This window comes from Globicephala melas, chromosome 7 (genome assembly GCF_963455315.2).
Source record: "Globicephala melas chromosome 7, mGloMel1.2, whole genome shotgun sequence".
In the NCBI taxonomy this organism is placed as follows: domain Eukaryota; kingdom Metazoa; phylum Chordata; class Mammalia; order Artiodactyla; family Delphinidae; genus Globicephala; species Globicephala melas.
The window spans coordinates 108407147-108548732 of record NC_083320.1 but is presented as its reverse complement, the minus strand read 5'-3'; the positions used below and the strand labels follow the sequence as shown (position 1 = coordinate 108548732).

General features: G+C 51.0%; 1 protein-coding gene across 9 annotated transcripts; it reads left to right on the top strand.

The window, feature by feature from the left end:
* The first annotated feature begins 26219 nt into the window (after positions 1-26219).
* On the top strand, positions 26220-81522 carry BIN1 (bridging integrator 1). 9 transcript variants are annotated; one of them, XM_030840427.3, is made up of 19 exons: positions 26221-26479; positions 54862-54942; positions 60363-60417; positions 60636-60730; positions 61191-61286; positions 62324-62431; positions 63278-63370; positions 67253-67338; positions 67535-67610; positions 68956-69038; positions 71901-72048; positions 73296-73424; positions 76486-76593; positions 77144-77167; positions 78062-78169; positions 78922-79011; positions 79231-79341; positions 79588-79689; positions 81335-81522. In XM_030840427.3, the coding sequence occupies exons 1-19, from the start codon at positions 26396-26398 to the stop codon at positions 81440-81442; spliced, it is 1785 nt and encodes a 594-aa protein (XP_030696287.1). In that variant the 5' UTR covers positions 26221-26395; the 3' UTR covers positions 81443-81522. The 9 variants fall into 9 exon arrangements, with proteins under 9 accessions (XP_030696288.1, XP_030696287.1, XP_060158556.1 ...); XM_060302574.1 differs by lacking the exon at positions 26221-26479 and adding an exon at positions 27530-27798; XM_030840428.2 differs by lacking the exon at positions 63278-63370 and having other exon boundaries at positions 26220-26479.
* The last annotated feature ends 60064 nt before the right edge of the window (positions 81523-141586 follow it).

Here is a 141586-nt window from a genome sequence, read left to right as displayed (position 1 = left end):
GGGGGATCAGCCTGTGAGACTTGGGCTGTGGCCTCGGGGTGGGGCTTGGCCCACAAGCCTGCCTTCCTGGTCCTCATGGCTGGACCACACTTAAGAGGGGCATCCAGGTGATATAGTCAAGGATGAGGGCCATTGACTTTGGCCAACCGTTTCTCTTGGTGCTGAGCCAGTCTCACCCAGAACTTATGAGAAGATCTTGGGCTTCCCACGGCAATGTCCCCAGTGGGCCGGGATGTGCTAGCCTCAGGGAGGGGAACCTAGGCCCTAGGCAGCTGAATTTTCACTGTCAGTTCAAGCACTGGTGTCTGAGATGAGCGCCCTGTACCTGTCCCCAGAGTTGACTGAAAGAAAAACACACAACGTAAAAATTGTGAGTTTTAAGTTTTATTTGGGGACCTTACTGGGGACTACAGTCTGGGAGACAGCCTCTCAGTAGCTCTGAGGAACTGCTCTAAAGGGGTAAGGAAGGAGTCAGGATATATATGAACTTTTTTGCTGGTAAAAACATGTAGTCAAGCAGCAAAAGATTACTACTAATCACTAAGAACAGACATTTCAAGCTGATGATAGTAGCACTTTTCTAAGTATGGAAAGATGCAAGATCCAGGGTCGTTTGAAATTCTTCCTTAGATACGCATCTTAACTATCTAGGGATCAATATAACCAAAGCACAGAAAGTTCCTGTTTTTCTCCATCCTGAGTCTCCCGCAGGGTGTGCCGTTGGTGGGCAGCTGCAGTGGCCGATGGCCTGATCCCTGTAGAACTGGAACGGCTGGCAACATTTTTTTCTTTACACCTGGGACTGGGTGACACCAGGTGGCCTCTGGGCCTGCCTGGCTGAGACCAGCTCCCCATGGTGCGTCCAGCAGCTCCCAGGGCCGCTCCGTCCCTTCCAGCTCTCCTGGGCTCAGGCCTCCGTTCTGCAGGGGCTCTGTAAGAGGAGTGCGCTTTGGCCCTTGAATGGAGGGGCAGGTGTCTCCTCAAACTGTCTCCTGTTTTTCTGGAAGGAGAGCAGCCTCAGTCTCATTCTGCGGGAGGACATGACTAGTGTGTCCGGGACTTCCAGGACCGAAGGGAAAATTGCCGCAAGCCTCAGGACCAACTTCCACTCAAACTGGGCCTTGTGTGTGAGCCAGGCGTTTGGAGAGGCAAGCCAGAGGCTTCCTGGCATGGCTAAGACTGGCTCGGCTTTCGGACCAGGGGGGCTTCCAGGCTCATCCTGGGAGTTAGTCACGCCCACTCCCTTGCTGATCTCACTACCCATCCACACTGATAAGCAGAGTCCCAACCCTGCAGGGCTCCTCTCTGCGCATCATCCCCACCTAGCGCTTCTCCCTCCCCTGGGGGCTAACATGCACCCCCACCCCCCACACGCCCTGGAGTTCCTGTTCTATTGCTAAGATGTGCCTACATCATTAACCTGGGGGTCAACTTCCATCTCCTTCTTCCCACAATGGATGGACACGGGCACTAGACCGCAAGGCTCCCCCTGAGTCCTGCGTCACCCCTCCCAGCCCCATTCCGTCTGGACATCGAGACCCTGGAAGACTCCCAGCGTCCATCAGATCCCCATCAGGCCCGTGCTTCTCCTCACTCATTCAGCCCCCTCACCTATCCCCCTCCACTGTTCCCCTCCTCCCAAGGTCCTGTCCTCTCTCTGTCTCCCCCTTTCCCCAACCCCAAGCCCTCCTCTGTTCTCTGATGCTTTGGTCCCTCTACTTAAACCTGTGCCAGTGTTGGGGACTACTGGGCATCTACTCACGTGGTCTAACTCCTGTCTCACCGTCCCCCGACTCCCCACCTTCTGTAGCCGACTAGTACTGGGCACTGGGCAGGCCCGGGCACCTGCTTGCCTCATCTCACCTTATCCTCACGACAGACTCCCAAGGAGGTGTTGTTTGCATGCTCTCACAGCCGGATGAATGAATGAACATCTGCCTTCCCGCAGGTGTGGGCTTCTCCAGGGTCTCTGCCCTAGGTTCTGACACACAGTGAGGCTGCCACAGGGACGGCTGAAGGAGGGGCAGATCATTCTGTGGTACTGGGGACTGTGGGTGACTGGGTTTCAGGAGTGAGGGGATGAGAAAGCAGGCTGACTTGTCAGGACAGACATCCTGGACTGGGGTAGGTGGCGGACAAGATGCTGGGCTGTTGCCCATAGATACTTCCTGGGCAGGCAGCTAAGAGGCACTGAGCTCTTCCCTTCTATCCATCTTTCCCTCCCTCCCTCCCTCCCTCCATCTATCCATGTAGCTTGGTGTAGCTGTCCACGGGACATGTGGGTACCGCAGCTCAGTGGAGCAGACCGGGAGGAGGACCAGTGGGCTTCGATAAGGGCTGAGAGAAAACAGGGAGCACGTTCTGATACCAAGGGGTCAGCTTGGCCAGTTGCTGCCCAGAGGAAATATGGGCACGGGGGGCCTGATATCCTGATTTTTCTAGAGAATCCAGGAATGTGAGTTTTTAGGTACACTCTCCTGATTGTTAAGTGTTGACAACTAATCACATTTAAAACGCTGGACAGGCCCCAGCTGTGTGAATCAGGCCAAACGTGTACAGGCTGGAATCAGCGCAGGGGCCGCCAGTGCGCAGCCTCCGACATGGGATCCAAAACGCAGGCTTTGGAGTCAGAGGTAGAGCCTGCTAGTGCACCGGCTAACTGAAAGATGTGGGGCAAAGCACTCAGCCACTCTGAACCTCAGGCTCCTCCTCTGTAAACTGGGGTGAGATCTACCCACCTCGCAAGGATGGTATGAGGGTTAAACAGGTAACGCAAGACAAGCGCCACACACAGCGCCTCCTTGGAGCGACCCCGCCCCCCACAATGATGGCTGTTGTCGCTGTTTCCCGTCACAGTGGTGAACGTCGGCCCAGGGTCAGGCCCGGGGGCAGTGCGGCAGCGAGGACCCTCCCAGGCAGCCCCCTGCAGGCTTGCTAGTGCCGGCTTCTTGCGGCTGGCCCTCCGCAGGCCCCAGGACCACGAGGAGGACGAGGGGCTCCCAGCCAGGACAGAGACTTTCCCTTCCCCTCTCCTTCCTCCTTCCCCTTCCCTCCTTTCCTAGTTCTCTTCCTTTACTTCTGCTGAAAGCGAAAAGGGAAGTTTAAAAAAGCAGAACAAAGGTTTTGGTTATTTTTTTTTACTTTTTTTCTGGCCGCGCTGTGCCGCCGCGCGTGGGATCTTAGTTCCCCGACCCACGGGGTGGGGGGCAGGGGGGAGGACCCGCGCCATCTGCAGTGGAAGCGTGGAGTCTTAACCACTGGACCGCCAGGGAAGCCCTTGGTTGCATTTTTTGTTTCTTTGCTTTTTAAGCGTATTTGAAGTCTCAGTTTTCGGAAAAGTCAGCATAGGTCACGGGGTAAGTGCAGGGAGTAAAAGTTGTCTTCGTGGGGATCAGAGCCCGGGGCACTGGGTCCTGGAGACCCCTACTCTCAGAAGCGTTCCTCCTCCAAGCCTCTGCTCAGTGAGTGTTGTGGGGGCTGCGGGGCTGCGGGGAGGAGGCAGGGGGGCGGCTGGGGTGAGCGCAGGGGCAGGGGGGGCCCCTTGATCCCCAGCTGTACGTGTCGCAGACTCTCCTGATTGCTTGAGTCGCCCTCAGTTCGTTTCTGTTATTTGACTCCTAGAAGGAGTTGTCTGGGTTTCAGGCAACAGTGCCTGGTCCATATTCGTTGTGGGTCCCCAGTGTCTCTGCTCTGGGTCTGGGAGCCCCAGGTCTCTTCTTGCCTCCTATGGTGTCACTACAGCTTCTGCCTCTCCTGTGACTGCTGTCTGTCCAGCTGCCCCTCGCTGGGGCCAGTGGGCAAGGGTGGGGGCCTGGGTCCTTGGCGCTGCTCCAGCTCTTGTCCCTGTGATCTTCCCCTCCCCTCCCCTCCCCCTCCCCTCCCCTCCCCTCCCCTCCCCTCCCCCTCCCCTCCCCCTCCCCTCCTTTCTTCTTAATCTTTTTCTCAGTGTCTCAGTATCTTAGTCTCTATTTCTCTGTGCTTCCACGTGTGTTATCGCACTGCTGGAGGGTTTCCACCTCACAACTTCTCACTTCAGCATCCCTTGCTGACCAGCTGATCTTCCCTGGGTTTCTCAATTCAAAGAAAAAAGAATCCTGGGGGAGGGGCCTCAGAATACTTCTGGTCGCTTGGGTTCACCATCACTGCCCATCAGGTCTTTGGTTGCTGGCCTGCCCATGGATTGATTGCCTTGTATGGGCCAGGTGTCAGTTCCAAGTACTGTGTGACCTTGAGCAAATTCCTGCAACCTCTCTGAGGCTCCGTTTATCCCACCTGCCAAATGGGGACATTCATATTTAACTTACAGAACAAAAATGTAATCCTGGGGATGTGAATTCCTTGAGGTCAGGAACAATGTCTTATTCACCTCTAGATCCTCTGATTCAGATTCATGATAAGCGCTCAGTAAATATCTGTTGAATTAAGTTGTTTGTAAGTGGTTTATGTATGTATGAATTAAGAATGCTTTTTGCTATGAAAAACAGAAAATCCTCTTTATAGAGGCCTAGTCATATAGCAAGATTCTTCAGATCAGGTAACTGCTTGCATTGGTTCAGCAACTCCTGATGTCGGTGCAAGCTTATTGCCTTGTGACCACAAAATAGCTGCTGTGGCTCCAGACATTTTATTTGTATTCAACGAAGCACAAAGGAGGAAAAGCTGCATGTTTCCCTTGAATCAAAAAAAGCAGAACCTTCCCAATCCCAGAAAATTTTCACTTAATTCTCATTTCTATGTCAAATGTCCACTCAGTTCCAATGAAGGCTGGTAAAGTAAGTATTTAACTCTCCCAGCCTCTTTAAAGGAGGCGGCAAGGAACAGGGGAGAGAAATCTTATCATTTTAGCCAACTGCACTCTGCCCCCGTCCTCTTCCTCCCGCTCTCCTCCCTCTGTTGGGATTGTGGGATAGAGGTATTTTGTGAGGATTGTGCCTGGAGTGCAAGAGAGAGAAAGTCAGGAACAGGATTCAGGCCTGGGGGCAGGAGGTTTGTGTTACTGGAAGTGTGTCCGTTGGCTAGACCATGGCCCTCTCTGGACTGGGGCTTCCAGGCTCCTTAGTGAGGGGGCTGAACAGGATGGTGTCTGAGGGTCTTCCAGCTCTCATGGTCTAGCTTCGTGAGAGCACCGTGTGAAGGCCAGAGAGGAAGGGAGAACGGAGTGGGAAGCAAAGAGTTAGAAACAAATATATGTGTATATGTGTGCAGAGCTGTAGACATGTTTGTAGGCAACGGGAACTGAAATGAGGGATTGAAGCATCCCCAGCACTGGGCTAGCCAAGACAGAAGTGAGAGAGCTGTAGGCTATTGTGTGTGACAGTATCCCCAGGCTGGCAGTACCCCCTGGGGGCAGTACCCCAGGTGGGCAGGACCCCCAGGTGGGCAGTACCTGGGCCTCAGAGATGGTTCCAGCTCCCTGGCTGGACCAGATTGTGAAGCAGAGAAAGCAGCATGGACCAGCCCTTCATTTTCTGTCGGGAAAGAATGAATCAGGGCATCTTGGACTCCTCCCTCCCGCCCCTTCCTTCTAGGGAGGCACTTATTTATCATAAGTTCTAAAGCAATAAGAATATCTTCTCTTTATTGAACTCATTTGTGTTTTCTGCTTTTTCTAAAAACCAAGTCCGGGCCTATAGCAGTGTTTGCCATCTCTTAAAGGAAGAAATTCTCCCTTACCCCAGGCGTGGGCCTAAATTATATTTTAAAAATAGCTTTGTTTTTTAATTACTATATTTCGTTTATGAGAATGAAATAGGCTTCTAAAGAAGTGACTCATTATGGAAAAATACAAAAACAGAATTTGTGAATTTTTGCTGTTTTTCACTAACCTTGTACATTTCCTTGCTATCCAAGAAAGAAGAAACTACAACTGACTTCATGGTGAGCTCTTTACTTAAAACTGTGGACTAGATTATTTTGATTATAATGTTTCTTAACTATATAGAAATATAAAATTAAGCATAAACTTCTCATGCTAATAGCGCTTATACTTTTGGGTACCATAAAACCAAAACAAATTTAGAAATCATATATAAACCGTACAAAACCAGTAAAATTCAAAACAACATTAATTTAACATGAGGGATAGTGACGTTTTCCTGAAAATTAATAAAACCTTACAGTAGGACTGGGAGGCATAAGGCTTTATTTTGTTTTTCCTTTTGTTTTTGTCTTGTTCAGCATGGCTATACTTCTAAGGACAAAGAAATTAAAAATAAACCTTAAACTTTAAGAGTTTTAGTCCTCCAAGTAATACTAGTAATGTAATTTTGAAATTATTTGATTCACGTTGTAGGAGACAGTAAATAAGTAATTACACTAATTGAAACAAAAATTATCAAGTTAAGGGGGAAAAGATACAAACATGAAAACAAAGAGGGGGGAAAAGCCCTCTAATATTAAATTTGAATTGGGACTATCAATAAGAACATATGGTTTTTACTTCTTTATTTATAAATATGTATTTATTTATTTATTATTTATTTGGTTGCGTTGGGTCTTAGTTGCAGCAGGTGGGCTCTTTAGTTGTGGCTCACTGGCTCCTTAGTTGTGGCATGAGAACTCTTAGTTGCAGCATGCATGTGGGAGCTAGTTCCCGGACGAGGGATCAAACCTGGGCCGCCTGCTTTGGGAGTGTGGTGTCTTAACCACCGCACCACCGAGGAAGTCCCTGGTTTTTTTTTTTTAATGTGAATTTTCTAGCTCTGCTCATTGAGAGGGCCCAGGAGCAATCATATCTCGGTAGCAATGAGCACACCTAGCACCCAGATTTTAGATTCTAATACCATTTTCCACCGAAAGAAATTAGAACTCTCAGAGAAATGGCCGACTCCAGGGATGGAGAGAGAAAATACAAGGTGAGCTTGCCAGAAAGAAAGGAAGCTTTTTGTGATGGTAAATTTTATACGTCAACTCGGCTAGACTATCGTGCCCAGTTGTTTGGTCAAATATTAATCTAGATGTTGCTGTGAAGTTGTCTTGTAGATGTAATTACATCTACAATCAGTTGCCTTTAAGTAAAGGAGTTTATCCTGGATAATGTGGGTGAGCCTCGTCCTATCGCTTGAAGGCCTTAAGAACAAAAAATGGATCAGAAGGCATTCCACCTCCCTGACTATAACATAAAAGTCCCACCCGAGTTTCCGGCCTGCTGGCCTACCCTACAGATTGCAAACTTGTTTGTCCCTACCATTGTGTGAACTTATTCCTTAAAATAAATCAAATACCTATATTATTGGTTCTGTTTCTCAGGACAACCCTGACCTTGAAAGACTTGTATGGACGTATCAAAAGGACAAGGAACCAGCTAAATGGGGCTCCCACCCGCCAAATTTGGAACAATTTGAGCATGAAAAAAGAATAAAGAATGAACTGATTAAAAACATTGAATAAATGAAGACCCATGAGACCATAGCAATGTTTAAAAAGAAAGAGAGAGAAAGATGAAAAAGCCCACCTGATTTACTACCTCATTTACTATTATGACTGTTATACCAATTCCTTATTCTGGAAATAAAGAGAAAAAATTAAGCATTTATACTATCTTTTTAGCAGGGAATGTAGAAAGAATGTTAGTAAACAATTATTTTTCAATCCCCAATGAAAGAATTGATTTGAGAACGGATCATCAATGATGCTAAACCTCCCTTAATTGAGAGTGTGCTAGGGATCGGGGACTCGCATGGGGCCAAACTACCATCCTGCCTCTCATCTGCTAATTGCAAGATAAAAACACGCCTTCGCAGTGGGAAGAGCAGGCTGTCACCAGCTTAGCCAAACCGAATATCACTACCAATGGGATTGGCTGACATGAGGCACCTCCTGTAGTGATGTGGTGTGAAGTGCACAGCATCACGGGTCAGGTAAACCTGCCAAAGAGTGTTTAGACTCAGCTTCCAGTTTATAAGAACTCCAGGGAAGCAAGTCAAACCAAACCCCAAGGAAACACAATTCAGAATATGGGACATTCTATAAGACAACTGACCTGGTTTCTCCAAACAGGCAATAGCATATTCCCCCCAAAAGGTGGGGCCTCTTCAAAGTGGACTAAAATGTCTCAGCAACAAATGCAAGGTGTGAACATTGCTTGAATCCTGTTAACAAAAAACCCCATATTTATATATATATATATATATACACATATATATACATATATATATAAAGGTGTATATATATATAAATACTTTTATACATACATATATGTCTTTGTGACAGCTGGTAAAATTAAACTTAATTTAATATGGATTGGATATTAGATGATATTAGACACATTATCGTTGAAATTTTTAGGTGTGACAGTGGTAGCGTAATTTATGAGAATTCCTTATTCTTTGGAGATGCACTGAAGTCTCTAGGAGTGACGTGTCATGATATCTGCAGCTAAATTTCGAATGGTTCATATATATTATGTATATATTGAAATTATATATCATATATAAAAAATATATACATTATATATAATATTATATACATGGTTTATATATAAAATTTGTATATAATATATGATGTATACACTATATGTCTACAATGTATGTATATTTTTTAACCACATATATGTGGCAAAGTGTTTACAACTCTTGCATCGAGGTGATAGGTATATGAGGGTTTGTGGTATTATTCTTTCCATTTTTCTTTGTTTGTGAGATTTTCCATTAAGAAAAGTTGGAAAAAACTGTAGAATCAAAATAACAACGTAAATGTAATGTGATGGAAGACGTTCATACCTTGTAGGGTAGCACTTGGATGCCAGCTCTTGCTGCCGTTTTAATTTTCAGGTGCCCACAGGATTCGGTGTCATGAGAAGACTCAATTCTCCAAGAACTTTCTCTACTAAAACTATGGTCAAACCTTTTTACCGGGCATTATGTAGTTGTTTGACCGTCTCTTGATGCCAACAATGATGTATAAAATCTTTTATATTTACCATGAGATACAGTACTTGGTGACAGTATGACCCTATATGGAAACATAAACTCCAGTCTGCTGTGGCTGACAGGTCTCAGTTATAAGGTGTCATGCAGATAAGGCAGATACCAACATGGGTGGCTGCCCAGGGGGCCTCCATTCTATTCAGGGCACTGATTATGGCTCTGTGTCAGTTTTAATACTCACTTTCCCAAATTCCCTGTTGCTAAGCATGACATGTGACTCAGTTCTGGCCAATGGGATGAAAGTAAAAATGATTCATTGGGTGGGGCTTCTGGGTAACCTCTGTACAAGGGACACAGTTGGGGGGCATGTGGCTTCAGTCCTTTACTCTTTGGCTCTCCTGTTGTCCCCCACTAAAACTGGAGGTGTAACAGACATCTTGCAGCTGTGAGCATACACATCCCACAGACTATTACTAGAGTAACAGAGTCAGAAGATGGAAGGAAACTGTGTCCTTGATGACATCCTGGAACAGCTGCATTTGCCCTGCACTGCTTTTCCTCAGATTTCTTAACATCTAGGAGAAACAAACTTATATGTGTTTAAGCCAGTGTCTGTTAACTTAACTTGCATATAAATACATCCTTGAATGATTCATTTAAAATATACTAATGTTAGATGTTTAGATTATCATATGTGCCATGAATGTTGATGCAAAAATTCTTAACAAAATATTAACAAATGGAATTCAGCAGTATATAAAAAGAATTATGTACCATGACCAAGTGGAGTTTATTCTAGGGGTGCAAAGCTGGCTCAATGTTAGAAAAATCAATGTCATCCATCATATTAACAATCTAAAGAAGAAAAATTATATGATTGTATTAATGGATGCAGAAAAAGCATTTGACAAAATTCAACACCAATTCACAATAAAAAAAAAAACTCTTAGAAAACTAGGAGAGAGGACACTTCCTTAATTTGATAAAGAACACCTAAAAGAAAGCTACAACTAACATCATACTTAATGGTAAAAGACTAATGCTTTGCCCCTAACATTAGGAACAAGTCAAGTATGTCCACACTTACCACTGCTGCTCAACATAGTACTGGAAGATCTAGCCAGGGCAATATGTAAAAAAAAAAAAAAAACAACAGAACAACCAAACCAAATCAAAACAAAAACAATAAAACCCAAACAAACAAAAAAAGGAAATTAAAGGCATATAGATTGAGGAAGGTAGAGATAAAACTATCCCTATTTGCAAGTGACATATTGTCTACATAGAAAATCCTGAATAAAGAAGACAAAGAAAACCTAAATAAATGGAGAGACATATAGTGTTCATGGGTTGTAAGACCTAATGTGAAAAGATGTCAATTCTCCCCCAAATTGACATACAGTGCAATTCCTCTCAAAATCCCAGCAAGAAATTTTGTGGGTATAAACAAGATTATCTTGAAATCTATATGGAAATGTGAAGGAACTAGAATGGCTTTTTCATTTCAGCCCCAACTATTCTGACACCAGTGGATGTACTGCCATACAATTCTGACACTACCCACCCAGAGTTAGCCCAGACCTCACAAATCAAAGGTCAAAGTCACCAGCAAGACTACTCCCACTCCGGATTCCAGCTGCCAGCGGGGTCCCAGGACACATGTGCTCCTGATGAACTGCCTATAACCGGGAGTTCCCACCACTTCCTCAGATTAGATGATTCACTAGAACATCTCACAGAACTCAGGAAAACACTATACTTATGATTATAGTTTAATTATAAAGAATACAAATCAGGAACAAACAAATGAAGAGACACATAGGACAAGGTCTGGGGGGAAGATTTTTTGTGCCCTCTTCCTGTGGAATCAAGGCACGTCAACCAGGAAGATCCACTGAGCTTCAGTGTCAGAGTTTTTATTGGTGCTTCGTTATGTATTGAATCATTGGCCATGTGATTGAACTCAATCTCCAGTTCCCCTCTGCTTCCCCTGAGGTCAGAGGTTGGGCTGATATGACACGGCTCAAAGCCCCAACCCTCTAATCACGTGCTTAGTCTTTCTGGTGACCAGCCCCCATCAGGAGTCATTTCATCTTTTAGCATAAAATCAGGTGGGATTCGAAAGGGCTCATGAATAATAGACATTTCTATTACTCTGGAAATTCTAAGGATGTCTTCTCTCTTCCAGGAACCCAGGACAGATGCTAGTCAATTCTTTATTATATGATAATAGCTAAAACAACTTTGAGGAAGAAGAAAGTATGAGGAGACCCTCTCTCTGTTGTCATGACTTGTTATATAGCTAGCTTTATTCACACTGTGGTATGAGCAAAGGAATAGACCCATAGGTCAATGAACAAAACAGAGGACCTAGAAATAGACCAGACAAGTATGGCCAACTAATTTTTGACAAAGGTAGTAAGAAAATTCAGTGGAGGAAGGAAAGTCTTTTCAACGCATGGTGCTGGATCATTGGATATCAATAGGCAACCCAACACCTCACATCTTTTACAAAAATTAACTCAAAATGGATTGTAGATTTAAATATAAAACATAAAGCTATCAACCTTTTAGAAGATGAGGTAGGAGGAAATCTTTGGGACCAAGGGTTTTGTGAAGATTTCTTTTTCTTGTTTTTTTCCTCGGCCACGCCATGCGTCTTTAAGGATCTTAGTTCCCCGACCAGGGATTGAACCGAGGCTCTCAGCAGTGAAAACGTGGAGTCCTAACCAGTGGACTCTCAGGGAATTCCAAAGAGCTCTTAAATATGACCCCAAAAATTCAATTTCTGAGAGAAAAGAAAAGGATACATTGGATTTCAAAATTAAAAGCCTTTGTTAAAAAACATCCTGTTAAATGGACGAAAAGAATTAGCTTCAGACTGTGGGAATATATTTGCAGACCACATAGCCAACAAAGGACAATGATCTAGAATATATAAAGAGCTCTCAAAATTCAACAGTGAAAAAACAAGCAATCTGATTAGAAAATAGATAGAAGACATGAAGAGACATTTCACTGAAGAGGATGTACAGATGGCAAATAAGCACTGAAAAGGTGTTCAACCTCATTAGCCATCAGGCAAATGCAAATGTAGACTGTGATGAGTGGTTACTATACACCTATCAGAATGGCTAAAATGAAAAATAACACCAAATGCTGGCAAGGATGCAGAAAGCCTGGATCTCTCATACTTTGCTGGTGGGAAGGTACAATGGTACAGCCACTCTGGAAAACAGTTTGGCAGTTTTTAAAAAAAGGAAACATACGCTTATCATATGACCTGTCAATTGCATTCCTGGCTATAAACACTCCGGGATAAATACCAGAGGAATAAAAATTACGTTCACACAAAAACATGTACACGATTGTTCATAGCAGCTTTATTTGTGGTTGTCAAAAACTGGAGTCGACCCAAATGTCCCTTAATAAGTAAAGGGCTAAGCAAGGTGAGGTACGTCCATCCATATCATGGAATACTACTCAGTAACACGAAGAAATGAACTATGGATGGATGAAAAAAGCCCATCTCAACACATCGCATTCTCTATGAATTCCATTTATACGACATTCTTGAAATGACATCATGGAATTGGAGAATGAATTAGTGGTTGCCAGAGTGGCCGGAGGGTTGGGGGAGGGTATGACCATGATGGGACAGCACCAGGGAGGGCTGTGTGGGCCGGGATAATTCTGCATCTTAACCGCGGTGATAGTTACTATGAATCTACACGTGTAATGAAGTGACAGAAAGCTATACACGTATATTGGGCTGACGGCACATTCCTGGTTTTACATTGGATCATAGTTATGTAAGATATTACCACTGGGGGAAATGGGGTGGAGGGTACATGGGATCTCAACTACCTTGTCACTTCCTGTGAAACTGTCATTATTTCAAAATTAAAAGCAAAGAGTAATGGCCTATATGGAAAAGAATCTTAAAAAGAGTGAATATATGTATATGTATAACTGATTCACTTTGCTGTACACCTGAAGCTAACACAACATTGTAAATCAACTCTACTTCAATAAAAGTTTAAAAAAAATAAAGTTAAGGAAAAAAATGAAAAGTAAAGAAAAAAATGATGGCAAAATAAAAACTTCTTCAGAAAAAAAAATTATTAGGATGGAGTGTATCAGGGCCCACAACCCCAATTGGAGAATCACGAAGTGGGGGCAGAGGGGCTGGGATCGAGCCCTACTGGGTGCAGATACATCCTGGTTGCCCGGCAGGTGCACTGATGAAGTGAGCTGTACTCGCCCCAGAGGAGAGCACCGTCTAGTCAAAAGGGTCCAGGTAACGTAGCATCCCGTGCTCTCTGCTTCCCACTCTCCTCTGCTTTTTCCGAGCACTCAGTGCATCAATGCTGTTGGACACTGGGCACACGGTGATGAATAAAGGTGGAGGTCTCCTCCTTGGAGGGACAGGTAACACAGTGGAAGAAGTGGTATTGGGTCCCAGAGCAAAGGCGCTGGCCCAGCTGGCGGACTTGGGGAGGTGTCCTGGGTGGCAGGAGTCTTGAACTGGGTTTAGAAAGATGAGCTGGAAGCAGTGAGGCAAAGAAGGAGACGCTGGTCATTTATTCTACAATCTCTGGGGAGGCAGTGAAGGGTAGGAGAATGGCATGATCTGATGAACATTTAAGAAAAATCTCCGTGGGCAGTGGAGAGGGCAAGTTGGTGGGGGGAAGGCCAGGGTCCAACCCAGAGGACAATGCCGGGGGGAGGTGAGGGCCCTGGAGGAGGGCAGACTGTGGGCACGCAGAGGAGGGTTCAGATGGAGGTGGACCTGGGGGCTGAGTTAACCAGGGCTTTGTAGATGCAGCATAGATACAGTGGTTCCAGAGCCCCGGCCAGGCCCCGTCCAAGAATGCCCGGAACTCAGCCTCCTCTGGGCTGCCAAACTGGCCCCGCCTGGACCCTGGGGCAGGGTGGACCCTGCCCTGGGCTGCCGCCTATCCTTCTCTGAGCTGCCAGGCCAGGAGTCTGCTCACTGCTTGGGAATGCCTTAGTTTCTGCAGATGACTTGCACGGGGTCAGGCTGTTTGAGTGATGCTTACTGCAGGGACCCGCACCTCCCCCACGCCCCCAGGAGCTGCAGCACCTCCAAGGGTGTCTACGTTGGTGTGGATGCAAAAGTCATTCAAAGTGTGTGTGCTTGTTCGGGTTTCTCTCCCACTTGTAGAAATTTTGGCAACAGCACTTCATGATGTTACGGATGATCGTCGACTATTGGGTGCTTCACAGGGTGTCGTCAGTCTCCTTCCAGACTGAAGACTCCTTGTGGGCAGGCACCTTGTGGGCGGGATCCTCCTGTGTGTGTCCCGACCTCGCAGGACTGGCTGGCTCAGTGCTGGCTGAACACTGACTGGAGATTTCACTGCTTGGTCGGCTGAACTACTCTCCCCAGCCCTTGTCTCTGCACTTAGAGGCAGGCTGTGCTGGGGCCTTATGAGGCTGTTAAAAAACACCTCCCTGCTCCACGGTTACAGTGGGGTTCACGTAAACTATATATATGTGTATGTGTAAATATACACACACACAGGATAGTATTTGGAATGCTAACCACTGCTTCTCTTATCGGCAAGTTGTTACCCGCTACCCTCCCTGGTTCAAACAAATGAGCTCTCTGCTTTCCTTGCTTCAAGGAATGGATCAAATTCTTGGCTTTTGACTTTTATTTTATTTTTTAATTTTTAAATTTTATTGAAGTGTAGTTGATTTACAATGTTGTGTTCATTTCTGCTGTACAGAAATTATACATATACATTCTTTTTCATATTCTTTTCCATTATGGTTTATCTCAGGATATTGAGTAGAGTTCCCTGTGCTCTACAGTAGGACCTTGTTGTTTATCCATTCTCTATATAATAGTTTCCATCTGCTAATCCCAAACTCCCAATCCACCCCCCCCGACTCCTTGGCAACCACAAGTTTATTCTCTATGTCTGTGAGTCTGTTTCTGTTTCATAGATAAGTTCATGTGTGTCACATTTTAGATTCCATGTATCAGTGATATCATATGGTGTTTGTCTTTCTTTTTCTGCCTGACTTCACTACGTATGATAATCTCTAGGTCCATCCATGTTGCTGCAAATGGCATTATTTCGTTCTTTGTACGGCTGAGTAGTTTTCCATTGTACATATATCTACTACATCTTCTTTATTCATTCCTCTGTCAATGGACATTTAGGTTGTTGGCTTTTGATTTTTAAAAGTCTGGACCTGTTTATAAGCCAGCAGGCTGGGGATGGTACCTGACAAGTTAGTCGAGAGCAAGTGTGCCTCCTTTCAGATCAGAAATCTATTCTGAAGGTGGGATTGTGGAGAATCGGAGAAGAGAACGTGGCTTCTTCTAGGTTCAGAAAGAGGCCCCGACCCTGCTGCCAGGACCAATCCCCGGGGACAGGGAGAGGGATGGAAATCTGGGTTTGGGAGAATCTGAGAGCAGAGTACACCTTGCCCAGAGTCCCCAGCTGTCACGTGTAAGCCAGGAGAAACCTGCCCATCCTGTCTGGGCAGTGGGCCCTAGGGAAGCTTCAGAAGGTTCCCTGAGGCCCCAACATGGAGGGAGAAACAAAGTGATTCCTTAGGTCTGTTCTGAGAGGCTGCCAAAGCTAGGTGTCCTAAAACCCAGTCATGAGGGAAGGGGGCTATTTCTCCCATGCCCTGGAACAGACCCACGATGCAGCTGGGTGGCTGACACAAGGATCCCAGACTGGGGAGAAGGGTGGGAGAACGATGCTATGGTGTGTGGAAGTGGCCAGGAGACACACATGAGGCCAGAGCTTTCTATGTCTGGAGACATGGGAGCAGGGGGCAGGGGGCAGGAGGGACCTGCCGGGGAAAGAAGGGTTTAAGAGTGAAGAGTAAAGGGAGTCAAGTTTTTCCTGCACAGCCAGGACTGTGGCTTGAGATCTGTCCCCACTACCTTTGAATGCACATCTTTTCAGCCATTTTTTATTTAAGGAAGCATTGTTGTGTTTGGGGGGTGGGGGGCAGGACCCATTGAATTGGACATTGTCAGATGTTTACTTAGAATGAACAAAAACTATTATTATGTTTTCTGTCCCACTCTGTAAAATATAAAATGCGAGAAACATGATTTCATTGCGAGAGTGATGCTGGCCACCTGCACCCCGTGAATGTGCATCACTGTCTGCCCGCCACACCCCTGCCCCCATAGGTCCACCAGTGAGAGCTCGGCTGAATCCTTGGCGCTTCCACCAGCTCCTGGGGGCCAGGAACTAGGCTGGGGTGGCAGAAGCTGGCTTTAGAAGCAATACAGGTCTGCAGGAAATAAGTGAATTATGCACGGTCAACGACGTATAACCATAAGCAAATGCAGCATACTTAATGCAGCAAATGTCAGAGAGAGAGGAGGTGACAAGGGTGGGGCATATATGAAAAGACAAAAAGGCAGGTGCCTTGGGATGAGTGCAGCCTGCCCACTGATAAGCCATCAGCTCCAGCTACTCTCCAGGTAGGTCTCCGTCCTCTGGTGCTGTGTGCCTTCCCTGAGCTTGGGGGTGGAGGGGATCATGCCCAGGGCCAAGTGCAGTGGCCACATCCTGGTTACATACGCTGAGTGACTGATCTGTGCCCAACTGATGGAGGGCATTGGGGGTCAGAGCTCATCAGACCCAGTCCCTGCCCCTCAGGAACCTCAGTTGGAGGCTGTGGTTCTCCAACTGAGCATCAGGTCCACTCAAAGGCAACCACAATTCCATGCAGGTGTTGTCACTTCTCAACCTGGGGTCTGAGCAAGAAGTGATTCTTCCCCCCAAAGGATCATAAACTCCTCTCCCAGCTCCTATTATCCCCACGGCCAAGAGGAACACAGTGGATGCTGAGTTAGTGAAGAATTGCGTCCCAGAGTGCCTTCTCTTCACTATTACAGAATGACATTTGGGGGGTGGGTGCTAGGTGTGTGAGAAAGGCAAGCACAGGATTCTGGGGAGCCTAGAGGAGGGTCACTTAACCCTGCTTGAATTCAATGGGTGGAAGAAGGCTCTCTGGAGGAGGAAACAGGTGAGCTGGGTCTGAAGGGTGAGGAGGGGTTGTCAGGTAGCCAGGTGAGGAAACTAGGGTAGGAAAGTTCGATATGTCTGTACATGTCCTCAGGAAGGACACATTCAAAGCTCCAGTGCGTGTCGGAGCCTGTATGGGCATGGGTGGGATGAGCTGGGCAGCTCCTCTCCATTCAGGTGTCTGTCTGCCTCCAGTATGCTCAGGAGGCGAAACATGCAGCTGTGCCCACAATTAGCTTTTAGGCATATACGATGAACCTGAGTAGAAGAAGAGGTAGGAGGAAAAGACAGGAAGAAAAAGAAAAATTTGCCATGAGGAAAGGAGGAGGAATCTGAGGCAAGGGAAGAGGTGGTTCTGGGCAGAGTTCCGGTTGCTCTACATCTTCACCAAAGATTGGTGCTGTCAGTCTTTTTAGTTTTAGCCATTTTGGGGAGTGTGTCGTGTTAGCTCATTGTGGTTTTAATTTGCATTTGCCTAAAGACTAATGAAGTTTAGCATCTTCTCATGTGCCTATTACCACCTTCTTTGGCCAAGGGTTTCTTCAAATCATTTGCCTTTCTTTTTCCTGTTTTTTCTTTAATGTTTTTTTTTTTTTAAAATGGATTGTTTGCCTTCTTCTTATTGAGTTACAATAATTATTTATATATTCTGGATCCAAGTCCTTTGGTAGATATACGTATCATGGGTAGTTTTTATCTGAGGGGATTACTTCTTCATTTTCATATAGTGTAATGGTGTCTTTAGAAGAGCAGAGTTTTTAAATTTCAAAGAAGTTCTATTTATCAATTTTTTTTTTTTTCTTTTGGAGTACGCGGGCCTCTCACTATTGTGGCCTCTCCCGTTGCAGAGCACAGGCTCCGGACGCGCAGGCTCAGCAGCCATGGCTCATGGGCCCAGCCGCTCCACGGCATGTGGGATCTTCCCAGACCGGGGCACGAACCCGCGTCCCCTGCATCGGCAGGCGGACTCTCAACCACTACGCCACCGGGGAAGCCCTATCAATTTTTAATGGTAGCTTAATATTAAAACATACCAAAATTTAGAAATTAACTCGTCTAACCAACCCATGCTTGGACATTTAGGCTGTTTCCAACTTTTCACTATTTTTCTTGTAAGGAATGTCATTGTACTTATAACTGTTTCAAGGATAGTCTCAGACGCATCTTAGGGTGCAAGGGTTTGTAAAGCTTTTGTTATACACTCTGAAAATGCTTTCCTAAAGGGTTCCTCATACACTGTAAATGAAGTCCAGTTTCAAGGAACTGGCCAGTCCTCTTAGTATTCCTTCCCAGAGCTTGCTAGTTTGTTCATAGATAAATGAAACTTTAGAAATGCTTAAAAACATACATGTGCAATCTTGTCATGACACTTTGTTTAGTAAACCATTTTTTCCCCTAGATAATACAAAGACAATTATAATAAATTTCCAGTGAGCATTTCCAAAGGCTGGCATCTTACTTCTAAAGGAACTCAGCCATGATTTTTTGAAGGATTGCTGGGCAAAGGGCTATTTGCTTTTCTGTACCTCTGTTGACCCATCTCTAAACCTGGCAAAGGTCAGCCTACTCTGTCTCACTAACAAAGAGGGCCACAAACCAGAGACACTGTTCCTGACTCTCAGGACAGGATGTCATGATAGTAACAATTTGCTGAGGCCACTAAGCCCCGGGCAGGGACTGCTAGGTTACCTCTAATCCTCGGCAACAGCCTTGCCTGGTGATATTCTTGCTTCAATTAAAAGGAGCAGTGACTGGCCCAGTTTCACACCACTAAGAATCACAGAGCTGGGGCCTTTTGGCTCTGAAGCCTATGTTGCTGTTGTCATGTTTTTGGTCTATTACCTTTCAGCCACACCATAGACCACACACAGGTCAACAAATGTTTAAAGACATGGGGGAGGAATACAGGGAAGTCTATTATCTTAAACATTTTTTTGCTCTTGGAGATTTCATTTGCCGGTGGCCAAAGGGAGTTACTGGTTTTTGCTGGAAGCCTTGGAAATATCCTGGGGCTGGTTGGTGGCCCGGTGACTGGCCTGTTCCCCAGCCCCTCCTGCATGTCTTGGTTAAAGTGGATGATAACTGGAGCTGACCATCTGGGTCATTAGGTTTGGAAGCAAGTAGGTGGAGCCTGGAGACAGGTCCCCTTTCAGAAGGTCCCCTGGAGGGCTGTCTTCCTTTCTCTGCAAAGGTCCCCTCCAGGATAGTGGACATGCCCGGGAGAACAGATGGGTATCAGCACTGAGGACCAGCTTGAGCCCAGGCTGTGAATGGCATGTCCTTAGCTTCTTTCCACCTGTATTCTGAACGCCTACTCCTTAACTAGGTACTCGAACGTCCCAATTTGCCCAGGACAGTCCTGGTTTAGGTCTAATATTCCAGTGTCATTGTTTTTTCCCACTTTCCCTCAAAACTATCCAAGTTTGGACATTTCACCTTAATTCAGATGGGCCAGATAGAGGCACTCAAGAGAAACTCTAACTTGAGGATACTTGCGTTAGGGATTTACCAGGGTTGTCTCTCAGAAGGACATTATTTTGATAACGATATATCAGTCATGACAACTGCAGGTGACCTCACATTGGCTTTAGCAAGAAAACAAATGTATTGGTTGGTTTAGCTGGATAGTGGGAGGTGGGGAGTGGGCAGGATTCAAGCATGACTGAAACCACGTTCTCAAACAATATCATTATGTCTGTCTCTCTGCCTCTGTTTCTCTCTCTGTCTCCGTCTCTCCAACTCTCAACTCTTGTTGACTTCATTTGCTAGGCAGGATCTTCAACATGGTGACCAAGCTGACTTCTGGAGGCTCCACACTTACATCTCGTGTATTAGCAACCCCAGCAGAAAAAGGAACTTCTGTGTCCTACAGGCATATTTTCCTACAAGGCCAGGGAAGACTCTTATTGGCTCTACTGGGGTCATGTGCTCATCCCTGAGCCAATGGTTATGGCCTGGGTGAATGGCTCACCTGGGGTATGTATGCATCATGGTGCAAGGGACAAGGCAGCATCAAAAAAGAAGGACAATTAGCTGGGCAGAGTAAATTTATAGCATCTGCTACTCACTGTACAGAGCCACCATTTACAGTCACTTCTAATATTCCAGGAGCTTTATATATATTGTTCTTTATTTCCACAACAATCTAAAGCGTGTAATATACCTGCATATTGCAGATGATGCTTGAACAGTTTAAATGACATACCCAAGGATGGGCAAGTGGTAAACTGAGGAGCTGACTTCTGACTCTAGGTCTGACTGGTCCTCCTACAATGTCATGGTGGCATTTTACACTTGGAGGGAGTGAGGATAATTTGAGCCAGGGGCCCTTCTTGGACACCATATCACACATATGCTGCCTGAAATAATGCTTCTGGAAAGACATATCCCCTTTTGGTTCTGCCTGTAGAATCTTCTGCATCCTCCCTGCCTCTCTAAAAGATGAAGCCTGCTGTCCCAGGACGAAGGTATGAAGATGGTCTGTTCCCCATTCTGGAGATGGCCAGATGCTAGGTGATCCCAGCACAGGACCTAGCAGCCTTTGGGTAAACCTGTCTTCTTCAAGTCTCTACCTGTAAGAGAATGGCACAAAGTTCTACTGCTACTGAACACAGGATTACTCTGACTGTCAAAAGAGTATAAAGCAAAAATCTTGCTTTGTAAGACAGAATGACGCTGGTGATGCTGAGAGTCATAGTGCCATCGCAGAGCGTCTTACTCAATTCTTGAAGGATAGAGGGAAAACATCACGCAGTGCTCTTTTTTCTCCAAGGGACAGGAGGACTTCCCTTTGCCCACCTGAGTCCTTCATGGTTTAAAAAGTCATTTCCCCAGACCTCACTGTTCAGACATGCAGACCAGCACATACGGCACACACTCTTTCACAGTGTGGTTTCCCAACCAGTGTCCCAGGGAACAGTTTCCTCATTTCAATTTGTGTTTTTAATAGCATTTCTTTCTGATGACAAAAATAGTATACAAAAAAATTTGCAAAATAAAAAAGGAGGAAGGGAAAAAAAGACCAAACCCATGCTGAACTGCTCCACCCAGAGATAGCAACCACATTTGTTTTTTTAAAATTAAAACAAAAATTTTAATTAAGTGTGGTTGAGTTACAATGTTGTGCCCATCTCTGCTGTACAGCAAAGTGACTCAGTTATCCACATACAGTTTTTTATATTCTTTTCCAGTATGGTTCATAACAGGACGCTGAATAGAGTTCCCTGTGCTCTACAGTAGGACCTTATTGTTTGTCCATTCTCTGTATAATAGTTTGCATCTACCAACTCCAAACTCCCAGTTCATCCCTCCCCCTCTCCCCCCGGCAACCACAAGTCTGTTCTCTATTTCTGTGAGCCTGTTTCTGTTTTGTAGATAAGTTCATTTGTGTCATATTTTAGATTCCACATATTAAGTGATATCATATGGCATTTGTCTTTCTCTTTCTGACTTACTTCACTTAGTGTGATAATCTCTAGGTCCATCCTTGTTGCTGCAAATGGCATTATTTCGTTCCTTTTTAAGGTTGAGGAGTATTCCATTGTATACATGTACCACATCTTCTTTATCCACTCATGTGTCGATGGACATTTAGGCTGTTTCCATGTCTTGGCTGTTGTGAATAGTGCTGCTATGAACATAGGGGTGAATGTATCTTTTTGAATTATAGTTTTGTCTGGGTATATTCCCAGGAGTGGGATTGCTGGCTCATATGGTAATTCTAGTTTTAGTCTTCTGAGGAACCTCCATACTGTTCTCCATAGTGGCTGTACAGACTTACATTCCCACCAATAGTGTAGGAGGGCTCCCTTTTCTCCACACCCTCTCCAACACTTGGTATCTGTAGACTTTTTAATGATGGCCATTCTGACTGGTGTGAGGTGGTACCTCATTGCAGTTTTGATTTGCATTTCTCTAATAATTAGTGATGTTGAGCATCTTTTCACGTGCTTACTGGCCATCTGTATGTCTTCTTTGGAGAAATTTCTATTAAGGTCTTCTGCCCATTTTTCAATTGGTTGTTTGTTTTTTTGTTGTTGAGTTGTATGAGCTGTTTGTATATTTTGAAGATTAAGCCTTTATCTGTCGCATCATTTGCAACTATTTTTTCCCATTCCATAAGCTGTCTTTTAGTTTAGTTTTTTTTTTTTTTTTAATGGTTTCCTTTGCTGTGCAAAACTTGTAAGTTTGATTAGGTCCAACCTGTTTATTTTCATTTTTATTTCCATTGCCTTGGGAGACTGACCTAAGAAAACGTTGGTACAATTTATGTCAGAGAATGTTTTGCCTATGCTCTCTTCTAGCAGTTTTATGCTGTCATGTCTTATGTTTAAGCCTTTAAGCCATTTTGAGTTTATTTTTGTGCATGGTGTGTACCAACCACATTTGAATATCAGTTGGGACTATACTGTTGTAGAATTTAATATACTGTATTATTCTATTAACAACACATTAGAGCATTTCCCCATCACGAAAAAGTAGAAGTGTTATTGTTTTGGTAAACATTTCATGTTTGCCCATACTGTAGTTTAATCATAGCTGGTAATAGGCCTTTGTGCAGAGGCCTGGGGTTGGGCTTTGGAGAGCTGGAGGGATGCAGGGGCTGGGAGGCCTGCGCTAAAAGGACAGAAGGAAAGGTACACCAATAATCCGTCAGATATTTGCTTGTCTGCTCGTTTATTCCTGCCTCGATATTTGAGGGCTCTGCTGGGCACCAGGCTCCCCTCCCTGTTCTCCTGTCAATGCCCACTTCAGGTTGTTAACATCACCCCCTCAAAGAGCCTTCCACCACCCCCAGGCCCCATGAAGCCCCTGCAACAGTGAACTTTCGAGGGAGGGGCTTCGTTGCTGGCACCACTGGCAGAGCTGAGCCCAGACTGGTACTCAGTAGGTGCTCAGAAACGTCTGGAGACTGAAAGAGAGAGTGAACATGAAGAGTAACAAGAACAATATAATAATAGCCAACGTATTGTCAATTTTGTACTATTACAATGGGATGCATATCTTTGTGATGAAAGCTTTGCTAAAATTTTATATTTCCTATACTTGGGATTCTAGGGTTGAAGAATATGGGTATTTTGATGATTCTTAATATATACTGCCAGATTACTTTCCAGAAATTCTGTATCTGTTATACTCTCAGAAGCAGTATGTGAGAGTATCTGTCTCTCTGGTTTTAACTTAAAACTTAAAAAACTTAAAAAACTTAAAAAACGATTTGCTGATTTGATGAAAGTGAGGGCAGGAACGGTATCTCATTGATTTAATGGACAGTTTTTTTTTTTTCCTTCTTCTGGTAAGACTGAACTTCTAAAAAAAATTATTTATTTTTTTTGGCTGTGTTGGGTCTTCGTTGCTGCACACGGGCTTTCTCTAGTTGCAGCGAGCGGGGGCTACTCTTCGTTGCAGTGTGTGGGCTTCTCATTGCGGTGGCTTCTCTTGTTGCGGAGCATGGGCTCTAGGCGCCCGGGCTTCGGTAGTTGTGGCTCGTGGGGTCTAGAGTGCAGGCTCAGTAGTTGTGGCACGTGGGCTCAGTAGTTGTGGATCGTGGGCCCTAGAGCGCAGGCTCAGTAGTTGTGGTGCACAGGTTTAGTTGCTCCGTGGCATGTGGGATCTTCCCGGTTCAGGGCTCGAACCCATGTCCCCTGTACTGGGAGGCAGATTCTTAACCACTGCGCCACCAGGGAAGCCCAAGACTGAACTTTTAATACCTATGTATTGATCATTTGAATTTCCAATTTTGTGAACTGTCCATTTGTGCCATTTGCCCATTTATTTGTAGAAATCTTAATGTTTTTCTTATGAATTGTGAGTTCTGTTTTATTTTCAAAGATATTTCTTTAGTTTCTTGCACTTCAATTTTTTATGTCAACTTTCTTTTCAAAACGGAAATAATTTTTTTCCTGATGGTGAAAACAATGGACTATCTTGGTAAAAAGTAAGACTAGAGAAAACCATAAAGAAGAAAGTAAAAATCACCTACATTCCTACCCTTTGGCCTATACTAACATTTTTTGAGCATTTCCTTCCAAACTTTTATCCAGTGTGTTGACGGTATTTTTTGAGGTTTAAAAAAATTGAATTTTTGCGTACCCTCAAACAAGTGTTTTTTTAAGTCAATACTTCCTCCAATGGTTTTGTGCTTTAAAAAGTCTTTCCAATCTAGAGATCTGATAAAGAATTATCTTTTTTAAAGATAAGAGCTGTGCGTATTTTTTAGTTATGAAGGCAACATAGCATATTACAGAACATTTAGGAAATTAAGGGGAAAAAATCAGCCATCATGCCTTGATTGTAGCACATCTATTTCCTTGTGCATGGTTCTTTCGAGTCTTTTATCATGAGCACTTACTTTTATGTTGTTGCAGGGAGAGGGCATGCACGATTTCCTATCATCTCCTTTTCACTCATAATTATACTTAAGCATTGTTTTCATGTTGCTACACAATCTCTGTAATTGTTTAAAATGATCCTCTAATGGTCTCTCTGGTCACTGTGCTGTCTAGCTAACCCTATCCTGCTGATAACCATTTAAGTTGCCTCCAATTTTTCGGTCAAGTGGTATTTTGAAACACCAAAGTCCAGCGAAGCAGAATCTCCCACTGTTCCCTGGAGGCTGACTGTAATATGATTTGACTTCTGCTCATTTCCTCCTTTCCTCAGAGGAGGACTGGAAGAAATCGCTCTTAGAGAATGGTTAGAAGAATGCCAAACATAAAATTAGGAGGAGAGGGACCATGAGGTGAAAGCTTGATGAGCTTTTAGGAGAAAGCTGCCTTAGAAACTGCACTGTTTAGGTTTTGTTCTTGTAACTCAGGAATCGGGCATGAGTTTATTATAATAATAATTCTGACAAAATGCCTTCCCCTCATGCAGTGCTTGGTGCTTTTCCTGGTATGCAGTTCTGCGTATCAGCTGAGGGCCTTAGTGCTGGAGGGCCTGGGTCTGAATCTCTGCTTATCTCTTTGACCTTCAGCAGCTGCAGAGCCTCAGTCTGTCTTTCTGCAAAAAGGAATCATAATAGGCCCGGAGGACTGAAGTCCTGAGCACTCTTGGGGAAATACCAGAGGAGTAGCCAGAGAGGTTGCAGAGGAGCCTTCCCAGGGAGCACAAGCCAAACCTTTTTTTCCTGGGCCTCGGTTTCTCCATGAGTATGGCAGGCTTGGTGTATGGTCTGCAAGAGCCTTTCCTGCTCCTCCCAGAAGCCTCCAGGGGACCCCTGCCCTGGCTCCTGCCTGGGTGCTGGACATGTCCAGTCCTCTTCAACAGGGCCTCCAGGACTCCCCTCAGCATTCAACTCAGCCCACAATTCCTGGGACACACCCTGACTTCCAGGACAGCAAAGTGCTGTGGCGTCCTTCCAAGGCCCTGACATGATTTTGGGGAGGGGTGTGGGTGGGATCAGTAAACCCAAGGCATATTTATTAATTTTGAACAAGTGTCATTGGTCTGTTGGCAGAGTTGTCATCGGTCGGTTAGCAATAACCATATCTTCTCTTTGAATAATGACAAGTACTCATTTTTCTTCCAGCAGGGCATAGGAGACCACCCAGTGTATAGTGGTTGGAGAGCCTGGGATGTGGAGTCAGAGGTCTGACTCCAGGCCTCTCTGTGCCTCGTTTGCAAAACGGGAGAAATACTAGCACCTACTTCATTGGGCTGTCCGGACCGAGATAATGCCTGTCGATGAGGCACTTAGCAGAGTTCCAGGCACACAGGAAGGCTCAGTACTGTTAGGCTGCTGTTATTATAATAATTATCTGCAAATTAGAAAACCGAGCGCCTGGTTGGCAAGGGACTAGGCAAGGGGAACAGTTCACAGGTGGCGCCCTGAGAGCCCAGGTCGAGAAGGGTGAACCTAGAGGCCAGGAGGAGGCCGAGCGTCGAGAGGGGGGGCCAGAGGTGAGCCCCGGGAAGGAGAGGCGGCTCCGGCTGGGCTGCGCGCTCCAGCCCGGGCTCCCTGATCGCCACACACTTTATCTTTGATTTTTGAAAGCACCCTTCTCCTCCATCTGGCCTCCTTTCCGGGGCTGCGGAAAGGAAAGACGGCCCGCGGCGGCGCCGGACCTGGGCCTGTCGTATTCGTCCCAGCCCCGGAGCGGTGTCATGGGAGGGTCCCGGGAGTCCCGCTCGCCACCTCAGCCGCGGCGACGGTGGCCGCCGCTCCCTCCTCGCCGGCCGAGCGGTTCCGGCGCCCGGGTGGCCCTTTAAAAGGCCGTGTCTTGTCCGGAGGGGGCGGGCGGGGGGCGCTGACCGCCGCCTGAGGCCCGGCCCCTCCTCCCTCCCCCTCCCTCCCCCTCCCTCCGCCAGTCCGTCCCTCCCACGGTCCCCGTGTCGCTCGCTAGCTCGCTTGCCGGGCGCACGCTCCGCCTCCGCCAGTCGGCTCGGCGGTCTAGTGCGCGGCGTGGAGCGGGAGCCCGGGCCGGACGCGCGGCCGGGGGCCGGGGCTGGGGGCTGGGTAGATCGGCGCCAGCCACCGGGCAAGCCTGAGCCGCAATGGCTGAGATGGGCAGTAAGGGGGTGACGGCCGGGAAGATCGCCAGCAACGTGCAGAAGAAGCTCACTCGCGCGCAGGAGAAGGTGAGAGAGCCCGAGACCCTGCAGCCGCGCTGTCCGGACACCTGTCCCCAACCCCCTGCGCCGGGGGCTGGTCCTGACCCCGGGCCGGGCGCTGTCACCTCCAGACGAGCGCTGCCGAGGGCCTTCGGGGGTACACAGGCTGCGCCCCCCGGCGCTCTGGGTGCCCTTTGCCGTCCGCGTCCTCCGTCTCCTTTCACCCCCGGCGGGGTGCAGGAGAGGGCGCAGCTGTCCCTTCACCCCCACCCCCCCACCGCCGCCGCTTTGTATCTTCGCGGCACCTCTGCAGAGGAGCGGCGGCCCCCGCTCTTCTCCGGGCGCGAGGTCCAGGCTCATCCCGCCTTGGAGGCCGAGGGCCAGAGGCTGGGAGGCGAGGTGGCGCCCCTAGCCCTCCGGGACCACTTGAGCCCTGCGGGCGGGGCCGGCGCTGGGGCGAGGGGGGTCTGCCCCTTGTCCCCAGGGTCGCTTAGTTCCGGGAATCCCGAGGCTGCCCCTCCGCTCGCGGGTGCTTGCGCGCCGACTCCAGGCCTCCGAGCGCTTCCTGCGCTCGCCGTTCCCTCCTCTCCACCCGCCGCTCCACCTTCTGTCCCCGTGGGCCGAGGGAGGGGTCAGGTTTCCCTTCCCGAGAGGTGCCTGCGGCCTGGAAGCTCCGGCCCGGCTCCCGGGGAGCAGAGAGTTGCGCACCCCTCGAGAGGTGCCCTCGCCGGAGCAGGGGCTTCGTGTTTCCGGCCGCGGGGGGAGAGGGTGGCGGCTCTGGCTTTGGGAGCCCGCGGCCGGGGTGGGGAGCCGGCCCGGAGGAGGGGCGGCAAGCCGCCGGGGCTGTGGAGGGCCCCGCAGGAAACCCGACCCCTCGGCGCGGAGAGCCACTGTTTGCAGCCGGGGCTTCCCGTGGCCCTCGGACTGTGCAGGAAACGCGGGATTGGGCGGCAGGGGTCCGCGCCCGCCCGGCTTGCTATCCCTAGCCGCCTCTGGTTTATTGAATTGGATCACGCCAGCTGCTGACGCCACTTCCCCTGCCGACTCCAACTCTGAAATCTGAGATTGCAGAATCAGTGCTGCTGCCAGGGTGGCCCCCCAGTGCTCCCCTGGCCGGGTCTGTCCCCTCTGCCGCCCGATCCCGGAGACCGGCTGGCCTTCCCCCGCCAGGCTTCTGGCTGTTTATAAACAATGACTTTTGCAGCCGAGACCTGCGGGCTCCCTAAGGATGCAGCCACGTGACAGTGGGGGTGGGGGTCGGGGTGAGAGCGGCGGCGGCCTCTGGAGCTTCCCCCGCGCTTCCCTCCGAGTCCTGCAGCTCATCCTTGCGGTCCCGGGCTAAGGAGGTAGGTGGGTGGCGTAGAGGGAAGGGCCCTCAGCCAGACTCCAGATCTGGCCTGTCCCAGCTGTCCTCCTCCCCTCCCCAGGGCGGGACGAGGGATTAGAGTACCACAGATAGCTGGCTGGGGGCTGGGAAGGCTTCAGTCGCCCAGGTTGGGGGGAGGGGAGGGGCAGATGCCTCTGCCCTTGCTCCCCTCCCACGGCTGGGTAATCCATTTAGGTGCCTGGAGCCGGCAGCTCTGGGTCTAAGCCTGCTTCCTGCCCCCGAGGGGCTGAGGAAGATGAATGGGAAGCCTCGGGAAGGCAGAGGCAGTTTCCCTGCCCCCAATCCAGTGACGCCTTAGTCTTCCCCGGCTCCTCTTTGCTTTTGCTGTGTCCCCGTTGCCCTACTTGCCTTGTTTCTGCAGCAGCATCTTTCAGTAATTTCAGGGGCAGTGGGCATGGGCTGTATCCCCTCCGTGTACATGGCGAGAGGTCATCATTGACCCCACTGAGCGCCCCCCCCCCTTAGCCTCTGTTCTGTGGCCGTGGGCAGTTGGCGGACAGCTGGTCAGCTGTGGATGCTGGCCTTGGCCAAGGGCTGGCCCTGCCCGAGCCTGGGCCTCATGGGACTGGAGTTGCTTAGCGTTCTTGCTGTTCTCTGCCCCGTGGGCTCTGGTTGGGAGGTCTTCCCCAGCGGAAGCCAGAGGGGCACCACGGGCGTCCTGGCCGAGTCTGGGGAAGTAGCCTCCCCTGTCGGCCCAGCTGCAGCCCCCTCCCAGGAAGCCCGATGACTTGACCCACACCAGTCTCTCTCCTCTGCCCTCCGGAGGCTCAGAGTCTGCGATGCCACCTCGGTGCCGCTGACCTGGCTATCTCCTCGGCATCTTCAGGTGGCCCTCAGGACCGTGTCTAACTCGCAGTGGCAGTGGTCTCATAGGCACCCAGCCCCACCCTGCCTTGGTCAAATCTATGAGTAAAGGGGCAATTCCAGTGGTCCTGTTGCCACGGCAGGGTATTTCCTGAGCAGGGACAAGCAGGCGCTTGGGTGGAGGGCCTAGATTGTATCTGCATAGGAGGAAGGGCCCCCATCTCTCCTCTTCTTTTCCGCACCCTCCATTCCCCCCCGTGTCTTCTCTGCCCAGTCGTCCACCAGGATTCAGAGGGGGACGGTGAGGTGTGGGACAGCTTGCCCGCTGGTGCCCTGGAGCCAGCTCTCCTGTCCCCCAGCTCAGTGACTCCCCGCTGGACCCTGGCATTGCCCACTGACCCGGCAGCATCACCACCGGTCTGGGTGCTCCCTGGGGCTTGGGCAGATCCGTGTGGGCACCCAGCATTCACCTGGCCCCAGCAGGTGCAGAGTGACTGTTACGAAAAAACAAGGGCGTTTGGGGGCTTGGCTTGGGAGCCCTGACGCAGGCTCTGGGTGAGCTGATTTGTCCCGTGTGTGCTCCTTGGCCTTCCCTCATTCAGCGAATCCCGCCTGCGCCTGGACCTGTGTTGTGTGCCTGAGCCTGGGCTGAGCCCGGGGTGCTGCGGGGAGCAGGGTGTATGTGGCTCTGGCCGGCGTGGAGCTTACTGTAGTAAGGTCCTGAGGCCTCTGGAGGAGGAGGGTGTGAGAGGGTGTGAGACCACAGCGGAGGGCTCCCCGGGGTCCGCCAGCCAAGCATGGCACGGTCACCGCTCACCTCCCAGTCCCCAGCTGCCCCCAGGGTGCTCGGGTGCAGAGCATGTGCCTGGAGTTCGGACCCAGGTACCATGAGGTCATCTTCCCGTCGCGTTTGGCTTGTCGGATCCTCTATAAATGACTCTGTCCATTTTTGGGCCTCGGTAGGTGGCTGAGCAGAGCCAAGTTGGGGTGGAGCCTGGGTCAGATGACAGAGAAGATTAGGGCTGGTGGGATGGGTCCCAGGGGTGATGGGAAGGTTGGGGAGAAGGGACAGGTGAGGTGGGGGTATGCTCTGGCCTGCTTGCCCCGAGGTCCACTGCCCAGTGGTCCTCACGGGGCATGCATGAGAGAGGCCGGCCTGTGCTGGTGGAGCCGGGCCCACGGAGGGCGCAGGGGAGGAGGCTCTGCCCACTGTCTGCCCCACCCCCCACCCCCGCCGCCACCCCGCCACTGGCCCGGCGCTGCTGGGAGTGGGGAGGCCTGGCCCCGAGGGGCAGGGCCTGGGGCTGTCCGAGCACGGAATAGCGCTGGCGTGTCACAGCAGATGCTCCCTAGAGGGAAGGTGCAGTGGCAGTTATCTATGGGACCCCGACACATGGCCATGATGGGGCCACGCTCATCTGGGTGGTCAAGGCCTCCCGTGCCGTAGCCACGGAGGCCTCCTCAGTAGGAGCCAGGCCTTTGCAACCGGTTCTTATGCTCACGGTGGCCTTGAGAGTAGCCACGCCACACAGAGGGCAGGGGGCAGGGAGCCCGCCGGGTCTGCTGGACGGCCTCTGAGGCCCCGGGCCCTGGTCAGCAGTGGCTCTCCTCGGCCCCAACTTTCCACTGTCCTCCCCATCGGGGTGTCTGTCTCGCCCCTGAGTGTCCTCTCTCTCGTCCCCTCCCATGTTGGCTTTGCCTCCATCACTCTGTACCTCCCTGCGCTGTGTCTCTTTCCTCTGAGCTTACACAAGTGTTTCTGCACCTCTCCAGGCTCGGATCAGCTGCTCCCTGAACCCGAGTTATTTATGTAGATGGTTCATCTTGCCGGCACTGGAGAGAAGGCTCCTGAGCTAGGCGGCATCTCTGGGTGGGGTGTTTCTGGGGGCTCGGTGGACGTTTAGCTGAGGCCTGTGGGTGTGGGGAGGTTGCAAGCGTGACCTCCAGACTTCCCGGGCCCCGGCGGGCCGGGGTGGGCTGGGCCTCACCCCACTCCATCGAGCCTGCTGGCTCGTGGCAGGGCCCAAAGCAGGCTGTTTCGCCCAGGTCGGCTCACTGGGCTGTCTGGGGCCTGGGGAAGGTGTTCCCCGGGGGCGGGGGGAACAGCTGTGGGTCAGGGTGCCTGTGGAGTGGGGGAGTGAGCCGCTGGTCACCCAGGGAAGGGGTGGGGTGTGTCGGGAGCGGAGAGGGGTGCCTGGGCCGTCGATTTGGGTTGGATGTGATCAAGTCTTGAATGCCGGTTGGATCTGTGGATCCTGTGGACTCTCAGAGAGGCTGAGGCCTCGACTCTTCACCCTCCTTCTTCCGCAGATGACCTCGCTGTGTCCCCTTCTCACCTTCGCTCTCTGGCATTGCCCAGGCCCTTGCGCCTGGATGAGGCGATCTCTGCCCAGCTCGCCCCTCACCAAGTTGTGCTTCTGTCCCCCCCTTTCTGCCTTAGCCCGGCCTTGCCTGGGCTTTTGCCATGAGGTTCTAGAATCCCTGGGTCCTACCCAGGGGCATGTCAGAGACAGACCCCGGGCATGGGCTCGGCAGGCAGCAGGTGGGGATCCTGGGTTCCCCTGACCAGCCGGGACCTTGGGCAGATGGCAGGACCCTCCTGAGCCCAGTTTCTTCATTTGTGAAGTGGGAGTAATACTGGTTCCCCTTCACACGCCCGTTGTGGAGAGTAGGGCCTTGGACAGTTGCCCATCACACAGCAAGTGCTCAGTGGGCAGAGCCGCACGATGACCCAGAGACCTCCGTCCCTGCCAGGCCCTTGTCCCAGCCCTTCTCCCTGGAGTGTCCATTACAGGCCTCTGCAGACAGCTAATCCCTGCTGAGCCCTTGAAGGATCAGGGTTTGTAATGTTGTCCCAGCCCAGGGTGATATGTGTGCGTGTGTGCGTGCGTGCGTGTGTGTGTGTGTGTGTGTGTGTGTGTGTCTGTGTGTGTGTGTGCAGGGGAGCGGCGTGTGGCGGGGGAGGGAATTGCACAGTTCCGGGGTTGGGGCGGGAACTGGACTCATATGCACGTAAGTCCGGTGGCCCTGGGTAAGTGTTCCCCCCTCTCTGGGCTTCACTCTGGCCATCTGTAAAGTGATCACGGGGTTTGCTTCTTCATTTACTTGAAAAACACACTGTGTGCTGGGCACCATCTTGGTTCTGCAGGGCTGAGCAAAACCAAGCTGCTGCCTGCCTGATGTCTCGTTGGGGGAGACACTCAGGAAACGAAAAGTCTGGTGGCAGGTAGATACAAGAGCAGGGCAGGTTTTCCTCCGTGGAATGTGATGGCTCAGATCAGCCCTTCCTGAGCATTCCAGGGCCGGGCGCTCACATGGTGCAAGGGATTGGTTTGGGCAGAGGCTGAGCGGAAGGTTCTGGCTCCAGGTGAGAGGGCCTCTGGGGGATGATGCCTTCCTGTTTGATGTCACCCTGCTATGTGGTTTTCTAAAGCTCCTTTTTTTTTTGCGTGGCATGTGGGATCTTAGCTCCCTGACCAGGGATTGAACCTGTGCCCCCTGCATTGGAAGCATGGAGTCTTAACCACTGGACCGCCAGGGAAGTCACTAAAACTCCTTTTTTGGCAAGTCTCCTTTTGGGATTAAAAATGCAAAGAAAAGGACACCAGAGCTGAAGGCACTGACAGTGCAGGCCAGGGCTTCTTTGTGGGCAGGGGCTCTCACCCAGGATGTAATAGGAGGTGGGAGGGGCCAATAAAAGAGGAGGAGGGAGACACCAAAGATGGCCCATCCCGGGGAGGACCACTTAAAAGATTTTCACTGAAGCAGCAACTCAGGGTGGTGGCAGCCACTCTCTAGGGAGCTGGGTTTGAATCCCTTCCCACACGTTACTACCTTTGGGCAGGTCACATTGACCTCTCTGAGCCTCAGTTTCCTCAGCGGAAGTCAGTGGTGAGAGCCACGGAGAACGCTGTGTGGATTAAATGGACACAAGTGAAGGGCAGGGCTGGTGGTTGTTGTACCGGGGATGGGGCATGCCTCGTGGGACCTGGCTGGCATCTGGGGCTCCTGGGGCCTCCCCAAAGAGGCTGCCACCTCCCAAAGAGGCCACATGGTTCTGGACCGGGCAGCGAAGCTGGCTTAGTGCTAAGGGCTGGCAGGGGTCAGGGCTGGGGAATTGAGAAGAGAAAGGCAGGTCTTCCTGTCCCAAGGGAAGCCTTTGTCAAATATTAGCTTAAAAATAACCTGGTTTGGGGGCTTCCCTGGTGGCGCAGTGGTTGAGAGTCTGCCTGCCGATGCAGGGGACGTGGGTTCGTGTCCTGGTCCGGGAAGATCCCACATGCTGTGGAGCGGCTGGGCCCGTGAGCCATGGCTGCTGAGCCTGTGGGTCCGGAGCCTGTGTTCCGCAATGGGAGAGGCCACAACAGTGAGAGGCCCGTGTACCACAAACAAACAAACAAAAAACCTGGTTTGTTGCACACCTGCTGAGTGCCAGGTGCTTGGTGAAAATTCTCATCCACACTGCAAGCAGGGGAGGTCATTATGATACCCATTCAGCAGATGAAGAAACTGAGGCTCAGAGCAGTGGTGTGACTTGCCCATGGGCTGTCCTGGTCCACTGTCCGGGGTGCTACCTCTTCCTTGGTGAGTAGGCCCTCAGGCCAGGGGGAAGGCCCAGATCATGCAAATAAGATGCGGATCTCTATCCAGGAGGGAAGGCCTGTCTCGGGGGGCGGGGTGTCATTTGACAGATTTTCGTCCCAAGATGTTCCCCACCATTAAATTAGATCTGGGGCTGCTTGTCTGCCCCTGGGTCCCCACGTGGGGTCTAAGCTTATACTTTGGGATGTGGCCTTTCTGTTTTGGGGGTGTTTGGTGGGCCCTGGGGTGAGGGGACAGCCTGGGGTTTCCTGAGGCAAGTCTAGGGACAGGAGTTCATACCTGCAAGTGAGGACAAATGAGGTGATGTGTGTGTGTTTTCCCAAATATGAAAGCTGCATCCGCTTTACTCAATATGAAGGAACACCCTTTATCCTGAGATTGTATCTACTTTTGTTCATATTGTTGCAACAGTGTTCCTTTTATGAAATGATGGTAATTCTGGTGGTTTCTTAATGTTTTGGGGGAGGAAATAGTCATAATGCTGACCGCACCCCCCCTTCCCGCAAAACACACACACACACACGCAGGCACGCCCACACACACACACATACACACTGGCGGAAAAAACACACACGCGCGCGCGCGCGCGCACACACACACACACACACACAGGGAAGATTTTCCTGGTGTGGAATCTAAAAGTCTGGGGCCCAGTGCCCTGGGGCAGTTTGCTGCCCACCCTGTGGACGGGCCGCCTGGAGCCGGGGTGTTGTTGGCTGCTCTCCTGGGTCCAGGCTTGAAGCAGGCCCGTGGTGGCCTGGGGCAAGCCCCCTAGAATATCTGCTCCACAAGAGTGGGTCCTGCCTGCTGCAGTAGCGGTGGTGCCCCCAGCTCTGCACACAGTAGGTGCTCAGTGCTTCCTTGTTGACGGGATGCTTGGATTCTTCAGGCAGGTAGAGGCAGGCTGATGGCTGGCAGAGGTCCGGGAGGCCCTGGGTTCAGGGTGTAGGGTGGGAGGGGGAAGGGCGATGTGGCTGCTGGATTTCAGGCCCCCCGAGAGCACAGGAGGCATCAGAGCCCAGGTCTTGGGGTCAGGTGCAGGGGGCGCATCCGGCCCTGGCACAGGCCATTCCGAGGGACCCCTGGGCATTGCTGCTTAGAACCTTCTCCGGCGGTAAAATGTCTCGGGGCTGTGATGGTGCTACCCTGAGCCTGGGGCTGCAGTGCTTGGGCCCAGACACTCGAGTTCTCAGGAGTGGGCTGGGGCCCTGCTGGGGAGCCCTCCTTGGCTTCGGGCCGAATGCCAAAGAAGGGTTGGCCTGGGCCGTCTGCAGGGGTCCTCCTCTGACCTGAGAAAGCGTTGAGGTGATCGGGGTGCCGGGGATCCCTGACCTGGGGGTCTGTGTGATTTGCTAGACCTGAGACTCGCTGCTGCCCTCAGACCCACTGGGGCTTGCTGTGGACTGGGCCTCTTCCCTCTGCCTCCTGGACCTCACCTTCAGCCCCAGTCCCTGACCCCAGGTCCCAGTGCCACGGCAGAGGGGGTGGGGTTGGGGCCACAGCGCTGGTGGACGGTGGGTTTGGAGCCTCGGGGTGGGCAGCCTTGGGTGCTGAGACCTGTCCATGGTGCCCCTGGGAGTGGACATTTGTGCCCTGTCCCCCCCCATGCTGTGCCTGGGGTGACCGGCTGGGTCTCTGCTGCTGTCCCTGCTCTGTGGACAGGGGGCGAGCTTGCAGACGTCTCTGCCTCTGCAGTGCAAGGGCCGCAGTAAGGCGGGGGCTGAGCCCCAGGGGCTGGGAGTGAGTGGGCGGCAGCCAGCAGCAGCCACCGCAGTGCTGGGGGGAGGGACTTGTCGCTGTTGTCACTGCCAGTGGAGCTGGGGCTCTCGGGCCCTCAGAGGCCCTGCAAGCCCCCACCCCCATCCTGGAGCCCCCAGGGCACCTTTGTAGGGACATCAGAGCTGGCTCCTCGCTTTAGATGCCTGGACTTCTGGCGCTGAATTAGCTCTTCTTCCCCTTGTCATTCTCTCCTTCGTGGCCTGCCCATTGTGGGCCAGAGGGCTGAGGTCTGAGGGCTGAGGGCACTGGGAGGAGAAGAGCTGGCCCCTGCCCTCCAGGAGCTCCCAGCCCCATACCCAGTGCTCATCACAGCACTGGGGGGAGGTGAGGGGAAGGACACTGGGGTCCTGAGGAGCCTCCCATCAGGCCTGAGCAGTCAGGGAAGACTGCTTGGAGGAAGTGGCATCTCCTCTTGAGGGAGTGACCTGGGTTAGGTTAGAATCCAGCTGTGCCCAGGAAGGTACGGGGGGGTCTGGGGCAGGGCTGCCATCCTGGAGTCCACTCCATCAGGGCTGGGGTCACAGCCTTCCTGGAAAGGCTGCTGTACGTCCTGTACCTCCTCCCAGTATGTGCCAACCTGCTTCTCTCTGCTTTGAGGCCACAAGGTGACACTGCGGAGGGGATGACACTGCCAAGCCTGTCGAGCTGGACAGCTGGGAGGGGTCAGTGGGCCAGCTCACCCCTGTTCAAGGCACCCCAGTGTGCTCCGCCCTTTGAGGCCAGACCAGATGGCCAAGTGGGGGGTCCCCTAGGTCTTGGATCAGAGCCGGGGAGGGTCCTCAGAGGACGAGGGGTCATGCCAGCTGGTGGGAACGCTGGCTCGGAGTGCAGACTGCAGGGCGAGGAGTGCACGGCCGTAAGGTAGCATTGTGTGCATGAGTCTCAGGGCCAGTGGCTGGCTGGTGAGGGGTCCAGGGCTCCACCCAGGCCTCTGCTTGAGGAGCTTTGCAGGGGCCGTGGGGCTGGAAGGCGGCTGGGGTGACGGGAGCGCCTTGCCAGCCCTTTTTCCGACAGCTGCTGCTACTTTCTTTGGACCTTTTGGTCACCTCGGCCTCTCCCCAGGACTGCGACCAACATGCTGGAGCCCTGGCGAGCCGGGTCCCGTCGCTGGGCACTGAGGACAGATCTGGCCCAGGGAAAGCTGGCCTGAGGGGTCTCCCTGCTGCTCCCACCCCAGCCGCATGTGGCCGCCCCTACTTCTCTGCTCCGAGACGGCATCACCTCTCTCAAGTCGTGTCCTCCAGCCTGTCAATAACTATCTCGGGGCCAGATGTGGGTGATGGAGTGGGTGAGGGTGCTGAACTGGGCCCAGGATCCCTGGCAGGTGGGCAAGAGTCAAAGAGAGATTGAACAAGGGAAGGGGAGGAAGGAGGTTGGGGTGAGTGCGGGAGAAAAACAGACCTGGACAGAGAGAAGGGAGCATGACCCCAGTGACCACCCACCTGCCCTGGGGTCCTGGGCAAGTCACGCCCTCTCTGAGCCCCTATTTCCTCCTCTGTAAACGGGACTGGGAGTTCCTGCCCACGGGCTTGTGGAGAGGGTCCAGGAGGAAGGAACATGATCAGTGCCCAGTGCCTGGTGGTGGTGGAGGAAGTGATGCCATCAGTGCCTGGCGGGGAGGACGCACAGGTTCTGTTCCAGGGAGCATCTTGGGGAACCCCTGGGAACCCGCAAGTAGGGACCATTCTGGCTTTTGTGTTCTGATGACCGGATTCTTGAAATTGAACTGCAGTGCATTTTTGTTTCCTTTCTTTCCTGCATAGGCTGAAAACACTAAATCGGGAGGGGTGGTGTTGCCTCCCCCAGGAGGGAAGCCAGAGCCCCGCTGAGCTGGAGCTTGATTGAATGGGTGGGGGGAGGGCAAACAGTTCCAGGTGGGCTGGGTTGAGGGGCCTAATGAGGGGAGGGACCTGGGGACATAGGTGAGGGGTCTCCCATCATTCATTCATTCGTTCATTCGAGGAACCCAATGCACAGCAGAGAGAGCTGGGGCTTGAGAGATGTGGGTTGAACCCTGGCTCAGCCACCGAGCCTCAGTTGCCCACCCAGGACCTGGGAAGCATGAGATGCCCCTCCCAGTGAGGGAAGGTGAACTCCAGGACTCCTGTAAGTGATAATGGTGGAGCTGAGTTCTGCTGGGTCCCGCTGGGTCTGGATGATTCTGGAGGGGAGGTCAGGGTTAGCATCTCCGTGGCATTTTGTGGTTTATTGAGAACCCTCCCACTTGCTGTTTTTCATTTGTTCCTCTCAGTGACCTATGAGGTCGGCGGGACTGCATTATGGTTCCACTTGGCAGATGAGAACACTGGAGCTCAGGGAAGCCCTGGGATTTCCTCCCTCCCAGTCTTGGACTTGGCCCCAGGTTGGCCTTTCCTGGGAGCTGCCACCGCCATCCCTGAGCTGGGAGAGGGTGGTTGGAGGATGCTTGGAAGAGATTCTTGTAGTGCAAATGTGAATGCTGAAATGTTTTCCATTAATAATCAGTGGGTGGGGGGCTTCCCTGGTGGCGCAGTGGTTGAGAGTCTGCCTGCTGATGCAGGGGACACGGGTTCGTGCCCTGGTCCGGGAAGATCCCACGTGTCGCGGAGCGCCTGGGCCTGTGAGCCATGGCCGCTGGGCCTGCGCGTCCGGAGCTTGTGCTCCACAACGGGAGAGGCCACAACAGTGAGAGGCCCACGTACTGCAAAAAAAAAAAAAAAAAAAAAAATCAGTGGGTGGGGGCTACTTTCGTGGGGCGAACACCTGGGGAGCGTTATGTGTGTGTGTGTGTGTGTGTGTGTGTGTGTGTGGTGTGTATGGGGGAGGGGGGCTGGCCTGCTAGAGGAGAAGGTGACCCTGCAGAGCCACCTTGGGACTTTCCACATGGCCCCTGGGATCCCCCATGACTCTACCAGGCAGGTGGGGGAACCTGGCTTCATGCAGGAATCACGGGACTCCAGAGGGTCAGGGTCGGATGTGGAAGGAACTGTCCTGACTTGACTCCCAGGGGCAGCCTCAGGTAGAGAGAGACCTGGGTGCAGATTGAAAACAGAGTTGGGGAGGGAGGGGAATCCCACGGCGGGGGAGGGGAGGGGAGACTTGAAGAGGAGTTAATGGCCAGAAATACAAGTGGAGTTGATCTAAACGGAGAAATAGAATCCACAATTAATTGGGTGCATTTGCTGAAGCTGGGACAGGATGAAAATATGTTGTTTGAAATATAAACTAAGCCAGGAGCTAGTTTATAAGTTGTGTGTGTGTTTGTGTGTGTGTCCCTGCCACCCAGGCCTCCTGGTGGAGGGGACCATGGGCCTGGCAGGGGCCACAGCCAAGGGGGGTCCTGGGCCCTTCCTGTGGGTCTGGTGGACCAGGTGGGGGCCATCCTGGTACTGCACTGAGGAAGCTGAGGCGTGGGTGCAGGGCTGCAGGGCCGCCTGGGAGAGCTGAGTCAGCACCCTGGGAAACCCATGGTCAGCAGCAGGACAGAACCTGATTCCTGCGTCCCAGCTTTGAGTCAGTGCACCGTCGGGTCACGCTGTCCCACTGTGTGCGCTGTTGGTGGAGGTGAGAGACCAGGAGAGGCCACACCCACATCCTGCAGCCCGGATCCGAGCTCCTGCCCCCTCCCCTCCACTGGGGACTTGGGCCAGTTACTCTCGCCTTCTTATTTCGATTTGCTCCTCCATACAATGGGATGACCGTCCTCCCTGCTAGACCCGAGTCTTCAGTGGTGGAGGCTGGTCCCGCTGTGAATGTGTGATCCTGACACCCTCACACAGTAGGCACTTAACGCTGAGTTGGGCTGTGAGGCTCCCGTGCACCAGGGATGGAAAAGGCTTCTCGGAGCATCTTACATAGCGTGGCAGATGGAAGGCCCACGTTCAAATCCCAGCCCTGCTCCTCCCAAGCGCTTGACCTTGGGCAAGTTACCTGTCTCCTCTGAGCCTCAGTTTCCCCTCATGTGAGGATTTAACGGGGGAAGAGGTGTCTCCATTTCACAGCCGAGGACACTGAAGGTTGGGGTTCCAGCCCTCGGGTGGGGTAGGGGTACTGAGGCGCCTTGGCGGGCGTGGGGTGTTCAGCTGTGCCCATGCCCTCCGTGTGTGTCCAGCTGGGCCATCCTGCCCAAGTCCAGGCCAGCCTTGGCCCAGCAGTGGTGGAGCCCTCCAGGCTCAGCTTGGGATCCAGATGGTGAGGCCTCGTGGGAGGAAGGAAGGGGAACGTGTTGCCCAGAGAGGGCCCGGCAGGGGCCAGGTGACACCGTGGACCCCTTCCCACCACTTTTAGGCCTCCCCCGACCCCTATTCCGTCTCCCTGTAAGCAGCAGGAGTGCTTCCAGCTTTTAGATGCTCCAGAAGTGTCCAGAGCTGCAGCATGGGCTGGCCAGGAGCCGACCTCTTGGGGTCTGGGGCTGGGCATCCACCCCAGGCCATGCCCTGCACTGCTCTTTTCTGCTCTCCTCCTTTGGCACATTGCTGAGATTTTGTGTTTTTTTTTTAAAAAGGAAGTGGGTAACTCTGACTGCCAGCTCAGCTTTCCCTTACTGTTGAACTGTGTTTCTCCTGGGAAAGCGGGCCCTGGGGGAGGAAAGGGACAGGTGGGTGTGAGCAACCTCTGCAGCAGGCCCAGACGGTGAGCTGGCACTGGCTGTGATTTCTGGGGGCCAGGGCCCTCTTTTGTGGGTGGGTGTGGGGAGTCTCTGCTACCCCTCCGTGTCCACACTGCCTCAGCTCTTCTCAGGGAGGGACGTGGGTCAGACCCTGAAGACCTCCTTAGCAAGATAGACTCCAGGGCTGATGCTCTGTCCCAACCCTGGGAAGTCAGAGATGGAGGGGCCTTTTGCGCTCACTTGGTCCTTACCTCCCGCCTTTCAGGGTAGAGGTGGGACCCTGGGTGGGGACCTGCCCAGACCTCTGGCGGCCTCTGCATTGTCCCCTGTGGTCTCCGGGCTGGCAGGGGGAGGCCCCAGCGCCTGTCCCCCGTGTGCTGATTTCCTGCATCTGCTGGGCTGGGAGGACCAGTGCCTCCCCCTCAGGCCCCTCCCTGCCCACAGTATTTCTCTACCCCGCCGCAGCCCAAGACCAGTTGTGCAGGGTTAGCAGGAGGGAGCCTGGGAAAGCCCCCTTGCCCGCTGACAGTCAGCGCCTCTGCCAGGGGCGGGGCCACCACCGGACTCCCACTCTGGGCCCCTCTTGTTTCCCGCACCCTGGTCTTCGCCCTTGCTCTGACTATGCTCCCCTCCCGCCCCTCCCAGCCCCCTCGCAGCCTTCCCCCAGCCCCTGCTCTAGTGGAAAGCAGTGGCACTGGCCCTGGCCGCCTCTTCTGCTCTGGGGCCCTGTACCAGTGAGTCCCCAGCCTTTGATTCTGCATCTGCAAAGTGGGGGGTCCTCACAGGTAGTGGCAACTTGGAATCAGGCCAGGGCTGCGTTAGGGGAGCCCTTAGGACAGCTCCGGGGCAGCCGAGGGCCTGGGAGGGTCCACAGGGCCGGGGTGGGGAGAGGTGGGGCGGGGGGGAGGGAGCCGGCCCTCCCCCGTGCTGTGTTGTGGGCAGGGCATGTGTCTGCACTTGGCAGGACTGGGTGGAGCTATTTAAAGCTGACTCTGGGCATCAACTCCTTTGAGTGACAAAAATAACAACAATAACCAAAATAAAAGCACTAACATGTTGGGAAAAAATACCACATGTCTTATGTCCTTTAGGTACTCTTTAATAGTTCCAGGTCCACAGATGTGGCCATGGAGGATTCCGAGTGGTAAAATGAATGAATAGCCTGGTTGCACGTTGAGGCCAAACAGACATAGGCAAAGGGCCGAGGGCATTCAGAGGAATGAGTGAAGCCTTGTGCCTGGGGTGGGGGTCAGGGAAGGCTGCCTGGAGGAGGTGATGTGAAGGGCCGGCTTGGCCTGGCGTCAGTAGGGAAGTGGTTTCCTGATGAATGTCGTGGAGGTGGCCGTGGTCCTGCCCCGTCAGACCTTTGCTTGGCCCCAGGCAGGTGGGTGGAGGCGAGACCTTTACCTCCCCTGGCCTGGCTCTGGCTCTGTGCTCTGCTGAGTTGGGGGCTGGGCTCGTGCTTTGCTGCTTCTCCACACAGGCTGTTCCCCCAGGGAGCCCAGCAAGCAGCTGATGAGGGGCTGGTGGGAGGTGGCTGGGCTGGAGGGGCAGATTCCACCCCTCTGCTGATGGCCGGCGTCGTGGCGCCTGGGGCTGAGAATAGCACCCACACTCGCATGGAGGGGACAGGTGGGCCGGCGGTGGCTGGGGTGGGTGGAGCTGATGTCTCAGAACAGGTGGTGTGGAGGGCTGGGCTCAGGGCGGGGCTGTGCGCGTCCTCTGCTGGCCCCACCCAGCATGGAAGCAAGTGGCCGGTGGGTGACCTTGTGGCTGGGAGCCCTCCCTGACCCCTCTGTAGAGTGGGCGGCATCCTGGGCTCAGCGCTGGGATGTCAGATAGCAAGGCCCATCAGGGCTGCTTGTGGGTCGTCAGAGGCCAGTACTCTGAGCCGCTGTTTGGGCTCCAGGGGGCCTTTACCAGTTTACCCTTTTACCAGGGGTCAGGGTAAGTGGTGGTGGGGCTGGCAGGGCCCCTGCAGAGCCAGGGGGAGGAGGCTGCTGAGGGCGGTGGGACCAGGAACGGGAGGTGGGCTGGCTGCCGTGCCATGCTGTGTGTAAGCCCGAGTGAGTCATGGCGAGCAGGTGCTTGGGGCGCCAGGCACCAGGCACAGGAAAGGGATGTGTGGGCCGGAGGGGTGGTGGAGGTGAGGGAACGAGGTGGGAGCGGCTGCTAGAGCTTTCTGGCTCGGGTGGGAGGAATCCCAGGTCGACACAGGGGTAAAGGGATAGGGGGAAGCCAGCCCCTGCTCTGTGCTGGACCCTCTTAGCCTCACAGCCCCACTTCATCCTTATACCCCCGTGAGGTCTTGGCTGGGTTTACTGATGGGGCTCAGGGCTCAGAAAGGTGAGCCCTGGCCCCCTGGCCCCGCCTACCTGCCTTCCGACACCTCTGGGGACCTCAGACTCACTGTGACCCCCAGGTGTCCCCACCTCGGGTGATTCAGGCTCCTTCCCTCTTGTCGCTCAAACCTGGCGTCCCCCTCAGTTTTCTCCCTGTCCCCCCATCCTTGAGCACTTCTCGCCATTTCCTGTCTTGGCCCTAAACCATCATTGCCTCTCACCTGGGTCACTGTAGTCACCCAAGTGGGCTCCCTGCTCCAACCTGCTCTGCAGTCTGTTCCCACACAGCCGCCTGGGCTCAGATCTGTGGGTCAGACCACAGCTCTCCAGGGCCTCCTACCCCCGCTGGAGTTTCAAAGCCCTGCGGCCTGGCCCTGGCTGCCAAGGCAGTTTGTGCAGTGGTTGGAGGGTCTAGCCTCTGGAGCCAGGCTCGGGCTTTGGATCCTAACCACCCCTCTGGCTGGCTGTGTGACCCTGGGGAGTTTTTAAGGCAGTGCCTCAGTTTCCATGTCTGCAAAGTAGGGATAATAATAGTACTTCCTTCCATGCGAAGGGCTCGGCACCTGTGTGCAGGGCATCTTCCTCCTACACCTGCCCTCGTGCCCTCTTTCACACTCTGGCCTGTTCTTCCCACCCCAGGGCCTTTGCACTTGCTGTGCCCTTGCTCCTTCATCAGGTCACAGAGGTCACGTCCCTGAGCCCCGCCCTCTCCGTGCCCTGCTGTGTGTTTGTTCAGAGACTTCCATCGCCACTGGACACGCCTTCCCCTTGGAGCACCGGCCCTTCCAGAAGCCCTCCTACCCACATGGAGGCCTGCTTCTGGTTCTGGTTCTGTGGACATCCAGGAATGGGCTCAGACTGGCGGGTGGTTCCTGAGGAGAGGGGAGCCAGTCATGACCAAGCCTGGGCCCCCTCCTGTGCCCCCTTGGGGCTCCAGGGCACCCCATGTGGGCTGACCCCCTCCCAGGTCCTCCCTGAGAGGAAAGGGCCTCCTTTAGAGCCATTTTGTTTGGGAACCAATGGCCAGGTTCAGATTCTAGCTCCTGTTTACTTAGCCCTGAGACCAGGGGCATTAGGCCTCAAGTTCTTGTGTTTTTTTCTTTCTACAACAGATTTTTATTAATTTACTGCCTGATAGTTATCTATAATACCTTTTTTTTTTTTTTTTTGGCCACACCGCGTGGCATGAGGGATCTTAGCTCCCCGACTAGGGATGGAACCCAGGGCCCCTGCAGTGGAAGCGTGGAGCCCTAACCACTGGACCGCCAGGGAAGTCCCAGGCCTCAAGTTTCCTCATCTGAATACCTCCCTCTCATGGGATTTAGCGAATGCTCGTAAGGCTCTCCGGACGCCTTTGGATTAGCGGCTGCGTCTGATCTGTGGCTGCCTCCGCCCCGCACAGGCCCAGCCCAGCCCCGCCCCTCCCAGCACCCCCCAACCCCTTCCCCATCCCAACTTTGGCCCCTGCTGCCTCTGCTCCCCGGTGCTCTGTTCTGGGCTGTTCCAGCCTCCTGCACCCACCGCAGCCCACCCCAGCTTCCTCTGGGGTCAGGGTGGCCCTGCTCTGGCTTCTGGCCACTGGCTTATCTGCTGAACAGGCTGGAATTTCAGGCTTCCAGGGAGGGGAGGGGAGAGAGGAGAGGAGGGCAGGGTTTCTTGGCTGGAATCATCTGGAAACTCCTTACCTGGGAGTAAGTAAACTGGTTTCGACCAGACTGTCGTATTTCAAGGCACTGTTGTGGGTCTGACATACATGGCGGCCAAGTGTTTGTGTACCAGTTAAGGACGTAAAAAAAGAAAACCAAACATCACTTTTCACTCTCGCCAGTCTTTCTAAAGGAAAGGAAGAATCACTAAAAGAGGAAGGAGATAATTTTAGAGTGACAGTTTCCCAAGAAAGGCCCATTGGCTTCCTTAGTCGGTCAGCCGTTCCTACCAGGGCCCACAGGAAAGGATGATGGGTCTCTGTGGACTGGTGTCAGGGGATAGCGACTTCCAGAACATGAGGACTTGGGAAGAAAAATAGGTCACCAAGTGGGGTGAGGCCCTGGCGCTTCAGGGAGGCTTGGGAGGGGAACCTGGCAATGTTTTTCAGTTTTGTATTTCATTGCAGAAATGTTTGCAAACTTTGCATTCTAAATACACAATCTGTGCCGCTTATGTCACAAAAGTGGTTTCTTTACCAGTCAAACCTTTGGAATGCTGCAAAGTGGAGCAGGAATCTTTTGTAGTAAACAGACACGCTTCCTGTTACCCCCAGGCGGCTCTGTATCCCTGTTTATGGATCACAAGTTGAGGGATTTCCCTGGCGGTCCAGTGGTTAGGCCTCCGGTCCAGTGGTTAGGACTCCGAGCTTTCACTGCCCTGAGGGCCCGGGTTCAATCACTGTTTGGGGAACTAAGATCCTGCGAGCCCAGTGGTGCGGCCAAAAGAAAAAAAAAAAAAAGAATCACAAGTTGGGTTTCGGTTTTGAAATCCATCAGGTTCGGGGTCCTGGCTCTGCCACTCATTAGCTGAGTGACCTCTCTGAGCCTGTTTCTTCATCTGTAACATGGGACCAACAGTCACACCTTGGGATGTCCTGGTGATATGAGCCCACCTGTAAGGCAGTGTCAGGGGTGGTGGGCTCCCCTCAAGTTGGGTCCTTGGCCAGGGCTCCCTGGGGTCATGCCTTACGCTATGATCTTTGTGGAGCTTCGAAGGAGGGGCAGATGCAGTCCATGGGGAGCTTGGCTGGGCGGGTGCATGGCTGGGAGATGACATCCGATGGTGAGGGGTACCCCCCCCCGGGTGTGAGCTGAGCTCACAGACTTCCCCTGAAAGGAAGGCGGGTGGCAGCCTCTCCTGTCACCTCCTCCAGCCAGCCTGGGGTGACGGAGGTGCCGAGCAAAGATGGGGGCACAGAGGAACCAGGGAAGGGGGCTGTCTCTTGGGGGCAGCCCTGCGTGTGTGCCGGGCTGGGGAGAGGGAGCTGGAGTTGGGACACCCTCTCCTGAGACCCGCCGGCCCAGAGGTGGCCCTTCCTGGGCCTGGAGCCTGGCTTGCCCCCCTGGGAGACTGTTGCTTTCCCTTTCTCTGGTTTTGTCCCCAGCTCCCTTCTGCATTCCGGATTTTTGTTCCACACCATCTCCTGGCCTCCGCTCTGCTTCTTGCCTGGCTCTGTGGCCTCCGTGTGGTTCCTGCCACCTTTCTCCTGTGTCCGGAGGCAACTGAAGGGCCGGGGCAGGAGCCGTGTCCGGGAGCGTGTGTGGGGCTGTGTGCAGACACGTGGGCGAGCACCGGCACGCGGACACGCGAGTGTGCACACGGGCCTGCGTTGGGGGGCATTCTTGTCTGCTGGGGTTGGAATGCTGTTCCTGGCTCTTGCCCAAGGCCGGCGTTTTAACATTTATCTTTCTTAAAAAGTTATCGCCTGTTGGGGAAGTCGTCAGGCTGGGCCTGATGTATGGCCAGCCTGGCACCGCAGGAGGGCTGAGGAGTGCTGTTGGAGGCCCCTTGCCATGCGTTCTGGAAGCCTTGTGCTCTGGACCAGCTTTCCGGGCCCTGGGCTCTGCTCCCAGGCAGGAGCCTGAGCCGCTCCCCACCGCTGCCGGTCACAGCCGGGCCAAGGAGGCCAGACCCCTCATTCTAGCCGCTCTCTGCCTGGTGCCCACCCAACGCCAGGGTGCAGCGGCCGCTCTGGGGCTGTAGCCGTGTCACACTGGCCAGCAGATCGCCAGCCTTGGGCGTGAGCACTGTGGTTCTGAGGCAGAGGTGCCTGATGCATCTGCGTGAGTGAGTTCACGGGCCCTCGGCGGGAGAGGCAGCCTTGGTGTAGTCACCGGCCAGCCGGGGCAGGGGCTGCAGTGCAGGAGCGGCAGCCAGGGAAAAGGACCGAGGAGTCAGGAGCCCTGGGTCCAGTCCTGGCCGGCCCACAGTCTCCTTGATACAGACCGGGGTTCTTGGCCTTCCGCAAGCAATAGAAACTGACTAGGGGCCAGACCAGAAATTCAGGCAAGGCTTTACGGGCCCTCCCCCCACCCCCCTCCGCTGCAGCTGGTGGGAGCGAGAACACACAACAGCTTCCCTTGCTCGCTTGCTTCCTGAGGGGGGAGAGCTTGTTCCTTATATGGGGTGAGGGTAGAGGTGTGTCCAGGGGTCTGGCCGGAGGGGTGGCTGAGGTGCTTTGCCCACCCCCTTGGTGGTGCTGTGTGCAGGGGGCATGCGCAGTACCCTGCTTTTGCTCCTGACCCCCTGCTTTTGCTCCGGGCTCTTCGAAAGTGGCAGCTGGGTTTTTTGGTCTCTTTGTATCTTTTGTCCATAATTTTGCCCCAACTGTGCATGCACGCAGTTACTTTTAGTCCCATATAGTTTCTTTATATTTTGTTGCTCGTGGAGAGGTATGTCCAGGTGCAAGCATTGCAGCAAAGGGTCCCCGGTCCCAGGCTGTCTCATTCTCATTCATGAAATGGGGGTGCCAAGGCCCACTGGAAGAAGAGGCCCAAGGGGTCCAGACGGCTGCACAGTGCCAAGAAGGGTTCGGCCAGGCCAGCAGGGCATCCCTGGGCTAGGGTCGACTGTCGGAGGAGCCCATCGCCTCTGCATCCCCAGGGCTCAGTCACTGGGTGGTGTGGCCTCGGCCTCGACAGGGACGGACCCAGTGGGCAGCTGCAGGGCCTTGAGTCTCGCTCACTTTCCACAGCAGGCGAGATCTGGGCCACACTTGCTCAGCCACGGGGTCCTGGCTCTGCTCCTTCTTTGCCCTGTGGCCAAATTCCTTCCTTTTCTCATCTCTAAAGTGGTGGTGAGAATACATAGCTCTAGGCCTGGCATAAAGATGAAAAGAAAGACCTAGGAACCGGACGCCCAGAAGCAGTGAGCACACGTCTCCCCTAAAGGGACCCTGGGCTTCTTGGAGGAATGGCTGATTCTAGGGCCGGGGCAGGGACCCGCTGAGCCTGGAGCATCTCGTAGTGTCAGGAAGCAAGGAAGTGCTCAAAGACTAGTGGAGGCGTGTCCACAGGCTCCCACTGGCAGAATTTAGGAGAGTTTGAGCGTGAAAAAGAATAATGATGGTAATAGACTATAGCACATTGAATGCAAAACGGAGGCAAGAGTCCATAACAATATCCCCATAAAGGCGAGACCAGGGGAAGGACTTCTTTATAGCACGCCAGGTAATATAGAGGAGGTGATAGAAGCCCGCGCGATAAGAGTTGGTTCAGGCAAAGATGAGAGGCACAGAGCTTCTCAGACTTTAATGCACGCAGAGCCCTAGGGGACTTGTTAAAATGCGTCATGGAATCCAGCAGGTCTGGGGTGGAGCCTGAAATTCTGTATTTCTGCCGGGCTCCCAGAGGGCTGTGATGCCGCTGGTCCGTGGACCCCACTTTGAGTAGTAAAGTATTAAATGGACATAAAGACATCGGGTAAAAAGTTATTGGCCGTGGACTGTCACACAGTGGCGATGTATCGCCTTTCAGATGACTAGTCAATTATCTAGGGACAAGTCATCTCTACGGCAGAGGTCTGGCAAACACTGCCCGACCAAGTGGTCAAGCTCAGCACCGGAAGCAGGGGGCATCCTGAGGTGATGCTGTTGGACACATTACCTCTGTAGTATGCTTGCCAAAACAATGTTTAACCTGGACTTAATCATGAGGGAATGAGCAGATGAATCTGGAGTGTAGGGCATGCTCCATGGGACTGGTTTGTACTCTTAAAAAAATGTGTGGCCCAGGGAACCATACTCAGTATTTTGTAATAACCTATAAGGGAAAATGATCTGAAAAAGAATAGATATATATGTATAACTGAATCACTGTGCTGTACACCTGAAACTAACACAACATTGTCAATCAACTGTACTGCAATAAAAAAAATGTCAATATCTTGAAAGAGAAACAAATATGTACAGGGAATAGGTATGTGGGGGAATATTTTAGACTAAAGGAGACAGGAGACATGACAAGAAAAAGCAAAGTGTGTACTAAGTGAAGTAAGTCAGAAAGAGATATCACTTATATGTGGAATCTAAATATGACACAAATGAACATATCTACGAAACAGAAACAGACTCACAGACATAGAGAACAGACTTGTGGTTGCCAGGGTGGAGAGGGGGAGGGATGGATTCGGAGTTTGGGATTAGCAGATGCAAACTATTATATAAAGGAGGGATAAACAAGTTCCTACTGTATAGCACAGGGAACTCTATTCAATAGCCTGTGATAAACCATAATGGAAAAGAATATGAAAAAGTATACATATGTATAACTGAATCAATTTGCTCTACAGCAGAAATTAACACACCATTGTAAGTCAACTATACTTCAATTAAAAAAAAAAAGCAATGTGTGAACTATGAACTGTGTTTGGATCCCAGATCAAAAAACAAATAACCCAGACCTAAGGGAGATTTGGGGGACAACTAGGCATGTTTGTATATGGACATATATTGGGTAATAGTAATAAGTAAAGAGTAAACATCGGGGGTGCCATGGTACCACGGGGATTTAGGAGAACATTCTTCTTCTTGGAAATGTGCCGACGTAAATGTGCCGACGTCGTTAGGGGTGAAGGACTCGGGGTACAGGGTCATGATGTTTGCAGCCTACTTTCCAGTGGTTGGGCTGACGTACAAACAAACGAACTAAACTGTTTCAATAGAGAGAAAGAGAGAAAAATTGTGGCCTGTGGTAACAATTGGTGAGTTTGGGGAAGGGCAGAGAGCAGTCTGTTGTACTCTTCTTTCAACTTGTTTTGCCATTTATGTGGGTTATATTTCAAACTAGAAGTCAGGAGGGGGCCTCTGCAATGTGGCCGTGCCTGGTGGGCTGGGGCTTACCTCTGCCCTCTCCCTCCTTGCTCTGCTGAGGCCCTGCCCACCTGGCTCCTAGGTTACTAGAGGGTTGGGAGGAGTGTGGGGACAGGCGTCCATCACAGGGGGCCCGGTGGGCCCGGGCAGCATCTGGGCTCGAGGACCATGAAGCCGGCCCATCCCGCTGTTTGGAACAGAGGATGGAGCCGTCGGGCAGGAGTCAGGGGGTCACCCCAGGGTGTCGGGGAATGAGCCAGAGACCCTGAGGCTGTGGAAAGTTGGGGCAGAATATCCTGGGAGGGGGCAGCTCCAGCCACCAGGTGGCCTTTGGCCCAATTCTGATGGCCACCTCTTCATTTTTGCCTCTTGGCGTGTCTCCATCCGAATGGGTCCCTGCTGTGTGACCCCTGGGAAAACCTGGCCTTCCACCTGCCCATCTGCCTGTCTGTCTGTGTGCCCCTGCCTGCCCGGGAGCCTCTGTGAGGCTGCAAGGACGTGCATCCTGTCGCTGTGGTCCCCTGACCGCAGGCCCTGCCCGGAGGAGGAAGTGCAGTGGTGAGGCCCAGCCGCCCGGACGCAGCTCATTCCGTGACCGGCCTCAACTGAGGCCGTGGCCGTGGAGGTGCCGGAGGAGATGATGAGGAAGGTGAAGGCCTGCTGGGGTCTCAGCGGCTGGGTGGTGGGTGCCCGGGGGAGCTGAACGCTCCTCTGTGTGTGTGAGCGTGAGGGCTCCGGGTGCTGGGGGAGGCGGGAGGAGGTCTCCATCTCTGCTGGTCTCTAGAAGGGCTTTTCTAGCCTGGTCCAGAGCCTGGGGACCAGGGCTTCCGTCCTGGGCCCCTGGGCTGGGCTTTTCTTGCCAGCCCTGTGCTGCATGTTCAGATGTGGGCATGTGTCCCACACATGCAGGGGGCGGGCCACGCTCTGGGAGGAGGGAGGAGTCCAAGCGGGACCCCTGGGGTCAGCCGAGGGGTGAGTGCCTGCACGCTTGCTCCCCTGCGCTGTGTTGGCTGGGCTGGGGTGGCTTGGAGGGGGCCAGGTCTGCTGGGTGCCCCTCCTCCAGTCTGGAGCTTGGGAGCAGCCCTGTGCTCACGCCTGACTGTGAGGCCCTAGGCTGTGTGTCCTGATTTGCCTGCCATCTGTCGCGTGGAGCCAAGGACACTTCCCTGTGAGGAGGGGGCCCGTGGTGTCTGTAAAGTGCTGTGCTCGGTGGGCAGTGAGCGATAATTGGTCCCTAGTTCGAACGAGACTGGCCCCGGGTGCCCTTTCTGTTCTTCTGGGTTTGGTGGCCGGGTGTGTGGCACAGCTGGTCTGTCCCCTGGGGCCACTGGCCATCCAGGAGGAGAGGAGGTGGCCTGGCGAGATGGCCCGGACGAGGCCTCTGGGCCGTGAGAGGGGCTGGGGAAGGGGCGCCCCCCTCCCCCTGCAGCACCCCGGCCACAGGAAGCTGTCGCTGAGCCCTGGCACTTAGAGGCACTCAGCCGTGTCCTGTGAGCCTCCTGCCCCAGCCAGGGAGGGGCCACTGGCCCTGGGTCACGGCCCAGCCCGGACAGGCTGACCCAGGGACGCTGTCGGGGAGGTTCGTTCTGCCACCAGCTCCCCTTTTTCTGCCCTGCCCGGGGCTGGTCCTTCCGAGGCTCTCCATACCCTCTGCTATCTAGCTGCACTGAGGATGTGGTGAGAGCAGACGGGGTGGCACCGATAAGGCTTCCTGGACCGCTGGGCTTGGGCTGAGCAACTGCGACCTTGGTGTCATCTGTCGCATCGTCCAAAAGGCTCCCCTTTGTTTATTACAGGGGAGACATGCATGATGAGCGTGTGCTTAGCGTGACACAGGAGAGTCTGGGGCTCCGCTCTCGGCGAGGAGAGGGCTGTGAGCTTGTGTATGTGAGGGCTGGACAGAGCCACCCTGGGGCCTCTGTGGGGGTGGGGACAGATCGGGCATGGCCCAGCGGCTTTTAGCTGGCAGGGTGATCGGGTGCAGTCTGGGCACCCCAGAGGCTGGTCAGAAAGGCCTCTTCCCCAGTGTCTGGGGCGTGGCAGGAGGCCCAGCTATGGAGGGTGGCAAACAGGTAGCCATCGGTGCTGTGGAGCTGTACTGCAACAAATTTTGTCCTGGTCCCTGGCCTGGGGCAGGAGGTGCCCAGCTTGTTTTTCCCCCAGTAGCCACACTGGGAGCTCCCCCTGAGGACGAGGACCCAGGCTGTGTGCCCTCCTCCCCTTGTCTGTAAAGTGGGATGGGTACAGTGAGCCATAAACAAGGCCAAGGCCAGCACACACTCACTGGGCGATGCCCTGAGCCTCGACGGTGCCGTGGGTACAGCTACTCCCGTGTCAGAGGCAGGCACTGAGGTGTAGCGAGTTAAGCAGTTAGCCTGAGGTCACATGGAGCCGTGCTGGTCACCGCCCTCCACACTGACTTTGCAGGGCTGGGACCCACTGGGGCCAACACACGTTACCCAAGACCAGACCTCAAATTCGTGTGAATGCCAGATCTCACCCTGATCCTAACAGCCACCTTCATGGTGAGCTCTCTGCGTGTCAGGCTGAGGACTTTCCATACACGACCCTCTCATTTTGCATAACAGGAAACTGAGAAGTGGACTGTTTTGTTCAAGTTCAAGACTCTGATCTCAAAGTTCAAAGCTCAGATGAGAACGAGTTTTGTGTCGACCCTGTGCCCAGCCCTGTAACGGAGCTGGGGACACAGAGAGGGCTGGACACTGTCCTGGCTCTCAGGCTGTGCAGGCTTGGGCCAGGCCAGAGGCAGACACTCAGGCAATGAGGAGAGTTGGTACAGGCCCTAAGTGGTACAGAGTGGGGTGGAGGAGGGAAAGGGCAGGGGCAGCTTCACAGAGGAGGTGTCACCTGAGCGAGATTTTGGAGGATGAATAGGAGTCTGCTGTGTGCACATGCATGCCTTCTGTCTGACATCTTGGGATGCCATCTGTCTGGACTGGGAGGGTGGGTTTGTGTCAGGTCCAGCCATCAACTGTGTGAAGGCTGTTCTGAAAGTCTTTTAGGGGATCACCTGTACTTGGGTACCTACTATGGGCCAGGTACAGAGATGTTTTACAGACATGAGCCTTAAGGTGGGCGCTAATGTCTTTTATTAAAAAAAAAATTAATTAATTACTTGGTTGCATTGGGTCTTTGTTGCTGTGCACGGGCTTTCTCTAGTTGCGGCGAGCAGGGACTACTCTTCGTTGAGGTGCTCAGGCTTCTCATTGCGGTGACTTCTTTTGTTGCGAAGCACGGGCTCTAGGTGCGCGGGCTTCAGTAGTTGTGGCACGCAGGCTTAGTAGTTGCGGCTCGCGGACTCTAGAGCGCAGGCTCAGTAGTTGTGGCACACGGGCTTAGTTGCTCCGCGGCATGTGGGATCTTCCCGGACCAGGGCTCGAACCCATGTCCCCTGCATTGGCAGATGGATTCTTAACAACAGCGCCACCAGGGAAGCCCGCTAACGTCCTTTTTATTTTCCGACAAGGCACTTGAGGTTGAGAGACGTGGTCAGAGTCCCTTTTCTCAGGGTTCTTCTCACCACCTGGTGTAGTCTCACCATGGCTGGCCTCTTTCTCGAGGCCTGAAGCTCTCTCTGGTGGCTTCCGCTGGCTGGGGGAAACCCACAGCTGTGTTGGATGCCTGGGGCCAGGTGTACATGTCTGTGTGTACATCGGGGCCTTGGCCTTCTCAGGAGCCCTGATAGCCGGGCGGGCACTGGTGACTCCACTGATGGAGGGCATCTCCTCAGGGAGAAGGAGAGGCAGGGGGTGGACAGGCTCACTTTCCAGTTCTCCTGCCTGATGGTTTGCTCCAGTGGCCCCTGCTGACTTCTGCAGGTTCTTTCCCACCTGGTGGTCCATTTCTTTCTCTGGAGGTGGCGGGGCTGTGGGGTGGGCGTTGATGGGGTGAGTCACCTACCTGTGCTCAGTGTCGAGTGGGCTGGGCATCCCCACAGCTCCACCCTGTTCCCATGGGGCCAGCCGCATGTGGCTGCCAGGGGAATGGGGAGCCTGTGGATTGAGGGAAGTGCCCGTTTTCTTTCTTTTACTTTCTTCTTCTTTTTAAAAATCTTTTCTTGGCCACACTGTGCGGCACGTGGGATCTTAGTTCCCTGACCAGGGATCGAACCTGCGCTCCCGCCATGCATTGGAAGCGCAGAGTCTTAACCACGGGACTGCCAGGGAATTCCCAAGTGCCTGTTTTCCTGCTCGTGGTTTTGCTTTTCTCCTCTCAGTCCCTTGTCGGCCCTTGGCATCCAGCTGCACTTCACCCATGGAGTGTCCTGACTGTTGTAGCACAAAGTTGTTGGCAGGCTGCTCCCCAGTGTGCGCCGCTGCCCCCGCACCCGCCACTCTCACCTTTCCTCTCCATCCTTTGCGACCTTTAGTCATCTTGAGCGACTTGAAATTCCCTGGTAACGGACCTCATCTTTCTGGTCCTCCTCGCCTTTGCTGCAAGCTCTCCCCTCCTTCTGAGCTGCCCCTTCCCCCTGGAAGTCTTCCTTGATTGCCCGGACTGGATAGGATCTCCAACCTGGGCTCCCGCAGACTCATGTACCTCCCTCTCTCTTGGGACTGGGCACACGTCTGAATGATTTGCTGACCCAGCAGAGATGAACAGGGCTGGGCACAGAGCGGGCGTTTGGCAAGAGATGGCCGAATGCATTGCATGATGAGAGAGAGGGTCTGAGAGCTGACTGGCCTTGCCCTGGCTCCTGGGCAGCTGGGGGAGGGGGAGCAGGGCAGCACAGGCCATCCTAGGGTCAGTCAGGGGTGGGAAGGGTCCAGGCTGTGTTCTGGGACTGGGCATCCCTCGGTCTAGGACCCTGGCCTGGCATTCCAGCCCCATCTGGTACTCATCCCTGCCAGGGGCCCACCTGTTTGTCTCCTCCACCTGCCACCCTCACCCACTACCACCTGCTGACTTGTTATTCTTGTTGGGTCTTGGCCGCCGTCTCTGCCGACCATCATCGCGGTGTTGTCCTTTTTGCTTGCCTGCCCAGGCCTGTGGAGGGGCGTCTTTGCCTCCCTCTACCCCTGCACACCCCACCTCCTGTCTCCCTCAGTAGCCCCTTCCTGTACCCCCATCTCCTGTTTTTCTCTGCTGTCTTCCCATTGCCCTCACCCTTCCTTGCTTCTTTATTCTCTCTCTGCTCATAGAGAACTCTGGGATTGGAGGGACAGAAGCTGGGAGAGGGGAGTCTGGGAGAACCTGGTGGGCCAGGGCTTCCTCTCAGGCTCCTGGTCTGGCTCCCTCTTTTTCTAGATCTTTCCCCCCTCTCTCGGCCTTGGGTCTCTCTCCCTCTCTCTCTCTCTCTGCCTTTACCCACCCACCTCCCCATCTGTGTCCTCAATGCCCTCTCTGCTGACACAGCTGAGAAGGGACAGCTGTGACTCACAGAGGGGCGAGTCTGCCTCTGGGATTTGGGGAGTAGAGTGTGTGGCCGTGAGCCCACGTGTGTGTGCCCTTGTGTGCCTGTGTGTGTGAATGCACGTGTGCCAGTGTGAGTGCCAGGGGTGGGAGGGAGTCTAGATATGGGCTAGAATGGGTCATAACTGAAACTCTGGTCAGATTGGGAGCTGACTCCCAGGGACCGCAAGAGCCTGACGCCCAGCCACCCTCCCTGCCCTCCTGGTCCTGGGGCGGTCACTTCCCTGCCCCGCCGTCTGGTATTTATGAGCCTTGGGCCCAGGAAAAGGAGTCATGTGGGGAGGTGGGGCTGCCCCTACTGGCCCCCTCATGTTCAGCTGCCAGGGTTGGGGGGAGCACCCAGGGGTGCAGTGTAAGTTCAGCTAGGAGGGGCGCCCGACCCCTCATACTGCTGTTTCGGTTACTACAGCAAGTCTGTCCTAAGTTCCTCCTCTTGACTGATGGGTGAGCCCTGTGTAGAGGATGAAGAGGGTCTCAGCCCTGCCCTTGGGGGTCCCAGCAGCCACAAGACCTCCGAAGGTCCCGGTGCCCTGGGCTGGGTGACATTGGCCATGGGCCTCCCAGACCCGACCCTGGCTGGGGTGGGGAGGGGTCTGCGGTATCGGTGACAGGGCCCTCTTGGTTTGGCCACTTCCCTTCTCAGAGTAACACACTTTCTTTCCCCCTCTGCCTCGGCAGGTCCTCCAGAAACTGGGGAAGGCGGATGAGACAAAGGATGAGCAGTTTGAACAGTGCGTCCAGAATTTCAACAAGCAGCTGGTGAGTGTGGGTGGCCCTTGGCCTCAGGGAGCTTGTGAAAATGGAACTGCGGCTGCCAGGTGGAAAATGTCAAGAGCTGAATTTGTGGGCTAGGGGAACTTGAGAAGAGCGTCAGTGTGGGCTGGCGAGGTCACGGAAGACTTCTTGGAAGAGGGAGCATCGGCCCTGGGTGTGGACCGTGGGGGAGAGGAAGGAGGGGCAGGAGTATACCTTAGGTACTTGGTAACACTTCAGGTTGGGGTGGGAGCTGGCGTTAGATTGTGCCCAGGCTCTGGGAAACCTTGAATGTCAAGGCAAGTGGGATCTCTAGAAGCTTCTTGTGAGGAGAGTGGTAGCTGCAGGGTTTAATGCGGGAGCAGAGCAGACTGGCTTTGATTTGGGCACCTCGATCAAAGTGTCGACTGTGCCTGGCTGAGTGGCAAGCTCCAGGCCTGGCCATTTGTAGATGGCTTGTGGGTGCCTGTAACAACCCTGTAAGGCAGCTGGTGTCACTGTGCCCCTTACACAGATGAAGCAGTTGAGGCTCAGAGAAGTTGGGTGATTTGCCCAAGGCCATCCAGCTTTGGGAGTGGATTCAGACCCATACTTGTCTGATTCCAAAAACTGCAAGGGACTTGAAGGGCATCCTTAGCAATTCCTTTTACAGGCCAGGGACCGGTGACAGGAGGGCCTTAATTATGTTGGCAGCCTGGGGGCAGTGGTTAGATCCAGGGGAGGACTTCCTGACCAAAGGGCTCTAAATACCCTGACTGGGTTGTACCTGAGACCTTCCCCGCTCAGGTCTGCTAAGTCTAGAATAAGCTACTTTGGTGGCTGTGTCTGAGTGTTGTAGAAGAGGGGAATGAAACGACCCTGGCAAGGGTGCCCTCACTGGGCAGGGCCAAGGAGGCAGGGAGAGAGAGCTGGGCCACGGCTCTGTGGCTTCTGCAGACCAGCCCCAGTGAGTGACAGATGGGGATGGGGGCCAGAGGAGGCCACAGGAATGGGCATGGCTGTGGGGAGTGAGGTCAGGGTCTCAGCTCTGCTAGGAAAGGGGCCAGGTGGGCCTAGACAGGGGCTGGGAGGGCCCAGGCCTCTTCCTGCTTGTCCACACCTGACGCCTCAGAAAGCACGGAAGGTACCCACCACAGCCTCTGCGGCTGGAATGGAACCTCTGGCGGAAGGGGCCTCCTTTGGAAAACTCTGACAGCCCGCTGGCCAGGGGCTGGGAGCAGCTGGGAGAGGGCCGAAGAGCATGCTGGGAGAGGGCAGGGGTGCATGCTGGGAGAGGGCAGGGGAGCAGCTGAAAGAGGGTAGGGGTGCATGCTGGGAGAGGGCCGGGAGCATGTTGGGAGAGGGCAGGGGAACAGCTGGGAGAGGGCAGGGGTGCATGCTGGGAGAGGGCAGGGGAGCAGCTGGGAGAGGGCTGGGGAGCCTGCTGGGAGAGGGCCGGGGTGCCAGCTGGGAAAGGGCCCAGGACCAAGTCTACCCTCACCTGCCAGAGAAGCTGAACTGAGGGGTTCCCCAGAACAGGGCTGGGAGCCCCCATGGCTGCTTGTCCCCCAGGCCAGGAACGTTTCAAGGCCCAGAACAGAGACACCTGCTGGCTGTGTGGCTGTGCGTGAGCCCTTGCCCCTTGGGCCTCACGTTTCTCACTTGCAAAGTAGAGGTTTGGACAAGAACCCTGAAGTTCCCTCTGGGTCGCTGGCTCTGGGCAAGGAGTCACTCACTGATCTTTGCCCAGAGGGGCTGGGGAGTGAGGCCAGGGCTAAAGATAGCCAGTGCTGGTGGCTCCCTGGCTGTGGACATGGGCGGTCATTTGAGCTGGTGCTCTGCCCTCAGGCTGGGTGGGGTGGTCGCCTTCTCAGGGGCCAAGGGTGGAAGCAGGGCGGGCAAATTGAAGGTCTCGTTTGAGGCTCGGGGTAACCCTCCCTTAGGAGTTAGGGCAGCTGGGCAGTTCTGGATTTGATGGGTGTGTGGAGATGACTAGGACCTGGGGGTGGGGTTCAGGATTTACAAAGGTGTGAGGGTCACTATTCTCAGGGGAGCTGCAGGGCTTGGCGGGGGGCGGGGGCGGACGGCTTGGGAAAGGCCAGGTGACGCTTGAGCACGGGGAACCCTGCTTTTCACCTGGGAACACCAGGCCTAGTGGGCCAGCCCTAGCTGAGTTCAGGATGGCAGGGAGTTTGGGCTTCAAGGAAGTGAATCTCCCACCCCTTCCTATGGGGGTGGGTCCTAGGAGAGGGTGTCGGTCACCTTGCTGTCACCTGCTCTCACAGGGACCCAGTTTACATAGCTCCTCTGGGCCTGCTCAGTGTTAGTTGCGACATCCCTGCCCCTGCGTCCCGTCCCTGCACTGTGAAACCCTGGAGGGCCCACTCACACTCCCGCCCACCTGAGTGCTTCAAACCCAGCTCAGGCCCTCCCGGAAGCCATCCTGGGTCCTCCAGGTGGCCCAAGCTCTTCATCCTGGGAGCCACCTGGACCTTGCACCCCAGGGCTCATCGTTGCTGTGTATCTGTCACTGAGGTGGGGCAGGTCTGATTCCTTCTCATCCCCCAGGATCCACCCAGGCCTCTGCTCCAAGGGGGCATTGCTGGCTATCTGTCGTTTGAAGCTCCTGTGGCATTGATTGCAGAGGGGCAAGAGTCAGCTGGAGCCAGAGAGGTCCATGCAGGGGAGGACTTCCCTGCCCCCTGGATTCCCTGGGAAGATGGGGGCTGACGTCAGGGAGGCAGGGAGAGCCTCTGGAGGGAGGTTCGGGGGACATGGGCTGCCTGCTGGCCGCCCCATGGAGCCGCCCCTGCCGTCGGTCCCAGGCTGTGGTGCCCTTCCGAGACTCCCAAGTCGGGAGCCAGGAGAGCAGGCCGAGGGGCAGGGGCTCCAGGACTTTATCCTTCCCCAGCTGCTCTGCAGGGCGTTTGTTAGCGCCCAGGAGCCTCCGCCGAGTTGTTTGTCAGAGCCAGCGTGGAGGGGAGGTGGCTTGGGCGCCCGCCTGAGGAGACAGCTGGCTGGGGGCCCCGGGGCGGGGGCGTCGACCCTGGGCCCAGCTGCAGTTGGCACAGGGCGGGCCTTGCACATCTGTACCCAGCGTGCCTGCTCACAGCGTGGCCTTGTTTGGGAAGCACAAGGGACCCTGGTACGGCCTGAAGCCTGGGCAAGCGTGGCAACCCCCCTCCCCCCCACGGGCGACCCCTTTCTCAGGGTGCATTGGAGACAGACGCGGGGGGACTCTGGGGAGGGGAGCGAGGTGATGGAGGCTAAGCTGGGTCTGGAAGATGCTGTGACATCAGATGAACACAATGACATCACATCACAAACATACTCGAGTCTTCATCTCTACCACCAAAGCACTGAGTTGTGAAGACTGGGCGTGGGTGCGTCAAGGCTGCGTCAGGAATGGGGTGGACCCTTCCTCGTGCCCCAGTCCCATGGGGTCCACATGCGATCCCTGAGGGAATTTCAGAGAGGTCTGAATGCTTGTGGATTGTCCTTTTGTTTCGTACTTTAATCTTTAATCAGCACACACCTCAAACTTGGATGTTCCTAAGAATGATATGTGGCCAGGGTTTCCTTCTTTTAAATGCGATGTGCTGAAACCCTCCTTGCACAGTGTCTCTGCTGTCGTCATAACGAATAGGCAGCTGCCTGTTCCGGCCCCTTCGTGACCCATTCGGCAAACTGGGGCCTGAGTGGCCAGGTATTGGAGGTTCTCGCCGGCTCTCTCAGTGCCTGTGTGACCCTGGGCACGTCATGCAACCTCTGAGTTTCCTCTTCATTAGGTGGAAACAGTGGTGTTGAGAGCTGGTGTGTGGAAAGTGCCGGCCCCAGTGAGGAGCTGCTGCCCGGAGCTCTGAGGACACCAGGGCAGGAGGAAAGGGCTCTGGCTATAAAGAGGGGGGCCTGTTTGCAGGGGGATAGGAGAGGTTTGAGGGTGCTGGGGGTGAGCCTGTGCAGGGGGGCTGGGTCCTCGGTCCTCCAGCTGCCCTCGGCTGGAGCCTTGACCTGCGGGGGTGGACCACCACCTTCCGTCTCCTGCGGGAGCTCCAGGCTGGCCGGGTGGAGCTCTGTAGGGACTCAGGTCTCCTGGGACTGTGGCTCGATGCTGTCATCTATCTAACCCTCCACCAGGGGGAGGGACTTCAAAACAAGGTGTCACTGAGGCGTAGGCTGGTGTCAGGGTAGGGAGAGCCCAGGAGGTCTGCCGTCACGGCCCTCCAGAGGCCCCGGTCTCCTGTGTCCCCCTAGGTCCCCCATCATTGTTCTCAGTGTACAGCCCACTTCCTGAGGCTGGCCTTCAACGACCTCGGGCCCGGCCCAGCTCACTTAAGCCATTTCCCTGAAGGCCTGTGATGTGCCAGGCGCCCCTGCAGGCACTCCACGCACATTTGCTTGTGGTCTCCCAGGCTGGGGTCGTTCGACCCAGTTGGCAGGCAAGGAGACCGAGGCTCAGAGAGGCTACGTGTCTAGTAAGGGACAGAGCTGGGTCTTCATGGCCCCAAAGCCTCTGTGTGCTTTCTCCCACTTTCCACGCGGCTTCTGAAAACTGTAGCATCTCCCTGGCGGTGGTCTCAGACTTTCCCCGCTGGCCTCGGCCTGCTCGCCCCTCCTCGCACCTGGAGCTCAGCTGTCCTGCTCCTGCCTTCTGCGGTACTGATGGCCAGAGGGAGTTGAGGCTGTGCCTGTGGTTCCACCCTCTCTGCTGGCCCTGCCTGCTGTTCCAGGAAGCCCCGGAAGCTGCCCTCCCAGCTCAGGGTGCTTCACTCCCTGGCCCATTCTCCCTCATCACCCTTTCCTCCTACATCTTCCCTCTCAGCTGGGCCAGTGTCCCGAGAGGCCTGGACATGACCCCCATACTTCTCTGCGCTCCTTCCAAAGGCCTCCCCCTCCGGACCTCTCCTCTCCCCATCAGAACCCTCCTGACCCTGGTGGGATGCAGTGGGAGTCCGCTGGCCTCAGGTACCAACCACCTAAGCTTTCAGGACAAGGTGCTGGGTGGTTCCTGTGCCCCCGGTCGTGTTCCTGGGCTTGTTGGTCGCCTGGTTCATGGTTACCCGAGGGCAGGCCTGCCACACGCTGGTCCCATCCTACACCTGGGCTGTGCGTGCGTGTGTCTTTCGGCCGTGCTCCAGTGTCTCTTCCAGGGTGGAGGGGTCTCTGTCTTCTTGCCTTCCTTACAGGGCTGAGAATACTGTCTGAGAGAGAAGGTGCTGACACCCTTGGGTGAATGTTCCTTCGGGCACAGGCTCCCGAGAGGGAGCTCAGTGTGTTAGTGACCAGAGAGGAGATAGCAGCCGTGCCCCGGCGCGGTATCCTGTAGGCCCCCAGTGCCTTGCCGTGGACAGCCCATCCGTGGCAGGTGTCCGTGAGGTGCAGGAGGCAGAGGGCAGGTGTGGGCTGTGCCCCAGGCCCTCACCTTCTTCTCGTCTGCCTCTTTGCAGACCGAGGGCACCCGGCTGCAGAAGGATCTCCGGACCTACCTGGCCTCGGTCAAAGGTAAGGGGCAGACCTGGCCTGGATGGGCGGGCTTCCTGGGACGCAGAGAGGGGGCCCTCCCCACGTGGAGCTGATGGGCGCAGAGCTGGGAAGGGGCAGCAGGGCTGTCAGGGATGTCCACCTATCTCCTGGGACTTCAGGGGTGGGGCAAGGGTAACCCCCCCCCCAATCAGGGGTCCCCATGGCCCTAGCTGCAGCATGGCCCTTCTGCCCCACAGCCATGCACGAGGCCTCCAAGAAGCTGAACGAGTGTCTGCAGGAGGTGTACGAGCCTGACTGGCCTGGCAGGGATGAAGCGAACAAGATCGCTGAGGTGAGTATGGGACCGGTGGCCTGGGCCGTTCCCCAAGGGCCCTTCTGACCTCAGCTGGCCGCCCGTCGCACCCTGCGGCGCCCTCTGGGACCAGCCCTTCTGGTCCTCACGTGCTGTGTGCTCTTGGACAAGTCCACCTCCCTCTCTGACAGCCCTCGCACTGAGATGGGTTTCCTGATGCGGTCCTGAGGCACCTCTCCTCTCTGCGCTGTGTCTCCTGGCTCGGGAAGCCTCCCTCCCTGGCCCCACCAGCCCTGGGCCTATCTGATCCTCAGGGTCACGTTTTGAAAAGGCAGGAGGTGTGACCCCATTTCATAGATAAGGGGGCTGAGGTTCTGAGGAGCCGCCCAGCCGTGAAGCGATGGGGCAGAGCTGGCCCCCGGGTCCCTGGGAGGTGAGAGCCGGACCGGCTGTGGGCCGGCTCCTCTGGTGCGCGCTGCTGTGTTCTCGTCTCCCGCAGAACAATGACCTGCTCTGGGTGGATTACCACCAGAAGCTGGTGGACCAGGCGCTGCTGACCATGGACACGTACCTGGGCCAGTTCCCTGACATCAAGGTGAGAGGCGCTTGGTCTGTCCACCCTGCTGTGGCCTGGCAGCCTGTGTCGGGGAGCTGGAGAGGGCGAGAGGGCAGCCCCGGGCTGAAGGCAGGCCTCCCGCACTCGCCTGGCACTTTGTCCTCCAGGGCTGCTCCCTCTGAGACCAGCCTGCCAGCCCCCAGACCTGGGCCTTTCTGAGCTGGAAGCCCTGTCCGTTTGGGTCTCCAGACTAGGGAGAGACCTCATGGGGCATGTAAGTGTGTGGCCGTGTCCCTGTGGAGTGCCTGTAGGGTTGACGAGGTGTATTAAGGGGCTGGAAGGCCTGGGTATGTGTGCCCCGTGTTAGGCTCTGTGTGCTTGGAAGGGAAGGTGTATAGTTGTGCGTGTCGCCTCTCACCTGGGTGTGTTTGTGCGACTTCGCGTGTTCAAAAAGCCAGCTGCCTTTGCTGGGCCTGGGTGAGTTAGGACCCGTCGGTGTGCCAGGATCGCCGCCGAGGTGACTGGGACCCCAGGTGCTCCGGACATGCAAGCAGAGTTGTCTGGAGTTCAGGTGGTGACCGTAGTGCTGGACCCGATCCCCTGGGTGGGTGGGTGCGGGGGTCCCGGTCCACGCTGGCCACCTCGGCCACCCAGTGCAGATGCCTCAGGCTCCCGCAGGTGCCTTACGGGGAGAGTAGGAGGGAGGCAGGTGGTGGTGGCCCGGGCGGAGAGAAGCCCGAGGCCCAGGAGGCCTCTTTAAGGAGCTGAGGGCCAAGGGAGGGGGCTCGTCGGACGCGGCTGGCAGGAACTGACAAAAATGGTTCACTGTTGCGAGGACCTCCAGAGAAGAAAGGACCGCAGAGGGCACGGACTGCCTCGAAGGGTGAGCTCTTTGCCACCAGAAATGTCCCAGAGACAGTCGCAGGCACGTCTTAGACGGACTTGAGCCTGGAGTCGGCTGCCCTGAGCCCTCCGGGTGCATCTAGGTCACCGTGCCCGTGACCCAGTTTCCCCGGGTCAGCATCTCAGCGTGGGCGCCAGGCCCTGTTCAGCCCTCTCCTCCTTCTGTCCCCCAGTCACGCATCGCCAAGCGTGGGCGGAAGCTGGTTGACTACGACAGTGCCCGGCACCATTACGAGTCCCTCCAAACCGCCAAGAAGAAGGATGAAGCCAAAATTGCTAAGGTAAGGCTGGGGGTGTTGGGTGCTGCCGGGGAGTCTTCAGGGAGTGGCAGGCAGCAGGGCCGCAGGGGTCCCAAGCCCTCCTCCGGGGAGCCTTCTTCTGTGCTGCGTTCACCGCACCCTTGGCGGGCTTGTTTGTCACTGCGCCCTGGCCCGCGGGCATCCTCAACCCCCTTGCCAGATGGCTTCACGGCTGGGGACTAGTCCCGGTAGGTCTGGCCGAAGAGCCGGGGTGGGGACGGCGCTGGGCCCAGGGCCTGAGTGAGAGGCTCTTGTGGGCCCCTGGGCGAGGCCCCCCTCCTGGCCCACCCTGTAGTGCCGCCCTGTCCCCTGGCCCCTCCGCCTGCTCTGAGGCTGCTTTCCAAGATGAGAACAGGCCTGGCGTGGGTTTCACTGGCCCGGCCCCTCCCGGCCTGGCGCGCTCTGGCTGGAATTCCTTCACCGGATCCCAAGCGACCCTGCCACAGCTGGAACAAGCCGGGCGGGGGTGGGGCGGAGGTTGCACACACACTCTCCAGGTGAGGGTCTGCGGGCGGAGCCCCCCGCCCAGCCCGGGGCAGGACTGTGCTTGCTGAGCCCCTCTGCCCCTGCTAACGATTCTCACATTTTGCTTTGCAGTTGGAGTTCACCCCCTTCTCCGCCCCGCTCGGGGCACCCCTTAATTCTCAGCCTCGGGGCCTTTACCTGCTCTGGGGGGCCGGCCCTCTGGAGGGTGGCAGGTGTCTGTCACTGCACTGGAGACTGTTTGGACGTGGTGTTTAATGTCTGTGTCTCTGTTTCTTTCTCCCCACCTCCCTCCTGTTTCTCTACGCTCCTTGGCCTTGACCTTGACCTCCCCTCCCCCCCCAGCCTGTCTCGCTGCTTGAGAAAGCCGCCCCCCAGTGGTGCCAAGGCAAACTGCAGGCTCATCTCGTAGCTCAAACTAACCTGCTCCGAAATCAGGTGACACTGGCTTCTAACCTTGCACGTGCTGGCGCCTTCTGGTTTGTCGTCCTGTCCTTGGTGCTGGGTGGTGCTGGGCGCCCATCTGCCCAGACGCCCTGGGGGGGGGAGGGGCGGGGGCGGGGGCGGGCTCCTCCCGGGTTGGGAGGCAGGGCTGTTTTCATTATGTCTCTGCTGCGAGAGCTCCTGCTTCTGAGATCTGAGGTCCAATGCAGGAAGCGGATAGAGGCTGGGGGCTCTGCTTGACCTGGGATGGGCCCACCTCTGTTTGCGTGGTGCCCGGGGCTCTGGTCGTCCTGGGACCGGCTCTGAAATCCTAGCCTCCAGGAGCCCAGGAAAGCCTCGGAACCTTTGTCCTCTGTGAGGGCTTTTGCGGGGAGGGATGTGGTGTCTTTAATGCATTGTCCTTCAAGCTTCATAAGAACTGTGAGGTTGCCCTGAATGTACAGAGGAGACAAACCTGCCCAGAGAGGCAGAATCTCCTGCCCAAGGTCTCAGAGCCGCTTAGTGTCTGAGTTGGGGCTCACCCGACTCAAGCCCTGGGTCATTATCCTGGCTCCCTGGCCCGGGGCTCCACGTGGGTGGTCCTGCCACAGCTGGCCAGAGTCATGGTGACCCTTGTAAGTGGACCTGTAGGCCCCATGGTGCCCCTGGAGGGGACGCCGGGAAGGCTCTTCAGTCTGGCTGGGATGCTGAGACCTGGGGCCGAGAGGATTGGCTCTTTGGGAATTTCATGGAGGGCAAACAGTCCGCGTCACAGTGGTCCCTGAGGGCTTCCTGGAGGAGGCTCTTTGTACGAAAGTCATGAGTGATGACTACTATCCTGGCAATACCTCGGAATGGGCCGGGCCCTGGGTGAACACAGTGTGGCCGAGGACCACGATGCAGTGCCCTGGGAGAGGTGGCCTCGTGGTTCTCAGTCCGGTGAAACTGACCAGGCTGTAGCACCCCTTCGTGGTCCTGGGGTGGGGGCAGGTGACAGAGGCCCCACCCAGGAGGTGGGGTTTCGCTCTGGGCAGCTGCCCCCTTTTATCTGGGCCACCTTCTGATTTCCTCACCTTCAGCCCACACGTATTGAATGCCTGTGATATGGAGAACTCTGGGCTCCGCGTGGGCTTGTGGCTACCTGTTGCCCGATGTCTTTTAGGCCAAAGCTGTGGGCCGACTTTGGAGGCACTGAGCTGTTGACAGCCTTACCTCTCCAGGGTCTGCGGTAAATGGCCGGGGGAATCTTGGACAGGCCCGTGTCCTCCCCTGCTGCAGGAGGTGGAGGAGGGCCGAGGGGCTGGAGTGGCCTTTCCTGCCTGTAGAGTTCAGGACTTCTGGCTGGAGGGGGAATGGGGCCACTCACCCAGAGCCAGGATTTCTGCATAATTTTCCCTGAGACGGGTTTGGCACAGTTGCCAGGTGAACATTTTTGTTCTGTGGGAGAAGCCCCTGGGAGACTGTGGGGCTTGGGGTGGTGGCCGTGGCCGCTTTGGGGCTCCCGGGATGGGTATGGTTGGGGATCCTGCTGGAGGGCCCCCAAGCCCCCGCCCTGGAGGATCGGTCCTGGAGGATGGCCGGGGCAGGCCAAGGCACTGGGATCTCATCTTTGCATGTTGGATTGCAGATGTTTTGCCTTCCGGCCAAATTGACATTCCCATTTGGATCCTTTTCATTTGAGCTTCTCCTCCTTCTGCCCCACCCTGCCTCACGCCTGGCTGGAGGCTGGGGAGCCTTCAGGCCTTTGGCTGGCAGTGAGCTGGGGCACTTGGGGTCCTGGGGCTGCCCTCCTGGCTGACTTGACTTTGGGGAGACAGTGCCACCTCCTGAGGCTGTGCTCTCCTGAGCCGGCCAGCTCTGGATGTCCCCTGGGCTGCTTCCGAGCTGCTCTCCATGTGTGCTGGGGCCTCCCCAAACCTGCCTGCAGGGCCCCGGGGCCCTGCTGCATGGCGAGCTTTCCCACTGCTCTCCATGTCCGCCAGCGGCGTGTAGTGGAGCCGCCAGGGCTGCAGGGTCTCCCCAACAATGGACAGCTCTCCCCCCACCTCCTGCCACCCCTAGTGTTTCTGAAAGAGACAGGATATGAGGAATGTGACTCAAAGGGAATAAAAGACACAGGCCCTGACTTCTAGGAACTCTGAAATGGAGCCACCTTGTCCTCTGCAGCATTGCTGGGTGTGTGAACAGCGCTTGGTGCACAGCTACGAGCTGCTGTGCCGTCCGCCACCGTCTTGGCTCCGCTTGTCCATTTGGGGAGTTAGGACGAGCATCGTGGGGACCGGAGTGGTGGTCTCTGTGGCTGCAGGAGCCGGGGCGGTCAAGGTGGTCCTGGAGGATGTGGGACTTGAGCTGGCCTGTGGGTACTTGGGTGGGAGGCCCACGTGACAGTGCGAGGTGCTGGAGGCTGGAAGTGTGGGTGGTGGCCCCCCATCAGGCACTGGGATTCTCAGAGGACTAAAGCAGGGACGATGCGGCCCATGGCCTGGAGGGCACCGCAGATCTGACCCATTCGAGGAGTGGCCTGAGGCATGCATGCTTAGAGACGTTTCTTTTATTTCCTATTCGCCCTTTAATTTTTTTTGATAATATTTGTTTTTATTAGTATTCTGTGGACTCCCTTTAATTTTTAAGTGAGATTTTAAAAAGTGAGGCGAGGAGCCCTTGCTCACTCTAGCAAGTTCCAGCAACCTGAAGGCCATGTAGTCAGGGGCATGGTGGCCCTTCTTCCCTCCAAAGCCCACCCCCACATTCACCACGGCTCGGCCCCGGCACAGCGGCGGGTAGGCCCTGACTCGGGCTGATGCTGGTGCCTGAAGCTGGATGGGACAGCTGGGGGGGCTCAGGTTGGATGGGGCAGCTTGGGTGTGCTCTGTGGCAGCTGGCGGTTCCGGCCAGTTGGCCTGGGAACGTGAGGCTGCCGGAGGAGAGTTTTCTCCTGGGCGGGGCCTCCACGTTCGTTCCTGGTCTGTGACTCAGAGCCTGAATCCAAGTCACCCCCCCTCTGAGTCACTGTTTCCTGCAGCGCCCTCCGGAATGTGTTAGCCGAGCCCTTTCTGGGGCCGGGGTCTGTGACTCACCCCTACCCTCGTCTCAGCCCGCGCCAAGCTCCTTTCTTGGGCTCTGTGATGGGGTCTTAGCGCCACCGCCTGGTGGGTGTGGGCAGGCCTGGAGGGCGCCCGGCCGGCGCCCGGTCCCCTGGCCTCGGGAGTGGGTGCAGGCCCCCTGCCCAGCAGCCCGGCTCCCTCCTCCCCTGCCTCTCATGGATGTGCCCGATCTGCTGCCTCTGGCCTCAGTCTGGTGGGGAAGGGTTACAGAGGAGAGAGGGGTCGGGAGAGGGTAGGAAAGACTCTCCCAGGGAGGCCAAGTCAGGCTGGTGGTTGAGGCTGAGTAGGGGCCAGACCTGGGAGAGGAGGGAAGGAAGAGTCAGAGGGGCCGGCACGAGAGCTGGCGGCATGCGGACTCCTCGCCTGAGAGAGGCTCCCCTGGAAGCGAGCAGGGTCCCACCTGGCTGGGTCTGGGGCCTCTGCCCTTCCTGTGCCCCAGCCCCCTTTGTACCTTGTCTCATGCTTTCTTGCTGTGCTCCTCTCACCTCCATCTTGGCGCATCTGGGCCAGATGCTGGGGGGGCGGGGCGGGTTCTCCCTTTGGCCGTGGCTGCTCTGCCCGGAATGCCCCCGACGGGCCTGGCTGTAGGGGCCCGAAGGGCTGCATGGGGAGGTCTGCCCGGGCGTCCACATCCACTTCAACCTCCATCTTGCCCGAGCCCTGGTCCCCGTGCACTGGGGCGGGGGGGGCGGGTCTTGGGAATGGGCGTGGCCTAGCCTGGGTGGGCGTGGCCTAGCCTGGGTGGGCTGGGACGGAGGCCTGGCAGAGGGGAATGACCCGTCCCGCCCTCCAGGCCGAGGAGGAGCTCGTCAAAGCCCAGAAGGTGTTTGAGGAGATGAATGTGGATCTGCAGGAGGAGCTGCCGTCCCTGTGGAACAGGTGAGGGGCGGGGGGTGGCGGGCCGAGCCTCGGCCGCCCTCCCCTCCTGAGGCGGCATGGGCATTCTGCGTGCCCTGCTCCGTGCCCTCCCAGGGCTGGGTCCGGTGAGGGTGGAGGCGAAGCAGCCCGTGTGGCTCTCCTGGGCTGCCCGCCCTGGTCTGCAGTTCACCTGGCCCTTCTTCCCTCCCCGCTGCAGCCGTGTGGGTTTCTATGTCAACACATTTCAGAGCATCGCAGGCCTGGAGGAGAACTTCCACAAGGAGATGAGTAAGGTAGTGCCCCTGGGCTGTGCTCCACCTGTCAAGGGCCAGGGTCAGAGGCATGGGTGGGCCGAGCTTCCTCTTCCCTGCTGGGGTTGGACACGTGCTGGTGACCACAGGGGGACCCTCTGGGCCCCTGAGAAACAGTGTCAGGGCCCAGTCCTCAAGGAACAGAGTGTCAGGGCCCAGTGGGAGCTGCTGGGTGCTCTGGGGAGGCTGCGAGTGGGCCCCAGGGGTCCAGCCCCGGCCCCCTCCCAGCTCCCAGTTCTATTCTCCTTGCCTGGGTGGAGCCCACCACCCTCAAACTGGAAACGTGCTCTCAGGCAGCCTTGGCCCAGGGAGCTCAGTGTCAGAAAATGGTGGCAGTTTTCCAATTTGTAGGCAGATAAGAAATAAATTACTAAAATTTTCCCAATTAAGAAAATGTTTTAAGTTTGCTCTACCTACAGAATCCGGCGCAAGCTAATCTGGGTCTGATTAGCTTAAATTCCTATGTTGTGTTGTCTTCATTCTGATTGAACTGGCAGTTAAGCTGCAAAGCTGCCTTGGAGAAACGTGGCGTTGGCAGCTCCCTCCCTCCCTGTGCCCTGGGTGGACCTGACTTTGTCTCCTGGGCCCAGAGGAATGAAGTGATTGTGGGGCATTCCAGGCCCAGGGCAGGAGGAGGGCTTTTGCCAGCTTGGGGCCTGTCCTGAGTGACCACCCTTAGTATGGTTTCTGGCCTGGTAGGCCTTCCCTTTCCTTCCTACTTTTTCTTCTTCCCTTCAAAGATTTGAGACTTGTAAAAAAAATTTAAAAAAACAGAGAGAGGTGTTTTGGGAAGAAAACATTTATGTAAGGTGGGAGGAAAATTCAGTTCTGGGCTTCCTAGTGGCTAAAGCAGAGGGAAGTATACTCAGTAAAGAGAATCACGAGGTGCGTGGGGTAAGCCCCTCGTCTTGCCTGGGCTTTTGGTGACACCTCTGGCAGTTGTAACGTGGCCTGAAAGCATCTTAAGTGACTTCAGCAATTAGGATCAACAGTTAATTTGCCAAAACAATTGAAAAAAATTAAAAACAGTACAAGCTCTATGGGGCATTTTAAGAAACGCCCCGTAAGTAGGAAGAAGAAAAAGGTGGTCCCAGAAACAGTAGCTGTTCTCAGGGCAGCCCACTGCCTCCTCCTTTTTTCCTGTGGGTTTTCTGGGACAGGTGTGCTGGTTCCCTGCCCCCAGTGATGGGAAGACAAGAGCTTGCTCCTGGTTGGGGCAGGGGCACAGGGCAGGGGCTGGTGGGGAGGAAGAGAATCAGGGATGTTGTTAGGGAGAGGGGGGCTGTTTGGTGGCCCCCAGCCAAGCGGCTTGCTGTCCCTCCTGCAGCTCAACCAGAACCTCAACGACGTGCTGGTCAGCCTGGAGAAGCAGCACGGGAGCAACACCTTCACGATCAAGGCCCAGCCCAGGTGTGTGATGCCCCCCCTCCCCTGCCGAGGGCCGCTGGGGGCTCAGGGAGGTGAGGTCTGGGGCTGGGCTCTTTGCTGAGGTCCTTTCTGGCTGGGCCTCCCTGTGCTCAGGGGAGCAGGTGAGGGCCCCCCTCCTCCTCCACCCCGTGTCCCCTCTGGGAAGGAGCTGCCCGGGCAGCCTGCAGCTCCCCTGCCTGGGCCTGGCTTCCCTATCTGTGCAGCTTTGCAGGTGGACCCGGGGACTAAATGATTCAGCCCAATGGGAAGGGAGCCTCCACGTAGAGCGGGGGCCTGGTCCCAACCTTATCCGAGGCCCCGGATGGCGGGGAGTGGGGGTGCCCTTGTTCCTGCCCTCTGCCCAGAGGGGAGCCCTGCTTCCTGGGGGGAGAGCTCCAGGGAGGAGGGGAAACTCCTGGGCCTCGGCTGTGGCCCGTGGGAAACCACGGCAAGTCTGAGATTTCCCTTCCTTTCCGTCCGTGAGCTGCCCTGCATCGCAGCACAGTGTGGAGAGCAGCGATGCACCTCGCCCTCCTCGGCTACAAGGCGGGTGATTGCATCTGGTTCTTGGGGTAATTAGGGTGTCCCCTAGGAGGAGGAAGGCAGTCAGTATTCAGTGAACGTCACTGTCCCTCTTGTCCCCTGCAAACACAGTATGTGTGAGGGAGGGGGCGGCCCACAGGGTGCCCTGGGGGCAATAAAGGCCAAAACGTGTTTCCCAGGTCACCGCCTGGCCTGGGGGTCATGGTGGCGCGTCCAGGATGGGTGAGGAGGGTGGAGGGCGCCGCCCACCCAGGCAGTGCAGGCAGCGGGGGCCAGGCCGCCTTGGGAAAGGGCTGGTCTGAGGGGAGAGGAAGGGCCTTGGAGGCTCGTGAGCCCCCTTTGCAGCAAAGCGGGCAGCCAGGTTGCCACCTCTCCCAGGGCCCCCTACTGACCCCGGTCCTTCTTGGGCCCAAGAGCTCCTGTGGCTGGACCCCGGGCAGGGCGGGTGGCCAGCGCTGTCCCGGCCTGAGCCGCCTGCCGCCCGCCAGGTCCTGCTTCAGGGCAGCATCCAATTTTTGCTTGTTCCGTGGGCACCACCTCAGCGTGCCTGGCAGGACACGGAGGCCAGCGGGGGCCCCAGGACGGGACAGCCGGGGCCGTGGGCAGGACTGGGCCCTCTTCCCGGCCTCCGGCAGTTAGGAGGGCTTCTGCTCTCAGCCCTCCTCTGAGCAGAGGGGCTGCCGATGAGGGAAGGGAAAAGGCCGGGCCCACATCTGCATTTCCCCCAAACAAAGGCCTCAACGTCCCGCCCGTCCCCACAGAAAGAAAACTAAACTGTTCTCGCGGCTGCGCAGAAAGAAGAACAGGTACCGGCAGTGAGTGCTGTGTGGTGGGGGCCTCGGAGCCCAGCACCCCGGCCCCTGTGCATGCGCCTGGCCCTGCCGAGGGCGCCACTAACCCCTAACTTGCCTTCCTGTGTGTGGTGTGCGTGTTGGGGGGCAGAGGGGTGTCGGTGGGAACGGAGGGCGGGCAGACCGCCTCAGCACGTTCCTCTTGGGCTGCGGCCTGACCAGGAGTGGAGGAAGGGAGGTCCGGAGGCTCGGGGAGAGGGCTGCTGTAGCCCCGCGGTGTGTAGGAATTCTGTGTGTGTGCGTGTGTGTACATACGCTGGATGTATGTGTATTCTTTAAGGAGGCAAAGACGTTCCCATAAAACACATTCAGTAAAGGTGAGAAGGAACCAGCGAGTCTCCCACGCATCTGTGCCATTGTCTGGCCCCCCGCCATGCTCGGGCAGGTGATGGGGTCACTAGTTTCTGTCTGTCCTTCTAGACCTGCCCGGTCCAGCACAGTGGCCGCCTGCCTCATGTGGCTGGCGAACACTGGAAATGTAGCCAGGGTGACTGAGGAGCTGAATTTTTAGTTTATTTAATTTAAACAGCCACCTGTAGCTGGTGGCTGGTCTCAGTCAGCACTGTTCTAGAGTTTCTTTAGGCAAGTACAGCATAGATTTTTGTTTTGCACCCAGTAGCGGGCCCTGCACACCGTTTGTCCTTGTTGGTACGGAGACTCGACTTGGGGGCCTCACCCTCTCGTCCCCGCTGTGAAGACCCCCCCCCCCCCGTTTATTTACCCCCTCTGCCCGTTGCCTCTGCCGGTTCCCCGGGTTCCCCGGGAGGACCCGTGGGAGCAAAGGCTCGGGGCCTGGGGAGCGGGGCTGGCTGTGCGCTGGCGTGAGGGGTGGACGGCAGGCAAGCTGGCCCAGAGGCCCGTGGGCTCAGGCTGAGGAGCAGGGCCGCCCTGAGCGCAAAGGCTGCTGCGTGACGCGTGGGGGTGAGACTCACCTTGCTTCTAGGATGCGTGGCTTTCTCCTGCTGTGGGGCTCGGCGCCCCTGCACCTGGTGGAGGCCTGAGGGAGGCTGGCCGGCCCCTGGCGGCGGCTCCCGGCTCCCGCCCTGGTCCCCCCGCCCCCGGGGCCCCGCAGATCTCAGCTTCCCCCCCGGGGCCCGCAGACCTCAGCTCCGGGTGTGGTTGTCACTGTGTCCAGGGCAGGCCCTGCTGCGGACACCTGCCTGTTCCCAGTACTCACGCCTGTGTCGCCTCATTTCCACCTGTCCTTCTGCACACGAATGTGCAGTTTCACACGTGGGTGCACAGGGACACACACTTGTGCACACGTGGGCGTCACGTTTTTCCAGTGAGTCTGGACACACACGTGCACCCTCAGTTTCCCAGGATCTACGTGGACACACACACGTGCGTGCACATTTTCACACACGGGTCCCCGGGGCATTGGCACATGCACACACCCTGTCACACGCACACCTTCCTGGACGCCGCGGCCTCCCTGCATCCGGGCCCCTCTCTTGTCTCGCCTCCGCAGTGACAACGCCCCTGCGAAAGGGAACAAGAGCCCCTCTCCTCCTCCTGATGGCTCCCCTGCCGCCACCCCCGAGATTAGAGTCAACCACGAGCCCGAGCCGGCTGCTGCGGCCACCCCCGGGGCCGCCCTCCCCAAATCCCCGTCTCAGGTAGGAACGTGTCTCGGTGGCCTGTCCCTCCCTTCCTTCCTCTGCCTCCTGCTCTGCCGCCGTTCCCCTCCATCCCTGTCCCCTGTCCCTGCCGGCCCCTGCTAGGGTCACAGGGGCATCTGTGACCGTCTGTCTCCTCCTTAAGTGTCCCCCCACCCGCACCTGCTGTAGCATCCCCTTCTCTCCTTTCCCCTGGCCTTTGGACTGCTTGACCTTCTCCGTCTTCCTTTCCTCCCGAGACAGTCTCCAGGGGAGACTGCATCCAGATCCGTGCAGCTGGCTGCCTCCCCCTCTTCCTTGCCTTCTTCCTTGCCGGGGGGCCATGCGGGACCCTGAAAGGGGCATCGCGAGGAGGGGCTCAGTGAGGGGAGAGGGAGGGGGAAGCCCGCTCCCCCCGTCAGTTTTCTCCAGGTTTCTGCAGCGTCCCCAGGGGCTGCAAAGGGAGGAAGGAGGGGTGGGGTCCGCCAGGCAGGACCATCTGAGCCCTGCTGGGCTGTCCCCTGGCCCTTCGGCTCCTGGCCCGCTGGACAGCTGATTAGGAGAGCGACGCTAAGAGGGTGTTGAGAGCCTGCACTTGACTCGAGCACTTGCTCGGGGCCGAACCCCGCGCCAGCCTTTCTGTATTTTCATTCATTGTCCTCACAACCAGCCTGTAAGGCAGACGCTGTTATCACCCCAACGACAAGCGATGAAACCCAGGCCTGGGCGGGGGGGTGACTTGCTGAGGTCCCCGAGTGGGCAGGTGCGTGGCCCTCTGCGGGGCCCTGGCTGTGTGCTGGCCTCGGGGGTGACGGCCAGAGGCTGGGCTGCAGCTCCTCCAGGGGTTGGGGTGGGCAGAGGGCCCGGGCGTGCAGGAGCAGAGGCCGGGGCTGGACGCCCGGCTCTCTCTCAGCTCCTGTTTCTCTCCTCAGCCTCCCCCGAGGGCGGTGAGGGCCAGATCCTCCGATGCCAGCCCCTGGTGGCCCCGCAGGCCCTTTCCTTCTTTTCTGTCCTGTTCTCTCCTATTCTCTCTTCTTTCGCTCCCTCGCCCTCCGCCCTCCCCTCTCTCTGCACAGGGTTTCCGACCGCCTGCTTCGGCCCCTCCCGGGGGCCCCTGTGGTCTCGGTGTCCGTGTCTCGGGGAGCAGTGGCTCTCCTTGTTTCGTCCTCCTCGGCGGCTGGGGGTGTGACTAACGTGGCTTTGTCTCTGTCTGTCTCCCTGGCCCCCACGCTCTGCTGTGCGGCCCCCCAACTGCTGCCGACCCCCAGCTCCGGAAAGGCCCACCGGTCCCTCCGCCTCCCAAACACACCCCGTGCACGGAGGTCAAGCAGCAGCAGACCCTCAGCCTGTTTGAGGACACAACTGTCCCTGAGATCAGCGTGACCACCCCCTCCCAGGTCAGCCGCGGCCGCCGCGGCCCAGCTCTCTCTCCCTTCTCTCGCTCTTTCAGGGTGCGCATGGCCTTCCCCCCCTCCCACCCCCGGTGCCTCTGCCTCAGGAGCAGGGGTCGGCTCTGGGCCTCTCTCTCGCACGTCCCTCCGTCTCTCCACCCGTCATCCCTCATCTCTGAGCACGTGGCCAGACCTAGGGACACGGGCAAACAGTCCTAGTAGAGACCGTCAGCTGCGCAGTGGCCTCTCCGTTCCATTGATGCTGTGGCCAAAAGGGGCAGGGAGCACGGAGGACCTGGGCCAATCAGGGAAGGCTTCCTGGAGCAGGTGACGTTTGCCTACGAGCAGACACCGTGCGTTGGCCAGAGGTGGTAGCGTGCGAGCGTGTAGGTCAGGACGGGTGAGGGACAGGCTCAGGATCTGCCGGGAGTTCCGTGCGCGTCAGAAGAGCACTGCTTGGGCGGCGGTGAGGAGGTGACTCGCAGGGTTGGGAACACCTGCAAGGCGCTGAGACTTGAGCTCCCAGAGCTGCTGACCCGACTTGGAGCCGGGGCTGTGGCTGGGCCGCAGAGCCCGGCTCCTGCTGTCCATGCCCTAGGAGGCACGTAATGCCCATCCCCAGGGGGACGGAGGGAGGGCGGAGCAGGCGAGGTCACTGTGGTGGCAGGGGGGTGGGCCGCACATGGTCGGGTCAGCTCACAGAGGCCGCAGTGCGCCGACCACTCCAAGCATGGCCTCCGGGCCTCACAGCCGGGCTGCCCTGTCCCCGCCGGGCCTCACCATTCGTGCAGGCTGGCTAGTCCCAGGCTGTGCTGGGCCCATGTTGCAGCACTGCTGTGGGCTTGTCCTGCCCGGGTCTCCGGGTCCTGCCTTGTGCAGGCTCCTTTGCACAAGCTCAGAGGCCTGCAGGGAGGGGCAGGGCTGGGGCTGGCACGTCGGGGGAGAGGCAGTTAGGAGCGGAGGACCTCTCCACGATGAGGGACCATGGGGTGAGTGGGCTTCAAGCCCCCATGGGAGGACTTCGGGTCGGAGCTAGGAACTTTCAGGGCAGGGCGGCTGGGGGAGGGCGGGGGTTGCCCTGCCTCGGGGGACCGGGAGGGAGCCTTCCTGGAGAGCCTGGCTGAGGCTGGCCCCGGGCACTCCCGAGGCCTTGGGGAACCGCGGCCTCAGGGCAGCTTGTGGCTGGGACGCTTGCCGCCTGGAGCCTACCTTCGCCTTGGGGTGCACTCGAGGGCTAGTAGACACTGCAGGGGGTGGAGCCAGCTGCTGACCTACGGGGCCTGGTTCGGTTTTCAGTCCCCTCTGGGAGGGGCTGTCCCCACTTCACAGGTGAGGAATTGAGGGCCTCACCTGCAGCCAGGCTGCCCGTTGAGCGTGGCCCTTGCGCCCCTCCGTGCTCTCTGCATGCCTCCCGTCTGTCCTTCCGCCCACTCCTCGGAGCCGGGGCCCCGCCCAGCGGGGTTGGAGAGCGCTCGCCGGGGTGCTTTGCATGGGGCTGGGGTGGGCTGGTCCCCCCAGGCTGCTGTGCCGACAGCGCTGCTCTGCTGGGCTGTGGTGAGTAGCCTGCGTGCCTGCCCCCGAGGCCGGTTCCGGGCCTGCATGGTGGGAGGCTGGCCTGCTGGGAGGTGAGCAGAGAGTGCGTGGTCTGCCCTTGGCCTGGTGACCCTGTACCCTTGGAGTCTGGTGGGTGGGGCGGCGGCTGCCTGGGCCTGGCTGGCTTCTTAGAGGGGTGGGTGGTGGGGCCGTGAGGGGCAGAGAAATGCTGCCTGCAGCCGGTGAGGGCACCCAGGCCCAGCCTGTGCGGCCTCCCGGACACTCGGTCCCCTAGAGATGGCAGTGACCTTCCTCCCAGGCTCGTTGGACAGGGCTTGACTTGAAGGAGAGTCTGTGGCTGGGGATGAGTGTGGGGCGGGAGTGAGTCCCCTGAGCTTGGGCCTGGGCCCTCTGCGCTCTGCGCCTCATCCCCTGAGCTGTGCGCTGGCGGCACCAGCCCTTCTCAGGACTGCGGGTGTTGGGTCTCCCCACACAGGCCGCAGCTCAGGTGGGAAGGCCCCCCCTGGGGACCTCTGCCCATGCTTCCAGGTCTCGGGTCCTTCTAAATGGAGGACCTCAGGTGCTTTGGGCTGGAGAGTGTGTTCCGTCAGTTCTGGGCCCCATCAAGGGGGTGGGGAGGGAAGCTGGCTGGCCTGGGCTTGCGGGGCTGTGGCGCTCCCAGCCCTGCCTGAGGGGAGGACCCTGGGCTGAGCCAGGGCAGGCATAGCCCTCCCTGTCCCCGGGGAAGCCCCTTGTGTGAGATGGGGCCACAGGGGAGCAAGCCCTCCTCCCAGGAAGGCAGCGTGTCCGCTGGGCACTGGTGCCAGGCGGCTTGTCCTCCAGGGTGGCTCTGGGAAAGACCCTTTTCTTCCACGATCGTCTGGCCCAGCTTACTGAGGGGCTGGCTTCTCACAGTGTGGACGGGGCCACTGCGGCCCGTCTCCTGGGGCCATTCCTGTTACATGCACATCCCAGGGCTGCACTCAGCCCCGCTGAATGGGAAACGTGGGGGGGCTGGGGAGGGACGTGCAGTGTGAACACGGGTGCTCAGGTGTTGGGGACCCCCCTGCCCCCTCCGTTACGACGGGGCTCCTGGGCTCTGTGTGCTGGCTCGGCCCTGAGCTGGCTGGTGGTGGGTGTCACCACAGGACTGCCTCTCAGTCTGCGGCAGCACGGGGAGGCCTGTGCCCGTCCAGGGGCCCTCGGAGCCGGGGGACTGAGTGTGGTCTTGTCCAGCCCGTGCCTTGGCCTGGGCTGCTGCTGGGGGGCGCAGGCCCGGGGAGGCCTCCTCGGCCTGCAGGATGGGACAGACGCGAGACAGTTGGGGGCTCGGCCTTGGTCTGGCGGGTGACTGCCTGGCGGCTGGCCCCGCCCCAGGTGTGTCCTCGTGTGGGCGGGGCTTGTGCCGGGGGTGTGGTGGGGGGCGTGCCCTCGTGTTGGTGGGTGTGTCTGGGAGCGGGGCCTGCTGTGCCGCCCTGGCGGAGTGCTCACAGCCTGGCACTAACTGCCTTCCTTCTCTGCCGCTGTTGCCAAGTTTGAGGCCCCGGGGCCTTTCTCGGAGCAGGCCAGTCTGCTGGACCTGGACTTTGACCCCCTCCCACCTGTGGCAAGCCCTGTGAAGGCGCCCACGCCCTCTGGTCAGGTTGGTGTGAGCCCACCACTGCCCACGGGCCCACCGGCCTCTGGGCCCCGGGGCCTGGGTTCATGTCTGCCCTCCGGCCATGTGGGCCCATCTAGGCCCAGGCCTTTGGGGGTCCTGGGGTCACCAGGCTCCCCGCCCACTCACTGCCCTTCCCCTGGAGCCCTGGTCCCCAGCTCTTGTCACCTCCCCTGGTCCTGACCATGGGAAAGGGAAGAGGGCGGACACAGGTCAGCAAGAGGACCTTCGGGACGAGGTCAGCTGAACACTCACCTGGCAGCTTACACGGTCCATCTCAGCACCCTCCTGCCCCTCTCGTGGTGGCAGCCCCGGGTTCGGGCACTCCCTGGCCTGGGGGTCTCAGTAGCCTGGAAGGTGTCCAGGACTTGGTGCTCTGGGGACCGCAGAGCCCGGCTCTGTTCTGCCTGCCCTGTGCCTGCTGGGCTCGAGGGCCCTGGGACGGGTGCGGGGTGGGGGTCCCTGGGGACTGCTTGCCTGCCGCCGCCTCTAACCTCCGTGCTAACTCTGTCCTTCTCCCCTCTGCTGTGCTCAGTCAATTCCGTGGGACCTCTGGGAGGTAAGCTGTGTTTGCTCTGTGCCCACCCTGCCTCGTCTTGCACCTGGCTGGTTCACAGGTGCACACGCACACGCACGCCTGGCCGTGCCCACGCGCACAGGGAGCTGTCGGGCCTCCAGCTCGTCTGCTTCCCCCCCCGCCCGCCCCCCCCCATGGAGACACTGGGCCTTCAGCCAGGCCCTGTGGGAAAAGGCTCCTCAGCTTAGCCTCTGAAGAGTCCCCCGTGGTGCAGCCCAGTTGTCAGGGCCTGTGAGTGGCGTAGACAGTGACCAACTGGTCCCCGAGGGTGGATGGGGTGTCCCCCTGCTGGGCCAAGGCCTGCTGGGTAGGGGGGCCCTGGGGTGGAGGGTCCTTGCCTCCGAGGAGCTTTCTGTCAGCAGGGGCCCCACAGGGCAGTGGCACCAGGGAGCTGCTGGGACAGAGGAGGGGGGAGAGATGATTCGAGAAACAGGACAGACAGAGTGAGGCCAGGCGCCTGCCCGACAGGTGCTGCCATCACCTGGTGGCTCAGACATCCACGCCCTCAGGGAGGACACGGGATACCCCACAGCTGGTGACGCGGCTCCCGCAGGACCAGGAGGGGCTGGCGAGAAGGCGCCTGCAGCCCAGGCTCCGGGGCTCGCAAGCTCCAGGGTATTTCCCTGGAGGAGGCCAGAGAGAGCCATGTGCTGAGCTGCGTGTGACACATTCACACCTTCCTGTCCCCTGCGCAGTGGTGGGAGGAGGTGTCCCTCTGGGGAGTCTCTGTCTGTGCCCCGTGGGGCGGCCAGGCTGCAGGTGCCCATCTGCTCCCGTGGGCCCACGCTGGGCTGCTCACGACCTTCTTCTCTTGTCTCCCACCCCCCCCCGCCCCCCGCCCCTCCCACCCTGTTCTCCCTGGTGGCCCATCACTAGCCCACAGAGAGTCCAGCTGGCAGCCTGCCTTCCAGGGAGCCCAGCGCTGCCGAGGGCACCTTTGCCGTGGCCTGGCCCAGCCAGACGGCCGAGCCGGGGCCTGCCCAAGTAAGTGCCCCCGCCAGCCCCTCACCCGCCCCCGGCCTCTGGGGGTCTAGCATGGAGGAAGAGCCCGGAGGAGGGGGCACAGGACGGACAAGGTCACCGTGGGACTGAGGGTGAGGCTAGGGCCCTGAGCCAGGAGGCCCCGGGGCAGGGCTGTGGCTCAGTCAGGTCAGCCCCTCACCCGCTCGCCGACCCCCGCCCCAGCTTCCCAGCTCAGGACTCCCACGGTGGGAGGGAGGCATGTCTCGAGCACCTCCAGGTCCATGGTGGGCACTCTCCAGAATTCTTTAACCTGCAGCCTGACCTAGACATTTCCTCCTGCAGATGAGGAGGTGGGGGCTGGGAGGGCCGAGTGATTGCTCCCAGAGCTCAGAAGTGGCTGCAGCCTGACTGCAGCCGGGCAGCGTCCGGGGTGCCCTGCCTGGGCCCTCGCCACGGGAGCCACCTGTGAGGGGCCAGCGGGACCAGGCGGGTGGCAGGAAGCCGAGGCTTGGCCAGGGCTTGGGCTTAGAGGGCAGGGCCTGTGAGGGAGGCTCAGGGGTGGCAGCCAGGGGCCTGCGCTGGGCTTCTCAGCAGCATGTCACTCGGGGTCCGTGTGTCTGCCAGCACCTTCTCCAGCCGCTTCCGTGCCCGGAGCCTTTCTTTGAGGGGCTCCCTGTACCAGGCAGAGGCACTGGCTCTCCGTGGCCCCTCTCCTTGTCCCGGTCTCAGCGCCCCATCCTGTGTCTGACCCCATGCTGGCATTTATGTTGCAGCCAGCAGAGGCCTCGGAGGTGACGTGTGGGACCCACCCTGCGGTTGGAGCCCAGGAGCCCGGGGAGACGGCAGCAAGTGAAGCAGCCTCCGTAAGATGACAGGGACCAAGGCCCTGTCTTTTCTCCCCGCCGCCCGCGTCTCCCTAGCCCCGTGTCTTGCTCTGTGCTGGTCCAGGTCATGGTTCCTGGTGAGGAACCTGGAGGCAGGCTGGTGTGGCATTGGGCACAGACACCCCCTTCTCTGCCCGCGCGGCCCCGCCCTCCGGGACCCACTCCCCGCCCTCGCTAACCTGCGCCCCCTCCCGCCAGAGCTCTCTCCCCGCGCTGGTGGTGGAGACCTTCTCGGCAGCTGTGAACGGCACTGTGGAGGGCGGCAGCGGGGCAGGGCGCCTGGACCTGCCCCCGGGGTTCATGTTCAAGGTGAGCCTGGCCTGCTGACCCGCAGCCTTCGGCTGCCTCCGTGGCGGGGGGGGGAGGACGCTGGGCCCGAGGCTATGTGGGGGCCCAAAGCCGTCCCTCCCCGACTACCCGTCCTCTGCTCCCCAGTCTGCGAGGTGGCTTCCGAGCCCCGCTCCTGCTACTTTCACCTTCTCCCGGCGCCCACGGGGCTGCAGGTGGGACAGAGGCTGCCGAGGAGAGGGTGTCAGCTCTCCCCACCCTCTGCAGGTGCAGGCCCAGCACGACTACACGGCCACTGACACGGACGAGCTGCAGCTCAAAGCTGGGGACGTGGTGCTGGTGATCCCCTTCCAGAACCCAGAGGAGCAGGTGAGGCCCGGTCTGCAGGGAGGCGGCGCGGCCAGCAGGGGGCAGCAGAGCCACGCCAGCCGACCCGCGGCCTCTCCCCACGGCCTCGCCTTTGCTTCCGCCTCCCTTCCCTGCGGCCGGCACAGTTCCCCTTTTCTGCTCTCACCCTGTCTGCCCCCCTCAGTTTCTCACTTCCTGCTTCTTGCTTCCTCCTTTCCTCAGCCTCTGTCTGCCTTTCTCTCGATTCTCTGCATCCTAGTTCCTTGGGCCCCTTCTCCCTTCCAGGCCCCCCCAACCCGGGCCCCCCTCCTCCAGGACCGCATCCCAGGCTGCCCCCCACCCGCCGCTCTGCAGCCTCCTGTTGGCCCCAGGTGCCACCCTCCAGGCTGGCCCCGCCCTTCCCTGCCCATGTGACAGACCCCCGAGTCCACAGCCCTGTCCCCAGCTGGTCCTCACCCTGTGCCTCGCAGACCCTTCTCCTGCTGTGGCCTCTCCTTGCTGTGAAGGGCCTCAGAGTGGGCTTTGCTGAGCAGAACTGCCCCCTCTCCTCCCCCCCCAGGTCTGGATGGGCTGCTTTATTCAGGTCGCTGTGGCCCCGCAGCAGGAGCCCCTGTTTGTGGGGTGCTGGCGGTCCAGTGGGGCTGCCCACATGGGTATCCAGGTGGCAGCCACAGTGCAGAGGAGACCTAGTGGGACTCTAGTCCGTTCAGTCACCAACATGTCCCTGTGGTGTAATTGTCAGAGTGGCCGAGGGTGGGAGGAGGGCTGGATTGGGGTGAGGCCAACCTGGCTGGGGCGTCCTGGGCTGGGGCTTGAGGACAGTAGGTACTTACTGAGGCCACCGTGGGCTGGGAGGTTTGAGTAACAAGGATTTCCTGGGCCTGGCGCTGAATCAGCCCATTTTCCTAAAGCCCCAGGTCCCCGCCGATCTCCCCGGGGGGCCAGCCCCGGGGAGGTGGGGTTTGTAGGAGCAGACTCCTGGCCTCCCAGCCCACAGTGGGAGCCATCTGGGGTGGGTGGGTGTGGCTCAGGGTCTAGGACAAGCCAGGTAATCCTGCAGGTGGGTCCCAGGCATAGCCCCGCTGCAGGGGCAGCAATGGCAGGGGGTGTGTGGTCACTGCAGGCCCAGGGGTCAGGGCTTGTCACGGCTTGGGTAGATGATCCTTCTGAGGGGTCACTATTAAAGCAAAGGTCAGGTTCGACTCGGAGGGCTTGGTGGGATGGCCTCAGGTCACTTTAGAAGCTTTCAAGTGGTCAGTGCTCAGCATAACTTTCTGGCATTTTTTGTGGAAGGCCGGAAGAACAGTTAATGTCCTCCTCGGTGATGTGGCCTCTGTGGGCACCAGCTGGTGGGAAGCTCTTTGGTGGGGGATTGAAGGAGTCGTTTAGAGGCGTTTGGACCAGTGCAGCAGTCAGGCTGCCTTCCCGCCTGAGGACTCACCAAACAATAAAGAGTTAAATGCACCTGCTGCAGGGAGGGATGGCTCCTGGGCTGGGGGGCCCGGTTTGGGTCTCAAGAGAAGAGCAGGGAATGCTGCCTGGAGGAGGCGTCCTTTAAGGCGGGTGTGACGGTCTAGAGGAAATGAGCGGCCAGAAGGAGGGCTCGCCCTGTCGGGGTGGACGTCGTCCTCCCCCAGCCCCATGCAACGCGCTGGCTTCCCCTCAGGATGAAGGCTGGCTCATGGGTGTGAAGGAGAGCGACTGGAATCTGCACAAGGAACTGGAGAAGTGCCGGGGCGTCTTCCCCGAGAACTTCACCGCGAGGGTGCAGTGAGAGCAGAGCGGCTGGTGGTGCTGCGGATGCGTGAACAGCAGCACCTTTTCCCGAAAAATGTGTGTTTCTTTTTTTTTTTTTCCGTTTTTGTTTTTAAACTTTTGAAAAGCAAAGGGAAATTGAGGGGAGAGACCTAAGCCAGGAGGTGTCTTCCCAAAGATGAGGTGGTTTTCCAAAGAGCCTGGTTTCGGCGAGTCCGGCGGAATCGCCAGTGTTCCTGAAGCTGCTGTATCCCCTAGTTGAATTCCCGGCCGCCTCCCCCGCCCGCGCCCGCTGGGTGGCGCCACTGCCGCCGCCTGGGTGCCCGGCCGCGGGGCGGGTCCTGGGGGCCGCCGCGCACCGCTCTTGCCTGAAGCTTGGGCCGGCCGCCCGGGCCGGGGCCCTCCTTTCCTGGCAGCTGCCGCGGGTGGCGTCCAGCGTCCCCTGAGACCTCGGGCCCAGACACCAGCCTGGCCTGGCCCTGCCCCGCAGACGTCTGTGTGCTGTTTGAAAATAAACCTTAGTGTTCAAAACAAAATGAAACAAACAAAAATGACAAAAGTACTCAAAGTGTGTGTGTGTGTGTGTCCCTCCATTTCTGTCTGCTATGCAGTGCAGCCGCGATTATCTGTGCTTTTGTCCTGAAACAGCCCACCCAGCAGGCCCTCTGCCCTGACCAGCACCCCTGCCCGTGCGTGACCTCCGCGTCCTTTGGGGCTCATCTGGGCCCGGACCCGGCAGGGGCTTCGGCCCTGTTCCGTGATGTTTTCACTGGCTGTTGGTGGGGATGCAGGAGATGGGGGCCAGGTGACGGGAAGGGCAGACAAGGGGCTCGAAGAGCCAGCTCTGTGCCCAGGAGTCTGCTGGGTGCCGCCCTCAGTGACCCTATTTAGTGCGTGTGAGAACTCGGGGGCGGTACCAGGGCAGCATTGCACAGGTGAGGAGTCAGGCTCGAGGGATTTGGGGGTTTTGCTGGTGAGTGGTGGGACAGGGGCGGGAGTAGGGGCAGGGGCTGAACCGGAGCAGTTGGCCCCCGGGCGCGGGAAGGCCTGAGGGGCTGGCTCCCCCCCGCTCCCCACCTGCCTCTCTTTCTGGCATCAAGGCCCCCACTGCACGCAGCCCGGCTCTCCAGCTCCATCAGTGGACGCGGGCTGCTCTGAGTGGCATGTGGCACATGCAGCAGTGGCCTGGGTCCTTCCCGGGGGCCGCTGGAGTTGTGCTCTTGGGCCCAGGGACCAGCCTGGACTTCCAGGTGGCAAGGATTTATCTCTGCATAAATCTCTTCTGCAGAAAAAGCAGGTGAAAGGGCTGAATGTTGGAGTCTTAGCTTTATTTTTGGGTATAACTCCTGAGCTTTGTTTCAGGTGGCGGGATGGTCACTGCCGTGGTTCTGCCTTGTCCTGTGTCTGACAGTGTCTGCTCTGTCAACCAAAATTTCTGTGAGCAAGGAAGTTATGAGAGTGGGGCACAGGAAGTTGATTTCTATTGCCCCTGCTTTGCAAGCTTTAGCATTTCCTCCTTCCCTCCCTCCCTCCCTTCCAGGTTGACAGGTTAATTCTCTTGCCCAAAGCCACTCAGATCATTGTTGTTGGAGCCAAGCTTGAAGCCCAGACCAGGCGAGCTCCACTGAGCTTCCAAACCTGGGGTGTGTGCGCCCTGGGGTCTGTGGAGGCGTGCAGCCACGGTGCCAACACGAGAGGCTTCACTTTTATTTCATGATGAGAAATTTAAAGACATTATTCAGGAGAAAGTATTTGCGTTAGGTTTCTCACAAGGTGAGATTCAGAGAGGTATCAGCTGGTGGCTGACCCTCAAGGGGGTCCCCTCCCTTGCAGCTGGGGCACTTTGGCAGGAAGAGCCCTGCTTTGTGTTGGGTGGGGCCTGCAGGGAGCTCCTCGTGGGAGTGGGGAGGGAGCCGGCCCTGCAGGGACAGCTCCAGCCCAAGCGAATAAGTAGCTAGCTCGAGGCCTGGGCTGCGCCGAGTGTCTGGGAGCTGGGACATCTCCAGGTGTGCGTCAGTCCAAGAGAGCTCAGAGCCAGTCAGCTCACACCTTGTCGGCCTCCCCTCCCCATCCTCGAGGCCACAGACGCCCCTGGCTCATCTCATGGACTCCCCCGGCCTCCCCTCCTTCCGACCGGCTCCCCAGGAGGCCTTCCACAGTGACTCGGACGCTGTCCCCTGCCGGCTGGCCTCCTGTTTTTCCTCCTCGGTTGGATTTGGGAACCAGGCTGGCATTGCTTCTCTTGGTTCCACTGGCCTGCAGACCCTCGGCTCTGCCTCTGGGAATTCAAGTGTTCACACCTCTAGCCTCATCACCCCAAACACCAGGCTCTATGCAGGGACTCTGTGACCGAACGTTGGGTTTGTTGGCTCAGCGAACCTCAGCTGGTAGAGTCTTCAGCGCCTGAGGTGGGTGGGCAGTTGGGCTGCAGCTCAGGCCCTCCGAGATGCTCCCGGCTCCCCTGTGCCCTGAGCGTCAGCTTCATCTTTGGGCTGCGTCCTCAACGGTTTCAGGTTTGATGTCTGCACACCCCACCCAGAGCGGCGGGGGACTTCCTTCCCAAAAACACCCCAGCAAAGCTCCTTTGTCTCATTGGCCAGAACTGGGTCGGGTCCCCAGTGCTGAATCAGCCGTGTGGCCAGGGGTGGGACCTCAGGATTGGCCCCAAACTTACAAGGCCTTGAGATGGAGGTGGGGTTGGGCTGGGGGGCTGGGGAGAGAGGACACCTGAACAAAAATTTGGATATAGCTTCCAAGGAGAAGAGGGATGGTTTCTAGGAACTGGAACCAGTGACTGTGCACACCATGGTGGCTTCCAGAAAGGGCCGAGAGACCAGGGAATGTACCTGATGGAGACCATAAGTGTATGTGTGTGACATGTGGGAGACCCTGGCTTTATTCACCACATCCAATCTATCTCAAGGTCAGTGTGTGACCGGTGAACACAACCCACGCAGGGCTGTTCCTCCATGTTCCAGGAGTAATGTTCACCGACCGTCCCCCGCTCTCCCGCTGGAGATAGGACCTGTCCCACTACTGGAGACCCGTGTGGACTGTGACCTTCCCCAGCCGCTTGGAGACGTGTGGCTGGGGATGCGCCTGTGTCTGCATAGATCCAGTCTCCTGACCGTTCATTCACTGTTCATCCGTTCACTGATTCGTTCCTCGCATCTCCCACAGGAGATTACAGAGATCATTCAGTGCAGCTCCTACCCCGCTGTGCTCAGTCTGGGGAGAAGCAGACGGGTACAGTTAAGACCACAACAGGTGCTCTCGCGGTGGTGAGTCCAAGGTTCTGGAGACAGAAAGGCGCCACCACCTGGCTTCACACGGGAGGGGGTGTCTGCGCTGAGCCTTTAGAGTTAACGGGGGTCCCCAGGAGCTGACGTCTGGGGGGCCTACCTCAGGCAGAGAGAAGCGGGCAGAAGAGGAGGTGAGTCTGGGGGCGAGGTCAGTGGAGGTGGAGGGGCCTGTGAGGGCTCAGGCTCTCGCAGGGGGCCTGGAGCTCAGGAGAGAGGTCTGGGCTGAGGGGCAGCGAGGTGGAGATGGCCCGGGGGAGAAACGAGGGCACCTGGGAGGGGGAGGGCCCTGGGGGTGCGGCCTGAGCACAGCCTCAAGAGGAGGGAGGAAGAAGTTTTGCAGGCACAGAATGCTATGGAGTTGCGAAACATTACCGGGGCTTCCCTGGTGGCGCAGTGGTTGAGAGTCTGCCTGCCGATGCAGGAGACGCGGGTTCCTGCCCCGGTCCGGGAAGATCCCACATGCCGCGGAGCGGCTGGGCCCGTGAGCCATGGCCGCTGAGCCTGCGCGTCCGGAGCCTGTGCTCCGCAATGGGAGAGGCCACAGCAGTGAGAGGCCCGCATACCGCAAAAAAAAAAAAGAAAGCCACTGTGGCCAGTGAGGCCAGAGAGGATGTGAAGGGCAGTCAAGACAGCCTTGCCTGGGCTGCTCTTGGGTCCCCGGGGCTCCGGGGAGAGGCTGCCGTGGGCCTGCCAGACAACACGGGCAGGCCACTGCCAACAACGTTCCAGGCCCGGCTCTGGTTGTGCGGACAAGCAAATCACTGAGGAAGACACTTCTCGGTATAATAAAGAAGGATAGTTAACAATGAGGCAGGAAGCCAGCCCCTGATTACAGATGAGGATCCCGACTGCTGGTGGGGGAGGGGGTAAGAGACCTTCCTGGCCTCCCAGCCCGCCAAGGTCAACGCACAGTGGGCAGAGACGGATGCCAAGTCCTGGAATCCCAGGGTGGGCAGAGGCTCATCTCACGTCCCCACAGTGACCTGCCTTGTGTGAACTGCCGGGGTGACCAGGAAGGAGGCCCAGCTCTTTCCCCAAAGAGGTGATGAGCTCGTGGTGGGCCAAGGTTCGCACATAGAGACCATCCCAGCGTGGAGGCAGTGGGATTCCTCCTTTGGAAGCCTGATGTGACGTCCCATTCTTACTTTGGGAGGTCTATGGGGCAGAGTCACAAAATGGGCTGGGAAGTTTGTAGAAGGTCATCCTTCATGATGAGCTGGCAAGCCTGAATTCATGGCTTCAGGCCAGTGACCTCACCCAAGCTTCAGGTGGAGGTGTCTAACTGCCCATCTTCCCCGATGGCCACGGCACCTCTCAGATGGGCTTGTCAAACCCGGGGCGTCCCCCTGACGCCACTTCGTGCTCACCCGGTACTCACCTGCCCCTGCCCCCTAACTGAACTCTGATTTTGTCCAGGGTACCAATCAACTCCACTGAAATCACTCAGACTTCCATGCAGCTATGGGTGACCCTTTGACACAATCCTGGCCAGCGAGAAGAGGGAGGGCATCCTCTCCCCGTAGAGTCAAATCCTTCTTAAGACAAGGGCCCTGGGAATTCCCTGGCGGTCCAGTGGTTAGGACTTGGTGCTCCCACTGGACTCCATCCCTGGTTGGGAATTAGGATCCTGCAAGCCGTGCGACTTGGTCAACCGGAAGAAAAAAAAAAAGAGCAGGGCCTTCGCCTCCTTCCTTGCCTGGAATGAAACAAGCCCGTCACGTTCATGGGGTTTCTGTTACCAGAAGGGTCCTGGTTGTTCCGTGCTCCGGTGTCTGTCACCAAGTCCTCTGACCGGCTTCTTAAAGAGCTCTAAATCCTTTTATCTCCCCCTCCTCCCAGGTCAGGCCTGTCACCTTTTCCTGCAGGAATGTGACAGTGTCCTGGCCTGTCTGTGGTGTCTCCCTTTAGTCAATGCCTGGAGTGGACCAGGGCTGCCAGGGCAATTTTTCAGAAACTCATTTCTTTCTTTCCTTTCTTCCTTTCCTCCCTCCCTCCCTTCCTTCCTTCCTTTTTTTTTTTTTATCAGTTTATTGATTATAGTGTTAAGTCTCATTATTTCAAGGACCCATTTTATTTATTTTTTATTTTTAAATTATTTTTTGGCTGCATTGGGTCTTCGTTGCTGCGCGTGGGCTTTCTCTAGTTGCGGCGAGCGGGGGCTACTCTTTGCTGCGGTGCGCGGGCTTCCCATTGCGGTGGCTTCTCTTACCGCGGAGCACGGGCTCTCCGGCGCTCGGGCTTCAGTAGTTGTGGCACGTGAGCTCAGTAGTTGTGGCTCGCGGGCTCTAGAGCACAGGCTCAGTAGTTGTGGCACACGGGCTTAGTTGTTCCGCAGCACGTGGGATCTTCCTGGACCAGGGCTTGAACCCATGCCCCCTGCAGTGGAAGTGCAGAGTCCTGACCACTGGACCTCCGGGAGGCCCCAGAAACTCATTTCTGATTAAATCGCTCTCTTGTTTAAATCTCCCATTCTGACCGTCTCTCTACCCATCTTCTTCCACTCCCTGCCTTGAATCTACTGTCCCTGGAACACAGCCGAGCTGCCTGACCTCTTCCGCTGTGACTTCTCTGCCCTGCTGTGGCCCAGCGCCCTGCAGAGATGCGCTCTCCCCTCCGCTGACCCTGCTCCCTGTAGGACCCGCGTGCTCAGCCCTAGGTGTTGGCTGCCTCCTCTGGCTCTCTCCCACGCCCTGTCCATCTGTCTGTCAGGGGTGCTTGGTGCTAGTGCTGCATGTACGGGATGGAGCTGCCCGCTCCTCCGCCCTGGCTCCCGCTCGGGGTCCAGGGTGCTGCAGTCCTCCACACTCTGCACAGTCCCTACCAAGCGACTACCACTTCTGCTTGTTGCAGAAGACAGAGGGTGTTGTTTAGTAAAACTGGAAGAAATGAGTCATACTCCTATCACCACAGCCTGGTCACCTGTTTCATTTTTGCCTGTTTTCCTGTTTCGATCTGCAGTTTTTAAAACTCCAGGGCAGACTGGCGATTCTCTTGGCCACATGTCTGCTGGTGGTGTTGAAACCATGCAACTCAGATTGGGACTTGAACCCACGGTCTTTTAACTGAGATCATATACCTGGTCTCAGGACTTAATGCAGCTCAGGTTCTTTTTTTTTTGGGTATGCAGGCCTCTCCCTGTTGTGGCCTCTCCCGTCGCGGAGCACAGGCTCCGGACGCGCAGGCTCAGCGGCCATGGCTCACGGGCCCAGCCGCTCCGCGGCATGTGGGATTCTCCCGGACCGGGGCACAAACCTGTGTCCCCTGCATTGGCAGGTGGACTCTCAACCACTGTGCCACCAGGGAAGCCCAAAGCTCAGGTTCTTGATGTCTCGTAGCAGAAAGAATTCAGTGAGAGACAAAGTGATAGGTAAGAAGTGGATTTATTCAGAGAGAAACACACACTCCACAGACAGAGTGTGGGCCATCTCAGAAGGCAAGAAAGGCACCAGCGTATGGGATTGTCAGTTTTTATAGGGCTGGGTAATTTCATAGGCTAATGGGTGGGAGGAGCATTCTAGCTATTTCGGGAAGGGGTGGGGATTTCCAGGAACTGTGCCACCACCCACTTTTTGACCTTTATGGTTGGCCTTGGAACTGTCACGGCCCCTGGGGGTGTGTCACTTAGCTAATGTATTACAATGAGAGTATAATGAGGCTCAGGGGCTACTGGAAGTCGACTCATCTGCCATCTTGGACCTATTTGGTTCTAATCAGCTTATATGTCATGTCCTCAGGCTATGCCATGCTTTTAAAGGTTATGCCCTGTCCCCTTTCCTCCCGTTTCAGCATTGGTCACCATGGCTGAGACGCGTTGGCCCTCAGTGGGCTTCGATCCTGCCATGGCTGACTTCCGTCCGTGTCAGCCCACGTCCTAAAGTGGGCAGTGCCTGGCTCTGAGGGTGGTGGACAGACAGAAGGACAGGAGCAAGTCCCCATCTGCTCAGAGCCCTCAGGGGACCTCCCCCAGTCCGCGTAGAGGCCTTGAACACATCTTCCCCATGTTTAAGTCAGGAGGTTGTGATAAAATTGCTGAACCCTACACCACCAGCCCCCCCTGCAGAGTCCCACTCTCCTCAGATGGTCTCTTCTGGAACGCCAGTTTCCCCAGTTAGACACCCCCTCCCAATACCCATCGTCCTGCCAGCTGCTAATCTTTCTCTATTTTGTTCACAAGAATTTCTTGAGAGCCCATGAGATCCTAAGGCAAGAATTGCATTTTTTTGTTTTGTTTTGTTTTTGTTTCTTTTTTTTGCGATACATGGGCCTTTCGCTGCTGTGGCCTCTCCCGTTGCGGAGCACAGGCTCCGGACGCGCAGGCCCAGCGGCCACGGCTCACGGGCCCAGCCGCTCCGCGGCACGTGGGATCTTCCCGGACCAGGGCACGAGCCCGCGTCCCCTGCATCGGCAGGCGGACTCTCAACCACTGCGCCACCAGGGAAGCCCAAGAATTGCATTTTAAGATGTGTGTCCATAATTTTTTCAGCCAACAGTTTCTCCAAATGAACATTTATCTTTCAAAATAGTGTGTTTGGTGTACGTGTCCTCATTCCAACAAAAGACTACGGTTGTCCAGCATGTTCTAGGATTTCTCGGGGAGCGTCTTCAGGCCAGGGCAGCTGTGTGTGGAAGCTTTCTGTGCTGGAAGATTATCCTCTTCTGTCGGGGAATTCCATTTTTTGTGTAATAGGAAGAAAACGACTTCTATCAGAAATGTTGTCTACAGTTTGAAGTTGGAATGGATTAAACTGAGAGGAAGCAAAAAATTCCTTTAAATGAGGAAAAAGGTCATTTGTTGGAAAAATAATGTCTTTAGATCACGTTTGGTTTGTTTGGTTCTAATCATGATTCCTTCCCCAATCACGGCCTGGATGGGAGGAGACAAAGAGGTGAATTGTTTTGAAGAAGGAAGTATTGAATACCTTCCCTCTGCCTGTCGGGGAGGACGGGGGTGTGGGGGTGTGGGGGTGTGCGTTGGGTGTGTGGGGTGTGGGGGTGTGGGCTGAGGGGTGTGTGGGGGTGTGTGGGGGTGTGTGGGGTGTGGGTGTGGGGGGTGAGGGGGGTGTGGGGGGTGTGGGGGTGGTGGTGGTGGTGGTGGTGGTGGGGTCGTGGAAAGAGAAGGAGAGGAGGAGTCTAGAGGGAAAGGGGCCTGAGAATGGAGAGAAGCCAGGCCCAAGGACCCAGCGGCCAGAACATCCCCGGCAGTGAACCCTTAAGTCTGTAGGACACTGAAGACTAATATTCAATTTGTTTCTAATTCTGTGCTGGGCTGAAAAATCCCACCTTCGATCCTGAACCTTTTATGTGTCAAATCTGCTTTGAGGAAATCAAGGAGCAGGAAGTGCTGAGAGCAGAGTGTGGAGAAGAGCACCATCTCCCCTCAGCCCTCCGTCCGGCAGAGGCCCTAGGAGACGGTGGGGCAGGGTCTGAAATGTTCAAAAGCTGTAGGAAAGGACAGAGGGCCATTCCACTTGGGAGCAAAGGAAAGGGTGGTTCCCAAAGGGGCAGGGGCCCTGGGCAATGAGAGGGCAGATGTTTGGGTTGCATTCAGGCCCCCGGAAGCTGGTGATGGACCGGTTTGCAGCCTGCCTCTGGGCTCCAAGCATGTGGCCTTGATGGTGGGACATTGCCTTGGGCCTCAGACTGTTTTCTACGAAAGAGTGGTGACAACGCTTAAGTCGCAGGGTTGTTGCATGAACTAAGAAGTATTAAAGAATAGTTTTTAAAAGGTAAAATCATACATACATATATACATACATATCATACAAATAAAAAAGCGACACATTTTACGTAATTAATGAGGAACCAGCGAGATGCTACAAGGTAGTTTCAAGGGGCACTGAATTCACAGAGATTCACGGTCTCTCCTGGACAAAATTCACGTGCCCTGTGACCAGGAATCACATGTATTCTGTCAGTCCTGCATGAACTAACTCAGTCTCCCCAGAACGGGAGCATCAGGTTGGTTGCAGGCACGCACCTCTTACAATCAGACAACCCTCTCACTGGGTGACACCCAGAATGCCATGAAGGGACACTCAGTAATTTTTTTTTTTCTGCGCAATAAAGTTTCTCACAATTTTTGGGGCCATAAGCTTCACCTTCAATTCCTCTCGGTCACAAAACTACGGTCTCATTAGGTCTGGCCTGATTATTTACTTAGATGCAGTAAGAATGTTCATTAATTTACGGACCTCCTTAAATTTTCTGTGAGCCATCGAGTAACAGCCAAGGCCCTGGAATTAGCCTTTGTGGGAAGTTTTCATGAGTCTCAGCCTGGATTTTTCTTTTTTTATTGAAGTATAGTTGATTTCCAATGTTGTGTTAATTTCTGTTGTACAGCAAAGTTATTGTTATACATACATATACTTGCTTTTTTATATTATTTTCCATTATAGTTTATCACAGGATATTAAACACAGTTCCCTGTGCTATACAGTAGGACCTTGTTGTTTATCCATTCTACATTTTATATCTAATAGTTTGCATCTGCTAATCCCAAACTCCCAATCCATCCCTCCCCCACCCCCTTCCCCCTTGGCAACCACAAGTCTGTTCTCTATGTCTGTGAGATTGTTTGTTTCATTTGTGTCATATTTTAGTTTCCACCTATAAATGATATCACATGGTATTTGTCTTTCTCTGTCTGACTTACTTCGCTTAGTATGATAATCTCTAGGTCCATCTATGTTCCTACAAATTGCATTATTGCAATTTTTTATGGCTGAGTAATACTCCATTGTATATATAGACCACATCTTCTTATCCATTCATCTGTCGATGGACACTTAGGTTGCTTCCATGTCTTGGCTATTGTGAATAGTGCTGCTATGAACATAATGGTGCATGTATCTTTTTGCATTACAGTTTTGTCTGGCTATATTGCTGGGTCATATTGGAATATGATCCAGGCTGGGTTTTTCAAAGCTTCTATTATTTGCTGGGAAACAGACCCCAAGGAACTGTTGCCACTGGATGATTGGATATATTTCCTCTTTTCTCAAAGCTTCTCCGATTGGGGAATCCTCCCGATCTGCAGGAAGCGAACTTCTTCACCACCTGTGAGGCTGGGATGGGCTTTGTGGCATTGATTGTATCTATAAAGTGGCTCATCACACCTGATGAAATGAGAATCGTCCCCAAGTATGACATCCAAATACACAGTCCAATTATATTCCAGGAAAAAGGAGGACAGTTTCTCATTGAACATATGACAATAACTGCATTTCCATGCAAAGTTCAGGGCACTAAGCAAGAGACTCTGAATCCTGGAGTTGAGGGGGTCAGAAATAATTGGATGAAAATGTTTCTTTCCATGCCCAGCTATGAACTGTTCAGCAGCTAAAAACAATGCCCGTTTTCCATCTGAGGTGGTTCTACTCAGTACATAGGTCATCAGACCTGTACAAGACGTTTAGTGTACCATATATGGGTAAAAACTGGAAACAACCTAAATGTCTACCAACAAAAAATGATTAAAGTGTAGTCACACGATGGAATATACAGACAGGAAAAAGAATAAGCAAGAACTATATAGACCAATACGGAGTCATCTCAAAAACAATGTCCACCACACTCTCCCCAACAAAGTAAACTGCAAGAGGAGAGTTATGATTCCAACTTTAGGAAGATTGAAAGCTTGCAAAAAACTATGCCATATATCGCTAATGGATATCCATATATAACAAAGTGTTTAAAAATGCATGGGAGTAACATATATCAAATTTAGATGAATAAGTACCGCTGAGGAGGGAGGAAGGTGGGGAGGGGTTATCCAGGGACTTAAGTCATCTCTGGAAAAAAAATGTCTCTTTTCAATTTACGAAAGCAAAGTGAATTAAACTGTAGGTTAAGGAGGAAGAGAAAGGCCTCTGTCACAGAATCTATAAATGGAAAAGGCGAAAGCAACGTCAGGAATTTTCCAAAAAAAAAAAAAAATTTACCCACAATAAAATGGCCTCATTCAATCCTAAGTAATTAATTCTCGTTCCTTGCACCCTGGGTCAACAGTCTGCTTTCAAGAACGGTCTCCTCTGAACATAGAGTCCTAGAAATCCTGATCTACGGGTTGGTGTGGTCTGATGGCTGTGCAGGGGAGGTCAGCTCACCAGTCTGTCCCCAGGAGGTGGTTCCATGAGGCATCAGTGGTCTTTTCACGGGGCTCTCAGGCTGCACTTCACTGCCGAAGTCAAAGCATCCGGTCTGTAGCTGATAGCAGAACTTCCAGACCAACAGCAAACTAAAGACTAGTTTTGTCGATGACAAAAGCTGTGGTTCATTTATGACAGCAACTAGCAATGCAAAAATGGAGGAGAGTAAAAATCTCTATTGGGAAACAACTATTTCATAAGAGTTTTGATCAGTGTTTCCCTGAAGGTAAAATGAATTATGAAAAGCAAGGTCACTGACAAACCTTCAGGGCCTTCCCATAAGGCATGCAATGTCGGGAATATTTATATTGATGACATTTACCGATACCAACTTAGCCTGTGGAAGGCTGAGGGGCTCCTCTGATGTTTCAGCTCCTCCAGTGCAGCTCTGATGAAGGAATGTGGAACCCATTAAACACACAATTCCTTCTGGCATCTCACTCTCTTGTTTCATAAGGTGAAAGAACAAATCTTTGTGAGTTTCTAGGGCCCCTCTGAGAAGTTTCAAAGAATGTTTTAAAGATATCTGAAAGTTTTATTTTACTGTTTCTGTATTTAGGATCTGATCTTGGGACAGAGAAATCAAAAGAGTTGTCAGAGAGGATCTGGGCATGTGATTAAGAGAATATCAGTCACTGAGAAACAATTCTTGCTCTCCTACTTGGGAATAATACAAAACTGTGAAGCCAACCTAGAAGGTGGGATGATTCTGAAGAGCTGCATCTCTTTCCCAAGTGAGGCTTTGTGTGTGTTTTGTTTGTTCATAATCAAGGACATCATAAAGTCAACATAAAGCACAGTAATTTTTATGGTAAGACCCAGACTATCTGTTATCTGGGCAGGTTACATGCAAGGTAAAGAGTCACCTTTCGTATTGTAGACAAAGGCGCTAGTCAGTAAACAAAGGCAGCAACTCGTCCATAGGGAGTGAACTTGGCCAATGTTTTTAAAATTTAATTTTCATTTTATATCGGAGTCTAGTTGATTTACAATATTGTGTTAGTTTCAGGTGTACAGCAAAGTGATTCAATTATACATATACATATATCCATTCTTTTTCAGATTCTTTTCTCATATAGGTTACTACAGAGTACTGAGCAGAGTTCCCTGTGCTATACAGTAGGTCCTTGCTGGTTATCTATTTTATATATAGCAGTGTGTACATGTTAATCCCAGACTCCTAATTTATCCCTCCCCACCACCTTTCCCCTTTGGTAACCATAAGCTTGTTTCCTATGTCTGTGAGTCTGTTTCTCTTTTGTAAATAAGTTCATTTGTATCATTTTAAAAAATTCCACATATGTGATATCATATGATATTTGTCTTTGTCTGACTTCACTTAGTATGATCGTCTCTAGGTCTATCCATGTTGCTGCAAATGGCACGATTTAATTCTTTTTTATGATTGAGTAATATTCCATTGTACTTATGTATCACATCTTTATCCATTCCTCTGTCAATGGACACTTAGGTTGCTTCCACATCTTGGCTATTGTAAATAGTGCTGCTGTGAACATTGGGGTGCACGTATCTTTTCGAATTATGGTTTTCTCTGGCTATATGTCCAGGGGTGGGATTGTTGGATCATATGGTAGTTCTATTTTAAATATGTTTCATGATTTCTTTTCAGAATCAGGTATTCTAAACCAAGACAAATAAAATTTACTTTTTCAGTTTTGTCCCTCACTGTACTCTTTCACATTGTGGAAGAAAACTGCCCTTCGCTGCCTCACGAAACAAAAGCACATCCACAGTTGTTATTTCTTTGTTACAATTGCTTTGTGTAGAACATCAACCACCCATATTAGTGATAACTTTTATCCAAAGTAACCAGCTTGTATTTTACAGAAAAAACTGGGGAGGTGGGTGGAAAACTGAGAACTTTCCTGCACAAGCCTGTGAGCTGACCAGCAGGGCACATGAGTTCACGGGCACACACCTCCCTTACTCCTTCTTCTTTTTTTTTTTCTGACTTTTTTACTGGGGTATAGTTGATTTACAATGTTGTGTTAGTTTCAGCAAAGTGACTCTGTTATACAAATACATATATCCACTCTTTTTTTAGATTCTTTTCTCACATAGGTTATTACAGAGTATTGAGTAGAGTTACCTGTGCTATACAGTAGGTCCTTATTAATTATCTATTTTATATACAGTAGTGTGTATATGTCAGTCCCAATCTTCCAATTTATCCCTCCCCTCCCTTACCCCCGCAGTAACCATAAGTTTATTTTCTACATCTGTAACTGTTTTGGTTTTGTAGATAAGTCCGTTTGTGTCATATTTTAGATTCCACTTATAAGCGATATCATATGATATTTGCCTCTCTCTGTCCGACTTACTTCACTAATTATGAGAATCTCTAGGTCCACTGATGTTACTGCAAATGGCATTATTTTGTTCTTTTTTATGGCTGCGTTACTCCTTCTTCAAGTGGAAAATGTGAATACGTTTGTTAACATGACTCCCACACAGAGCGTTTCTGTAGCATGTAAAAATAAGAAGCAAAAGTACATAGAGTTATAATTATGCTTAGTAATGTTTTTCAGTATTCTATCTTAGAAATTACCTAGGTAGCCAATGATTATCCATTAATTATCTCCATTCAATATCAGTTTAAAGTTTCCAAGATGTGAAGATCTTGGAACTTGACCTCATCTGATTCACTACAAAACATGTAAGTTTGTCTGAATAATGATTCAATTTGAGTAACACCAATTTACAGTTTTCATAATTGGAATATTACATAAGAGTAATGTTAGCCTTTTGGTCGGTAAGCTATTTAGGAAGTTCAATGAATTATTCTTTCCATGAGAAATCAAATAAAATGTACACTTGCATTATTCTGAACACTGACAAATCAAGGAAAAGACCTACCTGTTTTTTAAAGCCAAAATTATTAAGCTAACCTGATTTACCTTATTTATATGAACTTGGATTTATAAAATGTTTCTAGGATAGCCATTTATTTATGAAGGATATTTTATTCAAATACATTGAAAGTATCACCACTTAGGAATATTAGATTTATATATTGCTTAATTTTTTTCTATAAACAAATCAGAACAGAGTTTCTTTAAGATCTGATAATCTAATATAATCTATTAACGTATTTTATGCTCACACACCAAGAGGTCAAGGTCTTTTTCCACAATAGATCCACAGACACATGAATACATAGATACATAGAGAGATTTGTCTTCAGTTTTACAAGTTCAGTCACAGGCCAAAAGTAAAGACAAAATCTGACCAATCCCAGATCTCAAAGAGCCGGTCTTTCCAGTAGGCACTAAATTCTTAATTGACTTGAGCTCAAAATAGACAAACAAGCAAACAAAAAAGGACTAAAAATGTATTAAAGATACATGCACCCCAATGTTCATAGCAGCATTATTTACAATTGCCAAGGTATGAAAGCAACAGAAGAATGGATGGGGAAGATGTGGTATATATACACAACGGAATACTACTCAGCCATAAAAAAGAATAACATCTTGCCATTTGCAGCAACATGGATGGACTTGGAGGGCATTATGCTAAATGAAATACTTAAATCAGAGAAAGGCAAATGCTGTCTGATATCCCTTATATGTGGAATCTAAAAAATACAACGAAGTAGTGAATAAAACAAAAAGAAGCAGACTCATAGAGAACGAACTAGTGGGTCACCAATGGGGAGGGGCAATAGAGGACTGGAGGGAAAAAAGGGTTATGGGAGTATACACAATCATACGTGTGAAACTTGTGAAATTTGTAAAGCACTATAGAATTTAAAGAATCATTCATTCAATTAAAAAAAAGTTAAATAAAAAAGCACTAACAAGGTGGATTTTCTGTTGTCTCTCACCAGAAGGGACTAGATCTCTATCATCCGTCTACAGAGATCACCAAACGCTCAGACCATAAAACCAAATTCCCAACCACTGTGGCCAAGAATGGAGAATAACTTATGAGTCATGCATGAACCAGCAACAAAAACGTAAACACAGATTCAGTAAAGATGATAAAAATAGAAGTAGAGGAACAAAGAATGGATCAGGTCAGAGTTGTGTGGCTGATTGGGACTCACCCTGGGGCTAGAATAACTGTGTCTTAGCTCAGCAGCCCAGGAAGTGCCCCTCTCCAGCACGCAGTTTACCTGGCTCTGTTTGGTGAATCCACCATGTATCTCAGTGGGACCTCTGAGACTGCTAAAGGATAACTTTCCAAGAGGTGAAACCGTGACTCTCACACAAATATAAAATGAATACCTGTCAAAGCTTTTATTTAACTACAAATGAATGAGAGCCAGTTCAAATGATAAATGGATTTACAGAGATTTATATTCTCCATTGGATAAAACCCATTTGCGTGGCTGTGAACATCTTTGGCATTACTAGGACACAAAACACCTACATCACCATCAACCCTCTGCAAGTTAACTTCTGTCTCTTCAGAGCTGCCAAATAGACGCCCCCTCCCCGCAAAAAAAAAAAAAAAAAAAAAAAAGACAGCCCAAGGCGTGCATCACCATAGAATCAGACAGCTCCTGGAGGGTCTGCTAGCCACCAACCAGAATTCCATTGTAAGGATACCTTGGAATCTTTTTTTCCCATTCCAGAGTCTTTTGCGTGACAGAAGGATGCAGGAAGTGCACCTGTCACAGAGGAGAGGCCAGCTAAATGGCAACTACTGGTCAGTCCAGTGATCAGGAGTCACCAGGTGCTTAGAGATATTCTCAAGCAAGGAAGGAGCTATGGCCCCAGGATGTTGTACATACTTGGCTTCTGCCTTGGCTCCTCTGAGCTGACTTCTTTCTTCCGGGGGAAAGAGATTGAGTGTGGGTCTAGGAGAGGGTGAAAGTGGAGGCAGTGCAATTAAATTAAACAAACCTCAGTTAAAAATCAAAGTCTGGACAGGCCTGAAGGGGGAGCTCTCACACCCTGCCTTGCATTCTCAATTGCTTCCAAACAGGATGAGACCTAGGCCTTACATCTTGGGCAGAAAGGTGTTACCTACTTTACTATCCGGCAGGAAGAATACTTCTGTCCACCCTACAACAGCTCAGCCAATCAGAGACTGTAGCATCCCAAACAATGAGAAGGCTTCATCCTTTGGACTCCCAGCTTCCTCCAGTGGACTTGGTATCAAACCAAACTTGGGTCCTCTTGCCTGTGCGCCAATCTACTGACACTGGGCTGTGGTGAAGGAAGGTGCAGTGTTTATTGCAGGGTGTCCAGCAAGGAGTCCAGAGAGGTGGTGCTCAAAATACCTGGACTCCCCGATGGCTTTCAGGGAAAGGTTTTTAAAGACAGGGTGAGGGAGGGGGATTGTGGGTTGCGTGATCAGCTTGTGGACCTTCTTCTGACTGGTTGGTGGTGAGGTAATTGGGAGTTAACATCATCAACTTTCTGGAGTCTACATGCTTGTAGGCGTCAATCATAAAATTAACTTCTTCCACCTGATGAGGGTTTCAGTATCTGCAAAACAGCTCCAAGGACATGGCTCAGAATATTATCTATAGCACTTGAGGAGGAACTAAAGGTCTTTGACTTTGTTTAATGGCTAAAGTATTATTGTTTTGTCTTGCTTGACTGTTTTCCTTTCTGCATTTTCTCACTTCTCTGATTAAATTTAGTCTTTGGAACTTGGAGAAGGCTTAGGAGGCTAACGTTATTTTTACACACAAGAGGCAGGTGGAGGACATGGGTGGGAGGGGTCTGTTCCAGGAAGGCCCCTAGGGTCCTGCTCAGTTACAGACTCTGGTTATTTCAGCCCCTCCCAACTCCCCTCCTTTCCCTATAAAAGCAAGATCCCCTTCCTTGTTCTCTGGATTTGCCTATTCTCCATCATAATTGGCATGTCCTTAATTGCAATTCCTCTGGCTATTCCTGGATAAACTCGCCTTTGCTGGTGAGATAACTGACTATTATATTATTAAAGTTGACTAGGGGGACACCAGCTAAGGACCTGGGCTTGCTGGCTTCCTGTAGGGACGTGTAGCTATCGCCTCTGTTCCCCCAGTTCTTCTGGAAAGTTGCACAGAATATTCACAAATAAAATTTTATCTTAACTGTGTTGGAGGAGTCTGCACAGGACTGAATACTGTAATAATTTTTTAAAAATGCACATACTACTTTTCTTCTTACAGAATTGAGCTGAAAAGTTTTTAACAACCAAAATGGCACAACAGTGACCAATGAGCCCCTGTGCTGACCAATGAGAATGGATGTGAGCTGCAAAAACAATAGTTCGGTTTGGTCAGACCAGTTCCTTCCTGTGAATTTCAGCCTGTTCATGACAGAAAAGTCAGAAAATGCCCCAAAGGAGCCCAGCCTCAGTTAATATTTTGTGTATATAATTTGAGGTCTTTCTATTTGTCGACTGAAAAAAAAATGCACAACCTAAAATTTGAGAATTATGTTTTATTCAGCAGACATTCTGAGGACTTCAAGCCAGGGACACAGCCTCTCAGATGCTCTGAGGGACTGCTCTGAAGAGGTAAGCGGGGGAGCCAGGATATATAGGAGTTTTTGCAACAAAGACCAGGTAGTCAGAACATCAGAAGATTACTGTTAATTAAAGAAAACCAGACATCTCAAGTTAATGAATTTAGTGCTTTTCTACGTACGGGAAGATGCAAGAGTCTGGGCTCATTGAAATCATTCCTTTGATATGCACCTCAGCTCTCTGGGGCCAGGATCCTGTGCTTCTCATCCTGAGTCTCCCAGGGTGCATCGTTGCGGGTGGCTGCAGTGGCTGACTGCTGGATGGCGCACATCTGTTTCTATCCTGAGGTCCCTCAGGGCTCACCATTGGGGGTGGCTGTAATGTGATGGCTTGATGGCTGCAACATCCTTCGTTTACTGATATGGCAGGTCACATCTTTTCATTCACACATTTATCTATATTTTACTACATCTATACTTTTAAGTATGATTAACAGTATCTGTTATATTGCAGTTAAAATCAATCGGCTACATGCATATGTGAAACACCCTTCTTAAGTCTGATGATTACCTACAGGCTGTGTGGATCTAGTATCATTCACTAAAGTTTTCTCCCGCTGTTGGACTCTAACAAACTTCACGTCTGTAACATATTCTCTGTTTACATCCGTATTTATTTCCTCAGAATACATTTTTGCTCCCCCAACACTCTCCCGACACCAGTTCCTCCCGGGCTGGGGACCTGTTCTTTCAACATGTGTTTCCAGCCCTTGGTGCTGTTCCCTACCCTCAGCCTGGGGATGGTGGGGCCCTCTGAGCTACTTGGGTTCTTGCATTCTCAGTCTTGTTCTGGTCTCTCTGCAGGAGGCTCTGCATGCAAGGCTGGGGTTTAAATCCCACCCTCCATGCTGTGCGCATCCAGGCCTGCCCTGCTGGTGCTGGGAGCCTCCTTCTCCCCCCTTCCTTCACCCTGCAGTCCCCACCCCTCCCCCATGAGTCTTGCAATGACTGATCAGTCTTTCCGTTATGGAGTAGCTGCTGCAGGTGGCCCTGTGCTCCTCTGTTTTACTTTAATATGACCTCATCAGTCTTTGACAGCTCCCTTGCTTTCTTTTTTGTATTCATTTGTTTGTTCTTCTTTTTAAATTGCAGTATAGTTGCTTTACAGTGTTGTGTTATTTTCTGGTGTACAGCAGAGTGATTTTTTTCCACTCTTTATTATGAAAAATGTCAAGCAGAACAGGAAGCAGAATGGTATAACAAAACTCCATGTGTCCATTACCTAGACTGAATCATTGTGAACATTTTTTTATATTTACTTTTTTTGGCACAAGTATTTTAAAGTCAATTACAGATATTGTGACATTTCAATGTGAATCTTTTTTAAAAATGACATCTACCTACATAGACACAAAACTGTCATCACACCTAAGAAAATCAACAAAAATTTCCTAATATCATCTTATACCCAAAACATGTTTAAATGCCCCCCATTTATAACCCCCCAAATATCTTACAGTTGATTGTTCAAACAAAGATCCAATCAAGAACCACTCATTGCATGCAACTTCAGTATACCTAGAAGTCCACTAAACCTAGGCTTCTAGGTATGTTGTAATCTAGATATTGCACTGTCCAAAATGGTAGGCACTGGCCACATGCGGCTATCTGAATTAATTGAAAATAAATAAATAATAAAAATGAAATAACATAAGAAATGCAGCTCTTAGGTCTTACCAGCCACGCTTCCGATGCTTAACAGTCACACCTACACGACAGAACATTTGCATTATCACAGAAAATTCTACTGTCACTGCTTGTCTAGAACATTCCCCTTGTTCACTCTGACATCTTTTTATATATAATATTGACCTGTTGAAGGGATCTGGCCAGTTGTTACATAGAATACCCACCTTCTAGATCTGTCTGATTATTTCTTCGTGGTGTCATTTAATTTGTTCCTCTACCCCCTGTTTTGCCTATAAACTCCAAGTTAGAGCTAAAAACTCAATTAAATTTAATTCTTAGACCCAGCAGGGAGAGCATCAATTGGTGCATGAGGTCAGGGGTGATTTTCCTACAAAGTGTGTGCTGACAGTATTGTGGCGTGATCAGGCGCACTTCCCTTCATTCTGAACTTGTCCAGTACAGTCATGCACTGTCCTAGCCTCGTGATTTTGATATTCAAATTGTGTTACTCTACTGCACATGGGAATTTTCCAGAGTCACAGTTATAAAATTTTCCAAAGTCACATTATAAAATTTTGCACCTTCTACAAGACCTTAATTTGGCTCAGTGATATCCAAGCATCAGTGAAACAGAACAGCAAGCTACCTGACCACCAGGAGAGAGGCTCCCACGGCAGAGAGGTGCCTGAGTGGGGGTGAGGGTCATATGTGACAAGCCCAGCAAATGACCATTCTCATGGTGGCAACTCCAGCTGCCTCACGTGTGCTCATAACACTGGGATCTCAATGGGATTTTTAAAAATACCTCATTTAAGGAACTAAGATAAACAAAAATCAAAAATTTTAAGAGAAACCATAGGACAGGATTTTTTGTTATTTATTTGGAATCTTCACTTCTAAAAATTATTAAAATGACTTGAAAAGTAGAACTCATAAGGGAAAATCACTATAAAGGTTCAAACCAGTACAGGGGACTGATTGAATAAACTGTGCTCACTTACTTATTTCTTTGCCACATCAGTATATAGAGATATTTCTAATTATAGCTGCTCAGTACTCCTTTGTGTGGTGGAAACACAGTTTATAATTGTAAACCAGGTTTTATTTCCGATAAGATGAAATAATGTTATTTTTATAATTCTTAGCTTTATTTTCCAAAATAAATCTAACTAGAAGCTTTTCCCTCTAATATTTCCTCTGAACTTTAGTCTCTGCTTTACGCAGATTCACTTTTAGGGACTTTTTTTTCGGTGCCAGTAGTTTTGAGTAACAACCTGAGTGCTCACACCTTTACAAGTAAGAATTCTAAAAAATTCCCTTTGAAAACGAAAGTAGAAAAATTCCTTTTGAAAGCGAAACCAAAGCCCTAAATTTTTTTGCTCCTTGGTCACGGCAAAGTGGCCATGCTGGGCCATTTCCCCCATGACTCATGCATCTCCTCTCCCGGGTGCCTGGTTCCAGTGTGAGCTCTGCTCTTGCCAGCTGTGTTCCTGGGCAGTGCCTTGGCTTCCTGTCTGTCAAATGGGGGTGACACTGGTCTCCCAGGCGGTAGTGAGGATTAAATGAGCTGGTGCTGCCGACCCAGAGCAGCTGTGGGCTGGCCCTGAGAGGCCCTGGGTGAAGCCAGCTCCCCAAATAAGACGTGCTGGGTATACCATTCTTCTAGGGCTTCCTCTAGCAAACAAATCCCACTGAAGGAATTTCCAAAGCAGATGAACTAAGGCTGCAGGGGTCTGGACAGCTGTGGGAAGGGCCACAGCGATGGTCACTATAGCCCAGAAAGACTAAATGGTCTGAGCAAAGAGAGAGTATTTGAAGAGGTTGTTTTGGTGGATAAATTTTTTTAAATTAATTTTATTGAAGTCTAGTTGATTTACAATGTTGTGTTAATTTCTGCTGTACAGCAAAGTGATTCAGCTACGCACACACACATTCTTTCTCTTACTCTTTTCTGTTATGGTTTGTCACAGGATATTGAATATAGTTCCCTGTGCTACACAGTAGGACCTTGTTGTTTATCCGTCTTATATATAATAGCTTGCATCTGCTAATCCCAAACTCCCAATCCACCCCTCCCCCTGCCCCCCTTGGCAACCACAAGTCTGTTCTCTATGTCTGTGAGTCTGTTTCTGTTTTATAGATAAGTTCATTTGTGTCCTATTTTAGATCCCACATATAAGAGATCTCATATGATATTTGTCTTTCACTTTCTCACTTACTTCACTTAGTATGATGATCTCTAGGTCCATCCATGTAGCTGCAAATGGCATTATTTCATTCTTTCTTATGGCCGAGTAATATTCCATTGTACATATGTACCACATCTTCTTTATCCATTCCTCTGTCGATGGACATGTGGGTTGCTTCCATGTCTTGGCTACTGTAAATAGTGCTGCTATGAACGTTGGGGGCATGTATCTTTTTGAATTATAGTCTTCTCTGGATAGATGCCCAAGAGTAGGACTGCTGGATGATACGGCAACTCTATTTTTATTCTTTTGAGGAATCTCCATACTGTTTTCCACAGTGGCTGCACCAATTTACATTTTGGTGGGTAAATACTTCTTTAACTTCCAAGCAATATCACAGTTCTTTGGGCAAAGGAGTGAGCCTGACTCTGGCCTCATTCCAGCCCCCCTGGAGGCCATGGCCTTGAGTGAACCGCTCCCTGGGCGCTGCTATAAGGTGCAGTGACCATTCATATGCAGATGACTAGCCGTCTCTCTTTATCTCCAGCCCAGACCTTTCCTCTGAGCTTTAAACATAAATATGCAGCTGCCTACCTGGCTGTTGTTACGGATTTTTCAAAGACACCTCAGATCTAGCCCAGCATGTAAGACAAAATGCAGGGCTTGAGGCCCCGCAAACCTTTCCTCCTTCAATGAGAGGCATCCTTTCCATCCAGAAGTGGGGTCATTTTTACCTCTTTCCACCTCCTCCTACTGCCTTCCAGAACCAATCTTAAGCAAGTCTAATCAGTTTCTGCTCTATTGCCAGCCTGCCTACACTCTTGTCCCATTTCTGTCCCCTGCAATCTTCCAGAACTATGGATCTCCTTACATCGCCCCTCTGCAAACAGTTCCTCAGTAGCTGTCCATTGCTCTCACCTTTAAAAACCACAGCCCCTGACAGGGCCTTCAAGGCCTGATGCGGTCTGACCCTCGCCGACCGCTCCTGCCTTATCTTGTCGCATTCTCCGTGCTGACTCAAGTTCCACTGAGGAAAATGGACTTGGCCAAGAAGGGAGTTAATTAGCCTTGTGGACCACAGACCTCAGGAGAAGAAGATTTAAAAAGATTTGATTAGCACAAATCTACCACTTGGAAAACAGGAGGGCTGCCATTTGTGGGAACGTGGAATTTTGACAGAGTAAACTGGCTCATTGAGCTGCCATTGCCTCCTTTGTCTGGTTTGCAAAACCCAGGAGCCATATATTGGTGCCTTAGGGTGTGTTTGTGGATTGACATCTGTGACAGTTCTGACGTGCTTTTGTAGTCTATTGGCTTTAACTTGTTCCTTGAACCTGGATAGTAGTGGACCAATCTTCAAATACTGTCTCCTTTGTTTAATAGTTCTATGACCTTGAGTAGGATCATAACTTCCCTGACCCTCAGCCTCTTCAACTATAAAACAGAAATAATTCTACCTGTTCTGTTTGCCCCAAAGAGTTGCTTTGAGGCTCAGAGAACCCATGCAGACATTGTGTATGGATAAGGTGACCCACGTAGTTTACTGGTCCAAGCTGGGCCAGATTTGAGAGGGGCGGGGTGTGTTATTCGTAACTACAGAGGGACAGTAGGTACAAATGGGACAATGCTGAGCAAATTGGGACTCCTGGTGACCCTGAGTAGGGAGGGCGACTTTTCTGTACACTTTGGCCTTTGCTCTGCCAGATGTTGACAGCGGGGCAGGTGAGTAGGGCTGCCATGCTTGGAATGAGTTTGTAAACTGACATGTGCTTTGGGCCCCCATGGAGGTTATTTCCACTCTTCAGGGAATCCAAGATAAATAGTGGATTTGTTTTCGGAAGCTACTGAATTACTCACTATGATTCTGCTACTGTGTCTGGCTGATTACAAATATTAGCTCTTTGAAGGGAAAGCCTTCATATCAGGACAAGTACTGCATCTGTGAGCGGGGAGTCCTTGCATGAGCTCCTGCAATCATTGGCTTGGACCCAGTCCTTTCTCTTCTCTTTAATCTTTGCATCTTCTCCACTTCTCTCTCCCTCTCTGCCTTTGTCTCTGTGTCTCTCTTCTTTCTCTCTGGTCTCCTCTCCTCTCCTCTCCCAAGACTGTCTTAACTGTTCATGGTTCAGGTTGATTTGTCATCCCTCTTGCACAAAACATGGCAGGGAATGGCTTGGTCTAGAGCCCCCTCCATTGGAAGGTCCAAGAAGTTTACTTTGGGGGCAGGGCTGGCACTAGGGTCAGGGAATGAGGGAGTCGCCTTGGGTGCAAATTTTAAAATGGCACCCAAAAAACTCAGGAATCAAGATACATATTATGTTAATGCAATGTTAAAAAAAAATTAAGGGACTTCCCTGGTGGCATGGTCGTTGGGAGTCTGCCTGCCAGTGGAGGGGACGTGGTTTCGAGCCCTGGTCCAGGAGGATCCCACATGCTGTGGAGTAGCTGAGCCTGTGACCCACAACTACTGAGCCTGCATGCTGCAACTGCTGAAGCCCGTGCTCCACAGCAGGAGAAGCGACTGCGATGAGAGGCCCGCACACTGCAACGAAGTGTGGCCCCCATTCGCCACAACTGGAGAAAGCCCACGCTCAGCAACAAGGACCCAACACAGCCAAAAATAATAATAATTAAAAAAAAATTAGAAAAAAAAATTAAAAAAAAATTAGGGTCAAATTTTCAAGATGAACCCAAAATAACAAAGTTTTAAATAAAGACAGGATCAGTGCCAAATCATATTGGAGCTTAAGGCAAAAAGAAAAATCAGTAATATGGATGCTGTCTTTAATGGAAAATTTGATATTTTGTGTATCATGGAGTTTTTTTGTTGTTTTTTGCATTAACTCTGTCACCGGGAGAGGGGGCTCTACAGCTGAAACTCCACAGGCACTCCCTCACCCCGTTACTCTTGAAGGTGTCTCAGTAGAAGGGCTGGGCCCAGGAGTGAACCACCCACATCGTGCCACAAAGTGCAGAGGGAGCGTAGGAACGAGACAGAGTTCCCGCTGGGGCGGTGGAGGGGGAAGGCCTGTCCTTTAAGCTGGAGGCAGGGGACAGGGCAGCTGCAGGCATGGGAGGGCCCAGCGTTCCCTCTGGGCTGCGTAAGAAGAGGGACTGCAGGCTATTTGTGAAGAGGCTTGGATTTCGTGCCGTGAGCGCGAGCGTGGAGACTGAAGGCCTTCAGGCATTGCCTACACTCAGGAACGCCCGACCTCAGAGAACAGGACACGCTGGCCGGTCAGGAGCCCCCAGGCCAGCTGGGGCAGTAGGGTCTGGAGGGACATCCACTCCACAGCCCGCTCTGTGGGGATACGGAGCTGTCCTCTCACTTACACTCCCTCAAGCGCTCAAATCTGTGCTAGCACTTTCCCCAGGCCGAGGCTGTGGTGAATTCTGGAGATCCAGGGCCACTCCTCTTGGGGTCTTTCCCTCTGGGGGAAAGAGGGACTCTGGAGGGACTCAGAGCCTCTGCTGGCACAGTTGTTCTGTGAATTAGAATGAGATTCCCTGAGGCGGAGGGCAGGGGAAGGCCCCTGCACGGTGGCTGATGTGAGCAGAGTGGTGCCTGACCCCCGCCCCTCGGAAAGCACTGTAAGCAGACAGGTTAGGGGGTCCCTGGAGAAGGAGAACCCCGCATGGCTTTCTTGACATAAGAGAAGCCATTTTGGCTTAAGCCAGTTTGGGATCTAAGCCTGGCCACAAAGCTTCTCCTTGAACAGGTCTCAGTAATTAATGATCTTAAGGGGACAAAGGAATGCAGGAACAGAGAAAAGGCAGTCAAACCATCGTGCAGTGGTAAAGCAGGGTCCTAGTTCCTCCTCAAGGACTATACATAATAGTAAATCTTTGAGTTCTGCAGGAACAAAGGTCCCCACCCAGGTGGAGGATGGAAAGATGATGTGACCCTCCTGACTTCAGTCAACTAAAGCTTGGACTCTGTCAACCTTTGCCCCAGTTCTATGCTGAATTCTCCTCTGCTCAAGCCCCTTCATGAATATGCATGTTCCCTTAGCTTAAAACTTCCCCAGTTTTGCTGTCTGGGGAGACCCTGCTTTGGGAAAGATCCCCGGTGCTCTCCTTACTTCCTGCAAGTAATAAATGCTTCCTTCTCCGGAGCTTTGGCTTGGTTGTGTCTGTTGGTTCGACACCCACCAAGACGCGAACTCAGTTTTCGGGTAACAGCACCTTGGGGCAGAGTGTGGTCTGTCCTGACGTGGGCTGGACGCTGCCCTGCAGATGGGTCTGGTAAGGGTCCCAGGTCATTAGGTCACTGGGGCTTCAGCCTGGGGTGGCGTCCAGCCCAATGCGCCCCTGGACAGAGCAGCCTGCCGGGGTGTGGGTGGGGAGTAGGGCCTGCGTGTCCCTGCGTCCTTCCCCACGGCAGTCCCGCAGGGCCCCGCTGTCCAGCCCTGGCTGTGCACCAGGAGGGATGAAGGCTCTTCCTATTGTGTCTGTGGCCCCCTCTGAAGCTGCCCTGCAGGTCCTCAGAACTCCCTTGTTGGCCCCAGGAGCCCCTCCCCCTGTCCAGGACCACCTTGTCCCCAGGAGTGCCACACTGCCCTTCTCTGTCCCTCCATTCCCTCACGGCATGGAGGCGGGGCTGGGCTTCGGGCCACCCAGCCATGTTACTGAGCACGGCGCTGCAGAGTCGCCCGCAGCTGTGGTGTGTGCTGTCCTGGAAACAGACTCTGCCGGGAGTTTATTTGGGAGGTGACCCCAAAGGGAAGCAGGAGAGAGGGAATGAGGCAAACCAAGATTGGGAAGCAGAAAAAGCCCATATCAGGTAGGATTTTGTGGGCAATGGGGTCACTCCCAAAGACTGTCCATTGGAGGTCTGGAGTTGGAGCATTTACTGCCCTCGTCCCCCACCTGCTGGGGTGGTTCTGGGGACCATTAAGGACCTGGGCAAAGGGGGACAGACACGCAGCAATTCCTGCTCACCCTGTAGGCTTGGGCCTGGCACCAACTCTGCACTTGCAGCATCCTGACTGAGGATTGATTTCGTACCTGAGCACCTGTGGGCAGGACCATAGGACTCCCTCTCATCGTCCTCTTGGTTCCACTGTAGGTTCCTGGTCTGGCCTTCAGCCTGGCCCACACCAGACCCACAGGATCTGCTGTTGACCGATTAGATGAAAGTGTGATGCAGTCCTGACACTAACCACCCGGACTTAGCGCAGACCTCACAGGCCGAGGGCACCCTCCTCCACGAGACTCTCCTCTCTTTAAATACCGGCCACAGGCTCTGGGGGGGTCCCAGGCCATCTGTGCTTCTGACCAACCAGCTACAAATTCAGGGGTCCCCATGACCACCTCAGGTTCAATAATTCGCTAGAATGGCCCACAGAACTCAAGAAAGTGCTACATGTATCGTTACAGTTTTATTATAAGGGATACAATTCAGCCAAATGAAGAGATGCATAGTGTCCGGCCTGGGAGGGCCACGAATGTGAAGCCTCTGCACCGCCAGGATGGGCCACCCTCCAGGCACATCGATGTGCTCACCAGGCAGGAAGCTTCTACTGGGATCCCATTACATGGGCACAGTTGATTGAGTCATGGCCATAGGGTTGAACTCGATCTCCAGCCCTTCTCCTCCCAGAGGTCAGAGGTTGGGCTGATCTCAAGTGGCTCAAAGTCCAACCCTCTAATCACATGGTTGGTCTCTCCCCCATCCTGAGACTCTCTCAGGGCCCATGTGAGTTACCTTGTTAGCATGAACTATCGGGGTGCGCTATGAATAACCAAGGTACTCTTATTACTCAGGAATTCCAGGGGTTTAGAGGTTACGTCCCAGAAACCTAGAAAAAGGCCAGCCCAATTCTTTATTATACAACGTATGCCCATTCTGGTTTGTTAGTGGCTGCTTTCAGAATTGTGCCGAGAAAGATTCCGAGGCTAGTCTCAGGACCAGTAGAGAAGAGTGTCACGGTGGGCGGAGGTGGTGGCAGTGCTCGCGTCCCTCTATGACAACCTGGCATCGTTAGAATTATCGTAAAGGGAGGCAGCTTTGTAGATGCTGGAATATTTTTATAATTTAACCAAAGAATCGGTTAGCACAGCTCAGTGAAACGCTTGGAATGTAGGTTTTTGAGACACAATAAAGAAGCCCCTTTCCATGGTGGCTAGGGTATTAATTTCCATTTATTAACTGCCTGTTGGTTTCCAGAAGCTGTACTGGGTACTTTACATATAGTCTTTCATTTAATCCTCATAGCATCCCCAAAAGCACGTGTTATTATTCCTGTTTTTCTTGACAACCAAGCTGAGACTCAGAGATGTCGAGTAACTTACCCATGGTCACACAGTCTCTGTTCTGGTCACATCACTGCTCTGTCTTACTGGCAAACTTCTACAAGCTGCAGGCATGAGACTGGTGGAGGTAAGTGGAGGGTTTATTCTAATATCATCCACAATGATCTAAATGCGGCGGATGGGCCCAAGACCCGTAGAGACCAAGAGAAAGGAGAGCTCAGGCTGAGCTGATCCAAGAGAGCTTCCTGGAGGAAGCAGAGCGTGAGGAGAACCCTGAAAGGAGAAAGATCATTGGTGTTTGGGTAGGAAAAAAGGAGGGGATGAGCATCCTGGGAGGCCCTGGTTGAGGGGAGATAGCATGTGGGCAGGGGAGGGTGGGGCGAGGGTGTGTGTGTGGACCCAGAGGCTGCAGAGCAGCAGAATGATACCAGAACAGTCCAAGTGGTCCTAGGTCTGCCGTGCTCAGACCGCGAGCTAACAGACTGCAGAGGTAATCTCAGTTCACAGCGGAGAAATGAGGGTGAGAGAAGTGCTTGGGCTTACCCCAGATCACCCAGGAGGAGAGGAGGGAGCCAGAACTGGGGACCAGACTGAGCACTGAGCTGCAGGTGGGGGCGTGTGAGATCAGGATGACCCACCCGGTGTGAGGGTGCTGATGCGCGGTCACAACAGGCTGAGGAGGCCTCTGCCCGCGGCTGGGCAGGGGCAGTGTGGAGGCTGAGAGCCTGGAGAGGCGCGTTGAAGGGTCACCTACTGGGGATGTGGGACGAAGAGGAGAGAAGCCGCGGGGAGGGCTTTCCGAGGCCCCTGATGATCTTACCACGTCCTGGCACACGTGCCCCTGTCCCCAGGGCCTGCCTGTCTGTGCCCTCATCTGCGAGGGAGCTGTGTCCTCTGGGCTGGTACTTCCTGAACTGCACGTGCGGGGGTTACTTTCAGCTGCCTGCCTAATTGTTCATTGGGATGGACGCTAATGAGGGCTCTTGTTTACATCGGATGACATCAGAATAAATCCCGCAGTGTGGCTGATGGGAGAAGTCAGCAGGAAGAAAGCACACCTTTGGGGGCCCCCGCTGGCGGATGTGGTGGGCAACGCTGAGCCCCGCCCACCAGCTGTCAGTCACCGCTTTAATTACGTACCCCCGTGGAGCGATTTCTTGAAGTCTTCATAGACAACTGCTGTCACCTCCGGTCACAGAAGGGTCTGAGCTGCTAGTAGTAAAGCTCCCAAGCCCAGTAGCTTCTCCAGTGCAGGGGGTGACTGGTGCAGGAGTCAGGCTCAGCTCCATCCTGTGCTGTTCTCTCCTCTCTGCCTTCTGCCAGGTCTGGGAGCAGCCCTCAGGCTGGGGGCAAGTTTCAGCCTTCGCGTCTGTGCCTCACGATGTCCAGAGGAAGAGAAACCATCTCATTCATTCATTCATCCAGCAAATATTTACTGGGTGCCTACTGCATGTGTTATACTGTTCTAGGTGCTGGGATTAAATCAGTGAACAAACAAAAGCGGTGGAGATGCCTTGACCAGGAGCCCATGTTCCAGCAGGGGGCGGTAGACAGTAACTGTAGTCAATCTATTCCATGTATTAAACGTGATAAGAATAAGGAGAGTGAAGGGGATGACAGGGTGCAGGATCCAACAGGGCAATCAGGGCGGGCCTCACTGAGAAGTTTTCTGGAGGAAGAGTGCTCCAGACCGAGAGCAGCTGGTGCAGAGACGTGAAGGTGGTTGTGTGCCTGGGTGTCCCGGGAGCAGCGCGGGGGGGTCAGTGTGGCTGCAGTGAAGGTTGGGGAGGAGGGGAGGCAGTAAGAGATGCTGGTGGGGGTGATGGGACCAGGTGGTGGACACTCTTAGGACTTTGAGTGAAACGGGGGTCATGGCAGGGTTCTGAGCAGAGGAGTGACATAATGTAACTTGCATGGCTCAAGGCTCCCCTTGGCTGCCATGGCAACAGGGGGACCAATTAAGAGGCTATGACAGTCATGTAGGCTTGGACCAGAGTGATAACAATGGAGGTGGTGGGCGCAGTCAGGTTCTGGACACATTTTGAAGTCAAGGCCAACAGAATTTCCTGAGGAAGAAAGTAGGGGAGGCTGACTCCGGGTTTTTGGTTTGACCACTGGAGGAGAGCTCCTGTTGGACCTGTTAGGGATGATTTGCCCATGAGGCACTGGGTGGAGATGTGGAAAAGGCAGGTGTCCAAGTGGGCCTGGAGTGTGGGGGAGATGTCTGGGGTGGAGATCTAAATTCGAGAGCTGTGGGCAAATGGGTGGTCTTTGGTTATGGCCTGAATGAAACTAAGGGGTGGGTGTGGAAAGAGAAGGGCACTGGTGTTGGACCCGGGGCCCCCACCGGGAAGTCAGAGAGAAGAGGACTCAGCAGAGGAAATGGGTGTGGAGACAGATATGGTGCAGCAGTGGGGAAGGAGGAAAGCCAGGAGAGTGTGAGGCTGTGATATTGTGATTAATAATAAGAAATATATATTTGGTCTTTTCCCCTTTTTCGGCACAGAGCTCCTAAAACCCTTGGAACTTGTTATGTTAATGAGGTGAATTTTGGAAAGACTTAAGGATAGGGGCTGGTGTCCAGGGGAAACAACCATGTGATGAGAGAATTGGAACTTTAAGTCCCATGCCCCCTGACCTCCAGGGAAGGGGGAGGGGCCAGAGTTGAATCAATCACTATGGCCAATAATTTAATCACCCTATGTATGCTATGTAATGAAGCCTCCATTAGAAACCCAAAACAACAAGGTTCAGAGAGCATCTGGGTTGGTGCACATGTGAAGATCTGGGGAGAGTGGCATTCTCAGTGATAGCATGGAAGCTCGTCCTCCTTCCCAAACGCCTTGCCCTAGACTTCTCGTCCATCTGACGGTTCCTGAGTTATATCCTTTGTAATAAACCAGTGACCTAGTAAGTAAAATGTTTCTCTGAGTTCTATGAGCCAATCTATAAGTTAATCAAACCCGAGGAGGGGGTCCTAGGAACCTCCTGTCTATAGCCAGTTGGTCAGAAGCACAGGTAACAGCCTGGACTTGTGATTGGCATCTGAAGGGGGGGGGCAGTCTTGTAGGACAGAGCCCTTAACCTGAAGGATCTGACACTATCTCCAGGTTGATGGTGTCAGAACTGAGTTAAATGGTAGCACACCCAGCTGGTGTCCGAGAATTGCTTGTTGGTATGAGGAAGAAAACCCCGCACGTCGGAGGTGGTGCTAGAATCTTAGATGTTTTGGAAGCCAGTGAAGAGAGGGCATGAGGGAGGGGGCCTATCTGCTGTGTCCAGTGCTGCCCAGAGGACGGGGAGGGGGAGGATTGAGACAAGGTTTAGCCACATCAGGTATTGTGAGCTTGACAGGGTAGCGAGAGGGGAGTGGTTGGGACAGAAATCCCAATGAGGGGTGTTAAGAGGAAATGGGAGGAAAGGCATTGGGGGCAGTGAGTGTGGATGATTTTGAGTTTTTCTGCAAAGGGAGCAGAGAAATGGGGTTAAAAGTGGGGATAACTAGTAGAGGTGTTACCCAACGCAGGTCTGGGTGCTCATTGCTCAGAAAATACATACTCGAGAGAGAAACAAATGTTGGTAGAAAGGAAATTTGCTCTTAATCAGAATGCCAGCAATCTGGGGAGAAGGTGGACTCTGTGTCCTCCAAAACCATCTCTGAAGATTCTGCTCAGCCATGAAAGCTTTTAAAGGGAAAAAGGGAAGTTATCTCAGTTAATCATTGAGATGGGGGTCAGAGTCACCGCCGTCCCCCACTGCGTGCAGGCTTGCTGACTCCTCTTGATTTTTCTTTAGATGCTATCTTGTTCACACAGTTTGTTTAGGGGATTACTGAAGGGGAAGCTAGGGAAGAGAGTTGGTCATCTGTTAATTAATTATTCTTCATTTCTACTTCTTTGATCTATGGAAAGTACCAACACATTAGGCACGGTATGTTGTGCTCAAAAGTTTGAAAGGTGTGCTAGGGCCGGAGATGAGTAGAGCATGGGAGCTGAGTGGCACATGGGAGCTGCTGGTTTAAGGATAGTGTGTCAGAGACAAAGGGTCCCCCTGCAGTGACCACTTTCCTGCGAAAAGCTGCTTACAGAGGAAAAGGATCAAAAGAATATTTTTTTAAAGGTGAGATGAATAATAGTTTCTTTGGTGATGGGATTAATCCAGAGAGGGGGAAAATTTTGATGTAAGAGAGAGAAAGGAGAATTCCTTTGGTTATTTCTTATGTGTAAGTAAGAAAACTAGCCTAGAAAGCTAATTCCAGCTCTAGCTGACCCTCTCTCAGAGTTGGGCCATATGCCTATTCCCGGCGGTGTGGAGGCTGTGTTTGGTTAGGACCATATTCTGGAACAAGTTACTGAAGAGGGTGGTTGGATTACCTTTACGTCCGTTGGCCACCCCACTCCACTCCAGGAACTGGGGAGCAGGCCGGGGTCCCTTGAAGCATAGGGTGGGGGATGGGGACAGTGGAGATCTGAGTGAAAGTCAGTCAAGAAGGATAAAATGGATACAGAGGACTCAGCTGTCAGTGTCCACTAGGGTCTATCCCCTGGCTACCAACATCCTCCAGACCTCTGCCTTCAAAGATGTTCACACACATGGGATGCTCCCCAAAGGGAGACAATGCTGAAATGTCATCGCCTCCTGCACCTGCTCCACGATCTCTGTGTCTGGATACTGGTCCATTAGGTCGAGGTGGATCGCCTTCTGGTGGAGCCTCTGGCTGAAAGCCTTGCTCGTCAGCCCTGGCACACCCGCTGTGCAATGGTGGAGTGGGAACAGGAGAGCTGGTAAGAACAAAAACTCTACCTGTAGGAGAAGAACCTTGTGATGCACTCACAGGGTCACAGGTCTCCAGCACACACAGGAGTGGAGAGGGTGAGCCAGAGCCTTTTCCCAGGCCAGCCCACCTAGCAGCCCCTGTAGGGCCCCTGTGAGTCTCTGTGACCACTGTTGTCTGTGAAGTCCCAGATCCTGGTTCCAGGGGTGGTAGGGGCAGGGGTGGGGGGTCTGTCTGCAGTGCTGCCCACTTCCTGCTGGCTTGGATATTATGTCAGGCTGGAGTGGTCACAGCCAGGCTGGGCCTCTCACCTCTTTGCTCAGGGCTGTTCTCACAGGTAGAGCTCTTGTCTGGTTATAATCACAGAAAAGATGAAAACACAGAGAGCTGGCTCTCTACCCCCAGGTTTCTGATCCAGCAGTTCTGGGGTGGGAACCCGAGGCTGTGCATTTCTGATAAATTTCTAGGTGGGCTGTTGCTCCTGGGGACACACTTTGAGATGCACTGCCCTAGATCTAACTTTAAAGGCTTCTACCTTCACCTCGGTCTCTAGGTTCTGTGTGTGTGTGAGTGTGAATGTGTGTGTGTGTGTGTGTGTGTCCCCTATGCTCCACTGCTGCATCCCAGGGACAACTTTCTAGTGAGCACAGCTGTCCCTGTGACTGGGCAGGCCGTGCTCACTGAGGGTGCATGGAGGGGTAGGGGCTCAGGCTGGTCATTGCCCCAGTGGCCTCCTGCTAATATGCTTCCTCCTGTCCTCTGCTGGCATTTCCTCTTGGGTCAACGAATCCAGTTTTTCCAAGGCATCAAATTACCAACTCCTGGTTCCACCCTGCCCCTGGGGCATCTGCTCTCCCTTATGGATGTCAGGCAGAGGTGATGACCAATACCAGATGAATCCTAGATTCAGAGATGGCTGCAGGGAAGCCCTAGGGAAGAAAGGGGTCCCAGCCACAGCCTCACAAAGGGCTAGTTGTGTATCTCTTCAGCAGAGTTTAATCCCACTCAGTCTTCCCGAGGACCAGTATGAGAGTGGATTTGTGTTTGTGCCTTATAGAGAGGCAAACTTAAGCTCCAAGTCACAAAACTTGTTCAGGGACATTCAGCTGGGCAGTGGAGAGCTGAATTTATTTATTTATTTTCAGTCTGCCCTTCACCACCATGCCTTACCAACTCTCAGTCTGATTAGACTAGACCGCTTGGTTTGCAGAACCAGAAACCTAGTCCAGCCAGTTTCCACACAAATGTAAGGGTTCAGGGGTATTTGGGGCAGTAGGTGTTCCCACACCTAGGAGCACATGGAACCAAGTCTAGATGTAGTCAGTGGTCAGGGGCCGGCTGGCTGCCCAGCCCTGGGCCACGTTCTCCTTCCCAGTCTGTCTCTCTCCCATAAACACACCAGCCTTCTCAGCTCCTCCAGACACACAGAGGAACATGGTTGTTCAGCCCAGATTTGATTCCTTTCTTAGGAGTGCCTCTCATAGAAACAGTGTAGAGGGGTCAAGCTGGGTACACTGAGAAAATTCTGGACACAAACTGCTTCGATTTCAACCCCAGGTTTGCCATTTACTAGCTGTACAACCTCAGGCATATTCCCTCACTTCTCCAACAAAATGGTGAGGAACAGTAGCACTTACATCACAGGGTTAGGGTGATGATTAAAGAAATTGCTAAAAGTAGAGCGTTTAGAACAGAACCTGGCATGTTCTGATAATGTTCGGATAATGGTAATAAGTCTTCATCTTTTTGCCATTGTTTTTGCTGTCTCTGAATTCTGGTGTCATTTTCTGGGAATCAGACTCTGACTGGCCCAGCTTGTGTCAGGCTGCATGTTTGGTGTAATTTGTCCAGTTGGCTGTGCAGAAGCCTGCTCTCCTGGATTCCATCTATGAGGGTGAGAGTGGAGTTGGGAGACTGGTGGACCTCTGGAAAGATGGGGGTAGGTTGGGTAGGCATCCCAAAGGTGTCTCTCAGATTTAGGGTGACCAACCATCCCAGTTTGTCTGAAACTGAGAGGTTTCCTAAGAAATGAGACTTTCACTGCTGAAATTAAGAATGTCCCAGGCATCTGTCGATGGACATTTAGGTTGTTTCCATGTCTTGGCTATTGTGAATAGTGCTGCTATGAACATAAGGGTGCATGTGTCTTTTTGAATTATATTTTTTATATTATTTAAATTATATATATAATTTATATATAATATAATATAATATATAAATATATATAAATAAATAATATATATAATATTTATTAAAATATATATAAAATATTTATAAAATATATAAATATATAAAATATATAAATATATATATTTATAATTTATAAATATATAAAAATATATATATATATAATAAATTATATTTATCCAGTTTTATCTGGATATATGCCCAGGAGTGGGATTGCTGGATCATATCATATAGGTGGGGGAGGGAGGCACTGGGAGTTTGGGGTTAGTAGATGCAAACTGTTACATATAGAATGGATAAACAACAAAGTCCTATTGTATAGCACAGGGAACTATATTCAATATCCTGAGATAAAACATAATGGAAAAGAGTATAAAAAAGAATGTATGTATGTGTATAACTGGGTCACTTTGCTGTACAGCAGAAATGAACGCAACATTGTAAATCAACTCAACTATACTTCAATAAAAAAAATAAATTAAAAAAAAAGGAATGTCCCAGACAAGCCCGGAAGATTGGTCATCCTATAAGTCTGAACTGATTTCAGTAACTCCCAGATGAGACCAATGTACCTAGCGTAATGTATATTATGACACTTTCTTGAAATCTTTGGAAGGAGAGTGAAAAGATGGGTGAGGTAGTTTTGAAAATATTTTGTGATGTGTCCAAGGCTGCTCCAAGCTTTTGCTTCATCATCTCTCTTCCCTCCCAGTCTCCCTGACCCTTGCTGGACATTGATGTTCCTTGGATTCTCCAACGCTTCCACTTTCTTAGCTTTCACTCAGTATGGGGACCATTACTAAGAAGATCTTTCCCACATCCCCAAATCTCTTTTTCCACTGACCTGCCACTGCACATGAAACTCAATTATTTCCTCCTTTGGCTTAATGCATTCAGACTGAATTAAAATTCAAGTGTTTTATGGAAGGCAGAATCCATTCAGCTGTATGGCTCATTAGGGTCTTAGCCTGGATAACTTCATTGGATTAGTCAGCCCCTGAGCAATGTCCCAGCCTGAGACACAGAAACCCATGCTTGGAGGGGAAAAGGGAACATTGCAGCATGACACTGCACTGGAGTGAAAGATGATGGGCCTGGCCACACTGAGGAGGGTGTGAGCCCCACTGCAGGGAGAGCAGGAATGTGGAGGAAAGTTACTTTCTTCCGAAGTCAGCTGTCCAGTCTGTGCTGGACTGGAAGTGCTTGCTTTTCCTCTACCTAGAAGAAAACCAGCTCAGAACTGTCAACAACTTTCAAAGAGCTAGAAAGAAAAGGATAAAGCTGAGAATGAACTGGGTCCTGGAGGTTGCTGTGAAACATTCTGGATGGGTCTCTAAGGAAAACTGACTTTTAGGATTGTATTCTTTTTTGAGCCTTGATTCTCTTTTCCAACATCCATGCCTGGTAGGTGGGAGGCATGTGGATAGTAAGAGGGGAGTTATATGATACTTTCATTCAGTCACCCACTTACTCACTTACCCCACTGAAGGAGGTAGTTTTGGAAAACTCTCACTTTAAAAATAAGTTTATAAGACTGATGAAGAAAAAAAGAGAAGACTAAAATTACTAAAATCAGAAATGAAAGTGGCATCATTACTACCAATTCCACAGAAATAAAAAGGATTATGAGCATACTATGAACAATGGCCTGCCAAAAAATTGGATAACCTAGATGAAGTGGACAAACTTCTAGAAACCCAGAACCTACCAAGACTGAATCATGAAGAAATAGAACATCTGAATAGATCTATAATTAGTATGGAGATTGAATCAATAATTAAAAACCTCCCAGAAAAGAAAATCCCTGGATCTAATGGCTTTACTGGTGAATTCTCCAAGATATTTAAAGAACTAATACCATTCTTTCTCAACCTTTGTCCACAAGCTGAAAAGGAGGAAACACTTCCTAAGTCATTCTGAGGCCAGCACTGCTCTGACATCAAAGCTGACAAAGTCATTAGAAGAGAAAACTGCAGACTAATATCTCTCTGAAAATTGATGCAAAGATCCTCAATAAAATACTATCAGGCTGAATTCAGCAACATATTAAAAGGATTATACACTATGATCAAATGAGATTTATGCCTGGAAGGCAAGGATGGTTCAACATATGAAATAGATCAATGTAATATACCACATTAACAGTATGAAGGAAAGAAAAACACGTGCTATCTCAATTAATGCAGAGAAAGCATTTGACAAAATCCAACATACATTCATGATGAAAACACTCAACAAACTAGGAATAGAAAGAAACTACCTTAACATAATAAAAACCACATACAAAAAACCCATAGCTAACATCGTATTCAATGGTAAAACTCTGAAAGCTTTTCCTTGAAGATCAGGAACAAGGCAAGGATGCCCACTTTTATCACTTCTACTCAACATACTACCGGAAGTTCTAGCCAGAGCAATTAAACAAGAAAAAGAAACAGAAGGTGTTCAAATTGGAAAGGAAGAAGTAAAATTGTTTCTGTTCCGAGATGATATAATCTTACTGTGGCAAACTCCCAGGATTCTACAGAAAACTATTAGAAATAATTAACAAATTCAGCAAAGTAGCAGGATACAAGATTAACATGCAAAAATCAGTTGCATTTGTATACACTAAAAATGAACAATTCTAAAAGGAAATTAGGAAAACAATTCCATTTACAATAGCACCAAAAAGAATATAACCAATGAGGCAAAAAACTTGTACAATGAAAACTATAAAACATTGCTGAAAGAAACTGAAGAAGACATAACTAAATGAAAAAACATTCTATGGTCACAGATTTGAAGACTTAATGTTAAGTTAAGATGATAATAATATCCAAAGCAATCTACAGACTTGATGCAATCTCTATCAAAATCCCAATAATGTCTTTGTAGAAATGGAAAAGTCCATCTTAAAATTCATATAGAATCTCAAGGGAACACAAAGAGCCAAAACAATCTTGAAAAAGTGGAACAAAGTTGGAGTTCTCACGCTTCTTGATTTCAAAACTTACTAAAAATTTACAATAATCAAAACTGTGGTATTGGTATGAAAGAGAGACATATAAACCAATGGAATGAAGAGCCCAGAAATAAACCCTGGCATGTATGATCAAATAATTTTTGACAAGAGTGCAGAAAACTGGATGGTCAGATGCAAAAAAAAAAAAAAAAAAAAAAAAGAAAAGAAAAAAAAAGGAGTTGGACCCTTAACTAACAACATAAACAAAAATTAACTTAAACATCAAAGATCTGAATGTAAGGGTTAAAACTATAAAACTCTGAGAAGAAAACATAGGGCAAAATCTTCGTTAAATTTCGCAATGATTTCTTGGATATGACACCAAAGGCACAGGCAACAAAACAAAAAATAGACAAATTGAACTTCAACAAAATTAAAAACTTTTGTGCATCAAAGGACATTATGAACAGAGTAGAAAGGCAACCCACAGAATGGCAGAAAATACTTTAAAGCATATATCTAGTAAGGGGTTAATATCCAGAATATATAGGGAACTCCTACAACTGAACAACAAAAAGACAAATGATGCAATTATAAAATGGCCAAAGGACTTGGATAGAGTTTTTTCCAAGGTAGATATACAAATGGCAAATAAACACATGAAAAGATGCTCAACATCACCAATCATTAGGGAAGTGCAAATCAAAGCCACTATAAGATAGAATCCTACATCCATTAGGATGGCTACTATAAAACAAGCAAACAGAAAAACAACACAGAAGGACCAGTGTTGGAGAGGATGTGGAGAAATAGGAACCCTGGTGCATTGTTGGTGGGAATGTAAAATGGTGCAGATGCCATGGAAAACTGTATGGCAGTTCCTCAAAAAATTAAAAATAGAATTACCCTATGATTCAGAAATTCCACATATACCCAAAAAAGCAGGGGTCTCAGATTTGTACACACATGTTCGTAGCTGCATTATTCACAATAGCCAAAATGTGGCAGCAACCCAAGTGTCCACTGAGATGAATGGATAAATAAAACTTAGCACTTATATACCATGCAATATTATTCAGCCTCAAGAAGGAAGGAAATTTTGACATATGTCACAACATGGATGAACATTATGCTAAGTGAAATAAGCTAGTCACAAAAAGACAAATGCTGTATGATTCTACGTTTATGAAGACCTAGAGTAGTGAAAATCATAGAGACAGAAAGTAGGATGACGGTTGCAAGAGACTGGGGGCAGGAGAGAAGGAGTTACTGTTGAGCGGGTATAGAGTTTTAGTTTTGCAAGATATAAAGAGTTCTTGGGATGGATGGTGGTGAGATTTAAAATGTCACCAAACTGTATACTTAAAGATGGTTAAGATGGTACCTTTTAAATTTAAATCTTTAAATTTTGATCTCACTTTTACATTTATTATTTTCTTTTTCTTTTTTTCCAGTATCATGGACACAGAACATTATATTAGTTTCAGGTGTGCAATGTAATGATTCAATATTTGTATGTATTGTGAAATGATCACCATACTAAGTTTAGCTAACATCTGTCCCTGTAACTATGTATTAGCTACAAATTTCTTTTTCTTGTGAAGAGAACTTTTAAGATTTACTCTCCTAGCAACTTTCAACACAGTATTATTAGCTAAAGTCACCATGTTGTGCATTACATCCCCCTGACTTACTTATTTTATAACTGGAGGTTTGTACATTTTGACTCCCTTCATTTTGCCCACTTACCACCCCTCACCTCTGGCAACCACCAATCTGTCTTCTGTTTCTGTACGATTATTTTCTGTTTGCCTTTTGTTTTAGATTCCACATATAAGTGAGATGACATGGTATTTGTCTTTCTCCATCTTACTTATTTCATTTAGCATAATGCCCTCCAGCTCCATCCATGTAGGCGCAAATGGCAAGATTTTATTCCTTTTTTATGGCTGAATAATATTCCATTGTGTTTTCCACATTCCTCATTTTTCTGTATCCATTCATCTGTCAGTGGACATTTAGGTTGTTTCCATATCTTGGCTATTGTAAATAATGCTGCAATGAACATGGGGGTGCATGTATCTTTTTGAGCTAGTGTTTTTGTTTTCTTTGGATAAATACCCAGAAATGGAATTGCTTGATCATAATATTTTTGAGGAAACTCATTTTTTTTTCCCTAGGGTAAGTACATCTTTAGTTGTGGTCCGTAAATATTGATATATTTTTTAAATTATCATTCAGCTTATTTTGAGATTTTCCAGATATTTTATTGATTTCTAATTAAATTCCATTTTGGTCAGAGAACTTACTTAATATGATTTAAATCTTTTGAAATCTTTTGAGATATATGCCCTGTATTGGTGAAAGTTCCATGTATACTTGAAAATGCAGTGCCTTGGTTGTAGTGTTCTCTACATGTCAACTAGGTACACCAGTGATTCTCAACAAGCAGACATTTGGCAGGGTCTGGAGACATTTTTGGTGTCACACCTGGGATGAGGGTACTACTGGTATCTAGCGGGTTGAAGTCAAGGCTGCTGCTAAACCTCCTACCATGTACAGGACAGCTCCACCCCCCATGACAAAGAATTATCTGGCTCAAAGTGTCAATAGTGCTGACATTGAGAAACGCTGGGTTAAGCTGCTTAAAAGTTATTTAAATCTCTATATGTTTATTGATATTTTGTCTAATAGTTTGATCAATTATAGAGAAAAGACTGTTAAAATCTACACCTGTAATTGTGAATGTGTCTATATCTCCATTTATTCTGTCAGCTTTTGCTTCATGTAGTTGATGCTTTGTGATTAGATGTTTTGTTACTCAGATTGTTATGCTTTCTTGATGAACTGGCTTTTTTATTATTATGAAATACGCTTATTATGGTAATACCATTACTTTCAATAGGAATCATGTATAAAAAACTGTATGGACACATAAGTATCTGATGAATGTGCTATGAGGAAATTAAAACAGGGTAGGGGATGGAGCTGTATGAAAGGAAGGGATTGTTTAAAGGAGTGGTCAGGGAAGGGAATGTCTGGGCAAATACAGTCTGGTCTGTTTCTAGCCTATCGTTCTGAGCAAATATTATGCTGTCCTAATTTGTGTGGCTTGTGGAATCTTCATGTATGATAAGCAGAGACGTCTTTATTCCTCTTATTTAAACATGGTCTGGCTACATTGTTCCTTTACTTTTCCATATGAAGTTTAGGATTAGTTTGTCAAATTCCGTGACTAAGTCCAATAATTTAAATGAGAAAGACTTTCACAATTTTTTTTGTATAGGTGAGAAATTCCACAGACTAATAGATTTTTATTTTTTTAAAGTTGTATGCAAGCAAGAGAAAAGGAAACTAGAAATGCTCATCTTCTGCCAAAATTAAAAAAACCCCAGCAGTTATCTTTTAGCAACAAAGATATCAATTTAAATTTTTTTTTTTTTTTGCGGTACGGGGGCCTCTCACTGTCGTGGCCTCTCCCGTTGCGGAGCACAGGCTCCGGACGCGCAGGCTCAGCGGCCATGGCTCACGGGCCCAGCCGCTCCACGGCATGTGGGATCTTCCCGGACCGGGGCACGAACCCGTGTCCCCTGCATCGGCAGGCGGACTCTCAACCACTGCGCCACCAGGGAAGCCCCAATTTAAATATTAATACCAGGGCAAATAAACTATAAAGAAAGAAAAGGGGTCAGAATCACATTTTTAGGAGTTAAAAATTATTTTCATAGGTCATAGTGATAATTTCTGAAGTCCAGGTATATTTCAAGATCATTTTATTAAAAATAAGAAAAATTAAGTGCATTTAATGATACTTTTATGCCTCTTTTGGGAAAGAGGCAATATTTCCTTTTTATCTTGAGATTGCTTTCACCAACATTTTATAAGATCCTATCATTCTAAGACTAAGTATTAGAACTTCCTTAGTTAGCACACAAGGAGGGAAAGAAAATCAGGCCAGGACCCCATAACTTACAAAATAGAAAAGAAACGGGGAGAACAAAATAATTAACTAAATGGCATATTATTTTGTATCTACAGTTTGGGATTTTAGCTAGAACCACAGTGACTGATAGATTAACTTAGAGGAAAATTGCCGTCTTTATGCTATGGTCTTCCCATACTTGAATGTGTTTTGTTTCTCCATTTATTTAAGCCTTCTTTTTCTTTTAACAAAGTTTTTGAACTTTTTTACCTGTAGAGGCCTTGCACATATTTTGTTAGATTAATTCCCAGGTACCTGGTTGTTGTGTTGCCTTTATAAAATCTGTCGTTCTTACAACTTCATCTTCTAAATGACTGTTGCTGCTGGATAGGAGTGCTCCAGGAACCTGCTAGGTGCTCTTGCTTATTCCAATATTTTTTCTGTACATCTCTTTCTGATATCTGTAAGTCATCATCTGCAAATGATGATTTTAAAAAACTTAAAAAAATCCTTATACTTACTTATTTTTCTTCTATAACTTTGGCAGCCAGGAGTTCCAGGACAATGGTAAATAGAAGTGATAATGGCTTTGAGCACACAGCTAAGATAACAGGCTTCTTTGGGCTGTTCCAGGCTTCTGAAGGGATGAACCTGCTGTAGTACCAGTAACATTTGCTGTGGTAGGTTTTTGAACTGTGCTTTACCACACTTAGAAAGTTTCTTTTTATTTCTAGTTTTGTAAGAATTTTGTTTCCTTAAATCATACATGATTTTTTATAAAATGATTTTCTGCATTTACGGATGTTATTTTGCTGTTTTTCTCCTTTATCATAGATGATGTATGTGTGTATATGTCTAAATTTGAATGTTTATAGTAATTATTCCTGGATTTATATGTTTTTTTTGCATTTTTGTATTCACGTTCCAAGGTAAGATTGGCTATACTTTTCCTTTCTTATACTGTTACCTCCTTGTCTTGTATTCAAGATTTTACTAAATGAGTCTAGCAGAATTCACTGGTAAAACTGTCTGGACTTTATTTTGCAGACTGAATTTAAAATACAAACTCAATGCCTTTAGGAGCAAAAAACCCATACAGGTTTTTTAAAATTGAAATATATCTGACGTACAACATTGTGTAAATTTAAGGTGCAAAACATACTGATTTAATACATTTATACATGATAATATGATTGTCATTGTAGCAAGGGTTACCATCTCTATCATGTCACATAATTATTGTTTCATTTTTGTGGTGAGAATAACTGAGATCTAGTCTCTTAGCAATAATTCAATATTTCAACAATAGTTCAATGTTGTTTACATTCACTATACTGTGCATTAAAGATCCAGGACTTATTTATCTACTGGCTGGAAGTTTGTACCCACAAACGTCTCTTCTATCCTCTCACCCACCAGCTCCTGGTAACCACCACTCTACATGAGTCTAGATTTTTTAGATTCCACATATAAATGATATACGGTATTTGTCTTTCTCTTTCTGACTCATCTCACTTACAATATGTCCTCAAGGTCCATCCATGTTGTCACAAATGGCAGAATTTCCTTCTTTCTCATGGCTATAACATTGCTTTATATATATGTACAACATTTTCTTTATCCAGTCATCCATTGACAGAGACTTAGTTTGGTTCCTTACGTTGCCTATTGTGAATACTGCTGCAATGAACATGCAGGTGCAGACACCTTTTCAATATCCTGTTTTCATTTCCTTTGGGTATATACCCAGAAGTGAAATTGTAGGATCCCATTCAGATTTTTAATTTTCTTCTTGAGCCAAGTTTGGTAATTTACATTTTTCTGGAGAATTGCCCATTTATATTTAAATTTCAAATTTCTTGACATGGAGTTTTTGTAATCTCTTATGATTTAAATATTATCTCTATCATATTTGTTATTAGGTTCCTTCCCCTTTCCCAACCCAATGTTGCTTATTCTGGACCTGCTCTTTTTTCCCTTTATCCTTCTTGTCAGGAATTTGTCTATTTTATCAGTCTCTTCTATGATCAAGTTTTGAAAAGAACATGAATGTGCAGATTTTGAGGTAAAGGGATTTATATGAGTATATCCATTAAATCAAAATCATTTATTATATTGTTCAATTATTCTCCGTCCTTGCTTTTTATCCCCACATCGGCTAGACTTTTTTTTTTTGCCATTAGAGGCCTGTTAATGCCTCTCATTATGATTGTGACTTTGTTCATTTTCCCTTATAATTCCGCCAGCTTTTGCTTTGTATAGTTAAAGCTACATTGTTAAGTTGTTCTTTCTTATGGTGAATTATTATGAAATGACCTTCCAAATCTATTCTTTTTTTTAAACATTTTATTTATTTTATTTTTTGGCTGTGCCATGTGTTAGTTGTGGTGTGTGGACTCTTCATTGTGGTGTACGGGCTTCTCTCTAGTTGTGGCACACAGGATCCAGAGTGCGTGGGCTCTGTAGTTTGTGGCATGTGGGCTCTCCAGCTGAGGCGCGTGGGCTCAGTAGCTGTGTTGGGCGGGCTTAGTTGCCCCACGGCATGTGGGATCTTAGTTCCCTGACCAAGGATCGAACCCACGTCCCCTGCATTGGAAGGCAGATTCTTTACCATCGGACCACCAGGGAAGTCCCCAGATCTTTTCTTAACTGAATTTGAAGGTGGGGTGCTGTAAGAAGCAGAACCTAAAAGTGGAGGGAGTCTGGTTTCTGGCATTGAGCACACAGACATCACAGGCTGGAGAGTGAATGCCCTTGCTCTGGAGCAGTGGGAACACTGGGGCAGACTGTCTGCTGACAGCCTTAGAATGCAAGCCCTGTGTTGTGAAATGGTAGGAACGATTTAGCATTTGGTGTGTGCGGCTTTTATGACTGCTCTCAGGAATGTCTAGAAAAAGGATAAACTCAAACTAGAGGCAGCCAGTCTGCAAGCAGATGTGAAGATGCTGGACTGAGAGGATGCTTCTCTGCCCACAGCCTCAAATGTCAATTGGCCAAGTTGCAGCGTTGCAAGCTCGAAAAGTTCAAACAGAAGTGGTGATAAGAAGCAGCCTCAACAGAAAGTGGACCAGGCTTTCTCACACAGGTCAGATTCAGTTCGCTCTGGCAGCATGAGCACGCGAGGCAGAGCAGATCAGAGGCAGCTCCCTCTCAGCGCTGTCTGTTGGGTTGCTTCACGGCTAAGGGGATGAGAACACATCAGACAAAGATAAGAAGATGTGGAAGCCTGGCTACTCATCTTCCCCAACATCCTACTACTCCCCAAGTAATTTGGGGGCATAATGTGCCCAGTTATAAACACCATTTCATAAACTCCATTTCTCAACCTTCCTTGCTCACTGTGTGACAGCTCAGGTAAGTTCTGGGTAACAGGATGTAAAAGGAAGTTTTGTGGTCCTTTCAGGAAATCTCTTTAAAAGTAAGGCCGTGCTCTCTTTCCTTTCTTTGCTCGATCCAGCCCCTGGGAAGAGATGTGTGATAGCTGAAGCTGGAGCAGCTATATGCCATTATTTTGCAATACTTTTCCCTCTCATGTTTAAAAAACAGCTTTATCAAGATATAATTTACATACCATAAAGTTCATTCATGTAAAATGTGTAATTCTATAACTTTTCGTATATTTATGGAGTAGTGCAACCATCACCATAATCTAACTTTACAACATTTTCACCATCCTCCAAAGAAACCCCATACCCATTAGTAGTCACTAATAACTCTTTCCTTCTCCTAGTCCCCGGAAACCACTAGTCTACTTCCTGTCTCTGTAGATTTGCCTATTATGGACACTTTATATAAATGGAATCATATAACATATGGTCTTTTGTGACTGCCTTCTTTCACTAAACATAATATTTCCAAAGTTCATCGATGTTGCAGCATGTATCAGTACTTCATTCCTTTTCATTGCCATATAATATTCTGTTGTGTGGATAGACCACATTTCATTTATCCATTCATCAGTCGATGGACATTTGAGTTGTTTGCATATTTTTGCTGTTACAAATAATATTGCTGTGAAATTTTCTTTTTTTTTTGTGGACATATATTTTCTTTTCTCTTGGGTAGATACAAATAAGACACTCTTGTTATGGCTTTGTAAGTTAATTGTTTGATTTATCCACATTAAAAAAATTATTTGCTCAGTATTCTTTCTAGTGTCTCCCACCTTATATCCAAAATATATTCTTTAGATTTCATTCTGTGAGGGCAAACTTTCTCAGCTTTTGGTCTGAAAACTTCTGAATTTCTCTCTCAGTCTTGAAAGATAGTTTTATTGGGTCCTGTGAGTTGAATTGTGTCCCCCCCTTCCAAAAAAGATATATTTAAGTCCAAACCCTTTGTACATGTGAATGTGACCTTATTGGGAAATAGGATTTTTGCAGATGTAATCAAGTTAAGATGCGGTCACACTGGATTAGGATGGTTCCTATTCCAATGAGGGTATCCTTTTAAGAAGAAGGAAATTTGGCACTGAGACACAGGGAATAGGGCCAGATGATGATGGAGGTGGAGATTGGAGTGTTGCAGCTGCAAGACAAGGAACACCAGCGATTGCTGGCAATCACCAGAAGCTACAAAGAAGGACATATATACACTACTAAACGTTAAATAGATAGCTAGTGGGAAGCAGCCGCATAGCACAGGGAGATCAGCTCAGTGCTTTGTGACCACCTGGAGGGGTGGGATAGGGAGGGTGGGAGGGAGCGAGACACAAGAGGGAAGAGATATGGGGACATATGTATAAGTATAACTGATTCACTTTGTTATAAAGCAGAAACTAAGACACCATTGTAAAACAATTATACTCCAATAAAGATGTTAAAAAAAAAAAAAAAGAAGCAAGGAAAGATTTGTTTTTAGAGCCTTCAGAGGGAGCATGGCCCTGTCAACACTTCAGCTTTGGAACTCCAGAACTGTGAAAGAATAACTTCCTGTTACTTTAAGCCATGCAGTTTGTGTTCATTTGTTATAGCAGCTCTAGGAAACTAATACACTAATTATATGATTCTATGTTGACAGTTATTTTGTTCTTCATATAATGAGGATGTCAATCCACAGTCTTTCTGATTTTCTTTTTTCTTCTTTTTTTTATTGAAGTATAGTTAATTTACAATTTTGTGTTAGTTTCAAGGGTACAGGAAAGTGATTCAGTTATACATATGTATATATATATTTTCAGATTCTTTTCCATTATAAGTTATTACAATATATTGAGTATAGTTCCCTGTGCTAAACCGTAGTTCACTGTTGTTTACCTATTTTATATATAGTAGTGTATATCTGTTAATCCCAAACTCCTAATTTATTGCCCCCCTTGCTATCCCCTTTGGTAACTATATGTCTGTTTTCTATGTCTGTGAGTCTGTTTCTGTTTTGTAAATAAGTTCATTCGTATCATTATTTTTAAGGTTCCACATATAAGTGATATCATATGATATTTGTCTTTCTCTGTCTACCTTACTTCACTTAATATGATAATCTCTGGGTCCATCCATCTTTGTTCTTCTTGAGAAGTTAACTATTGATCTAACTGCTGTTTGTAACCAATTTCTCTTCCCTTCTTGACTAATTTTAAGATCTCTTTGTTTCTAGCTACCTGCACTTTCGCTATGAAATGCCTGGGTTTGGATTTCTTTTTATTTATTCTGTTCGGGACATATTGGATTTCTGAATCTGAGGATGTGTGTCTATCATCAATTCTGGAAATTTCTAAGCCATTATCTTTTTGAATATTCTTTATTAAACTCTACTACCTCATTTTGAAAACCTGATTAGATGTAAAGTAGCCCTTTTTACTCTAATCTCTATCTTAATCTCTCTTTCATATTTTCCCATCTCTTTGTTTCTCAGGCTGTGCTTCAAACCTGTCTTCCAATTTACCAATTGCTTATGGAAATTCAATTAACAATGAAGTTAAGAAGAAAAAAAGGGTATTTTATTCAAACTAAACTGAAGATTATAACCTGGGAGACAAAGTCTCAGAAGCTCTGAGAACTGTTCCACCTGTTGGAAGTCAAAGGCACAGTGGTATACCTTTATGAGACAAAGGGTGGTACATCAAATAGACATACTGAGATTTTGCATAAAGTTCACCAAGGATACAAAACCCAGATAAGCACATACAAAGCGGGCAGCAAGTCACTATGACCTCTTACAGCCTTGGGAAATAACACTATTCTTTTACAAAGTTACATTGTTAGCATCAGAAGAAAGAAAAAAAAAAAGATCTTTCTGGTAGCACAGGCACTCCCATCCTTGAGGTGCTCTGGTTAACCTGTAATGCAGACACACACTGCACATTAGGGAGGGAGGGAGGGAGGAGGCCCAAAGGGACAGAAAGAGAACTTTATGTTTAAATTTTCTTGTCCTGCCTTAAAAATATAAATTTTATTTCATCACAATTCTCTCTTTATTTGTGTATAATATGCTATATAACCTACCCACTGTTTTGTTTTTAATGGCACAATGAAAAAGTTTAAATGTTTGGATTTTTTAAAACCATTTTTTAATTGATGTATAATTAATTTACAATGCTGTGCTAGTTTGAGGCCTACAGCAAAGTAATTTGTTTTATATATTAATATATATTCCTTTTCAGGTTCCTTTTTCTTAAAGATTTATTATTTATTTATTTATTTAATTTATTTTTGGCTGCATTGGATCTTAGTTGCGGAAAGTGGAATCTCCGTTGAGGCATGTGGGATCTTTCGTTGCGGCACACGGGCTCTTTGTTGTGGCACATAGGCTTCTCTCTAGTTGTGGCATGTGGGTTATGTGGTTTTCTCTTCTCTAGTTGTGGCATGCAGACTCCAGGGCGCATGGGCTCTGTAGTTTGTGGCACGTGGGCTTTAGTTGAGGCGCGCGAGCTCAGTAGTTGTGGTGCGTGGGCTTAGTTGCCCCGTGGTGTGTGGGATCTTAGTTCCCTGGCCAGAGATCGAACCCTCATCCCCTGCATTGTAAGGTGGATTCTTTACCTCTGGACCACCAGGGAAGTCCCCCTTTTCAGATTCTTTTCCATTATAGATTATTGCAAGATATTGAATACAGTTCCCTGTGCTAAATGTTTACATTTTTATTGTTAATTATTGTAAACATACAGAAATATATGTAAAAAACAAGCACATTAGCTTAACAAATTGTGGCAAACACTTGTGTAATTGCACCAAGTGAGGAAATAGAGTACTGCCAGCACTTTAGCAGCCTCTGCATGACCCTCCCAATCATACTCTTTCCCTCCCCTTAGCAGTAACCAAAATCTCGACTTCTATGGTACTTTTTTTATAGTGTTTTTTGTTTGTTATGTATCCCTAAACATATAATTGAATATTGCTATTTTTTTACACTTTACATAATGGAATTACACTGTGGTATTCTGCTGCATCTGATTTCTTTTTTCTTAATATAATGTTTCGAAGATTAATGCATGTTGTATATCTGTCTTTCATTCATTTTCATTGCTGTATAGTATTCCTTTGTATGAATATACTTGTTTGTTTATCATTTCTACCATGGATGGACATTTGAGTTGTTGCCACTTTAGCTATCTTGACATTTTCCAAAATGTATATGAGAAAGTATTTCTGTAGGGTATATATCTAGGGGTAAACATGTCAGATTTACTGGATATTGGAAGCACTTTTCCAGTGTGGCTGTACCATTTTACACTCCCACTGCAATGTGTACAAGGCCTTGTTGCTCCTAACCAATGCTTGGTATTGTCAGAATTAAAAATTTTTGCCAATCAGATAGGTGTGTAGTATGATTCATTGTGATCTTAATTTTCATTTCCCTGATTACCAGTGAGTGTGAGTCCATATTCATATATTTATTGACCAGTGGGATATTATTTTTCACGTGGTACCTGTTCAGGTGTTCTGCCCATTTTTCTGCTTGGTTCTTTGCCTTTTTCTTATTGACTCGGGGCAACTCTTTACATATCCTGGTAACAGAATTTTTGTCATTTATCATCTTCTTCCACTCAATGGCTTGCTTTTCACACTCTTAATAGTGTCTTTTTGTAAACAAAATTTCTTAATTTTAACGTGGCTAAATTCATGAGTCCTCTTCTCCTATGTCTAGTGCCTCCTGTGTCCTATTTAAGAGATCTTTCTCTACCTTGAAGTTATGGAAGACATTCTTAGATCGTCTTAAATATTTGCTGTTTTGCTTTTCACTTTAAGGTTTATGATCAGCCAATATTGATTTTTGGGAATGGGGTGAGTTAAAGATCCAAATTTATTTTTTTATATGATATCCCATTGTCCTAGTACCATTTGAAACAAAGCTGGCCTTTTGCCAGCACTTGGCAGTATCACATTTATCATAAATCACCTTTTTTTTTGTTTTTTGCGGTACGTGGGCCTCTCACTGTCGTGGCCTCTCCCGTTGTGGAGCACAGGCTCCGGACGTGCAGGCTCAGCGGCCATGGCTCACGGGCCCAGCTGCTCTGCGGCATGTGGGATCTTCCCGGACCGGGGCATGAACCCGCATCCCCTGCAATGGCAGGCGGACTCTCAACCACTGCGCCACCAGGGAAGCCCCATAAATCACATGTCTTTATATTTATGACTTTGTTTCTGGAATTTCTTTCTAAATCTTTCCATTGGCTTATTTGTCTATCCTTGTGCCTATACCGTGCTTTCTTAACTGCTGTCTGTGATGGTTACTTTTATGTGTAAACTCAGCTGTGCCACAGTGCCAGATATTTGCTCACATTATTCTGGATATTTCTATGAAGGTGTTTTTTGGATGAGATTAACTTTTAAATTGGTGGACAGATTTGGGTAAAGCAGATTGCCCTCCCCCATTGGGTGGTTCTCATCCAATCAGTTGAAGACCTTAATAGAACAAAGACTGGTCTTCTCTGAGCAAGAAGGAATTCAGCCGGCAGGCTGTCTCTGGATTCAAACTGCACCTGTCCCCTGGGTTTCCAGTCTGCTGGTCTATTCTGCAGATTTTAGATTTGCCAAGCCTCCTTAATCACTTGAGCCAATTCCTTAAAGTAAATCTCTCTCTACATATACACATCCTGTTGGCTCTGTCTGGAGAACCCTGACTACTGTACTATCTTTTTATAATGTTTTGATAACCAGCAGAGCAAATCAATTCACTGAAAAAAAAAAAAGAATGTGCTGATTAATCTGGGTCCTTTGCATTTCCATATATTTAGGTCTTCTTCATCTTTTCCCAGTGATGTTTTGTGTTTTTTATTGGTAGAGGTCTCACACATCTTTCCTCCCTAAAAACATCCCTAGCCACTCTGATGGTCTGTTGTAGTCTCAGCACTAGACTGTGAGCTCCCTGAGGGTGTAAGTGTGACTTTTCCCCTCCCATCTCTTGCACCAAGCCTGTGGACTTTGCCCTGAGTAGCTGTGTAACAAATATTTCTTGCATAATTAATGAATTTTATTATTCATACAGTGACATTATTTTAGTGGTGTGTCAAAAGATTAATAATGCAGTAGTGAGCCATTAAACATTTATTGAACACCCATCACAGGCAAGGATACATTCAGAGCACATCCTTTTTATTTTGTTATGTAACTGCTACCAGCACTAGTGCCAGCTGAGAGAGCACCTCTGGGGTCTCCCCAGCACCAGGCATCTCTCTGCTGTTTCCAGCATCAGGAGGATGGGCCCTTCAGGTGTGCTTCTCCTGGATCTCAGTGTCTCTTCCCAGAGGCGAATGACTAAAGGTAGAAGGCAAGCTGGCCCCGCGGCTCCCCTACCAAAGCTCTAGCTCAGAATTCCTGTGGTTTCCGCAATACCTGGGTCTCAGCCTCTCCTTCAGTCCAGGCCTGCCTACTACACACCACCATTTCCCTCTGGCCCCCCTCTTGTTCTCTTTGTGCAAAACTCAATTTGCATCTTGATGGAGGTGAATAATTAGAACCCTCCAGCATGAATAATTCTAGGCAAATTAATTTTCATGCCAATCAGGGAACATTAATTGGCTTCATGATGTTTCATATTTTCTAGGCGGGGTCCCCCACCTCTTCCCTGCCTCAGGTTCTTCTTCCCTAGCACTTTGGAGAAGATTCCTTGTTAGTTTTATTGTTGGTCTGTTTGTTTTTAACACTTCCACAGGCAACAATGCTACCCCTCTTTGCAGCTAAATGAGCCATTGAACAAGTACAATAAAATCTTCCTTGGAGCCACTACTGGCTGAGTCTAATGCACTTGGTCCTCTATAATCCAATGTCTACTTTAATCTTTTTATTTGCTTCTGTGGATACAAAAACATACAGAGAAGTACATAAAAGATATAAATATGCAGCCTAATGAATTACTGTAAAGTGAATGCTCATGACTATCTTCTGCCATTGTGTAGCTTATCCTTTCTCTCTCTTTATTACATCTTTTGATGGAAGAAGTTCTTACTTTTAATACAGTCATATATATCAACCTTTCCCTTTATGCCCTGATTAAAAGTTGTTCCAAAATAAAGTGTTTATACTGTACTTTTATAAGAAAACTGAACTTCTTTCCCATTTTTTTCCAAAATGGAAATAGCTTTATTATATTTTTTCTGGTAACAGAAATAATAGATGATCTTAGTATTTGCCTTGCACACACATACACACACACTCACAAAAATTATTTAAAAGTAGGTTGCAAATATCATGATATTTCACTTTTTTATTACTTATTTTTAAAAATTAATTTTTTCTTCTAGCTTTTTTGAGATATAATTGACATACAGCGCTGTATAAGTTTAAGGTGTATAGCCTAATGATGTGACTTACATACATTATGAAATGATTATCACAAGAAGTTTAGCGAACATCCATCACCTCATGTAGATACAAAATTAAAGAAATAGAAAAAGTTTTTTTTCTTGTGATGAGAACCCTTAGAGTTTACTTACTCTCTTAACAGCTTTCATATATAGCACACAGCTGTGTTAATTATGTTTATCACATTGTATATCACATCCCTAGTACTTATTTATCTTATAACTGGAAGTTCGTAAGTTTTGACTGCCTTCATCCAATCCCCCCTCCCCCCACCAAGCCTTCCTCTGGTAACTGCAAATCTGATCTTTTCTTCTATGAGTTTGTATGTTTGTTTTTGAAGTATAATTGACCTATAACACTATGTTAGTTCCTATTACACAATATAGTGATTTTTTTCTATACATTACAAAATTATCACCATGGTAAGTCTAGTTATAATATGTAATCCCACCCTAAAGATATTACTTAGTTATTGACTATATTCCCCACCCTGTACACTTCATACCCATGACTCATTCATTTTGCACCTGGAAGTTGTACCTCTTAATCTCCCTCACCTATTTCTTTCCTCCCTCCACTTTCTCATCCTTTGCAAATGACCTATTTGTTCTTTGTACTTATAGCTGTGTTGCTGTTTTGTTGTTTGTTCATTTGGTTTGCTTGCTTTTTAGATTCTACATATAAGTGACATCACACAGTATTTTTCTTTCTCTGTCTGACCTATTTCATTTACCATAATACCCTTTAGGTCCATCCATGTTGTTGCAAATGGCAGGATTTCATTCTTTTTTATGGCTGAGTAATATTCTACTCCATATATGTATATGGAATATAATATATATTCCATCATCTTTTTTCATTCATCTGTTGATGGGCATTTGGGTTGTTTCCCAAAATCTTTGTTATTGTAAATAATGCTGCAATGAACAACAGGGTACATATATCTTTTCTAATTAATGTTTTTGTTTTCTGTGCATAAATAACCAGAAGTGGAATTGCAGGATCATATGGTAGTTCTATTTTTAATTTTTTGAGAAAACTCCATAATGTTTTCCATAGTGACTGCACCAATTTACATTCCCTCCAACAGTGCACACAGGTTCTCTTTTCTCCACATCCTTGCTAACACTTGTCTTTTTGATGATAACCATCCTGACAGGTGTGAGGTGATATCTTGTTGTGGTTTTGATTTACATTTTCCTGATGATTAGTGATGTTGAGCATATTTTCATGGGCCTGTTGGCCAGCTACATGTCTTCTTTAGAAAAATGTCTATTCAGATCCTTTGCTCCTTTTTAATTGGATTGTTTGTTTGTTTTTATCATGAGTTGTCTATTTTGGATATTAACCCCTTGTTAGATATATTGTTTGTAAATATCTTCTCCCATTCAGTAGGCAGCCTTTTCATTTTTAGAGCTTTATTTGTTGTGAAAAAGCTTTTCAGTTTGATCTAGTCCTATTTGTTCATTTTTGCTTTTGTTTCCCTTGCCTGGGGAGACTTCTCCAAAAAATATGACTAAGACCAATGTTGAAGAAAGTACTGCCTGTTTTATTTTTTTCAATAGAACTTTATGGTTTCAGGTCTTACATTTAAGTTTTTAATCCATTTTGAAATTATTTTTGTGCACGGTGTGAGAGAATAGTCCAGTTTGATTCATTTACAAGTAGCTGTCAAGTTTTCCCAACACCATTTATTGAAGAGATGTTCTTTTTCCCATTGTATATTCTTGCCTCCTTTGTGATAGATTATTTGCCTATGTAAGGGTGGGTTTATTTCTGGACTCTCTGTTCTGTTCCATTGATCTACATGTCTATTTTTGTGCTGGTATCATACTGTTTTAAGGACGGTAGCTTTATAGTATAGTTTAAAATCAGGGAGTGTGATAACTCCAGCTTTGTTCTATTTTTCCTCAAGGCTGTTTTGGCTATTTGGGGCCTTTTATATTTGCATACAAATAATTTTAGAATTATTTCTTCTAGTTCTGTGAAGAATGCCATTGGTATTTTGATAGGGATTGCATTGAATCTGTAGATTGCCTTGGGTCACGTGGTCATTTTAACAATATTAATTCTTTCAATCCATGAACATGACATATCTTTCCATCTGTTTGTGTCATCTTCAATTTCTTTCATCAGTGTCTCACAGATTTCTGAGTACAGGTATTTTACATCTTAAAGATTTTTTTGATGTGGACCATTTTTAAAGTCTTTATTTAATTTGTTACAATATTGCTTCTGTTTTATGTTTTGGTTTTTTGGATGCGAGGCAAGTGGGATCTTAGCTCCCTGACCAGGGATTGAACCTCACCCCTTGCATTGGAAGACAAAGTCTTAGCCACTGAACTGCCAGGGAAGTCCCTTACCTCCTTGATTATATTTATTCCTGGGTATTTTATGCCTTGTGATACAGTTGTAAATGTTTTCTTACTTTCCCTTTCTAATAGTTCATTTTTAGTGTATAAAAATGAAACAGATTTCTGTGTATTAATTTTGTATTCTGCACCTTTACCAAATACACTGATGAGCTCTAGTTGTTTATTGGTGGCATTTTGAGGATTTTCTAATGTATAGTCTCATGTCCTCTGCAAGGAATTACAATTTTATTTCTTCCTTTCCAAACTGGATTCCTTTAATTTCTTTTTCTTGTCTGATTGCTTTGGCTAGGACTTTCAATACTATGTTGAATAAAAGTGGTGAGACTGAGCATCCTTGTCTTATTCCTGATCTTAGAGGAAATGCTTTCAAATTTTCACTGTTGAGTATGATGTTAGCTGTGGGCTTAGCATATATGACCTTTATATGTTGAGGTATATTCCCTCTATACCCACTTTGTTGAGAGTTTTTATCATAAATGGATAAATTGAATTTTGTCAGAAGCTTTTTTTTGCATCTCTTTAGATGATTATATAATTTTTATTCTTCAGTTTGTTAATGTAGTGTATCACTTTGATTGATTTGTGGGTATTGAACTATCCTTGCATCCCTGGGATAAATTCCACTTGATAATGGTGTATGATCCTTTTAATGTATTGTTGAATTCAGTTTGCTAATATTTCATTGAGGATTTTTGCAGCTATGTCTATCAATGTTATTCACCTATAATTTTCTTTTTCTTTGTTTTGGTTATATCTTTGTCTAGTTTTGGTATCAGGGTGATGCTGGCCTGGTAGAATGAGTTTGGAAGCATTCCTTCCTCTGTAATATTTTGGAATAGTTTGAGAAGGATGGGTATTGATTCTTCTCTAGATATTTGATAAAATTCACCTGTGAAGCCATCTGGTCTTAGACTTTTGTTTTTTGGGAGTTTTAAAATTACTGTTTCAATTTCATCACTGGTAATTGATCTGTTCATATTTTCTATTTCTTCCTGGTTAAGCTGTGGGAAATTGTACCGTTCTAGGGATTTGTCTATTCTAGGTTTCTCATTTTATTGACATATAATTGTTCATAATAATCTCTTATGATCCATTGTATTTCTGTGGCATTGGTTTTAATTTCTCCCTTTTTATTTCTGATTTTATTGATTTGGGCCCTCTCTCTTTTTTTCTTGATGAGTCTGGTTAAAAGTTTATCAATTGTGTTTATTTTTTCATAGAACCAGTTCTTAGTTTCATTAATCTTTTCTATTGTTTTTTTAGTATCTATTTCATTTACTTCTGCTCTGATTTTCATGAATTGTTTTCCTTCTTTGACTTTGAGTTTTGTTTGCTCTTCTTTTTCTAGCTCCTTTAGGTAAGGTTAGGTTGTTGATTTGAGATTTTTCTTGTTTCCTGAGGTAAGCTTGCATCACTATAAAATTCTCTCTTAGAACTGCTTTTGCTGTGTCCCATAAATTTTTTATTGCTATATTTTTGTTTTCATTTGTCTCCAGATATTTTTTGATTTCTTCTTTGACTTCTTCAGTGGTCCATTGGTTGTTTAGAAGCATGTTTTTTAGCCTCCACTTGTTTGTGGTCTTTGCAGTTTTTTTCTTAGTTGATTTCTAGTTTCATATCGTTGTAATAAGAAAACATGTTTGATACAATTTAAATATTTTTAAATTTACTGATACTTGTTTGGGCTGCCATTTCCAGACTTGTTTTGTGGACTAGCATGTGATTTATCCTGGATAATGTTCCATGTGCACTGGAAAAGAATGTGTATTCTGCTGCTTTTGGATGAAATATTCTGTACATATCTATTAAGTCCATTTAGTATAATGTGTAGTTTAAGGCCAGTGTTTCCTTATTGATTTTCTTTCTGGATGATATGTCCATTGACATAAGTAGGGTTTTAAAGTCCCCTTCTATTATTGTGTTACTCTCAATTTCTTCCTTTATGTCAGTTAATATTTGCTTTATGTATTCAAATGCTTTTATGTTGGGTGCATATATATTTACAATTGTTATATCTTCTTCTTGGATTAGGTCCTGTATCATCATGTATTATCCTTCTTTGTCTGTTACATCTTTGTTTTAAAGTATATCTTGTCTGATATAAATATTGCTATTCTGGCTTTCTTTTGATTTCCATTTGCATGGAATACCTTTTTCCATTCCCTCACTTTCAGTGTGTGTGTGTGTCTTTAGATCTGAAGTGAGTTTCCTGTAGGCAGCATCTATTCAGGTTTTGTTTTCGTATGCATCCAGCCACTCTATGTCTTTTGATTGGAGCACTTATTTCATTTACATTTAAAGTAGTTATTGACAAGTATGTTTGTATTGCCATTTTGTTACTTGTCTTTGGGTGTTTTTGTAGTTTTTCTTGCTCCTTTCTTCTTCTTTTGTTCTCTTCCCTTGTGATTTCATGACTATCTTTAGTGTTATATTTGGATCCCTTTCTCTTTTTTTTTGGTATGTATCTATTATAGATTTTTGGTTTGTGGCTACCATGAGGTTTATATACAGCAATCTATATGTATTTATTTTAGGTTGCTGATCTCTTAATTTCAAATGTATTTTAACAACCTGGTATTTTTACTCCTCTCCCCACATTTACTGTTTTTGATGTCATATTTTGAATCTTTTTGTTTTATGTATCCCTTAACTTCTTATTGTGGATATAGATGATTTTAGTACTTTTGTCTTTTAACCTTTCTACTAGCTTTATATGGAGTTAATTTACTAGATTTACTGTATATTTGCCTTTACCAATGAGATTTTTCCATTCATAATTTTCATGTTTCTAGTTGTGGCCTTTTCTTTTTTGCTTAGAGAAGTTCCTTTAACATTTCTTGTAAAGATGGTTTGGTGGTGTTGAACTCTTTTTAGATTTTGTTTGTTTGTAAAACTTTTGATTTCTCAAAAGCCTTGCTGGGTAGAGTACTCTTGGTTATAGGTTTTCCTCTTTCATCATTTTAAATATATCATGTCACTCCCTTCTGGCCTATAGAGTTATTTTGCTGAAAAGTCAGCTGATAGACTTATGGGAGTTCCCTTGTATATACCTTGTTGCTTTCCCCTTGCTGCTTTTAATATTCTCTCTTTATCTTTAATTTTTGCCATTTTAATGACAATGTGTCTTGGTGTGGTCTTCTTTGGGTTGATCCTGTTTGGGGCTCTCTGTGCTTTCTGGGCCTGGATTTCTGTTTCCTTTCCCAGGCTAGGGAACTTTTCAGCTATTATATCTTCAAAGATATTTTCTTCCCCTTTCTTTCTTCTCCTTCTGGGACTCCTATAATGTGAATGTTTGTACACTTGATGTTGTCCCAGAGGTCTCTTAAACTGTCCTCATTTCTTTTTATTCTTGTTACTCTTTTCTGTTCAGGTGCAGTGATTTCCACTACTCTGTCTTCCAGCTTGCTGATTTGTTCCTCTGTACCATTTAATCTACTATTAATTCTTTCTAGTGTGTTTTTCATTTCAGTTACTGTATTATTCATCTCTGTTTGGTTCTTCTTTATATTTTCTAACTCTTTGTTAAAAACTGCTAACATCTCAATCTGTTCATACATTCTTTTCCCAAGTTCTTTGATCATCTTTATGATCATTACCTTGAACTCTTTCTCAGATAGATTGTTAATCTCCACTTCAGTTAGTTCTTTTTCTGGGATTTTATCTTGTTCTTCTGTTTAGAACATGTTCCTCTGTCACCTCATTTTGTCTAATTCGATGTTTTTATTCCTATGTATCTAGTAGGGTGGTTACATTTCCTGACCTTAGAGAAGTGGCACGTCCTGTGCACCCCAGCAGCACACTCCCCTCTGGTCACTAGAGCTATATGCTCTAGGGATGCCCCCTATGTGGGCTGCAAGGATCCTTCTGCTGTGATGGGCTGACTACTGAGAGTGGTCTGGTAGGTGTGGCTGGCTCCTGGTGCAGTTGCTTACCATGCCCTGCTTTGTGTGGAGGCTGCTGGCCACTGGTTGATGGGGCTGAGTCACGAGGTGGCTGTCTGTGGAATCGTGGATGTTCCAGGGCTAGTGTTGGCTCACTGGTGATCACAGTTGTGTTCTTGGGTGGGTGATTGTGGAGCTGGGTTCCCAGTTATACTGTCAGCCTGCTGGTGGGTAGGGCTGGCTCTTGACATGGCTGGCTGTGGGTTCTGGCATGTCCTAAAGCTGGTGCTGGTCCATTGGTGAATGGGGCTGGATCACTGGGTGGCTGGCTGAAGAGTCTAATGTATCTCAGAGACCATGTTGGCTTGCTGGTGGGTGGTGTTGTGGTCCAGGTCATCCCAGGGCTAGTGCTTGCCCATCAGTGGGTAAAGCCAGATCCTGGGGCTAGTGCCTGCCCACTGACAGGCAGAGCCAGGTCCTAGGGTCACTGACTGCAGGGCTGAAGTGTCCCAGAGCTGAGGTTGGACCACTGGTCAGTTGGGCCAAGGTCCAGGGAGTCCTGGAGCTAATGCTGGCTCACTGGTGGGTGAAGCCAGGTCGTAGAATCTCTGGCTACAGGACCCTGGGAGTCCTGGAGCTGGTACTGTCCCACTGGTGGGCAGGTTTGGTTCCTGACACAGCTGGCTATCCTGAAGCTTGTGTCAGCCTGCTGGTGGGTCAGACAAGATCCTGGGGAAGCTGGCTGAGAGGCACAAGGTGTCTCACAGCTGGAGTTGGCCTCCTGGTGGGTGGAGCTGAGGCCCAGTGGGTCTCTGGACTGGTGCCTGCCCACTGGTGGGTGAGGCTGGTCCTTAGGCTAGAGCCAGCTCACTGGTGGATGAAGCCAGGGCCCAGGAGGTCCTGCAGCTCATGGCTGTCCACTGGAGGGCAGATCTGGGTCCCAGGGTCTCTGGCTTCAGGGCCCTGGGGGTCTCAGGGCTAATTCCTGTGCACTGGTGTGTGAGGCTGGGTCCTGCGCTCTCTGGTGGATAGGCCTGTGTCACAGGATGGCTTTGGGCTCAGACGGTTTTTAGGCAGCCTCCTGTTGGTGGGGGGAGCTGTGTCCCCTCCTAGTAGTTGCTTGGCCTGAGGTGTCCCAGCACTGGCACCAACAGGCTGTGGGTGGGGCCAGTTCTTGTTGCTAGTGGGCTGGAGGGAGGATTCCACAATGACACTTGACAGCACCAATGTCCACGTGGTAGGACAAGTTCCCAAAATGTCTGCTGCCAGTGTCTATGTCCCCAGGGTGAGCTGCAGTTGCCTCCTGCCTCTTCAGGAGACTCTCCAAGATCAGC

What these genes read in the sequence shown, in the direction of transcription:
- BIN1 (XM_030840427.3), top strand. Translation starts at nt 26,396, where the DNA reads ATGGCTGAGATGGGCAGTAAGGGGGTGACGGCCGGGAAGATCGCCAGC. An exon ending in AAGCGAACAAGATCGCTGAG is followed by an intron (nt 60,731 to 61,190) that starts GTGAGTATGGGA and finishes CGTCTCCCGCAG; the next exon opens with AACAATGACCTGCTCTGGGT. An exon ending in GCGTGACCACCCCCTCCCAG is followed by an intron (nt 73,425 to 76,485) that starts GTCAGCCGCGGC and finishes GCTGTTGCCAAG; the next exon opens with TTTGAGGCCCCGGGGCCTTT.